General features: G+C 36.6%; 12 protein-coding genes and 2 pseudogenes across 26 annotated transcripts; 10 read left to right on the top strand and 4 right to left on the bottom strand.

Moving 5' to 3' along the window:
- Nucleotides 1-12,566: 12,566 nt before the first annotated feature.
- LOC121235083 (PGR5-like protein 1A, chloroplastic) lies at nt 12,567-16,292 on the top strand. 8 transcript variants are annotated; one of them, XM_041131311.1, is made up of 11 exons: nt 12,567-12,967; nt 13,082-13,197; nt 13,379-13,475; nt 13,592-13,692; nt 14,096-14,152; nt 14,566-14,642; nt 14,886-14,937; nt 15,387-15,497; nt 15,586-15,683; nt 15,840-15,941; nt 16,040-16,292. In XM_041131311.1, exons 1-10 carry the CDS (start codon nt 12,766-12,768, stop codon nt 15,907-15,909), a joined length of 981 nt encoding a protein of 326 aa, XP_040987245.1. In that variant the 5' UTR covers nt 12,567-12,765; the 3' UTR covers nt 15,910-15,941; nt 16,040-16,292. The 8 variants fall into 8 exon arrangements, 4 of the variants coding, with proteins under 4 accessions (XP_040987245.1, XP_040987246.1, XP_040987244.1 ...); XR_005934506.1 differs by having other exon boundaries at nt 12,575-12,967; nt 15,840-15,962; XR_005934507.1 differs by having other exon boundaries at nt 12,575-12,967; nt 15,817-15,941.
- Nucleotides 16,293-16,309: 17 nt separating this feature from the next.
- Nucleotides 16,310-19,593, bottom strand: LOC121235544 (annotated as a pseudogene).
- Nucleotides 19,594-20,712: 1,119 nt separating this feature from the next.
- On the top strand, nt 20,713-22,387 carry LOC121235085 (expansin-A7-like). The gene is made up of 3 exons (XM_041131314.1): nt 20,713-20,983; nt 21,217-21,532; nt 22,075-22,387. The coding sequence occupies exons 1-3, from the start codon at nt 20,806-20,808 to the stop codon at nt 22,385-22,387; spliced, it is 807 nt and encodes a 268-aa protein (XP_040987248.1). The 5' UTR covers nt 20,713-20,805.
- Nucleotides 22,388-27,929: 5,542 nt separating this feature from the next.
- On the top strand, nt 27,930-29,206 carry LOC121233950 (annotated as a pseudogene).
- A 596-nt stretch (nt 29,207-29,802) lies between these two features.
- On the top strand, nt 29,803-31,459 carry LOC121233949. The gene has a single exon (XM_041129727.1). It carries the CDS (start codon nt 30,241-30,243, stop codon nt 31,282-31,284), a length of 1,044 nt encoding a protein of 347 aa, XP_040985661.1. The 5' UTR covers nt 29,803-30,240; the 3' UTR covers nt 31,285-31,459.
- A 2,801-nt stretch (nt 31,460-34,260) lies between these two features.
- On the top strand, nt 34,261-39,402 carry LOC121235089 (protein FIZZY-RELATED 2-like). Its single transcript, XM_041131321.1, has 10 exons — nt 34,261-35,096; nt 35,195-35,317; nt 35,429-35,533; nt 36,126-36,305; nt 36,569-36,631; nt 36,731-36,925; nt 37,938-38,039; nt 38,139-38,201; nt 38,410-38,478; nt 38,863-39,402. Exons 1-10 carry the CDS (start codon nt 34,401-34,403, stop codon nt 38,914-38,916), a joined length of 1,650 nt encoding a protein of 549 aa, XP_040987255.1. The 5' UTR covers nt 34,261-34,400; the 3' UTR covers nt 38,917-39,402.
- Nucleotides 39,403-39,498: 96 nt separating this feature from the next.
- On the bottom strand, nt 39,499-41,513 carry LOC121235090 (protein STAY-GREEN, chloroplastic-like). Its single transcript, XM_041131322.1, has 4 exons — nt 41,096-41,513; nt 40,817-40,990; nt 40,204-40,371; nt 39,499-40,114 (listed from the first exon to the last, which is right to left on the bottom strand). Exons 1-4 carry the CDS (start codon nt 41,219-41,221, stop codon nt 39,791-39,793), a joined length of 792 nt encoding a protein of 263 aa, XP_040987256.1. The 5' UTR covers nt 41,222-41,513; the 3' UTR covers nt 39,499-39,790.
- Nucleotides 41,514-47,995: 6,482 nt separating this feature from the next.
- LOC121236003 (agamous-like MADS-box protein AGL19) lies at nt 47,996-54,279 on the bottom strand. Of its 2 annotated transcripts, none has more exons than XM_041132484.1 (7): nt 53,493-54,236; nt 49,434-49,512; nt 49,123-49,184; nt 48,913-49,012; nt 48,637-48,678; nt 48,495-48,536; nt 47,996-48,304 (listed from the first exon to the last, which is right to left on the bottom strand). In XM_041132484.1, the coding sequence occupies exons 1-7, from the start codon at nt 53,672-53,674 to the stop codon at nt 48,200-48,202; spliced, it is 612 nt and encodes a 203-aa protein (XP_040988418.1). In that variant the 5' UTR covers nt 53,675-54,236; the 3' UTR covers nt 47,996-48,199. The 2 variants fall into 2 exon arrangements, with proteins under 2 accessions (XP_040988418.1, XP_040988417.1); XM_041132483.1 differs by having other exon boundaries at nt 48,002-48,304; nt 49,434-49,521; nt 53,493-54,279.
- Nucleotides 54,280-80,315: 26,036 nt separating this feature from the next.
- Nucleotides 80,316-84,305, top strand: LOC121234338 (ubiquitin carboxyl-terminal hydrolase MINDY-1-like). 3 transcript variants are annotated; one of them, XM_041130247.1, is made up of 11 exons: nt 80,317-80,610; nt 80,695-80,801; nt 80,886-80,973; nt 81,714-81,816; nt 81,943-81,997; nt 82,110-82,191; nt 82,377-82,457; nt 83,067-83,149; nt 83,556-83,559; nt 83,782-83,983; nt 84,126-84,305. In XM_041130247.1, the coding sequence occupies exons 1-10, from the start codon at nt 80,428-80,430 to the stop codon at nt 83,965-83,967; spliced, it is 972 nt and encodes a 323-aa protein (XP_040986181.1). In that variant the 5' UTR covers nt 80,317-80,427; the 3' UTR covers nt 83,968-83,983; nt 84,126-84,305. The 3 variants fall into 3 exon arrangements, with proteins under 3 accessions (XP_040986179.1, XP_040986181.1, XP_040986180.1); XM_041130246.1 differs by having other exon boundaries at nt 80,318-80,610; nt 83,698-83,983; XM_041130245.1 differs by lacking the exon at nt 83,556-83,559 and having other exon boundaries at nt 80,316-80,610; nt 83,067-83,152; nt 83,616-83,983.
- A 3,222-nt stretch (nt 84,306-87,527) lies between these two features.
- Nucleotides 87,528-100,365, top strand: LOC121234336 (ubiquitin carboxyl-terminal hydrolase MINDY-2-like). 3 transcript variants are annotated; one of them, XM_041130242.1, is made up of 12 exons: nt 87,528-87,797; nt 91,709-91,827; nt 91,912-92,018; nt 92,103-92,190; nt 92,926-94,006; nt 94,133-94,187; nt 94,300-94,381; nt 95,024-95,104; nt 95,716-95,820; nt 95,900-95,949; nt 96,367-96,484; nt 100,092-100,365. In XM_041130242.1, the coding sequence occupies exons 1-12, from the start codon at nt 87,644-87,646 to the stop codon at nt 100,176-100,178; spliced, it is 2,127 nt and encodes a 708-aa protein (XP_040986176.1). In that variant the 5' UTR covers nt 87,528-87,643; the 3' UTR covers nt 100,179-100,365. The 3 variants fall into 3 exon arrangements, with proteins under 3 accessions (XP_040986176.1, XP_040986177.1, XP_040986178.1); XM_041130243.1 differs by lacking the exon at nt 100,092-100,365 and having other exon boundaries at nt 87,549-87,797; nt 95,900-95,973; nt 96,367-96,397; XM_041130244.1 differs by lacking the exons at nt 95,716-95,820; nt 95,900-95,949; nt 96,367-96,484; nt 100,092-100,365 and having other exon boundaries at nt 87,549-87,797; nt 94,300-94,395; nt 95,024-95,090.
- Nucleotides 100,366-105,986: 5,621 nt separating this feature from the next.
- LOC121234689 (homeobox protein HD1-like) lies at nt 105,987-111,203 on the top strand. 2 transcript variants are annotated; one of them, XR_005934438.1, is made up of 6 exons: nt 105,987-106,833; nt 106,964-107,084; nt 109,216-109,406; nt 109,596-109,727; nt 110,701-111,098; nt 111,171-111,203. XR_005934438.1 is itself a non-coding variant. In XM_041130741.1 (5 exons), the coding sequence occupies exons 1-5, from the start codon at nt 106,516-106,518 to the stop codon at nt 110,839-110,841; spliced, it is 903 nt and encodes a 300-aa protein (XP_040986675.1). In that variant the 5' UTR covers nt 105,987-106,515; the 3' UTR covers nt 110,842-111,193. The 2 variants fall into 2 exon arrangements, 1 of the variants encoding a protein (XP_040986675.1); XM_041130741.1 differs by having other exon boundaries at nt 110,701-111,193.
- Nucleotides 111,204-120,764: 9,561 nt separating this feature from the next.
- Nucleotides 120,765-122,771, bottom strand: LOC121235543 (probable L-type lectin-domain containing receptor kinase S.7). Its single transcript, XM_041131888.1, has one exon. It carries the CDS (start codon nt 122,769-122,771, stop codon nt 120,765-120,767), a length of 2,007 nt encoding a protein of 668 aa, XP_040987822.1.
- Nucleotides 122,772-126,586: 3,815 nt separating this feature from the next.
- On the top strand, nt 126,587-133,830 carry LOC121235288 (phospholipase D beta 1-like). Of its 2 annotated transcripts, XM_041131618.1 has the most exons (11): nt 126,587-127,191; nt 127,278-128,298; nt 128,762-128,878; nt 129,381-129,575; nt 130,409-130,657; nt 130,764-130,832; nt 130,931-131,078; nt 131,863-132,011; nt 132,116-132,292; nt 132,423-132,620; nt 133,274-133,830. In XM_041131618.1, exons 2-11 carry the CDS (start codon nt 127,336-127,338, stop codon nt 133,565-133,567), a joined length of 2,559 nt encoding a protein of 852 aa, XP_040987552.1. In that variant the 5' UTR covers nt 126,587-127,191; nt 127,278-127,335; the 3' UTR covers nt 133,568-133,830. The 2 variants fall into 2 exon arrangements, with proteins under 2 accessions (XP_040987552.1, XP_040987551.1); XM_041131617.1 differs by having other exon boundaries at nt 126,587-128,298.
- Nucleotides 133,831-135,955: 2,125 nt separating this feature from the next.
- On the top strand, nt 135,956-137,886 carry LOC121235792 (bifunctional dTDP-4-dehydrorhamnose 3,5-epimerase/dTDP-4-dehydrorhamnose reductase-like). The gene is given in 3 exon segments (XM_041132210.1): nt 135,956-136,623; nt 137,200-137,356; nt 137,359-137,886. Coding segments are annotated over 3 exon segments (906 nt in total). The 5' UTR covers nt 135,956-136,167; the 3' UTR covers nt 137,652-137,886.
- Nucleotides 137,887-142,806: the final 4,920 nt, after the last annotated feature.

Genomic DNA, 142,806 nt, shown 5'->3' with positions numbered 1-142,806 from the left:
AAAAAAAAAACAGTGGCATGACTATTTGGTATCCCTTATCTTGAAGTTCAGATTTTACTTTTGATGAGGGCCACTATAGGCTTACATAGATATGTATTAGGATTAAATATACATTTTCTAATAATCTACGCATTAGATAAAATTATAGTGGCAACTGAGGGACTGCTCAAATAAAAATTCTTATTTACATTACAAAAGTGCTAGAAATAATTAAGAAAAAAGGCAATAAATCAAAAGTTCAAATCCATGTTCTTTGGCAAATTAGGTAAGATTGAAGATGAGATGAGTATTTTCTGTTTTATTTTAGAGTTTAAAATATTATGTTTTAATATTATTATTGTTTTAAAATTTAAAAAAATTAAATTGAGATAGTTAAATTATTTATTATATTTTATATAAAAATTTAAAAAAATATATAATAATAAAATAAGAATTTTATATTCTATTCTGTGCCCAAACCATCCTAAACAAGCCCGATCGATCCAAATTGGGCAAAAGCGGTCTATCCATTATGTACTTTCTCGTATGTGCTTTACACAATTAATCAAAAGTCACGTCCATTCCAATTTCCAACAAGTCTCACGCATCATCACTTTGCCGTCTTTGGAAAGGGAAAAAATAATGATAATAACGGTAGTGCAAATTTTAAATCAAAAATTTTATGCAGTTATTTTTATATATTTTATTTTTATATATTTTATTAATGTAATTAATTGTATCACTTTTTTAATATAAAATAATTATTTTGATAAATCAAAATAATTATTTTAATAAATCATATTAGTAGAATATGCAATAAGTAATAAAAGTGACTATATGTAGTATAATTCATTTTAAATATACAAATTTCGTGCAAGATTTTAAAAAAAAATAGATTTTATAAAGATAAAATTAGTTTTTACATTTTTTTAGGGTGAAGTCTATTTTTTATATATATAAAAAGTCTGTAAGAGACTTATGTATTTAAGATTTTTATATATAAGGAAAAAAAAAAGGCTCGCTTTGATAAGAAAGAAAATCAACTGCATTTATAAAAGCAATTAAACAGGATAGAAACGGGCTCCGTTGTAGTCCAGGGACGGTGGGAGAGAAGGGTGCTCTTTATTGCCACACATGATGATCAGTGAAGTAATAGGATGTGGGTATCTTTTTTGCTCGTATTAGAAGCCTTTTAGAGTGCTTAGACATGTCACGTCTTCTTTGGATTCAGGAAGTCTCTCGTATCATTTTATCTATTTATTATAATTTTTTAAATTTTTATATAAAATATAATAAATAATTCAATTTTTTTAAATCACAATTCAATATTTTCAAATTACAAATAATAATAATATTCAAAAATAATATTTTAACAATATTTTTTTTTAACTTTAATCTTTTATCTAAAACTATCTCATCTCATCTCTAAATCTAAACCAACCCTAAATGAGAACCGATCATTAAAAAGAAATAGAGTTGTTCGATTGAGAAGTACCACAGATATAAAGAGGTTAGATAAAAATAAATGATAAATTTACGTGATTTCATGTAATTCGTAAGATTTATTTTACAATAAAAATAATTTTATAATTTGACATACTGCATACAATCACATCAATTTATAAGTTTATTTTTATATAATTCTGTAATGACTAAAATATTTATCTATTCCATTTAAAAGTTAGTCATGAAACTAAATCAAATTTAAAAATAATCAGAATACCAGATTTTTTGATAGTTTTTGTGCTAACAGATGTAAAGTTTGTATATTAATGATGTAAGGATTGTCGATAACTGACTTGTAAAAGATTTTGTTTTCTTACTTTGATGTCTCTCTCTCTCTCTGTTTTTTTTTTTTTTTTTTTTTTAAATAAACTTCATTGTATTCATTATGTATCAGAGTCAGTATACAATTTATCTATAAGTAACTGATTTGTAATCATCTCAGGCCCTTCTTCTAACCAATACTTCTTACAACCCCCATGTAAAGCCAGTTTTGCCAATTGGTGAGTAGTCTCATTGTCCTCTTGATGTATAAAACCTATCTCTCATCTGGCAAAGAGTCCCAGTTTCTGCTGCAAACCTTCCACCAGATGACCATAGCCGGAATCATCCCTATCCTCTTTGCTCACAGCCTCAATTACACCATTTGCATCCCCTTCAAAGATAACAGCTCCTAGCCCCAGCTCTTCACAGAGGACCATTGCTTCCCATAGTGCAGAATACTCTGCAACAAAAACATCATTACTAAATACTCTTGTAGCAGATAAAGCAGCATAAAGCTCTCCCTTTTCATCTTTGATGATGACCCCAATTCCTAACTTCTTAGAAGATACATTTATCGCAGCATCAAAATTGGCTTTTAATTTAGAGCTTACTAGCTTCTTCCACCCTTTGCCTCCCGCTTGCCCCACCTTAGCAATATGGTTTGGCACACCCCCCCTTCCCTTCCTTGAGCTAGTTTGAATTCCTCAAACACTGTCAATGAAACCTGTAAAACACTAGCCGGGTCCAAGAAATTTTTGTCAAAAACAACCTTATTTCTTCTATACCAAATATTTCTCATAACCATGGCCATTAATTCCAAGTTTTTAGTTGAGAGCATGTTGTACTGTGACATACCAGTTTTGATTTTAGGGTATATAAGTAATTTTTTTTCCTAGTAAACTTTTATTTTTAGAATTTATATTTTTATGATTATAGTTTTATCAGAATTTATATGTACTTTATCTTTATATTTTCTATTATAGTTGCGATTTATGATTTGTTAGAGTTTTGTTTTAATAAGGATTTCTAAAGTGTATCAGATTATGTTTACTACGGTTTTGTTTTGAAATTTAAAGTTTAAAATTTTTCTTCTAGTCACCGAACCTCATCACTTTGTTAGCCTCTGTTGAGAACTTCAAACCACCCAACCCGTATGTTTCTCTCGGTGATTTTGTTTGTTTTGCTAACGTCCTAGTGGAACACCAACTCTGTTGCCTAGTATCTTCTTTACATGCACGTCTCCACTCTCTTGCACGTGCACGTCTATGCTCTTCTAGGGTTTCTCTAATTCTCTATCACCTACCATTATAAAACGTGCTTACCTGTACATGAGAAGACAAACTTGTGAGTTGCGAAAAACCCCTGTTGCAGAACCAGTGCTGTCGCCCCTTCTCCTCGGTGGCCACCTCAAGAGGCGCCGAACCTCTCCTCGACGACACAGAAGCCGCTGACCCACAACCCCCGTCGAGCCACTCATTTCTCCGGTAAGGCCTCGGCCGCCACAGCTCTCTCTCTCTCTTGGTTTCGGTTTAGTAGTTCCTCTCTCTAAACTCTCTCTCTCTTTCTCTCACTTGGTGCCGCACCACCATAGGAACCCCCAGTCGCGCCGCCGGCCACTCCCAGCCACCCAGGGCCGTCGCCGAGTCAGCCCCTCCCTCTTGGTGAGTTTCAGACCATCGCAGACCCTTTCTCTCTACTCTTTGTGTTATTTGGTTGCCGTGTACTCGGGTTCTTGAAGAACCCGTGGGTTTCTTTTTGATGGGCCTTGGGCCTGAGGCCCGTATGAGGTTGGGATGGGCTTATTTCCTGTTTGGGCTCATGTAGTACAGTATTATATTTATGGGCCAGAGTTTTGATTTTTTTTGCAGATTATAATAATGTTTGATTGAACTTATATTTTAAGTTAGACTTGATCTTATTTTATTTCATTAATTATTTTAGTGATTTTATTGAGTTTAATATTACTAGTTGAGTTTAGTTTTGTTAAATAAATATAGTTAGTTAAAGCTTCATTTTAATAAAAATGTTTAAAGAATTGGAAATATGTTTTAAAGTATAAATTTTAAGTCTAATATTTGAGTTAATATTTCCTTTGTCAATTTAGTAATATTTTAATAAAATTTCTATGTTAAGAATTTAATGGAATTTATTAAGTTTCTTATAAGATTTAATAATTATGTTGAGAAATGAAACTTAGTTTAAAAATTTAAGTTTTTTTTGTGAATTATTTTAAAATAGCTCGAGTATTTCTACTAAATTATAAATTAGTATTTTAAGTAATTTAAATACTATGAATTATTGATTTTAGTGTTAAACAAATATTGGTTTGACTATATTTTAGAATTTCGAAATTAGTTAAGTAAGATATTAGCATTTATTTATTTTCCAAACAATTTAGTGATAGTTATTTATTGAATATAGGTCTCAAGTTACGAAGTATTATTCAAGAAGACACGCAGCGAGGTAAGTAAATTTGATCATAGATCATCACAGTTAGCTTATATGTATGTATTATCCAAGCCAGTCCATTGACAGCCACTATTTATGAACCGCTCATGTCATATGCAAGCATGTCATCTAGCATAGCATACAACCATGTCATTCCGCATCATGTTTTAATTTAGAATTTATGATTATGTATGTAGTATGTCATGCATCTCATGTGAATAAGACACGTAAGCCACCTTAAATTCAAGTGTAAGATAATATCAGATCAGTTAATAAGATGGCCATTCAGATGCATGGTACCAATGCAGTTCAGTTCAGTTCAGGGTGGTGTGCAAGCCATGAACTCAGTCGTAGTCCACCATAGTATGCTAGAATACTATCAGCAGTTCCCCTTGCTGCAGCGGGATGTGAGGCTGGTGCACAACCTTGTACACAGGGTTAAGTGTGTTGGCCAGTCAGATAAATCAGTTAAATCAGTCAGATCAGTCAGTTAATTCAGTTAAAACAGTCATACATAGCATAAGCATCAGCATGAACAGTCATGAATTTTTAAGCTCAGCATGAAAGTTGTTATGAAAATCTTATGTTTATTACGTTTACGTTGTGATAGATTTCTTACTGAGTCATCGACTCATTTTAGTTTGTTTTCATATTTTTTTTAACCACCCAGGTGAAGATGATGATTACGAGCAGGTAGGCCAGGAGTAGAAGGAGCATTTATTTTTTTTTAGTTCAGACTTTCTAAAATAAACATGTTTTTATAACATGAATTTATTTCAGTTTATTTCATTTAATGTTTTGGAAGACAATTTTATTAGACATTTTTTCGCATAATAAAAGTTCAGTTTTTTTTAAATTATGAAATTATGGGATCTATTACCGGATTATTTTTATGGAAAATACGTGGCACTCCTAGCCTACGGGAAGGGGTGTTACATGTACATTTCCTCCCAAAGCTGAAAAAAATTTTGTACCCCCACCCTCCATTTCTGAATAGGACTTCCCCTCTCAGCCCCAACTTCAGTAACAGCTGAAAAACACCAGATAACATGCATTAGAGTTTCTTTTTCATTCAAACAAAAGGGACACTTTACATCCTTAACTACCCTCCTCTGACATAGATTCAATTTAGTTGGCAGAATGTTGTTGGCAAGTTTCTGAGGAAGTGTTTCATTGTCACTGGAACCCCAAGCTTCCAAATCTGTTTCCACATGAGTACCTCCATGTCAGCTTCTGAGGTTTCCCCCTTCTCTTGCCTCCTAACGTGCTGTTGCATATGATAAGCACTCATAACTGAGTACTTTCCATTTTTTGTGAGATCCCAAATTAGTACATCTAGCTCCCATAAGACTGATAGGCATAGATAGTATCCACTCAGCTTCCTCCTCATAAAAAACCTGCCTCACCAGGTCCACCTTCCAACCTTTAACATTTGCATCAATTAATTCACACACACTTAGGCATCAACTTGTAAGGTATTCACTTGGGTTTGCACACAGATAGTCACACGTTTTGGAAGCCATTTTTTACCCTAAATTCTAATAGATTCTCCATTTCCAACCCTCCACTTCATGCCTCTCCTAATAACCCCAAGGCAAACCAGACACTTCTCCAAATAAAGGATAAGAATTTTCCTAATAGGGCTTCAAGTAAAGAAGAATTACTGAAAATTTTTCTTTGAAAATTCTACCTACCAAGGAAGTAGGGTCTTTCAACATTCTCTACCATTGCTTGGCTAACATAGCCAAATTAAAGTCCTCGAGCTGCCTACAACCCAGACCACCATTAGATTTTCCCAGTCCCGACCTCTTCCATCGCTACCAATGGATCCCAACTTCCTTTTTATGCTGAGACCACCATAACTTAGCAAAAAACTATTCTATTTCAATGCATAATCTTTGGGATAACTTAAATACACTCATAGTGTATGTAGGAATGACTTGCAAGACAATCTTGATTAAAACTTCCTTACCAGCTTTTGAGAGGAACCCATTTTTCCAATTTTAAATCCTACTCCATACCCTCTCCTTCAAATCTCGCAAGGCATTATATTTGAATCTACCTACAATGATAGGTAGTCCAAGATACTTCTCATAGCTATCACAAATAAAAGACCCAGCCTCACTGAAAATTTCACCCCTCACCCTTTCTTTTGTGTTTTTACTAAAGAAAATGGAGGTTTTTTGCTTATTTAACTTCTGTCCTGAAGCCCTTTCATAGCACTCAAGCACAACATACATACTCCACTCCTTAATTGTTTCCCTTCCAAAGATCACACAATCATAGTAGATGATTGACCCTTAAACCACCTCTGACAACAACAACACCTTTTATAACAGCTTCCCTACCAGTTCTCATAAACATTTAATTTAAACCTTCTGCACAAATCAGAAACGAGTAAGAGCATTGGCAATGGCCAAATCTAAAATTTGACTAGAATCTTAACTTTTAGCTATAGTATTAACTTTTAACTAGTTGAGTCCACATTGGACTAGCTATCTTAAAGTGAAAATAATAATATAATATTATATATTTTAATATTATTTTACAATTTTTTTTATATTTTATAAATACACTTCATATATTAATTAATAATTTATATTTTACTTAAAATTAGTGTTTCCTCAACCTATTTCTAGTGCAATGTGCCTAAAATTGCAAGTGTAATCAGTAGCAAACTAGTTTTGCACCATGTTGCATAGCATTGGATATCATCTCTACATCATAGCCTTGTAGTTTTGCATAATTTGCAGAAGCTGCAAATTAGAAACAACCAAAATATCCCAACTACACGATTATCCAAACTGGGAATGTTCTCTACAATAAAAAGACAAGTCAAGCAACTACATGCAGTAGCCATCACTTTCATCAGCATCCTAAAAGTAATATATGAGTTCCAAACAGTCACCAAGGTGCCCAAACAATAACTAAAGCTGTAATAACATAAGAAATGCCCCTGAAAATCTTTCCATAGTCCCCATTACATCAGCATCCAATTAAACTTATAGTTCAATAAACCAAGTGAAGAATCACTACCATTACAGAGTATGTAGGGAAGGTGTCTTCCTAAGCTCACGAGGGCAATTAAAATTAATATAGATACAGGCAAAAGCATTAGCAAATGAGTGAAGCACAATTTTCTAACAGAAAAAAAAAACATACTCATATGCTGCCTTTGTTTTCAATGATTACTTCTTTCATCAACCATCTAATTGCACACTTGACATAGTCCCATTCAAGTCCAACAACACAGTCACATTCAAGTCTAACAACTGAAGAAAAATCAGCAACACAAACTTCAGAAAAATCAACAACACCAACTATAGAAAAATCAGCAACGATAATAACCAGCTTACCCAAATAAATTCATACCCATTTCAGAAATTCACAAATTCATACTCAAAATACTCAATACAAAGCTTACCCAAATAAAGTTTCGGTAGTTTTACTAACCTAAACCGAGAGAGAGTGCTGCGTTGTTGAGCCAAGCAGATAGAGAGAGAGGAAATTGCACAACTATGGAAAATCGACCCAGGAACGAAGATAAAATCGATTGAGAAAGAGAGAAGAGGGAGAGACGAGCGAGGGAGAGAAGTGGGAGAAGAGTTTCAGAAAAGAAAAATGGTGGACGGAGAGAAGAGGGAGAGATGAGCGACGAAGTGAGGGAGAGAATAGGGAGAAGGGTTTCAGAAAAGAAAAATGGTGGACGGAGAGAAGAGGGAGAGACGAGCGACGAAGCGAGGGAAAGAAGAGGGAGAAGGGTTTCAGAAAAAAAAAATGGCAAGAGAAAGAGGGAAAGATGAGAGATGAGAGACGAGGGAAACACGAGGGAAAAAGAAAGGGGCAGTTGGACGGATAGTCATAAAATATTTATTTGATCCTTCTGCAGGAACTCGCCAACAATAACGACAGAAGGAGATTTACTATAGCATAAATTAGAAAAATATAGCTTTGCCTATTCCAATGCAGGGATTTTATCTCAATAAAGATTAAAATTTAGACTTGGACTTGGCAATGGCTAGTCCATTACCAGTGCTCTAAGGGAATAGGGGGTCCCCCTGCCTTAACCCTCTCAAAGGAATAATTCTATTCCCAGTCTTGCCATCGATCACCACTAAATAACTAACTAATTGGACACATCTCATAAGCAAGCCAGTGAGTTTCTCACCAAACCCCAATTGTAGATTTCAAAAAGGGCCACTCAATTCTATCGTATGCTTTTGACATGTCAATTTCAACAGCCATAATACTTTGTTTTTCCCTTTTGCTTAGACTACATTGAGTGGAGCAACTCAAAAGCAACCATAATGTTGTCAGTGATGAGCCTATATGAAATAAAAGCACTCTGATTTTGAGAGATGGCCACATGTAATACCTTCTTGACTCGGTTGGCTAGGACTTTGGAAATCAACTTATACAAAACATTACATAAGCTGATTGGTCTGAACTCCATCACTGACTTAGGCTCCTTAACCTTAGGTACCAATGTTATGTGGGTGTGATTTAAGTCCGCCACCATGTCTCCCCCATTAAGAAATTCCAGGACAACATCACCTATCTCATTGCCAAGGACATCTCAATGCTTTTGATAAAAGCCAATCCCAAAGCCATTAGGCTCAAGGGATTTCCATGGTGACATTTGCTTTAGAGCCCACTCCACCTTATCCCTTCTAAATATCCCTTCCAACCCTTTCCTCATTTCACTAGAAACCTTAGGTTCAATATCAGCAATGCACCTCTCAATGTCGGTTTTTGAAGGGTTACTGGAAGTATAGACTTCAGTGAAGTACCCTTCAAAAGCCCCCTCAATTTCTGCCTGCTCCCTCATATTACACCCTTGTGCATTAGTAATTTCAGAAATAACTTCTTCTCATTTGATTTGTACAAGTATGGAAAAATTTTGTATTACGATCCCAATGCCGCAGCCAATGAGCCCTAGCTCTTTGCTTCCACCAAATATTCTCCTATTCTAGCAATTCCTCCAACTCTCTACTTTTCTTCCTTATTTCTTCAATATGACTAGGCCCCTCCACATCTTTTAGTTCTTTGAGTTTACTAGAGAGAGACTTAATCACAGCCCCTCTACTCGAAACCCTCCCTAAGGACCACTGTCTAAGTGCCTTTTTACATAAGTTGAGATTTTCATGGACACTAGATAGACTGCCTTTTGCCCCATTATTCCTCTTCCACACCCCCTTAACTATTTCTCCACACTCCCCATGTTTATCCCAACTCATTTCATAACGAAATAACCTGTTCTTTCTCTCATTTTTAAAGCAGTCTGTTGAACATCTAAGAAGGATATGAAGGTGGTTAGAACACCAAGCTACCAAGGTCTCCACTTCAACATTATTAAAGGTCCTTCTCCATGCCTAATTTGCAGTAGCTTGATCTAGCCTTTCTTTCACAAAGGAACCATCACCATGGTCATTACTCCATGTATATTTGATCCCCCTCCATCCAAGATCACTCAAACCCCAGCAACAAAGGCATTTCAAAAATCCTTCATTTGGCTCTCCCTTCTCTCATTACCCCCCCTTTCTCCCATTGAGACACAATCTTATTAAAATCTCCTAGCACACACCACCCCACCTCGGATGAGGGTTTTAAAATTTGCCAAAGATTCCAGGAAATCTTCCCCTTACCAAACTCAGGATGCCCATAGAATTCAGTCAACAACCACTTTGGACTCTCCCTTCTGTCCTTCACCCAAAGACTGATATGCCACTGAGAATAGTTCCATAATTCAACCCCCTCTACATTCTTCCACAACATTACCAAACATCCACTCCTCCCCTAGGTTCCACTACCATGCAACCCTAAAAACTCAGCTTTTTCTGCACCATTTCAACTTTCTTTGATCATAATTTTGTTTCTATGATGAAAACAAAATCTGACAACTTTTCCTTTGCAAGCTTACAAAGGACTTGAACTGTCCGAAGGTTGCCAAACCCTCGACAATTCCAACTTAAGGCCCTTATTGGTCCTGGTAGGCTTGCCCAGCAACACCTGCCAATAACAAAGAACTTTCAATATTTTTTATCTCCTGTCTCATCCTCTCAATACAATCACCCTCTCTTCCCTCCTGACCTTCCTCTTTTCCCATTACTCTTTTTTTCCCAACTATGCTCTCACTTTGACCTTCATCTTTTCCACCTACCTTTGCTCTCCTTTTCCAAGTTTTATTGAGATTTCCCATTTTATGATCCTCCTTCCCCTCCCTCCCTCTATCTACTGACCCTATAGTCTCACCAAACAACCTTTCCCCTTTACAAAATGAGGACTCCCCCTCCACCACCTCCCTCCCTTTCTTTGCTAGCCCCATATTCTAACCACCCCTTCCATTTTACAGAACAAAGATTCCCCCTCCACCACCTCTCTCTCCTTCTCTACATTGCCTTCACTCCCATCATTTACAATCAGCACATTGGCCAACATATGAACCCTTTCACTATCTCTCTCAACCATAATCCCATCAACCTCCCTTTCCCTCTCCCCATTTGACTTTGTCACCTCCATATCAGACCCTTTAGGTACCTTTCCACCCTCATCAACAACATGAGTTGTACTCTCCTCTCCCCTACTATTCTTTTCAAATTTGGTTTTACTCCACCCAACCTTCTCATCTCCTCCACCCTTATAGACCCTTCTTCTTGGCCCCCACTCAGCTCTAAGCCATAAGCCAAACTGCTCATGAGCATCCAATCCTCTACCAAGCCCCTCCTCGCCTTCCATACATCCCTTCTCCCCATGTATCAACCATCCACACTGAAAACACAACTTAGACAATTTCTCATATTTGAGATTGACCCATACCTCCTGGCCATTCACCTTAATCCACCTGCCTCTAACAATAGCCCTTCTCAAAGGTATTTCCACCCTAACTCTCAAGAACTCTCCCCAACCTATACCATCCACAGGAACATAAACTTCAATCAGATTCCCTAAGGATTCCTCAATCAGACGACCTTTATCCTTAGTCATACAAATCATAGGCAGATTGTGGATCTAAATCCGAAACAATTCACTGTCAAAACTCCACACATTTGGCTGAGTAAATGCCTCGAATGCCTTAAGAGCAAATAAGTGGTTATCAAACAACCATGGTCTACCATCCAGCACGCATAACTTATCAGCCAAAGAATAAAAAGTGATAACAAACTTATTATCACCTAGCTCTCAGTTGGCTTCTTGATTCTCCAAATCTTTCCCATCGTAGTTGATAAGATTTCCTTGCCAATTGCTCTCTCCATGCAGATATTCCCAACCACACTACGTTTGCCATACTCCCATACTTCCCCCTAGTCTCCTCTCCAACATCCACAACTAATCTTTCCTCCTCCGATAATCGCAGCTTCTCCCATTGATCCTCCAAACTCCTCATCCCACCATCGGAAGATTCTTCCATGGCTACCACTCTCACACACAATCGTAGTTAGTTGTAATTGCTTTCACCACCTCTATTTTCTAGAGAGAAAAAGAGAGGAGACTGAGCATGTTGTCTCTTTAATGTCTCTTAACTCTACATGTAATATTTGTTCATCCCCTAATAATTTATTTCATGATAAATCATTGTATGAAAACAAGTGATGGTACACCATTGATTTCAATCTCTACCACACAAAACACGTACTAATCTTGTCGATGCTCATTATAATATAATTTATACATCTAACGGTCGAAAATAGTTTTAGATAAAGTTGTGCGTGTGATGTTTGTCCAATAGTCATATTAATGTTCTAACTTCAAACATAAAAACTAACATATTTACAATTTTTGAATTATTTCATCAGATTCAATATCCTGAGACCTTGAACATTAATAATATTTATATGATGAATCAGTTTGATCAAACAAAAATATTTAACAAGGAAACTCTATAACCCTGGCAAATCCGATTCTGGAACAGGAATTTCTAGCCACACTTTAAAAAAAAAAAAAAATTGTACATAATAAAGTGGGTAAGATCCGAATAAATTATCTGAATAGTAAAAGAGTAATGATAGATATAATTTTAGAATTTATAAATTTCACATATTTTATTTGAAAAAAAAGTAAGATTCACTATTAAAAAATATTATTATTTTTAAATGATAACCATATTTATTATTATTTTTAAATGAATACGCTTAAATTGTAAATATCATTAGGTAGAATAAGCTCTTTGGACAGTGCGATAGACTAGGTGGATCGTGGACCCAATAAGAAACTGATGCGTGGGCTTTCCAGCACATTCGAAAAACAAGCGCCCACGTGTAACATCCTAGAAGTACTGAAGTAGATTATCCACCAATGAAGGACCCACCAAACAATGACGTGGCAGATATTGTCCGACCAAAACAGTGAACAGTTCAGAAACCGAGTGACGAAGGAGCAACTCCATTTCCCTTCCACACATTCCTATGTTGCCTTATCTCTGAGCTGTCCTGTCTTTGTTTCCCTCCGAACACAAACTATCCCAATGCAATATCAAACTTCTTCCCTCCCACCTGATCATACGTCGTCCTTGTCCATACCCACCATCCTCGTTGCAGCTGATCTTCAGTCCCATCCTTCGACGCTCGACCTCCAATGGCTAACAAGTTAGCCATTACTGTAACATCCCCTCGTTTTCACACGGCCACATTTAAAAGGCCCTTGATTCCTGTTTCTTCATCGTTGTTTTCGTTATCTTCTTCTACAAGGGTTCGGTCGGTTCACTTCAATGGAAGGCACGCATGTTTTCGGCGCCGGGTTTTGGTGCTTAACACCAAGGCCACTGCCGACAAACAAGGTATTGTTTCATCAATTACAAGTAGCCATAGGATTAGTGAGTGAAAAATCGATGGCATTCGATACGTATTAGATTAGTAAGCACACGGATTTTCTTCGTCTTTTAATTTTCCAGACCAGTTTGAAGACAGCGAGGTTGTCGACGGTAAAATCCTGCCATATTGTAGCATAGACAAAAAAGAGAAAAAGTCACTTGGCGAACTTGAACAAGAGTTTCTTCAAGCTCTGCAAGTATGCGTACAGAATCTACTCATTTTTTTTTTCTCTAGTATTTTGCTACTTCATACGTAACATAATACTTACGATTAGACCACCAGTATGCCTCTACATAAACAAGAAATCGCCCAGGTTTCACTTCTGTTTTTGTAATTCCTGAAGCATGCACGCTTGTTTCTGTTTTCTTGATCTCCAGGCATTCTATTATGAGGGAAAAGCTATTATGTCAAATGAGGAATTTGATAATCTCAAGGAAGAGTTAATGTGGGAAGGAAGCAGCGTTGTTATGCTTAGTACGCATTGAGCTTTATAAATGGAGCCTCAACATATATGTGTTTTTCAACTAATCAATAACTTAATTTATGATGTTTAACCTTTGATTACTTACTTGGTTTATTTTATCATCCAGGTTCGGATGAACAGAAATTTCTTGAAGCTTCAATGGCTTATGTTGCTGGGAAACCAATTCTGACCGATGAAGAGTATGATCAATTAAAGTTGCGGCTAAAGGTTTGTGCTTGTTTATTCCATTGTCAAATATGTGCATTTCAATGAGTAATGCAGATACAAATTACGTAAAATGATCTTTGCAACTAAAATTCTGAGGAAGGGATCAATGTTCTTGATTAGTGCGTCTTTAGGAGTTGGATATGCAAGTAGCTAACTGACCGTCAGTTAATCTTCCAAGCTATAATTGGGATTATGCTGTATGAGTAATCTAATTTTTACAGGTCACAGCATGAGAAAGTATGTTAATAAACGGACATAGAGAAACTGATCATAATGTCATATATATTGTTGTGTTGGTAATAAGATTCTTGACTTACTCTCTACATTTCTTAGTTTAAATTTTTGAAAAATCCTGATTTGGTAGTGTGAATGATATTTAACCACAACCATAATTGTTTTTCAGATTCAAGGGAGTGATATTGTTGTCGAGGGTCCACGATGCAGTCTCCGAAGTAGAAAGGTGCATGCTGCTCTAAATGTTTCTGAATGAGCTCTTGTCTTACTAGGTCCCCAGCTCTGCCATTTTTGTTTTGCACTTGTGCATACGTGCGTTGACTGTCAAGAAGGTTGGGATTTGCATTTTTAGGTTCTCCTAGAATCTTGATCACTGCAGTATTTTTCCCTGTACTAGCATCACAGGATCAAATACCATCCACTCAGATGCAGTGATGTACTTATTGTCACGCCTGAATTAGTGTGACAGTTTCCAGCCTTCTCTGCAAAAATGATTTACCCTGCCATGAGTGGTTAAAGGTTATCCACAAATGGATGGTATAGCCATTAGATACTTCAATTTGCTTTGGTTGTTTTGTGTTGCAAAATACGCACAGCAGATCTTGGCTTAATTTGTACTGACTGAGTTTCTTCCCATAGGTTTACAGTGACCTGTCCGTTGACTATTTGAAGATGCTTCTGTTAAACGTTCCGGCAACCGTTGTTGCATTAGGATTGTAAGTAGCATGTTTTTCTTCTAATAATTTAGGTTTTAAAATCTCTGTGATGATAACCATCTTGTGCTCTATTACATGCACTTGGACCACCTTTGGGAAAAAGATAGCATGGACCAAAAGAAAAAAGAACAAGAACATAAAGTGATCACGTAACTTAGATCAGATGCATAAACGTTCTACTTATGGCAAACTTGTCTTATACATGTATAATGATTATTATATTTGTACTGTGTGTCCTGACAGGTTTTTCTTCCTGGACGACCTTACTGGGTTTGAGATTACATATCTATTGGAGGTAGGTAGTTGAGGTTGTCTTCTTCTTGTTTGTTTTGATGAATCTTTAAGGTCAATGGACATGATCTGTTCTAGTACTAAATAGAAAAAGAAGGGGAAAAAGAAGTCACTCACACCTTCTCATAGTTCTTTAGCCATTCCTCAGCGACCATGATTTGATAAATTTTTGCACCTGTGTCCCAAATGCAGCTAGGCCAATCAGCCAAAATTAAGTTGCAGAATAACAACACTACCACGCCAAACTGGCTCGATTTATCATCCTATTGATTAGTGAACCAGAGACTGTAAATATCAGAAATTTGAAAGAGAAAAAGAGTGATCAGAACTTCTAGTGAACTTTGAAAAGTTATATACCTTCTCCAGTAAAAATATGTAGAACTAATCAGCAACTTAAAATTCTTGGGTAAACCCATTTTTAACATATGCGCTTTTGTGAATGTTGAATCTCAGCTCCCCGAGCCATTCAGTTTCATATTCACGTGGTTTGCTGCTGTGCCCCTCTTAGTTTGGCTTGCTCTCTCACTCACAAATGTGATTGTGAAAGATTTCTTGATCTTAAAGGTAGAATATTCGTTGAAATCTCTTCCCAAGTTTGAAAAACCACATGGTGTTGGGTATACATTGCAACTGATGCAGTACTCTGCTATAGGGTCCATGTCCAAATTGTGGTACTGAGAATGGCTCCTTCTTTGGCACCATACTATCAATTTCCAGTGGCGGTACTACCAACACTCTCAAATGTTCAAAGTAAGTACATACATCTTTATTGACTCGTGACCTAACCGATATAATGCATGTCTGTATATGTGTATGTACACATTGCTCCAGTTTTTTAGATACATTTATTGTAGGCAGGTTTATATCCCATGTTTTTTGACTGTTACAACTTCAATTTTGCCTCAGTTGTGAAACTGCGTTGGTATATGACTCAAAGACACGCTTGATTACGTTGCCAGAAGGAAGTAATGCTTGATTGGAGGCACGCACGCACGCACCCTGTCAAAGGTGTTACGCATGTATTATAGAGTAGATTCTTCTTCCCTTTTTATTTATTTTCTTCATTGTGCATGCAATTATGACATGTCGAAAGCCACTCCCTGCAGGATCAATCCAGTTTATGAAATCCGATAGTTACTGACCTATGAAGTTTGGAGATGAAGGGTTTCACGTTATGTATATACCCATGGTCATCTGTGTAGAGCAAAAAAAAAAAAAACAAAAAAAGAGCTGTTAAATGGGTGCTTATAAATGCATTTGTAGAGCATACATGCTTGTGATGTAGTCCTTATAAATCAGTGGAAGAGGATTTGCGTAATTTTAAAGGAACATCCTCTATAATAATAATAATAATAATAAACATGGGTGCAAACGTTTTATAACAGTTTCTCCTGCTTTGTATAATTGAAGTCAGGTTTTCACTGGTATTTCTGAAGTTCTGCGTATTGGACTAATGTGTCGATCACAGAATATCATGATTCAGACACTTCTAAGTTTTAAAATGTCAATTGCTATGGGGTAATCCATTAGTTAGGAAAGCTACTTGCCTCTGTTTGCATCGTTCCTTTTTTCTTCTCTCTTTTGCCAAGCAAAAAACTGTTCTTCACAAATATGTTAAGGAAGCTGTAAACCCCATAGTCACTTTCTCTACAAGATTGCTACATCCAAGTAATCTCCAATCTATAAATTCAAAAACAAAACAAGTCAACTCAACCATATTGAACGTAATATCTATGGCTATGGCTATGGCTATGGCGGCTATTACCTGGAAGCTAAGTTCACCCAATTACTTGCTGTCCTCCACTCGTCTACTGTTTCCATAAGAAAGTGTCATCCCCACCTATTAATCAACAAAAAAGAAAAATGTGTCATCCCCACTTTAGAGAGCAAGATATGTGAGGGTTTAAAGAATAAATTGCAGTAACATTTTTTCTATGCCGATGTATTAATTGCCACTAATGGCTCAATTACACCTCATTTTATCTAATATCCCGCTCATCACAGAAGGGTGTTATGTATGCCCAAAGGCGTAGTCCATTTATGTCATGGGATACTCAATATCTCGCAAATATAAAGGTGCTTACAAAATTATTTCAGGTAGCTTACTAGAAAAGTGTCCCAAGGTCATACTTGAGTCCTAACACCTTCAAAGGGTCAATAATGGAAAAATGTCAGTATCTAAGAACCAAGGAGCAAATATTAGTGATCAACTTGACATGAATCTCGAATGAATCTGTGAAGGTAGGTAGACCCTGGGCACAAGCATGAAAATAAATGAGCATATGACGCAGAAATCTGTAGTAGTTCTACAACATAATTTTTTTTTATAAGTGAAAAAAAAATTGTTCTACGACATAACAAATTATGTATGACCAGGTAAATGAAATTAGTGTGTACTGTTCTCAACACAAAATGACCACCTTGACCAGGATATATACGAAAGCAAAAGACAGTTTAGTGTTTCTTCTCCTGGCCTCCGGAGCAACCTCTTTAACCTGACAAACTAAAATCATCTACAGGACAAATAAAACATCTAATTCAATGAAACATTTAAGGATCGGATGGAGCGTACAACATACAAGATCATTTATTTCACAGTGTTGCATCCTTCCATGTATAAATTTGAACCTCATCTTTGGGTTCCTTGCCTCTCACTGCAAAATCTTCCTCATTATGATGACTTCCAATCTGCATAAATTCAAAACCAAAATAATAACCAAATGTCCTAAAAACAGAAAATATGGAGAACTAGTAAAATTAGCCAACAAGATAAAAAGAAACATACATCCATCTAGGCCTGTGCACATGGGCCGACGAACCGATTGATCCGATTTATTCAATCCGATCCGTCCGACAAATTGACGGGTCATTACAAATCGGTTCTCAACCCGCTTAATGTCAGATTTGTTCTTCGGGTGTTAATTCCACCAACTCTATAAATTTAAAACTTGCCACCGAAGTTAATGCGTACGAGTACGACTCTCGCAACTTTTTTCTATTGGCTCTGACACCATCTTGCATTGTCTTTCATATATTACATCTCCTGTAAAGCTTCAACATTTATGGCCGTTGATATGCCTCAAGAAGCACAAGTTCTGAATGTTTTCATCCTTTTGCTTTTACTCTCTCTCTCTCCTCCATTGCCTTTGCAGCCTTTTAACTCATCTCTTCCAATTTCTTCTTTTTTGCATTAAAAGCCTTTTCTCTCATGGCGAAGACTCCATTAAAACGCCATAGAGAAGAAACCCTTTAGAATCTGTCCCGTCTCTATTTTTCTAGCACTGTTTCTCCTTTCAGGCTTGAGCAAATATCATTATTTGACCTTTGATTCCTCAAACCCAAACCACGAGCTGCCCAAACAGCCCACATGCAGGCTCACCATATAGAAAATTTGCGAGATGAAAACCAGAGATGAATTAGGAGAAAGAAAAGAAATTAATTAGAGATACGAAGAAAAATTCGCCATGAAAGCAACTCATCATCCTTTGAGCTTCTTTCTTATTCTTCTATCTTTCGATCCCCCACCAGAGTCTAATCCGCCTCCTCCACTACCACCACCACTATTGAACCCAAGCTTCGAGTACCTTTTCTTCCACGAAGGCGGGTCTCCCCAGATCAGATTCAGCATGCCGTTTACAGATCTGGTTCTCTACCGTCAGTGTAACTTTGCTTGAGCTAGACGCCGCCGTTTGTAGATTTGTTGCCGCTACTGGTGCTGGGCAGGTCGAGGCTTGGGGATGCCTCACCTCAGCTCGAGATCTTCTCCTTCGATCCCAAGACCCCTTCTCTCTCTTCCTCTCCCGTGGTTTGTAAACCATTGAATTGGCTTTCTTTTCTTTCTGTTTTTCCCTAAGCGAATTGGTTTTCGTTTTTGGAAGCATGAAAATGACCTTGTTTTTAAAGGTCGGGGTCATACGGGTTCGACCCAGTTTGATTTTGTTTGGGTCGAGTCGGTTCGAGTTGGCTCCTTATATGAAGGTTCTCGGGTCGGGTCGGGTCGGGTGCAAACCCGGCTTTACCAGGTCGGGTTGCAGCCCTACATCCATCTACACACCCAACAATAAAATTAGAGACTTTCAAGTGAAAGGGGCATAGCTGTAGTTATGTGTAGGGACAACGCAAACAACAGCAAGTCGGTGCACAATGGCATGGGAAGATACTTAAGTGGCTACTGGTTTAATACATGGAGTGAAGGTTTTGATTTCATCAAAAACCACTTCATTAGGGTAGACGGCGCGTAATTTGTTAAGGCTTTTAGTAGTCCTACACATCGCCTGCTGTTTGTAACTAGCAATAAATGACTCTTTGACAGCCGAGGATGTCCACATTAACATTCTGAATCCTATTTATCGGAAAATTTTTGCACAGTCGATTAGCATTCTCGCCAACTGACGTCAAATGCAAACCAGAAAGTTCTAACATACTGTTAGTCAGCAAGCAACCAGAAAATTTTGTGAGTAAGCATGTTGGAAGCTTTTCGGGAGCAATCGCCCGTTTCCTATAACCAAAGCTCTAATCGTTCTCTCGCCTTACTCAAGCATTCTAATAAGCAAATATAAAAGCTTTCTGCAACACCACCAAAAGTGAATGTTTTGATAAAGTTCGTGCATACCTTGGTGAAAACTCGGAGCAACAGAGGGCAAGACTGCAATTGTGTCATGCCACAAAAAAAAAAAAAAAAAAAAAATCAATACAAAATTATACAATTCAAGAGTTTCAGAATGTCACAGTGAATACCACATTGTTATTCTATGTAGTAAACAAAAACGAGAGGAAGTTCACAGAGAACGAGAGTGAGAGAGGACTGAGGAGGGGGACCTTATTGGCTTTTCACGATCAACGCATTCAAAGCGAGGGCGAGCTAGGAGTGGCGACTGTGGTGGAGCACGGGCTGAAGAGGAGGAGGAGGCGGGAGGGGTCTGTTCGAAGAAGAGGGGTCTGGTCTGGGTGGAGCCCTCTGCTTCTCTTGTCCATGACCATCTCATTGGGTTCGGGTCGACTGCAGATCATCTTATTTCTCGTATTCACGCAAGTACGACACACTTTTTGGGCCAAATGGGCGTATCAACGGGCCGAAGGGGCTTCAATGAAACCATTCAGATTACAGTTTTTTTTTTTTTTTTTTTTTTTCTCAAAAAAATAGGTTACATAGTTACGTTTTTGCAAGACGTTGGTTTTGGAATTTTTGTAACTGCCATATATAGTCTTCTAAGTTCTAAATTGTACATAGTATTTCTCCAAAAAAATTAGAGATATCAATAAAATTAGAGATACAATCACTCTTCTTTTTAAAAAAAAAAAAAAAATAATTTATGTCTTTAATCATTAAAACTTAAACTGGACAAACGAAATGGCATTGTCCTTAAACCAAGTTTCGTTATTCACTGGTTGTAATAGAAATGGTGGCATTGGAAGTTCAACTTAACCAAATGAAAAATATTTTTTGAACACGCAGATGATGATGATGGTTACCTAGTTTAATGGAAAAAAGTACATGAGTTTAGTTCATGCTTGCACGTCCCCAAGTATTAAAAAACATGTAGCCAGCCATCACAAACCGACATTAGCGGGCATGTAATTAGTTTCCCTTGGCCACTTTATATTGCGGTACCAGGGAATATTAAACAAAAAAAAAAAAACACATACATATATCACGTCCAATCATTTTCAAACAAAAAATTAGTGAAACATTCCTTTATTATTATTATTATTATATATATATTTTTTTAAATCTTCGTGAGGGCCACGAAGTCAATCTGTTGATGTCCAATAATGCCTGTGGTTGGGCGTTATATATAAGTGAGCAGATGCATGTAGCAGTAGACAACATTATACGCATATATTGTAGTAATTATAATATAGAGATCAAGAGATGGAGGCATGCATGGCTGCGACTTCCCTTGGATCGGGGATGATGATGTTTAGGTTGGTGTTGTTGGCATTTATTCTAACAATCAGCATTAAGGCGACGGACGCTGTCTTCCGACCAAGCCCATGGCACCTCGCCCATGCCACCTTTTACGGTGACGAGACTGCCTCCGAGACCATGGGTACGTATAAGTTCTTCGATCCCCTGTCATCGTGTGTGTGTGTATATATATATGTGTGTGTGTGTGTGTGTGTGTTGTAATTAGTAGCCTTTTATTTTTATAATTTTTGTTTTGTTTTTTTTTTCCCATTTTGTTAGGACTTATTACTCTTGATTTTGTCAATTATTATTAATGTGCAAAGTTGCAAACTACATGGAGCATTAATATTTAATATTCAATTTATGGTTAAATAGGGGGAGCTTGTGGGTACGGAAACTTGTTTACCAACGGCTACGGAACAGACACAGCAGCCTTAAGCTCAACCCTGTTCAACAATGGATATGCTTGTGGTAGCTGTTATCAGATAAAGTGCTATCAATCCAAATGGTGCTTTGATTGGGTACCATTCACCACAGTCACAGCTACAAACCTCTGCCCACCAAACTGGTCTCAGGACTCCAACAATGGTGGGTGGTGCAACCCACCTCGAGTCCACTTCGACATGTCCAAGCCTGCTTTCATGAAGATTGCTCAGTGGAAGGCCGGCATTGTCCCGGTCATGTACCGCAGGTACTTTTAAGTCTTGTTAAAACATTACTTTTAAGTTAACGTGAAAAAATAGATTACTCAGTGAGTAATTTTTAATTGTGAAATTAATATTTATTTAAACGAGTTAAAGTTTAGAATTAAGATTCAACTTCAAGAATTTTACTCGTATCATATTAAATTATTATTTGTTTCAAAAGTTTAAGTCCATAAATAATGAAAAACTTAATAATTTATATTATATCTTAACGAGGCTTATTACAAGTCAAATATATAATATTGATGTTATGTATCACTTATAAAACTCATGTTATATTGATATGTAGAATTAGGACTGGTTACATAAAACCATCTCGTCTCATCTCATCATTACAATTTTTTTAAATTCTTATATAAAATATAATAAATAATTTAACTTTTTCAAATTATATTAAAAAATTATATTATAATAATATTTTATTCAACTTCCAACAAAATATCTCATATCATTTCATCTTAATTGCGTAACCAAACGAGTTTATGGAAAATACTCGTAATTTAATTGATCTTGCATATGATTCTTGTAGGGTACCATGCCAAAGGAGAGATGGGCTTCGATTCTCTTTTCAAGGAAATGGGTATTGGCTGTTGGTGTATGTGATGAACGTTGGAGGTGGGGGAGACATTTCACAGATGTGGGTGAAAGGAAGCAGAACAGGGTGGATAAAAATGAGCCATAACTGGGGAGCTTCGTACCAAGCATTTGCTACTCTGGGAGGCCAATCTCTTTCTTTCAGGATTACTTCTTACACAACAAAGGAGACCCTATTTGCATGGAACGTTGCTCCCAGTAACTGGAATGTAGGATTGACTTATAAGGCCAATGTCAACTTTCGTTGATGTAGAAACTAAACATGCTTGCCATCGTCGATGAAACTACTACGTTTTGAATATACAAGCCTATATATATGTACCATCTTTAGTTTCTTTTTCTTTTTTTTTTTAATTTTTTTTTTCTCTCCCTGAGATCGAACATGTTTTGCCTTTCCTGTTTTCCAAGGAAAAAAAAAGGTAAATTTCGTGATAACCAGGGAAATATGTATTAGGTTGGTGATGGATGATCATTTGGTCTAAACCATCGAAGAATATAATGAGAGACGTCTTTAATTATCTCCAAAATTCCAAATCATGGTGTGTGTTAAATTCATTGTCTCGATCGAAGCTCATTTTTCTAGATTTCGACGGTCTTTTCATTAATTTGATGACGAACCAAGACCTATTACTCTTGCATTCGTAATCACTATAAAAAGGAAATAAATTATAAAAGTATCATCATTTTGTAAAAATATTTTCATTTTAATATATAGTTGGGTAAAAATCTGTGAAAAAATTGTGTATCTATCACCATTTTTATTTCAATATTACGAATAATCCCATTGTAGAAACACAAATTAAACAAAAATGAAAAATGAAGGCAAGCAAGCAATCCGTCCCTGATATCAACCAAACTGAGTCGTTGTCATTCAATTATATATGAAAGGAAAATGATTTATATATGTGCATGAGTCATGCGTGGTATTCCATTTGGAAAAGAATAAATAATATAGGGCTCATATAAAAAAAAATTATTTTCTTAATGGTGTGCCTCATTCTTTTTTCCTTAAAGAATAAGTGAGACTTACTCACCATAAAACTATATCTATTGTTACTCTATATGAAATATCAACTATTGACTTTTTTTATGAGAAATAGACTACATTCATTTATGAAAGTGAAGTTACAGCTATAACTGATACATACAGGATGGAAAAATACAAATTACAAGTCAACTACTCACAGTTGAGACTCCACCAGTACATAAATTCATTTGTGACTGATATGGTTTTAACTTCTAGAACTTTCTACAGACAAACCGTCTGAGAGACCACACTCTACCTAAAACAGAGATTTCAAATCCCACCTCTAGAGGAGGAGAGGACTTTCACTTTATGGACAAAAAGTCCAAGAGACTATTTCTTTTTTATTATTAACATAAAACAAAGGAAATAATATAAAACGTAAATAATACATGGGAAAGTAGCGAAATATAGTTTGAAAATATGTAGATCCGCATTTTCAACCTTGGATGAAAACAAAAAAGCAAACACAGGGATTATGGGACACACGTCACCCTGGAAGTACAACGTACAATCGAGTCTGAAGAAATCGATGGTCCTAGTCCCAGAAATGCCTCACATGGCGGCGGTAGAGTTTCCCTTATGGTGATGTCACGCTCACACTTTGGACCGCGCGTATGGCTCATGCGCCGCTCCGTTTGACGAGATTCTTCGCCCATTTGAAGGATCGGCGTCTGAGAATCTTGCGGTGTGGCACGTGGTGGTCGCCGAGCTCCGGAGTACAACAGAACGGCATTTTGTCTTATTTCGAAAGAAAAACACACAAAACTAGAAAAAAAGCTAGAAAAATGAGGGAGGAGGGAGAGAACAGCCGAATCTCCAACCCTAGTCTGAATAGCTATTGGCTTAATATGAACTGTAAGTGTCATTAATTAGAACGGTACAACTGGTTCGAAGGCTTTATCATTAATTTCAAATGTTATGAGCAATACGCGACTGTAAAATGGCAATAATTGATAATAAGACTTGATCTCGGTACTTCATTCTCAGTCGAAGGAATACTAGGGGGCCGTTTTAGAGGAGCTTCAACCTTTAGACGTTTGATCTAAATATTATATTGCTATTTCATTTATCTTGCTATAGATTTGTTACCTTTGGTTTTCAGAATTTCGAATTGGACATCTGCCTGGTTCCCTTGTCACTACTCAAATCTGCCGTCCGTTTTGATTTTATAGAATCCAAATAGTGTGCATTCGCCGTCCGTATCCCGTATCCCATTTTGTCGGTGCACACTCTTATATATAATTTGATTTGAAAACATTGCACATTTTTAGAACGAAATCAAATCGTATGAACATTTTTATTGTGGATCGAAAATTATTTGATATAGAGTTAAGGACGACAAAAACAAAATTATGACAACAAAACTTTATTAATTTCTTAAATAAATACAAAAACAATAAACTTCTTCCCAACTTCACAGTTTACGGAACAATTATCCCCTTATACTTAAAAGTTGCTATAAACGTGAATAGTAATGAACAGTGACATAAACAATAATGAACAGTGATACGTGATATGTGTTTTACGCTTTTCTTCTTACACCTTACGTCTTGCATCCGCATCCCTCCTTACAGCAAAACCAAAGCAAAATCACAGTAAAATCACCACAAAAATGCCACAAAATCAAAAAATCACCACACAAATCACCAAATCAACACGCAGGTTTTCACACAAATCACAAATCAAGGTCTTCGGCTGGAGCATGGGAAGGAGGGAGAGTTCGTGAGAGAGTGGGCGTGTATGAGGGATAGATCGGGGCCATGGGTAGTTGGGGTAGATCGATGGTGGCCAGAGGAGGCTCATGACGGTGGCTGGACACTGTGGGTGGCGGCGCACTGCAGTGGAAGTGGGAGAACTCGTGCGTGAGGGAGGTGGACTTTGTGGGGACAAACGGCAGGGAGATGGAGGCCGAGCTCGCTGAAGGGGATGGGCGGTGGGAGGGGAGGCTACTGCGGAGGTGGTGGCGCCGGAGGATGGCTCACGGCGACGCAGCAACATCAAGTCCATTCGGGTTGTGCACAGTTGAGAGAGAGGAAGAGAGAGCGTGAGAGAGGGAGACCGGTGTGGGGGGACTCGCCGGAGTGAGGTGGTGCCGGTGGAAGGGGCGGTGAGGCTCACCAGCGCACGGCGACGCCAAGCTGGTCAGAAGAAGAATCAGCTTGGAGAGGGGCAGCATACCGCGTATGCATGAGTTGAGGGAGGAGAGAGAGAGGGGAGGGAAAAGTGAGGGAGAAGGAAGAGGGGTCTTACCCAAACCATTGTCTTGGAGTTTTCAAAACGATCTAACGGTAAAAGATTAAAATACTGATTTGAAAATGCATAAACATTAACTTAATTAAAAATACTGAGAAAAATTAAGGTAGAATATTATTTAAACTAATAATAAAGTCAACATCAATCTTATTATTAAAACACAGGAAGATTTGGGTTTGGTAAAGTGCGAGAAAATGTTGTGAAAGAAACCGGAAAGCAGAACAACAATCATAATTATAGCAAGTCACACAGGGGCATAAGAGGCTCAGAAAGTGTCAAACAAAAATAAAATCATATAAATAATTATAATTTTTAATATAATTTAAATCTCATAATATTCTTAATTAATTAAAATCATTTAAATAAAATGATTTTCTATCATTATAATATTTTTGGAGTTTTCAAAATAGAAGAGACTTACTTTAATGATGAAAAAATGTGAGAACAATACAAAAATAAAAGACAGTATTTTTTTAATGCTCCCTGGGTCATTGAGTAGTATGGTTGAATTCTCCAATTCCTATATTTTGCTAAGAAAACTATTACTAAAATATCTAAAATCTTTTAATTTTCATATTACTCATATTACTGTAACATTTTGTTATCATTATGATGCTTGTTAAAATTTATTTTTCTGCTCCTGTGCATTAAATTATTAACTAATTAATTTTATTTTTAAAAAATATTATTTTAACATTTTGTGGATATTAGTCACTAAGAAAACGTGCATTGCACGTCATTCCACAGCTATCCCCCTTATACTTAAAAGTGCTTATAAACGTGAACATTAATAAACAGTGTACGTGAACAGTAATAAACAGTAATCACAAAATCACCAAAATCACAACAAATTACACAACGCCGAACTCACCGAAATTATCTCAAAATCATAGTAGGATGATCACAAACTTACTGTAAATCATCCTAATTCTACAAAATCACAAAATGTACAAAACTACATGGTACGATGGCGTGGGCTTGGCTAACGGCGGTGCTACGGGGAGAAACCCGTACGTCTAAAGGGGTTTCGTGGTGGGGCGAAGGAGGAGCTACGGGTGGTGAGTTCCATGGAAATGGTCCACAGCGTCAAGGGAACTCGATGGTGGTGCTTGGTGGAGCAGAGACTGAGCCACGGTAGCGCAAGGGTGGAGAACCCGTGCGTTAAGACCCATTTCGGGTTGCTTGCGTGCGGCTAAGGGACGAGCTGCCAAGGGATTTCGACGTTGGGGTTTGGTCGCCGGCGTGAGGGGAAGCCGGTGACGTGGTCGGTGACACCGCACAGTGGCGCACGACTGCTTGAGGGAGGAGATCGCGTGAGAGAGAGGGAAGACGTGGTTAAGCGGAAGGAGAGAGAGAGAGGGAGAAATAGAAAGTGAGGGGAAAATGAAAGTTTTTAGAATTTAAATCTAACCCTTCATTATAAGTCTCTAAATTTGATCCAATGGTGAAAATTTAAATACTGATTTAAATTAATTTAAAATAGATAATTAACATATAAATATCATATCATAAATAAATTATCAAAATTAATTTATAAAATATTAAAATTTTTTAGATTTAAATCAAACCCTTCATCATAAGTCTCCAAATTTGATCCAATGGCAAAATTTTAAATACTGATTTAAATTAATTTAAATTAGATAATTAACATATAAATATCATATCATAAATAAATTATCAAATTTAATTTATAAAATATTAAAGTTTTTTAAATTTAAATCCAACCCTTCATCATAAGTCTCCAAATTTGATCCAATGGTAAAAATTTAAATACTGATTTAAATTAATTTAAATTAGATAATTAACATATAAATATCATATTATAAATAAATTATGAAATTTAATTTATAAAATATTAAAGTTTTTGGGATTTAAATCAACCCTTCATCATAAGTCTCCAAATTTGATCTAATGATGAAAATTTAAATATTGATTTAAACTAATTTAAAATATATAATTAACATATAAATATCGTATCATAAATAAATTATCAATTTTAATTTATAAAATATTAAAGTTTTGGGATTTAAATCTAACATTTCATCATAAATCTCCAAATTTGATCCAATAGTGAAAATTTAAATACTGATTTAAATTAATTTAAAATAGATAATTAACATTGGAAAACAAAAAAAGTATTTGAGAGGTAATATTGGAAAACAATTAATTCACTTTGTGTCTCCAATCCTTAAATAGTAATACAATTTTTTATAAAATGATAATTTAAATTTAGAGTATTTCTATAAAATATTATTATTATTATTATAAGTTATTTTTAAAAATATTGCTCATTTAAAACATGATTGTGAAATTTTTCATCGTTAAATTTGGACAAAATCAAATAGAAGAATCATTATTACTCAAAATTTTGGTGAAATTCTTCAATTTCACAATCATTGAAAATTAGATTGATTAATAAAAATAAAGAAAATATTATAAAAGAAAACACGTACGTACAAAAGCTCTACGTACCAAATTAATTGGGGTAACTGATCAACGTAATATATAATATGGGTTATTGGCTTCATTCATGGAGGTTTGGTTTCTTCTTGATGGCATCCATATTGGCAATAATCAGCAAACCAACACTTGCGGTAACCTTCCAACCAAGCCCTTGGCAGCTAAAAAGAAAAAAAGAAAAAGGAATGCGGAAAACTAATTGGTTGCCGTTACTTGAATTGGGTTTACAGGGGGAGCTTGTGGGTATGGAAATTTGTTTGTAAATGGATATGGAACAGATACAGTAGCCTTGAGCTCAACTCTGTTCAACAATGGGTACGCTTGTGGGAGCTGTTACCAGATAAAGTGCTATCAATCCAAGTTGTGCTTTAGTGGGGTCCCCATTCACCACAGTCACAGCTACAAACCTCTGCCCTCTAAACTGGTCTCAGGACTCTAACAATGGTGGGTGGTGCAACCCACCCCTAGTCCACTTCGACGTGTCCAAGCCTGCTTTCATGAAGATTGCTCAGTGGAAGGCCGGCATTGTCCCTGTTATGTACCGCAGGTAGTTAAATAAATTTCCCACCAAAATAATGGATTTCACTTCTGTTTTTTTTATGCGTCCTTGTGATTTAGTTAGCAAAAAGAATGTGGGTTAGATCTGAAAATACATTTTGAATTCAAATCTTTCCCGTTAAAAAGAATATTACTTTTATGGTATATGATTCTGAATAATAGCTAAAGAATCCCAGCTGATTGGGCAATGGCTTTACATGACAGGGTACCGTGCATAAGAAGTGGAGGGCTTCGATTTTCTTTCCAAGGAAACGCGTATTGGTTGCTGGTGTATGTAATGAACGTGGGAGGTGGAGGAGATATAACTCAGATGTGGGTGAAAGGAAGCAAAACCGGGTGGATAAGCATGAGCCATAACTGGGGAGCTTCGTACCAAGCTTTTGCAACTCTGGGAAGCCAATCTCTTTCTTTCAAGATCATCTCCTACACAACAAAGGAGACTATAATTGCCTGGAATGTTGCTCCTGCAAACTGGGCTGTGGGATTGACTTACAAAACCAATGTGAACTTCCATTGATGTAAATTCTTTCACAAATGGCTCCTCTTCTTCTTGTTTTCAATACACTACTACAGTATTTTGTTAGTCACTTCGTTTATGGAGAATCTCACTGTCTCCTTATGTGACTGCTCCTTTGTGTTTACCAGAGGTGAATTTTCACCTCCTGCCATCAGATCAGATGCTCATGAGACATGCCAATTGCCAAGACTATTATTATGGCTTTCTTGTCAAGTTTATCAATATTACTCGAAATGCCAACTAATGTGGTTTGGTTGGTAATTTCTTTGAGGTTGTATGAAGTTAAACTATCTTGTAATTAAATCATTGATAGAACTGAATGATTTAAGAAGTGACAAGAGTCCGATTTCCACCTAACTTAAAGTTAACTCAAGAGGTTGGAGGAGATGTTCTAATGCATACATAATATTTTTTTGCTATTTATGTATTAAAAAAAAACACGAACAATAACAGTATCACATATGCCCAATTAGATGACATATATGTCTTCAGCAATATTGATCTTGTGAAGTAAGAGTCAGAGGATGTAATCAATGCAATGAAGGATTGATTGGCATTAAAATTCCAGACATTTTTTTAGTACTCTTGGTTGACCCCCCATGTGAATATTTCATGTTAGGGGCGCATTAAAGGGAAAACAGATGGAATGCCATGGTGGCTAACATGATACCCACAAAGTTGTTCCAAGTGGCAGACATGTTACCAAACACAATTAGGAGCACTGGAGCCCCTATGCTAGGTGAAGAATGCCCTCAATTTCTTTCTCTAAGCACGCCAAGCCTCCTTTTTCATTCCCTTTTGCCATGAAGTATCATCATCATCATCAGCCCACGCTCCAAAATCATATCTCCCATCCTTTGTCATATGACCTTAGCCCTTCTGCCACCTAAAAACTCTCATTCAAAGACAGATCAACAGAAGTTATGCTGCATTCCCACAATACAAGATCCATTTGCTAGTTCTTCCTAACCCCACCTCTTCTAAAACAACAGGCAGTCTATTTCTTATCGATTACTTCACAGCCACCTAACGTATATTGTCTCCTGCTCTTGACATGATATAGACACAAAACAAGAAAGTTTTTCTCTTACTTTTCCCTGCTCTTTTATCCATCAAAGCTTTTCTGCCATGTAAATTACCGGAAACAGTCCAAACTGTCCTCTTTGCGACCTCACCCCTGTTACATCTGCAAGAAAAGAAGCTAATCAAGATTTTGTTATTACACATTTCAAGCTCTTCTTTCAATCTGCCAGCTTCAGAAAATCAGGAAAAAAAAATCAGGAAAAATGGCACTGCTATGCACATCGAAGCCCGAGAGTATCAGGAACAACCGTACAGGTATTACATTTTTACATCCAACGTCTTGTAAAACAAGTTCAGATTATCATATGGGCTCCCTCTTCTCTCTCACGTTCATAGTTCTTTCGTGGGCATCATCTGCATCAATAAAATCTGAAGCTCAAGAGATCAAATCAGCTCATCTTCTCGATCTTTACATTAGAGATTACACGTTCAAGGCCTACGACCAACACTTCGGGACTGGAATATTGCACACTTTACATTTACCGTCAAACCTCTCCGGCATCAGGGTCGACATGGTGAGATTCAGATGTGGTAGTCTCCGAAGATACGGTGCACAGGTTAAGGAATTTCATCTGGATATTGGAGTGACTGTGCATCCATGCGTGGAGAGAGTCATGATAGTTAGACAAAACTTGGGGTATAACTGGTCTTCCACATTCTATGCTAAGTATGATATCTCTGGGTACCAACTTGTTTCCCCTGTTCTAGGTCTTCTAGCTTATAATGCTGGGTCCAACATGAACTTTAGCAACCCTTTTGAGCTTGGAATTCTTGCAGGAGAAAAGCCCATCACAGTAGATTTCAGCAACACCACAAAGTTAGCCAAGATTCAGGGAAACAGCCCATATTGTGCTAGTTTTGAGAGTGACGGAAAAGTCACACTAGCAAATCAGGTATCACCATATGTGTGTGTTGCAAAGAGACATGGCCATTTTGGATTGGTCATTGAGACGCCACCAGAGCAATTAAGAACAAAGATTAGCCGGTGGAAAGTGGTGGTTGGAAGTTCAGTAGGAGCTGCATTGGGTGCTTTTCTTTTGGGTTTGCTTCTGTTGGCATTGTTTGTTAAGGTAAAGAAGAAATCAAGAATGGAAGAGATGGAGAGAAGGGCCTATGAAGAAGAAGCTTTACAAGTTTCTATGGTTGGACATGTGAGAGCTCCTACAGCAGCTGTCACTCGAACATTGCCTACAATTGAGCATGAGTATGTACATCCTAACCAAGGATTTGTTCATTTGCGTTTGTGATTATTCTTTTTGTAACATTAGATGAACAAAAATTATTTTTTCATTGGATAAGAAAGAAATTCAAAATGCTTTTGTAGGAAAGAGGGAAAAATCTGTTTCTCATCCCTGCCCATTGATTATTCTTTTTTCTTCAACTTTCAAAATCAATACTTTGTCAAATGAATTCTGCTACATATAATCACTTTTATATACTCTTTACGTACTTTACTGATGTGATGTGATTGGCTAAATCAGTTATTTTATATTAAAAAAATGGCACAACCAATCACATTAATGGAATGCACAAAAAATATATAAAAGTGACCCGCACTTAGAATTTTTGTTGTTGAATTCATTAATTATCAGAAGCTAAATGTCCCAAATCGAAGGGAGAAATTGGTGCAAGGTTAGAATTTCTGACCATACTGGTAAGTAAACAGGATTGCAGGTAAACTTGGAAAGACACAATTCAGTAAACTAGTAAAAACCTTTTCCCTGTATTAAAAATCAACAGTTTTTCCAATTTGTCTTGATTCAATCATTTCCAGTTCTGGGTCAAGAGTTTTGCTAATGTTCTGCCATATTCAAGTGAAAAGGTCTTTTTATTCAATGTTTTGCTAATAATTGCAGAACATTGAATAAAAAGACTTGCTTCTTCTATATTGTTACTTTCTACACAAAAGCAAAGTCACATCTCATGTTTGAACACAAACTTTCGCTTTTCCTTTCTGTAGAGACGAATGCTTGAAGATGCAGATAGGCAAATATGCTATTAGCCATCATTGAGGTTGGAAGTCAAGGGAACTAATCCTTATAACATCCCATGGTATAGAAATCTTATAAACTCCCATAGCTTCAGATCATCTGCTGGGTCATGAACAGATCAAGAGCGTCCCTTCAACGTTTTTCTACCCTCCAATTCATACGCTTCTTATATTATAACCTAAACTAATAAAATGATACATTGCACACTTGAATTACTAAAGACGCGTCCTATTTTTGTAACAAACAAAGCCAAAAACGCTTTTAATGAAAATATATCTTTTGTTTAAAAATAAAAAAAAAATTTGGTATCCGAAGCTTGATTGTTGATAAGGATCTTGTTTTCCCAATTTTCCATGATAAGCTCAATAGGGAATCGAAACTGGATGGTAGTTTTAACTTGGATAAAGATTTCAGAAGCATTAACTTGTATGTGAGTAATTTTTCATAGATATCATGTGATTTTTGGATTCAAATTGGAAAAATATCCATTCGAGTTTTTACCCGAATTTGAGGATCTCAAATGGGCTGTCTAATATTTATTGTTATCCGTATAAATATTTTGAATAGTAGTAAATGAATACTAAGATGTGATTTGGATTCGGAGATGAATTGAAATGAGTTATGAATAGTAATGAGATGGGTTGTGAATAGTAATAAGATTTGTGAGTTAAAATTTATCAATAATAATAAATAGTAGTGAGATGAGTTGAGATAAATTGAGATGAGTTGAGATAGATTGCGAATACAAACCGAGCGTAAATATTGTAGAACTCGTTTAATGTATTTGTCTCTCTTTCATTCATGACTCTCAAATTCAAACAATAATTTACAAAAATCTTAATCGAACAAATTAGGCCAACCCCTTTTTGTATTTCATTAAATCGGAGCCAACCCAAACCAAATTGCATCGCCTGACCATGTAATATCACACAAACAAACAAGTTTTCTATCTTTGATCTAATTGAATATTAAATATAAAGTGTTGCTAGGGTGCGGCCCAACAGTGATAGCCGGGCATGCCTCTTAAGCAAAATTCACTTTTTTAATTTTTTATTTATATTTTTTTAACAATTTTAAAAAAATATAAAAAAAAATACCAATACACTAATAATCACTTCCTTTATCAATAAGTAAAAGAAAAAAAGTAAAAAAAATTAAATACATGAGCTGTCAAAATGAAGAGACAAAATAAAAGAACATAATAGCATTATTCTTAAATATATAGGTGAAAAACTTGACAAATCCAACAAACCAAATAACTCTCATTTTCCCTTTCCCAAATTTTTCTCCCGATTATTTGCATGCTTTCTGACCATATTAATTGATTATAATATACACAAATCTACTTGATCACATTAACTTGCAATTATATTTGGACTGAAATTATCTATATCAATAGCCTTAAAAGGGATTTTTTTTCCCTATGGGTTTGGGTAAGTTTACCATCTCTCTTTTTTTTTTTTTTTTTTTTTTCTCTATCTCTCTTTCTTTTGGATAAATGTAGTAACTTTTCTATATCTCAAATGTAAAGATTTTTTTGAGATAGACATGCCGAATTTAATGCAGAGGATGCATCAATATATTCAAACGCGTGAAAAGTAAACTACTTAATGAATTAATTATAAATAAAAAGTTTGAATTTAATTATACTAAACGAAGCCAATGCCCGCCTCTCATTTGAAAATCATTTTTTATAAAGTAAATATTTTAACTATAAAAAGATTATATAAAAGTAAATTCATATGACTTGTAGTCTTAATGTAATACGTTATAATCATAAACAAAACTATTTTTTTTTTCAAATTTTTGCATTTTCTTTAATTGAAATAACATTTTATTGATGTTTGTCAAATATAATTGGAACAAAAAAAGAAAAAGATATTAAGTTTTATTAGGACAATGCTAGGGTGGACATTGGTGCTCTTATATTGTACCGATAAGTGTAAATATATTTTTTTATTTTTCTTTTTATCATTTTTTTTAAATATTTTTAAATATTTTAAAAAAATCAATTTATTAATAGTCATTTTTTTTAACCATTAAATAAAAAAATAAAAATTACAATCAGTCCATTTTATCAATTATTTTTATCTATCTAATTAGCATTTTCCTTTTTTTTAATGGTTGTGAAAAATAATTGTAAAATGATATGCTAAAGCCGCTTGATCTTGTTTTCCCGCCAAAAGAATATTGTTCAGAAACATAATACTTGTTACAATAACATTAAATTATCCCTAATTTCCCATTCGCAGTGACAGCATCACAGGACGCTCTCCCAAGATTTGCCGGGAAAGTGAACCGCAACCTGTGGGGAAGGAAAACCAGATTGTTGCTCTGACTGTCTTGTCCAGCTTCAAATCTCATTCTCTCTCATGCACCCGACGTTCTTGAATAATAAAACATTGTTCTCTCAAAAGAAAACTCTCAAATCTCAGGTGACTGTCTTCACGCTTCACCGTCGCAAGTTTTCCTCGTCGAAACGCGCAAAATCTCCCAACGGGTCCTCTCTCTCTCTCTCTGGGGAAAAGGATATCTGTATGGAAGATCCCACGGTTCAAAGATTTCCCGCTCAATCAGCTCTCGGAACCCCAATCTCATCTTCTTTGTTTTCGGGCCTGAATCTCACCCCCACTATGTCCGACGAGGACTCGGTCCGTTCGCGCTACATCGAACGCCTAATCAACGCCAACTACCACCCATCGCCGTCGAGGACGATCTACTCGGATAGGTTCATCCCCACCCGAACGGGCTCCAATTTTGGGCTCTTCCACCTCCCAGCCCCGCGGCAGCCCAGCTCTTCCGAGGGCCGAAAGGACAGCTCCACCAGCGTCTATTCCACGCTCCTACGCACGGTACTCTTCGGTCCCGAATCTGGCGTGGTCTCGCCGGTTACACCCGAGAAGAGGAGCGACTGGACGAACTCGCCCAGCCGTAATATCTTCCGGTATAAGACGGATACCAGCCAGCCTTTGCAATCACTTTTTCCATTTGGGTCTGACGATGCAATGCCTGGGGTTAATCATAGCCCGGTAAAGACTCCCCGGAAGATCCCACAGTCCCCTTATAAGGTAAGTTCCCGGGTTTATGCGTTTGGGTTGAACTGTATTTGGATTTTTCGAATTGAGTTTGCGGTGTTTTAACTTTTTTAACATGACGGTATTTGTAGGTTTTGGATGCGCCAGCTTTGCAAGATGACTTTTATCTGAATCTGGTGGATTGGTCCGCGCATAATGTGTTAGCAGTGGGGTTGGGAAACTGTGTTTACTTGTGGAATGCTTGTAGTAGCAAGGTGCATGCCATTTTTTGCGTTGTTCTAAGCAATAAATTGTACTGAAACGTCACAAGTTTGAGAATTTATATGGCTTTATTTGATACTACTCGGCATGCTACCCGCCCGCAGGTAACCAAATTATGTGACTTGGGCATTGACGAAAGTGTCTGTTCGGTCGGATGGGCTCAGAGCGGTACACATCTTGCTGTTGGAACTAGACATGGAAAAGTCCAGGTCAGAGGCATGTATTTTTTTTTTTTTTTGGCACCGGATATCCGATAAGAGACTAGTCCCGGGGTGCACGTGCCCGAATTGTCCGTAAGTACGAATAATTCAAGAGAAAAACTGCAGTCCGACGACCCTTAGGAATAAAATTCTTTTTTTTTTAACTGATCATACCCACAAAATTATGAATTTATTGTTTTCGATCTCAATCGGGAAGACAGCCTAAAGGAGGGTTTGAATATGGAACCATGGTGAAGAATATCTTGATCATCAATTCTTAGGATTAGAAGCATTTTAGCGAACCTGAAAACCGCAAACAATTGTTGATGCAGTTGTTGATTATTTAGGATTCACTTGGGTCATCAATAAAAATCTTGCGATCTCCTTTAAATTGACTCACTGGTAATGGTGGCCATTCTCAACAATGATCTCCTCACAGGGCTTCCTAGGTCAGCTGTTCTGTGAGGACGGTTTCATAAAGTGCACTTTGTTCATACCACTGCTGGTCAATTTAAACTCTTCGTACTTATGTTATGCTTTTTTTTTGTGTCATAATATTTGTTACATATTTAGCTTATGTGTTCGACAACCTTCAATGTAGATTTGGGATGCATCTCGCTTGAAGAGGGTAAGAGCAATGGGGGGTCATCGATTACGTGTTGGGGCCTTAGCCTGGAGTTCATCTTTTTTGTCTTCTGGTGGCCGGGACAAGACTATTTTTCAACGAGATATACGCACCCAGGAAGATTTTGTCAGTAAACTCTCTGGACACAAGTCAGAGGTCAGATTCTTAAACACCTTGTTCAGGTTAATGTAATTTCCTGGTGAATCACTTACTCCCCTCCCTGGTGGGGCAGGACTTCTCTCAGAGTCTTCATAAGTCCATCCTGCTTTCAGACACATATTCTTTAGTTCTGTGAATGCTAAATTGCTAAATGTATATGCTGCTGTTTCTCCATTTTGTTTATTGTCTTTGGTTCATTGATTTTTCTATTATACTCGGTATCTTTTTCCCAGCCTGAATGTAGATATTTCATGCTTTAGGTTTGTGGACTAAAGTGGTCGTATGATGATCGTGAATTAGCATCTGGTGGCAATGATAACGGAGTATGTAATTTTTTCTTAATGTCTGATTAATTGCATTCACAGTTATTTGGTCATTCTTCTTTGAATTCTCGACTGATAGTTTATCTCACATATGTGTAGCTTTTTGTTTGGAATCAAAACTCAACTCAACCTATACTGAAATACCGTGAGCATACAGCAGCTGTTAAAGCTATTGCATGGTCTCCCCATGTTCATGGACTTCTTGCATCAGGCGGTGGAACTGCAGACCGATGTATTCGTTTCTGGAATACTACCACAAACTCACACTTGAGCTGCTTGGACACTGGAAGCCAGGTAATCTGCTTGTCATTTTTTTGTTTTTACCATAATTTGTGTTTTTTAATGGTTCTGGTATACTCATGAAAGAGGTTAAACTTAATTCTATTACTTATCTTCTTATCTTTTCACTTTATTGTCTCAAGGATAAAGTATTAGTAAGATGAGATTTCTTTTTCTCTTTCCTCCTCTCTTTTGTGTTTTCTTTTTTTTTTTTTTTGGGGGGGGCAGGGGTTGTAATTTTCCTCATTCTTAAGCTGTTTGTGAAGTCAAAAGATATAGAAATATCAATTCTTTTAAAGAACGCTTAAATTAAGTGGTACCATTAAACCATTCTAGTACTTTCATGGATGCATTAACATGATATTGACAGATAATTTCAGAAAGCTGCCTTGCAAGCTAATATGCCTGAAGAGGGTACCTCATTAGCTACCTCCTCTCTCGGCATTTGCCTGTATGTAATGTATGTATACGTTTCTGTTAGTAGGTGATAAGCACGGCAGTTTGTGCATCGTAATTTCATCCATTAGAACCAGTTTCTGCTTGATAATTGCTACATATTGAAAACTTCCTTTGCTGCTTTGGTAGTTAATTTATGCATGGGAACCACTATTATGAGGAGAGCATCTCTGGTAGTGTATCGTTCTACAATTGGACTAGTCATCCAATATGAGTTCTTGAACTAAGTGTGTGCTAAAAAAACTACTAGCTTAGTACTAGATCCTTAATAGACGATCCACTGATTTTATCTTTTTACTGTAGTTGATGTTGCTTTCACTCATAATTCCTTGTCAAGTGATGAGACCCAAAAAAAGCAGGGTCGTGTGATTACATGCATTAATGATGCATCTATGCTAGTCAAATATTTCACTCTTGTCGGTCCTAAATAGTTCTTGGACTTGTTGGCAGGGCACTATCAATTATTAAATATGATAATCATTTAGGTTTATTAGGGAATTTAGTAGATCCCCTCTCCTCCCCTCTCTCTGTCAATACTGAGATGTACTGATCTCTATTGTACATATGGCAGGTGTGCAATCTTGTGTGGTCCAAGAATGTCAATGAACTTGTCAGCACCCATGGATACTCCCAAAATCAGATAATAGTTTGGAGATATCCTGCCATGTCAAAGGTACAAAGTTTATCTGCTGTGATGCAAGTATATCTTATGAATTAGTTTTTCTTTTTTTTCCTTTCTTTTTTTGGTTTACATTTTTTTCTCCTAATGCAGTTGGCAACTCTTACGGGCCATACATATCGAGTTCTCTATCTTGCCATCTCGCCTGACGGACAGGTAGTTTGTCCTTTATTCTTTTTAATAATTATTGGGATTTTCTGTTGATATTTTATAATGGTAATTTTCTAATAATATTTTATTCAACTTTCAATTTTCATCTTAACTAATCTCATTTCAACCCACTATCCAAATGGGACCTAAAAGTTATTTACCATTTGTTTATGCCTGTCATTTTTATAAATTACGATAACGTTTGTTGTTTCAGACCGTTGTCACTGGAGCTGGAGATGAAACACTCAGGTTCTGGAATGTGTTCCCTTCTGCTAAATCACAGGTAAATGATTCATAATATGAATCCAAAATTTGGTAGTTTTGATTCTGTCATTTAGGTCCGAAGTTCTCTCTTCCTCCACATGATTCAACTGCAGTTGATATGCATATTAGTCACCTTAAGAACTAATTCTCAACTCCAGTTAGATATCCCCTCCCTGTACAGTTTTTCTATGGATTTAGTTCATACTCTTTGGAGTGACTCGCCAGTTATTTTGTTTAGATAAAAGCATGGGCGAGTATGTTGGTTTAGATGTTTTGCTTTTCCAGTGGAAAATAGCTGGTGCACCTTCATGTGGTTCCAATGTGAGCTAACCAAATACATGCACAGGAGGATAAACGAAGATATAAGCATAAGCAACTCATATAAATGTAACTGTTAATGCAGAACACAGACAGCGAGATTGGAGCATCATTTCTTGGAAGAACAACAATTCGGTGATGATCGTAGGCCTTCGGCTTAATGACATCTTGGTCATGGGAAATAGTATACATATGATAGCTTATACCACGGGTTAAAAATTTATCATTCTAGGAGTGACTCAAAATTGGTCTGCTTGACCCTGCTCAATGTTTCAAGAGATAGTCATCACTCAAGTTGATCTGACCCCCAACACACATTGGGCAGAGAATTTGCGGGGACCTGACAATTGCTAAGATGCAAGGGGTAGTGGTGGAACAGCCCTGGTTTCTTGCAAGCTGATGATTTTGGACTTCTTATTCCCACTTCAGCAGGTTTTTGTCTGTAGAGGAGGAGGTGTTAACCAATTATTTTAACAGCTCCCTTGTATATTTGAGAAGGAAGAATACCAGCATGCTTTGACCATATTGGTGTGGCGTATATATACACCGAATCTCAAACATAACATTTTGTACAGAATCATAGAAAGGTAAAAATGGTTTCTACATTGTACTTTTGATTTCAGCAGTCCATTTTTCTTTGAATTTGTAATTGGGACATCATCCAACCCTCTGTACTATTTTATTTATTTTGATATAATCCGAGCATTTGCAAGAGGGGGAAAAAACAAAAACATAAGAGAGATCTTACTTGAAAATGGGGTACCATTACAATTACATGCAGATTTTGCACATACAGACATACTGATATATACAAGAACTGGGTAATCTAGATGACGACGAAATGCGCCAGAGTCACATCCCCAGAAAAAGGTAAACCCACACAGCAAGAAATACCAATCTTCCACGGAATTTTAAAGGAGAAGGCGTGTACTTACATTGGAGCACATATTTTCTATAAAATAAATCGAATGAAAATAGAAGTAAAGGAATGACAAAGGGACGTCGTATCGTATTCAGCTCTGTTGGGTCCCAAAACTATTTTCACTTTCACAGGGAATTGCTTCTGACCACGCGATCAAGCTCATTGGTGGAAAGCAACACTCGCAATTTTCTTGGCATGGCTCGGGTATTTTCCTGATAAGCTCTGGATTTGCCTCCATCATTTCGTCATTGTGCACGCCACTGGTGGGCGCTGCGGCCTCCCTGATGGGGCCCCAGCATTCCACTTTGTTGAATTCTGGAATGTTTGAGTGAAAGTAAACCCAAACCAAAGCCTCCTGCAATTCCGGATAGTTGTTGAACAAACTCCCATCTCCATGGAAAAAGGCCTTCAAAACCTGTTCATACAAATCTTGCTTTCATAAGAGACTGATTCAAACAAAAATTGGAAATAAAAATTAGAGGGAATTAATAAGAGACTTTTTACCACTGGTAGTTCTTTGCAGAAGATGAAGTATCTGAACCTAGCAAACAAATCCAAGAGAAAATGGCCTCCGCTTATATGACAGTGAACATGAAGAGACATCTTTCCCTTCACTTTCTTCCACTCTGCAACTACTTCATCTCTTTGTAATCTGCTGTACCACCCTTGAAACTGCAATTTTAAATCCCAATTTCCCATATTTTAGATTCTGAAATATCCAAATAAAGGGTTCAAATTACTATTTCTTTAATAACTATTCATTTTGGAATCATTTCCATATTAATACTAAAATATAAACCTAGTAGTACAAAGAACACAATATACAATAACAGATTAAAAACTACTCTCTAATCCTCTGCTTTCCTCTGTTTTTTTACCCTTTTAAAATATGTAATTCCCTTTTTTCAAACTTCAATTTATTTAGCAACAGATACACATCAAGCCCCTCTTATCCTTGCTAAATGAGTGATTAAATGTGTAATTCAAACCATAAAAGATCCCTTGCTTTCACTGTTTCCCTTTCCAATTTGGAGTATTATGCAATTAGCCAAAGGATGACAAGATATATTACATTTTTAGCATATGGGGGGTGTCAGAGATCAGAGTTCAGGATTACTTGAGAGTTGTTTATTGTCTGTGAGATGGCCAAAGTGAGCTTCGAAGTTATATCACTATGCGTAAGCGTGTAGGTCCTTGGAAGTTTCCCCGGGTGCTTCTTTTCATCCACTCCCAAAAACAGTACCTTCAGCTTCGAAGCTTCAAATATTGCCGGCCCAAACAATCTTGCTACCTGAGCCAATCAAACCCAAATCTTCAGAAAATAACAATAAAAATACTAAATTGCCCAAAATAGTATAATTAAATTTACTTAAAAAAAGCACGAAAGGATAGTTACAGGAACGATAGCAAAGTTCTTCTTCTTGGCTCTTTTTCCACAAGGAAATAGGGAGCTTTGTTGCTCTAAGAGTGAAGAGTGTTTGAGCCTTGATGGGAGCACAGGAGCTGCAGTCAAAGTTCCCATCTTTCTTTCTCTATTGAGCTGCAGTCAAAGCTTAGACCTCCTCCCTGAAGCTCCAACCTTCTCGGGCACCCAAATATTGAAACTTTCGTGCAATATCGTTTTACAAACACGATTCTTTTAGAAGGTAGGAACTCCCAAATCCCAGGAGCTCAAAACGTTTTTATTTCGCTTTTGCTTTTGCTTTTGCTTTTACTTTGGGATTCTTTAGCTTGGAGTTTTTGCTTTGCTTGTTAGCTCAGCATCTTTGAACATTGGGGAAGATTTTGTGGGGATTATAGGAGAAGGGAGAAGACGTGTCAGGCGTGTCAGTTTGTTTTTGGAGCTTGGTTGTCACCTTCGCCTTCAGTTGAGGTTGGATCTGAAAAAACGTACATCACGTGATAACCGCAGATGTCCCGGTTAGACTCTAGCTCACTCCAACATTTGACATGTTTCCAATATTCTTAAATGAATTGTCGTGTAATTAAATAAGGAATAATTTATCTCCATTATTTTTTAGACCTTCTGGCTTCTACGGAAACGCCAGATACTTGCATGTTTGGACATAGTTTTTATCATTTTTAAAATTATAGAAGAAATTATAATTTTATTAACAAACGTTATTTAAATATAAAATATTTTTTAATTTTTAATTTTTAATTTTTTTATCAAATCATTACCTAATCATTATTCAAACAAAAAAATCAATACAACTTTTACCAACTTTAAAATAAAAATTATATTCAAATAATTTTTAATTTTATAATATTTTTATTCAAATTTTTCTCTCAATTTTTTTAAAACTCAACAAAATACTGTCATTCAAATTATTTAACAACTATGCATTAATCTTAGAGCTTTGCTACTCATCAATTCTACACATTACACTTATTTTTATTTATTTTTATATTTTTAGTTTTATTCCTTTTAAATTAATTAAATTCTTCTACTTATTATCTATAGATTATATATTTGATAAAATAAAATAAAAAATTATCTGATGTGTTGTGTAAAGATAAGTACTAGAATTTTTCTTAATCTCAAGGTGTAGCCAGTTACTTGGCAGAAATAAACTAAATAAATCAATAAAATAAAAATGAATCAGTCGAGGTTAAAAAAAGTAGGTTAAATTGCATTTTCCTTTATTGAAAATTGTCCTAAAGTTGTTTCCACTCCACTGTCTTTTCCCATAGTTGGAACTTGTGCCACGTCAAGTGCGCCATGGGGCTAATTAGAGAAAAGCTTGTATGCCTCCTATAGTTGACCGTTAACAGTGTACCACTCTGATTTTAATTTTTTTTACTTAACAATTAAGGAAATAATTTTAAGTATATTGATGTATTTTTTTTATTTTTTAAAAATATTTAAATATATTAAAAAAATGTTAAAAAAAAAATTAAAAAAAAAACACAAAAAGTGACTAGGGATATAAACAAGCAGTGCTACTCAGGTAGTAGAGTAGCACCATTCCAGCATTTGAAAAGATTAGGATAGCAAAGTCCTCCTAACTCATCTTATTTCATCTTATACGATTTTATTTTATTTTAATATTTAAACATCACAAATATAAATGCTTTTTAATTTCAATTTTTCAATTTTTTTATCTAATCATTACCTAATTATTACAAAATTTTCAAACTTCCAAACAAAATAAAAAAAAAATCATTTTTTTCAAATTTTAAAACAAAATTAATATTTTAATGATATTTTAATTTTATAATATTTTTATTCAGCTCTTTTCCTCTCATTTTGTAAAACCCCACAAAACATATTAATTCAAACCAATTCACTATTATTCACAGATTATCTCATCATCTCACTATCCAAATGTAGGGATAAAAAATGACAGATGCAGTGAAACTGAACCGCCTACTTTTATTCATGTTTAAAATCGGCCGGTTAAGGGAGAGAAAACCGGTAACGTCAATTTTGACGTGATTTCGATCAGTCGTCAGTGTCCCGTCGACATCGCGATGAGAGAGAGATTTGTGGCAATGTGTGAGAGAGAAGAGAGAGATGCGTGGCAAACGGTAGAGCGTTATGCTGATGCATGAGAGAGAGAGAGAGAGAGAGAGAGAGAGAAGAAGAAGAGAGAGAAAGAGTTTTAAGATATGAGAATCGGGAGGAGAAGAAGAATAATAATAAGGGATATGACTAATAGCCCTAAATCCAAATGACGCTATTTGATGCTTTAAACCAAATGGCATCGTTTCATTCTAATTTTTTTTTCCAAATGGTATGTGTAAAACGATATCTAAGATATATATATATATGTGTGTGTGTGTGTGTGTGTGTGTGTGTGTATATTTTATCGACCGATTCGGCCATTTGAACCTAATTCAAACTGGGATCGAATTGGCCGACGTCAGTTTCATCAATTTCCTACTGTTGGCTAACAGGTTCTCTGTCAGTTTTGACTGGTTCCAAACTTCGACAGCCGGCTCATGTCGGCGACAACCGATTCCATTAGTTTCTGTACAGCCCTATCCAAATGAGATCTTAGGCCTGGTTTGGATATAGAGATGCTTCCATCTCATCCCATCTCATCTTAATATCCAAATACCACAAATACAAACATCTTTCAATTTTAAATTTTTAACTTTTTTATCTAATCATTACCTAATTATTACAAATTTTCTAATTTTCCAAACAAAATATAAAAAACAATTCAGGTTTTTTAAATCATAAAACAAAAATTATATTCAAAAAATATTTTAACTTTATAATATTTTTATTCAATTTTTTCTTTCTCATTTGCTAAAATCCCTTAAAACATTTTAATTCAAGAGTCCTACTAGCATTCTGCCCAACTTTGACCGCTGGGTATGCTCGCTAGCACAAAATCATTTTTTTATTTTTATCTTCTTTTCTTTTTTATATTTTTTAATATATTTAAATATTTTTTTAAAAAAAATATATCAATACACTAAAAATCACTTTCTTAATCATTAAACAAAAAAATTCAAGACCCATCATTTTAAGTCAAAAGTGATTTGACTTAAAGCTACCAATAACTTCTCTATTTTGTCTCCTTCTTCTCTTTCTCTTTGAAATTCATTGACCCATTGTTTTCACTGGACGGAAGGGGTTCGGAGATTAGGCTTCAACCACCTCCTCCCATAGCTAGCCCTAGAGGCTTTTTAATTTTTATGCTTTCATGTTTGTCCTTTTTGCCTAGTTTTTTCCTTAGTTTTCTCTCCGTAGCGCCGATCCTTGCCGATCTACTACTTTCCGGCAACCTTCGACCAACACGCAACATTGGTTTAGCCTCTTTGGTCGTCAATCTTCATGTTCGCGGAAGAAAAAATGCGTTTCTACTCAAAGCGTTCGTCGCAAGCGCGGCCCCAGCCGTGTGGGTTTTCCAGTCGCAGTTGCGTCCCAGAGCGACATTGGCAGCCACGCGCAACCCCATCGGCTTCAGAGGCCTCAGGTCCTTCGAATCTGCTCATCTGTCCACCTCCTCAGGTGGCGCATGTAGGACACCCGCCGCCACCGCCTATGTTGGTCCGTCGCCGCCGACTCGGTTTAGATTTCGGTTGCTTCCCTATGTTATCACTTTCCCTAACCAGTGATCTTGTAAGAGGGATCGTGGACCTCTCCAAAAATCAACTCTAGACAATATGTGACAATGCACCCACCACCTTCACCGCTTCCAGTGAAGGTTCTACCATCACAAGCAGTGGTTCCATTGTTCGCATTTTTACAAACACATTTCCATCTTTCTATAAGACGTCATCTTATTGTAAGACAGGGGTAGAGACCAAGAAATTAGTCCCAAATAAGCTCATTCACCACTTTGCACTGTTTTCTATTACTTTAGGGCGATTGTTCGGGAACCCTACCTCCTTCTCATGTATTACTTTTCCTGTTTAATGAAATTAACTTGCTTAAAAAAAGTAAAAAAAAAAATTAAATACATGAGCAGTCAAAATGATGGAGGAAACTCATGCAGCATACTAGCATTTTCCTTAATTCAATCCATTTTACTACTATTCACAAAACTCTAACTACTATTCATAAACCATTTCATCTCATCTCATTTCAACTCACTATCCAAACTAGCCCTGAATTCGTTTTATTTATAAGTTAGCGTGTAAAATATATGAGTTTTTATATTTGTAAGTCGATGGGTAAATCATACATTTTATACTATTGACATGGCAAGACTTGATTTATAAGAGATTTAAATTTTTTTTTCTCTTGTAAATCAAATCTTGTCATGTCAATAATATGAAGAATGTGCTTTATGCACCCGCTTGGCGCTTACAAATAAAAGTTTTCAAAATATATTATTTATATTGTGTATGAGGTAAATTTATAAAAATTCAAAATTTTAATTGTTTTCTCACAATCAAATTATTAATTGGTTACTATCATTTTTTCATCATTTCATGATATAGTATTAAATAATGAGAATTCCTTAGGGCTGGTCGGGCTGATTTTAGTCAAATTACAGACTCTCAATCACATAGCAACACCTAAGACTTCCACCACACTTATCCTAAACTAGCACTACATCAGAATTTCTTTTTCTCTCTCTACGCGATTTCCCTCTCTCCCTCACGAACTCAGACGATTTGGCTTCCATTCTCTCCCACAAAATCCTCTCCGCCACGACGACTACCCTCACCACCACCACGATGGCCCCTCTCTCCGTCGTCGCACGAGGAACTCGAGCCCCCCTCTTCGCCACAATCCCCTCCCTCTTAACTGATTTTCGCACTAAAGCCACCCTTTCTGCCACTCTCCTCACTACCCGCCCCTAATCTTGACCCTCCTAGTGTCGCTGACGAGATTCTCTACCCAGTGCCGCCATCAACGTCTTTTTGACATCAACCAAGTGCCATTGAGATTGCGGGTTTGCGATGGGTTTCACTGTAATTTTGAGCTTATTCTCTATACTTGATGATCTGAGATTGCAGGTTTGAGATGAGTTTCACTGTGATTTTGAATGAATTATGGTTTGATTGTGAGTTGATTTTGGTTTGATTGTGGGTTGATTTTGGTTTGATTGGGTTTTGATGGAGAGGAGACGGAGATGATCGACAGAGATGGGGGAGGTCGGCGATAGAGATAGGCGACGGTGGAGATGACGGGCGATGCTGCAATGGAGATGCTTGGCGACGGCAGCAGGAAAAGATGAAAGCAACGACGAAGAAACGGCATATGACGGTGCAAATGAAAAACATGAGCACATAAGAATTGATTCTATGTGGTGGAGTGTATTTCGCTTATAGTATTTTTTCCTACGTGGCTTGAAATGAATGGATGGCTGTTTTTGTGGGATTTGCAGCCCGACCATTGTGAAGCGTTTCTCTTAAATAATTAGAGACTATTTATTATGTTTTACTTGTATGCCTATTATTTAATGTCCCATCAAGAAATGTTGAGAGGATGATGATAAATAAATCTTTCGTTTTATTAATATCATAATTAGAGTCAGTTTTCCCTTTCTTTGAAGGTCATGTTTGGATAGCACCTTTTTTGTAATAAATAAATAAATCAGCATCAAACCAAATTTTTTAACTGTTGTAAAATTGATATATGAATTTTAAAAAATTCACAATTAATAATTTTGTTAATCTTCGATTAGAAAATTAACTTCTTGTTTAAAATTTAGTAAAAAAAAAATTATGAGATATAATTCAAATAAAGAAGTTAGATAAAGGGATGCTTGGACACATGGATCGTGAGATATGAAATTCTCAAGATTTTCTAAATTTCTCATAATTTCATTTCAAAATTATTGTAATTAGTTTCATTGTCAAACATGAAATTTAGATGATCCACTCATATCCAATCGCAAATAAATTAGTAATCGTACCAATTCACCTTGTATCGTCTTACGTATAAGGGTTTCTTTTGACAACAAAACAAGCTTTCCTAGCTGCATACAAATCTCTCCGCATCTTTAGGGCTGGTCGATGCAAAAGATCTCAAGATGTCACTTTTAAGAGAGTTTGGTGAAAATATATGACCTCAAACCGGAGTTAGGCGCGCACTTTGGAAGACTAATTTTTTTCCGCAAGACGCTATTTTAGAAAAAAGAAAACTCCAAAATCGTCTTTATGGTAACAGATCAGCATGAGTTAGATGCGAGAACAAGAATCTTTGCCTCCTACCATAACAAAAACATGACTTATACGCTTTGAAATGTTGAATTATTCAATGATGCAAAACGTCAAGATTGTCAATTCTTTGATATATAAATTAATTATTAATCATCTAATTACCATTTTGACAAGAAAAATTATATTCTCAAATCGGTGAATAGAACACACTAAATAAAATGCTTACATGGCATGATTTGATTTGAAAGATAATTTTAAAATTCAAATATTATCATTTAAGTAATTACAAATTATGTGCTCTATAAACCGGCTTGAGAATAAAATTGACAGGAGATGCATGCTCTTTTCAAACTAATAATATACGCCTAGAAACTTATATATATATATATATGCTGTTTATATGCTGTTAAAGTCATAGATATCATGAACAAATGGTTGGCTTGTTGTGGAGACTGAAAGAGATCATGTAATGTTCCACAAGTAGGTAGCACGATCATCAAAGCCTTATCAATTGGTGCAAACAGCCATGTTTCATGTTTGTAACCAATCCAATATATGTAAGAATTTATATATCTCCATTGCACTGGAAAGGAAGAAATACATCAACTTAGCGCAAACTATAGAGTATTTAGGTCATTACACTTGTGAGAAGAATAATTACACTTGTGAGACGAACGAATTAACTCGACAAGTAAAATGAACAACTGCACTTAATGTTTTGCACCATGTGGATACTGTCCATTCAAGCAGCAAAATGGATGAGGTACTTGCCGAAAACAGACATATTGTACTCTCATCTCATCATACGATCGATGCCATGCTAATTAAAATTGGTCCTTAGTAATTTTAATTAAATGATGCCATGATCCGTATTTCAGGAGTACCTAATAATTTTCCAACGATCTATACATGACTACAACATGATCGATCATTTAGGTGGTCCTATGAACAATTCTGTTTCCACATCCACATGACTTCTTCCGTGGAGAACTTCCGGCTGTTTGCTTGACAGGTTAAGGGGTGGCATGCCATACTGCACAAATCAAGTGGGTCGGATACACACAAATTAAGTTTAACCGGTCTTAGTTATTGGAGATAACCAAATCCTTTGTACAGCTTCTCAGAATATTAATTGGAGCAAGAACTGCTAAAGATGCCCATAAAAAGTGAAGTTCTAGCAAGGGGAAATGGGAGGAAACTAATCAAGGATCAATTAATATTACCTTCTCACGTAACTTTGCATTCTCTTGCAGTTGGCATCTCTCCTGAATATATAAAGCCAAAACAAGAAACGTGTCAAACATGACAATCAGCAATTCATGGAGATCCAAACACACATGAGATATATATAGTAGTTTTCTTTACCTCTTCCCTTAGCTTCTCAATCTGCTCCCTAAATAATTGATTCTGAGAATATTGGCAGTATTGCTTTATGGTGTTAGTAACGTACTCAGCTAGATGTAACAAAGCAAGTTTCAATGATATTACGTAAGCTAAAAGACTGATCCGGACTTGAGCGAGGATGATGTTAGATAATTTAACTTAAAATGATAAATTTACCCTTTCTTTCAAGTTTGACCTTTTGGGACAAATGAGGATTCGACGGTTATTAGTTAATGCTATTCTTAGAATTAGATTTACCTTCCTTGCCCTAACTTTACTAAGGCTTCGCTCCAGCTGGTTTTCGACTTGCTGTAGTTCATCAATTGAACATAATTCCAAGCTATCTCCCAGAAGTCTTCTGCAGTATTCAAATTTCAAAAGTATATATAAACATGAGATGAACGGAACTGTGAACGAAAGAAACTAAAAAACGATCTTTAATGCTGATTATCAAATTAGGCCTCAAACCGCTTAGATGTTTCAAGAAGCTCAATTTTCTTTGTCAGGCTAGAACTGTCTTCCTTCAAATGCTGCATGCAAAACCAAACGCTAAAACTTCGTTACTGTGTGTGTGTGTGCGCGCATCAAAGATGAATTGGTAAGATAGAAAAAGGCAAAAGCTCAAACAATTTAAAGGAGAGAGTAATATATATATGGACCTTTCTCAAAAATTGGAAACAAGATTGTTTTTCATGATTATGAACAAGTAAAAGGATTTATATATTGGGTCGGAAGTATGCACAATGCAGTCATTTCCTGTAATTATCAAATGCACAAACCTGCAAATTTTCTTGAGCTTTGCTGCTAATTCCTTGGTCCTTGGTTCTCTTCTGATACCGCTCTATTGTCTTGCTTATGCTGAAGCATCTCCAGTTCAGAAGAAGATGAGAATTCATGTAAAGCATGCATTTGAACAAGTTTCATCAATAGATGACAATATGCCATATTCTAACTTTCAATTATATATGCGCACAGCTCTAATATCTTTCCGCCCAGTAACACATGATGTCAGAAACACAAATAGACAAGTTTATAATCTTCCTCATGTCAATCTCAACGTTTTGCATATGCTAGTTGAGAGGCATGCTTTCTTTTAGCCAAACTAATTCTTTTTTTAGTTAGTCAACACCATGTACAACTGCACAATTACTTATTCTCACCCAGCTGTCTTTAGCCTCTATGATGGCAAAGACAATGACCTTGATCTTGACAATAGATAAACTTAAGCTGGTTTAATTTAGCCTTGATGATATATAAAATGAATCACATGCCGTGGCTAGCTACAATGTTGCTTAAAAGTACTGAAAGAGCACTAATACAAGAATCACACTAAAACTAACAAATAATATCAGGCACTAAAATCAAATGTCCTTGAAATATAAACTTATTCCAAAGTTTTGAGGTGAATAAATCCTAGTTTACTATTTCTATTATCATTATAAACATACCGCCAAATTGGGAGAAAGAATGGAAGGAATTGCACATAAGAGTAGAAATTAACATTGATGAATACAGGGAAAACAAGCATGAAACATCATTTATATATTCATTCTAGAAAGTGCAGCATTACTTTTTATGTTAATATCGAAATCAAGCCAATAATCAGTAAAAACAATAAATTTACTTTCACAGTGATCTCACATGACCATTTCTTGAATTATTACCACGTGTGAACATTACAATGACATGTCAAACACAATGCTGGCTATTCCTTCTAATTAAATATCATCAAAACGCTCCTTTCTAATTAATGCTCTAGGACTAAATATCCATCTTGAAAATCTCCAAAGTTAGTCTTTTAATGCTTGACATGATGCTATCAATTTGCTTCTACAAGAACATGACCAACATGATGATGACAAATATCACCCCGCTGTTGGATGCAATTAGAACAAGGCCTAGTGGCGGTTTTAAAGTGCTAGCTATATGACATGACCCAGTGGATTCAACATTGGTAGAATTACTGTGAATCAATGCAATGTCATGATATTAAAGGTGTAATTTACCGAACCCTTAGGAGTTGACTCGAGTGGTAAAGGTCTTGGTGCATGGTATGTTCTCTCCGGCTCTAAGGTTCGAATCCATTTGGGTGCAAACAATTCCATGGAGTCATCGAACTGGGAGATTTTTACCTTAAATTATCCGAGGTGTACTTGCAGGAAACTCCTTGTCAAAAGCTTGTGCATACCTGGGATTAGTCGGGACACGGTTCTCGGACACCCAATATCAATAAAAAAAACTAACCGACTGACCGATTACAGGTATGGCCATAATGAAATTCGTGGTGTTCCATGATAAGAAAACTAAAAATAAAACTAATTAAAGGAACTGATGCAACCAGCTGGTCACTTTGATCAAGGATTGCACAATTTAAACTTAAACAGTCAATCTAGTTTCATGAACTGAAAGGAAATTTAACCATGAACATTACCTAATTCCCACATTAATGGTCAAGATTAAGTATTTTTTAATTAGGTAAATAAAACCTACATGCATGGTAATTAGTCTAGAAGGCTAAATTATGCAGAGAGGATCAATATGATAGCAAATATGAAATAAAGCAATGCTTAATGTTGAAATGAGATTATCTGTCATTGTTGCTTATATATTAATACGATTCCCCTTTCCCACCATATTTGCAATATTGCTTGATTAGTTATAATGAAAGTTAATTCGAAAAAAAAGATAGGTAACACAAAAGATTATGATGATGGACAAGTTGAAAACCCCGTGAACAAGCTTGTTCAAACTCATGTCACGACCATCATTTGATTTTTTTTTTTAATCATTGCGAAGGAATTAGGCATTCTTCCAATTAACTTCTAGTTGTATCCATGTGAAATTTTGTATAGCAGATCGAAATTGTATGTTATAAATTAGTGTTTTCTTGTAAAGGGGGTGGTTTATGTTGCTCAAAATGCATTTTGACAACACTGTAAATGTAATTTGATGTAGATTAGGAAAGCTCAACGTTTCATGTAATATTGACACTATCATAAAGATTTTTTTTAAGGTTCTCAACTTTTGAAATCCAGCTTTCCAAAAACTAGGATGCATTCATGTGTTACATCCTAAAACTCCAGCCAATTTTCCTCCTTTCAAAACGAGATTCCAACAATAAAAGCTTTGCAACCATACACCTCATAACAGAAGAAAAGAGAATGAGGAAATAATAAATCAGCACCTGATCATGGGTATGAAGCAAGAAGCTAATGACATATATTTTACGAACAGCACTCTAGTCTCATGAGTCTCGACCTAGAATATTGGAAGTGTCTAACCACAAAGAAAAACCAAACCAATCCTCGGGAAGTACTACTGAAAGGGCATTGAATTGAAGTGGAAGTGAGGTGTGTGAGTTGCTTGCTCGTTTGCTAGTAGGGATTCCTCATAAAGGTGGATTATCATCTAGTTCCCATTAAATCCCAACCTAAATCTTCTCTTTTATAATCAAGCATGCAATTTCATGAAAAAACAAGCATAAAGTTAATTAGAAGTACAAAAGGCTTGAAATAAGGAGAGAGATTCTTATAATTAAGGCTTGAAATGAAGAAACCCACCAATTAAGTTCTTTTTTTTTTTTTTTTTTTATGTCTAAATGTAATTACGCAACATAAAAATTGATGATCACCCTTATGCCCACTTGTACCGAACAAAAATAAGACCCCTTTTATTATAAATAGGATTTAACTCGTCTGATATTTATTTAATCACTAATCTTAACTAAAATATTTGGACAATAATCAAACAAGTACATTGAACACCGGCCAGCATAAAATTTACTTAAACGTAAAGGTATATTGTCATTTGTCGGAGAAAGCGGTCCAATACTTTTCAGAGATGATTTGATTTACATGAATAGAAGGGATCATGAAAATTACAAATAATAAAAGATAATACTAGTGTAAGAACATGAAGTAGTAGATCGAATATCTTTTTCAGAAGTCAGAAGACCGGCCCTCTCAAAAAATCAACAAGATTCCATGTTTATTGTCGATCATATAGTACCCATTTTCATGATTTATATAAACAAATTTATCAGATTAGCCACATAATTGGCAGGCAGGACCCATGCCATTTTCATGATTTATATAAAATATATAATGAAAATAAAATGTCCTTACTAAGTACTGTTCCATAATACTGTCACTCATGACTTCATAACGATTTGGTACTGATAGCTAGATCATGATAAATTCAAGGGATCTCATGTATCTTATGAAAATAAACCGAGGCTTGAAAAAAAAAAAAAGGGATCCGAATTTCTTGCCCACTTTAATTACATTTAATTAAGCCTTAATTACGTCTCTAAAACAGAACTTCAGAGATGAAAGACTCTCGGGACATGGAATATTAGAGGATGCATGAGATCAAAAGTTAGAGTACTACTACGTAATTTGGAAGATCGAGACAATGAACAAAACAGTAGGCAGTGGTACTCTCCGACTGATCCGGGAAAAGAAAAACGAAAATTAGTACTAGGAGATTAGATATTTTAAAGTATAGAGCATGTGTTCATACAGTACTTAACCTCATGGTATAAATAGACGTATATGTGGGTACGTACAAACAGGTATTTATTTGTATTATTGCTGCCATAATTGTACCTTTATCGATCTAATCTATTTATTACTAAAATTGAACATAAAAACAGAAGACTTTTCAAAGAGCCTTGTTATTTGACACAAATAATGTAAGTTTTGAAGAACGGTTTGAGAGGATTCAATCGCTCGGGGATGAAACATCCAGATCCATGGATTTATAATCTGCTTAATGTTGAAGATGAACAGAAATAAGCTATGGTTTTTCTTGCAAGGAACAATCAAAATTAAACATACCTAGCGCTCGAAAATTCATAGAGCTTTCCTCGAGGAGAGAAAACGATCAGTGCAACTTCAGCATCACATAAAACTGATAGCTCAAAGGCCTTCTTAAGCAGCCCATTTCTTCGCTTTGAGAAGGTTACTTGCCTGCTTGCTGCATTTTCTATGCGCTTCATCTGGGTTTTCCCCCTCACCATTTCCTCCACCCCCAGACAGAAAGGCCAATTCCCAGGAGAAAAACCAGAAAACAAAAACAAAAACCCAGAAATTATATGGTAGGATGTTATGGAAATCTGAACTGGGAATGAATCGACAGAGGATCTAAAATCAAAGATTACAAGCTGCTATGCCAAAACCGGATACGTTTCCAAAAATAGAAAGAGGTTGAGGAAATCTAGGCAAAAAAGGAACAAAAAAGACTATAAATCAGTGGAAGATCTCAAGGAGCCAAGAAAGAGCGAGAAAATCTCAGAAACCCTAGGAAATTTTTCAGAGTGCAAGAAACCATGAGACTGATTGATTGATTTGATCACCATGTCCATACTTATCTTTTATTCTGAACTACAAGGACCTGCTACAACCCTAGAATATATAAATAGATGATATAGAAAGACTCGTAAGTCAAGAACCCGACCTCTTTCTTTTTTGGGTAAAGCCAAGGAAAGAAAATATAGATACCACCCAAAAAAAGGAAACAGGAACATATGTGAAAACATGTGAACCCCTCCTCATCCAAAGAAGGAACTTCTTTTGGAGGCATGGAAATCTTGGTGCTATCCCATGCCTGGACGAAACGTGGACAGACTTGAACGACGACTTCTCGTTCCGGTGACAGATCCAGAGGCAGAGAGTTATGGAAAGGGAAGGACAGCGAACATTCCTGTCGGTTGCCAGTTAAAACCGGACAGGTTGGAACCAAAAGTTGCAGGTAAATTTGGAGCACTTTGGCCTTTGGGGTGGGGGTGGTTCTCATGTTGTAGTAAAGAAATGGTAAGTGGTTTGTCCGTACGAAGTGTGGGGAAATTTTCCGTACAATGGGACAGGAACTGAACCAATACTGAGCTGCCAACTCATCGGGGTGGGTAAATAGCGTGATGCTATTAAACTTTGTCACGTGGCTAACTCCTGCAATACTGGTCGAGCCGTCGAGGACATTTTTTAGTGATATTCGTGGCAGTACAGGTTTGATTCATGCTCTTGTCGCGCTGTATTTTAATTTTTTTAAATGATTCAAAAAGTTATTATTAATATATTTATATATATATATTTTAAAATGTATGAAAGATAAAGAAAAAAAATGCAAATATATTATAGATACGGCCAGCAGCTGCAACCGAGTAGCATGATCCTTATTTTTTTCAAAAATTCTACTTACAACTTAATTGGAAACTTCGGCGTCACCGTATCTTATGTGGCATATTTCAAAAACAGTGTCATTTTAATTTAATTAAAAAATAGTTGAATCCCCTCCATCATCCCCCTTCATTTCCTAAATTTGAATCCCCCTCCATCTCAGTCAAAGCCCTCATCCCCTTCTATCTCACTTGAAACTCTCATCCCCCTCCATCTTAGTCGAAACCTTCATCCTCATTCTCATTATCTTCAATTCTCTTCGTCTTCTCTATTTCAAAGAGTCTCTTCATCTTCGATTTCGCTCTCAAGAGCTACGAACCCAGCAACCCACGAACCCACCCACCAGCTTCGTCTTTGTGTGTCTTCGTCTTCTCCATGAAGTGGATCTTCATCTTCGATTTCGCTCCCAAGAGCCACGAACCCAACAACCCATGAACCCACCCATCGGCTTCGTCTTCGTGTGTCTTCATCTTCTCCATGAAGTGGGTCTCCGTCTTCCCTCTTCTTTGCCAAATTCATTGTTGGATTAGATAGACACTTCTTTGCATGCAGTCTACACTCTATATACTAAATTGAGGTCACGGCTATGATATTTTTTCCTAAAATAATGTGTGAATACATATATATGTATAACATGAGATTATGCATATGCTTGTCTTAGAGAGTTGGATGTGCTAAAAAATTCATGCCAACGGTTGAGTATGGTGTAATTCTTAAGCAGTGTCTAGTTTGAATTTACAGTCTTCCTGATTTTTCCTTTAGTAACTCATGATCCATATCGCATAATTTGCCTTTGGGTGTGGCTCAACCTGAAGGAGAATTTCTTTACTGCTTTTCCTGATATAGCACTAATAGAACACTGAGTGTTTGTCGCCTACTAAAATAATTGTCGTTCCTGCAGAAGTAAGTATTTTTTTTCAAAGGAAATGGGCATTGAGAATTTTCTTGGTAATGCCAAATTATCTCTCCTCTTGCATTGAAAAACTTTGCTTTTATTATGGTTGGACTAGCTTGTGCTTGTGGTAAAGGTTAAGACCAAGATTCCTGCTTAAGACAGTATCTTGATGCATTGAACCACTATTAGTATAGATGGTAAACAGCTATTATCGATTCCATTTTCTGTGAAAATTAAATAGACATCGCAGTGTTGTGAAAATTGAATAATCTTGATGTGATTTGAGATGGTTATCTGTTTTTTCTTTTGACATTGAGAGTTGGCACATTTAATTTTTTCCGTATATTAACTGACATTTATAAGTTTAATATCACTTACATTTATAGAAGTGTTTCAACAAAAGACATTGAACGTTTTTGTCATTAGTACTAGTTCCCCTTTTTCAGTATATTTACTTTCTTAAATTTGACTAATGCTCTTAGCATTTTTTCTATAGTTGATCCAAATTGCATAATTTGCCATTAGGTGTGGCTCAACCTTGAAGGATAATTTCTTCACTGCTTCTCCTGATACGGCAATAATAGAACACTCAGTGTCTGTCGACTATTAGGTGTCTAGTAGTCTACTACTTGTCATTTTAGGCTTCGTCTTACCTTTTATTTTTCTAACAAATTAACATTAATTGACATTAATTTCTAATTTACTTTATTAACTTACCTCAATGTCTAATTTGCTTTATTATGCCTACAGACAAACACCATGCGACATATAAGATGCTGGCCAACTCCTTCTACTCCCGACCAATCAGTGTTCCATAATGCTCGGGCTCAACAACTATACACTGAAAATTTTTTCAAGCGCACTCCCATTGTTGAGCGTGAGGTCAATCTAGGTGAGCTTAAAGAGACTATACTATCACATATCTTTCGGTCTCGCCAGTGGGTGTCATTAACCACTGGTCCCCCCTCCATCTGTGGAGTTGGTCAGAGAGATTTACTCCAACATTCATGCCATGTCACCTGATGGTTCCTTTGACGTCACTCTCCGGAATATCCAAATCGGAGTCAGTCCCGGCATGTTAGTTGATTTGCTTAATACTCCTCGTGTTATTGAGGCCCCATATCCGTATGCCAGCACCTCTGGTCCTAGCAACCCTGCTATTTATGCCCGCTTGTATGGATATGAGAATGCTTGGGATGGTCGGACACCCATTCCTACCAATAAGTTCTCCACTGACTATCTCCTTCTTAGTAGGGTCGTCCTTATTAACCTTTACCCAACCAACTATCATAGTAATGTCGGCCTTGACAGAGCCATCCTGCTTTATGTACTGATCGATGACGTTCCCATTGATCTGGGAAGTCATCTTTACAAGGTCATTTTAGAGGCTCATCAGTCTAATAAAATTTAGACGGGATTGCCTTTTGTGAGTCTTGTCACTTGCACTGCTTTGTTTCACTCTGTTCCTATTCCAAAGATAAAGCCTAGAATCCCTCTGAAGACTCCAATTGGTCGTTAGATCATTCAGCTCAGTCGTGCACACATTCGTCGATTCCCTTTTGATGATGAGGATCATGCACCCAGTTCACAGCCTTCCGGTGCAACGCCATCAGGTTCTCAGCCATCTAGCTCAAGACCATCCACCCTTGCACCAGATCCGAATCAGCCGGGAATACAAATGGTGCTTGATTGTTTCTTGACCACATCGATAGTCATCTTAATCACATCATTGTTGGTCTTGAGCACATCGATAGTCGGCTCGATAATTTGGAAGGCGATCTACATCGCATTGAGGATCATCTAGATACTCGCATTGATAGTGTGGATGCTCGTGTAGATGGCTTACATACTCATCTTGAGCGCATGGATACTCGATGTGAGAGTTTGGTATATCGTTTCGATATCATGGATGTTCGATTTGATATGTTCCAAAACACGGTCCGACGACGCTTGAACGAAATGGAGGAAGTTTTACTAATAGACTATTATGAGGATGATGATGGGAATGCGAGTACCGTTGGGCACGCTGCGTAGCCTCCTCCAGATGCTGGTCATTGATGTTTTTATTTATTTATCTATCATAGGATACAGGTGGGTGGGATATGTTGTATAGGTCATGAAAATTGTATTTTTCTTTTTACTATCTTTTATGTAAGTACCCCTTGAAGAATTTCAAGTTATTCAGATCTGCAAAATCATTATCACTGTTGATGGTTATATCTCATGTCTATTTTGCAACAGCTTTTTTATCATGTGAGAGTGAGCTCCTTTTGCTTCAAATTATTGTATTTCTTTAATTAGCCTCCACAAGCCCTTGCCCCTTCTGAAAAATCTAATAATAATTATAATTGTAAAGTTAACTATGATAGTATCAAGAAAAAACACATAATATAAATGAAAAGAAATAACACATGGAGGGGAGGGAGATAGTTATCTTATCCATTAAAAAGACATTTTTCTTACTAGGATAATTATGCACATAAACATGGAGAACACAAAATTAGAGAGCTTCGAGTGAACCTGGATATAACCAAGTCAGAGAGTCACGCTCGATCTTCGCTTGATCGTCGCTCGAGCTTGAACAATTTCAACCTCGAGCGAAGCTTGATCCTCGCTCGAGTTTGAAAAATTTCAAGCTCAAGCAAAGATCAAGCGAAACTCAAGCATGCGTGGTCTGGGACTTTTCAAGTCGAGTTGAACCTGGATAAAATCAAGTCAGAGAGCTTCACTCAATCTTTGCTCGAGCTTGAAAAATTTCAAGCTTGAGCGAAGATCAAACGAATATCAAGCGTGCGTGGTCTAGGACTTTTCAAGTTGAGTTGAACCTGGATAAAATCAAGTCAGAGAGCTTTGCTCGATCCTCGCTCGATCTTGAAAAATTTCAAGCTCGAGCGAAGATCAAATGAAGCTCGAGCGTGCGTGGTCTAGGACTTTTCAAGTCGAGTTGAACCTGGATAAAACCAAGTCAGAGAGCTTCGCTCGATCCTCACTCGATCTTCGCTCGAGCTTGAAAAAATTAGCTCGAGCGTGCGTGTTTTGGGACTTTTCAAGTCGAGTTGAACCTGGATAAAACCAAGTCAAAGAGCTTCGCTCGATCCTCGCTCGATCTTCGCTCGATCCTCGCTCGATCTTCGCTCGAGCTTGAAAAATTTCAAACTCGAGCGAAGATCAAGCGAATCTCAAGTGTGCGTGGTCTAGGACTTTTCAAGTTGAGTTGAACCTGGATAAAACCAAGTCAGAGAGCTTCGCTCGATCCTCGTTCAATCTTGAAAAATTTCAAGCTTGAGCGAAAATCAAATGAAGCTCGAGCGTGCGTGGTCTGGGACTTTTCAAGTCAAGTTGAACCTAGATAAAACCAAGTAAGAGAGCTTCGCTCGAGCTTGAAAAAATTAGCTCTAGCGTAGATCAAGCGAAGCTCAAGCATGCATGTTCTGGGACTTTTCAAGTCGAGTTGAACCTGGATAAAACCAAGTCAGAGAGCTTCGCTCGATTTTCGCTCGAGCTTGAAAAAGTTAGCTCGAGCGAAGATCAAGCGAAGCTCGAGCGTGTGTGTTTTGGGACTTTTCAAGTCGAGTTGAACCTGAATAAAACCAAATCAGAGAGCTTCGCTCGAGCTTGAAAAAATTAGCTCGAGCGAAGATCAAGTGAAGCTCGAGCGTGCGTGTTCTGGGACTTTTCAAGTCAAGTTGAACTTGGATAAAACCAAGTTAGAGAGCTTCGCTCGATCCTCGCTCGATCTTCACTCGAGCTTGAAAAATCTCAAGCTCGAGCAAAGATCAAGCGAAACTCAAGCGAGCTCGAGCGAAGTTCAAGCTTGCGTGGTCTAGGACTTTTCAAGTCGAGTTGAACCTGGATAAAACCAAGTCAGAGAGCTGAACTTGCTAAAAAGTCTCATTTGCTTAAAAAAGAAAACTCGTTCAATTACACAAAACTCCAACCTGCTATATATATATGGCCATTCAACATAAACATTTCCATATCTAACAGTCTCATTTGCTAAAAAAAAAGTCTCATTCAATTACACAAAACTCCAACCTGTTATATTTGGCCACTCAAAGACTACCATGATTCTATATACATCAGAATAAAGGTCATATACATAGACATAATTCTTGAAAGTTTTGATACATATTGGATCCTTGAAACTGCTTTTAACTCCCAGCTATATGAGACTTCGAAAATACAGTCAAAACTCAAATATGCTTGTACCTCCCATAATCATATCATTGCCCTGGTTGTGAGCCATCAAACTCAACGTGTTACAGTTGTGATCCATCCAACCGAAATTGCATCTATAAAAAATATTATCTCATATATTAATGTCATGTCGACTAATGTCATTAAAATACCGATAAAGTTTGGATCCACTTACACTTTCTTGACTTTGAATTACTATTTCTTGGGGCTGGGTTTCACTAATGTCAGCAGCTGGTATGTTTTCTGGAATAGCTTGATGATAAATACTCGTAAAAAACACTGCAATAAATCATAACTCAAATATAAATTAAAGATATACTTATTATATTACCTGGACGTGTCCAACATTGGAGATGTCCAAATTAGAAAGGCCAAATAGCCTCCTGCAAGTGTCCACAACTGGTGTATCTTTCCCATCTCGCTAATAAAATAGTAACCAATTTGTCAGATAGCATTTATATGAAAATTTAAATAAACAAGGTAATATTACAAAGTTGCACCTGTTTGCGTTTTCCCTTTCCATGCGCTTTCTTCGTCTTCTCCTTAACTTTCCGCAGGTCTCTCTCCATCCTAGATTCTCTCCTCAAAGATGGGAGTCTGCCTTTTCCTCGCACAACACATGGACTGAGTACTTTTGTTGAACTACCAATTGTAGTTGTGTCATTTTTCATGCCAGCAACATTTAGACACTTTTTAGTCATCGATTGAGGTTTTTGATTCGCTTCATACAGGTCAATCATTGCATTTAACTTAGTCGTTGCATCCTCAGTATGCTTTTTCGAACTCGCCACACAAGTAATTATCTTATAACAGATATTTAACGGACTTGAATATCTATTAGCATCTTCCCGTTGATCCGCTGCGTCATAGCTACTGTGGATTAACGTGTATCTTATTTTGATGTCCTTTCTCCATCGATCCAGAATGTACCTATCTGGTATTGTCTTAATCTCGTTACATTTGAAGACGGGGAAGATGTGTAGGCACATTATCCCCTCATTTCAAATAAACCACAAGAACACTTGGCGACTGCATCGTTCTCACTAAAATCTACTGAATGTGTAACCAGCTTAGTGAAATCTTCGACACGAACTTCATCCTCTACCAGATAGGTCTTGACTGTAGCATCCGTACCAAGTAAAACTGGGTCCAAGTCGATAATGCCGGTAAGTTGGTGTTGAACTTCCTTGAATTTAGCATTTGTGTACAAATCTTGATATCTCTTTTCAATTGGAGATCTAGAGATGCAGGGAATTGTAACATTAAATGACTGGAAGTCCGCGCAATTTTCGTTCTTAATCTTCTTTTTCAAAGTATTATCATACTGATCGACAAACTCTTTCAAGTTTGTCTTAGCATGAACATAACCATCAAAAAAGGTATTCATGTTTTTGCTCCGCTGCGTTATACTCATTCTAGCCCAAAAAACATTCTTGAAGAATGCCGGTACCCAATGTTCACGCTCAGTGAATAAACTTTGCAACCAGACATTCCCATGCAAGTTGTACGTGCTAATCAACTGATCCTAACATTTTTCAAACTCTTCCAGCGTTTGGGTGTCATACACACATTTCATCAATGCAGTTTTCATTCCAGTTTTGTAAGAACCATAACAACCAAGTTTTTCAGGAACTTTCCTCAGGATATGCCACAGGCAAAATCTATGTCGACTTTCTGGGAAAACAATTGCAATTACATTTTTCATGGCTCTGTCTTGGTCAGTGATAATAGCCTTCGGCGCTATACCATCCATACACTACAACCATGTTTTGAATAACCACACGAAGGTCTCAGTATCTTCAGAGGAAATCAAACCAGCTCCCAACAAAATTAACTGCCCATAGTGGTTTATACCAACAAACGGCGCAAAGGGCAGCCCATATCGGTTCGTCAAGTATGTGGTGTCGAAGGTTACAACATCCCCGAAATATTAGTAGGCTGCTCTACTATGGGGGTCTGCCCGGAATCAATTTTTTAACCTCCCGTCATCATCCAAGTCCATTAGTGCAAAAAACTCCAGATTTTTGTACTGCATTCGTAAAAAGTAGTCTTGAAGCACTCCAGCACCACCTGCGCCCAATCGTAGATTTCGTGTCTTGTCGATGTAGTTACGGCAATCATTTTTCAAAAATTGGAGGTTTTTAAAACCATCCGCGCCAACAACAAGAGACTCCAAACTCTTATTCATTCGGATGCCGGCCAAATCATTCGTATCTAGGACTCTTTTAACAGATTCACTCACTTCTCTATTACATCGAAAGAAGCGAGATTTCTTTGTACTGAGGTCGTTGTTGTAGATATTGTGAACTTTAGTCACATCATCAACTTTTAAGGCATTAATTTTTGCCTTACATTCCGTATTTTCTGTCCAACGTGGGTTTGCGACATTCAAAATCCTATTCCGGGCCTTCCCTCCATGAGTACAGGCAAGGGTGACATATCTAACAATCTCATCCTCTCCCCTCTCACTCTTTTTTGTCATCACCCCAAATCCGCATTTCTTACCATATTATTTGTAATAACTTATTAAATCTTCTAAGAAATTAAACTACATCCCAAAACTGGCTCATCATCACCATCCATTTGCACTTTCTCAGATGTTCCGGCACTGTCATACTCAGTTTCTTCTGCATCTAGTCTATCAGGATGAATTTCTTCAACTCTAGAAGATGTAGCTAGCGATTCAGTTTCTCTAACATCATCTCTATTATCCTCTGTACCAAGAAATATGCTTGTAACAGAAGTATTGCTGAGAGACAACTGGCATTCCATGCTATGTTGAAATGTGTAACTAGCATTATGGAAAAAAGGAAAAAAAAATGCAATTAAACTCTTCAAAAAAACCAACTTATTAAAATTAAACAGAAGACATGACATCACCACCTGTAGGTTGCTTGGACATTGGTTGACAGTGGGAAATGGGAGAAAACCTGGTGACTACGCAGGCACTGGTCCATAGTAACCGTACATTGGGATGTTTGGAGAAGTTGATGGTATTTCCTGAAATGTTATTAGTACAATTATTGATGTGTTGAGAAAATAAATATCAACTAATCTCGAATCTAATGTTATTGATATATTAAATAAAATAACATACCGCGGATGGGGGTCTATAATAACCGTCCATTGGGATGTTTGGAGAAGTTGATGGTATGTCCTGAAATGTGTTTGGATAAATTATTGATGTGTTGAGAAAATAAATATCAACTAATCTCAAATCTAATATTATTCATATTTTGCAAATAATATAACATACCGTAAATAGAGGATTTGAGCTAGATGGTCTTAAGGTAGATAGATGTTCTTTTCCTTTTTCCATGCTGAGAGGTAGACAAATGCATCTTGTCAATAGCAATATTGTATAACTCTAACCATATTAAAATCTATGAACTGGTACAATGGATCTCATTTCATATAAAATGTTTAATATTTATTTCATTCATGACCATGTGGCGATGCAAAGTTTAATATCTATATACTTTATTTGAAATAAGATCATTATTTGAAATGAGATCATCATTCATGAGCATGTGGCAATGTAAAGTTATATCTGTATACTTTATTTAATATCTATATAAATTGGTACAATTTATTTGATCATGCATGCATCAGCCATACCAAGTTGGATTGAAACTCGCGGGTCAAGCAAAGATCATTATCTATATACTTTGCTCGGAGACTGATTAATGATATCATTAAGGAAAACACAACAAAAGGAGAGTATCAAATATAAACTACATGTGAGTCCATTTTCTATATACTTTGCTCCAAAACAGAATATTAGTTAATTACTTGTTACATTAAATATGAAATCTGTGCAGTGATTTCACCCCCACCTTCTGTAAAACAATTTGGCTATTCATTTCAAACTCGTTTGCCTAACAATTTCTCTCTCTTACAAAAATATTTCTCAATGATTCGGGTCATTGTTCAACTAACTTCATTGTTCGTTAGCATTACTATTACAATTCTTCTATATACATCTGCAACCATCATATAGAAGAATTGTAATAGAATTTAGCTTTGTTTATCATTTATTTTCAATAGCATCGAAATTTATTTTCAATACTATCACGCATTAGAATTTAACATTCAATGTCTTATAGCTTCACCTTTGAAAATAAATTTCTTATTCCGTATGAATGAAATCACTGCAAGTGTTAGAATTCCACTGACTAATATTGCAGCTCCGGTTATGATTCCTTCTCTTTTTATCTTGTTGGATTTTCCATGTTTCTCAGTATTTTTTGAAAAATCCTCTATTTACAAATAAAGACCAAAAACTCAGATAAAATAAAAGAAGTGACAAACTACCTAGTTTTGAACTCGCCTCAATTCTTCTATATATTTCATTGAACAAATAGCAATGCTTATTAGTAGATATTAACGTTAGCTTTGTAAGATGGAATCCATAAAACCAAACGTTGTTGATCTGTTGTAATAACAAGTCTTCTATATATTTCGTTGAGAATGTGGTAAATGAACAACAGAAAATCAAATCTAAAACAAGAGAAATAAATACTCTGGCGTTATGCAGTGGAAGAAGCAGACGGCGAAATTAAGAACAGACCCATGTCGATGCCGGCTTAGGTCCGGAATATGTGACGAATGGCAACTGCAACAACCGGTTCTTCAGTCCACGGCGATGATGACAACAAACAGAATCCTTCCAAGGATGGGTCTTTGGGGGTTCAGCTCAAGGTAGATGGCTTCGACTTCTTTTGTTCTGTTTCCCTCCTTTCTGCCATTTCATTCATTTTCACCCTTTTTTTTAAATAAAATATCAGCACGTCAGCCAGTTCCGCGCCGGTTTTGCACTGGAGGTTGCATATAGAAGAATTGTATTTTTTTATGGTTTCCATATTTTAATTTCATCTTTTCCAAGAATTTAAATATAATGAAAATTTTCAGTTATCAAATACTAATAAATAATCATTTAATTACCTTAACCATTAAGATAGTAAAAATAGATGACAAAATTTAATCCTAAATAATATAGTTTTTTTTAAGAAAAATTGTCATCATTCATTCATCAGAAAAATTTACATCTATGACCGGATATATTCTAGAATGTCCTCATAGTAAACATGATATTATAAATCAAAATTATGCATTTAGAATTCCACTAGTACACGATTTTCTTTTGTGATTGGTCTGATCTTCACTATTGCTGATATTTTCTACAAACAAACGTCTAAGAGACAACACTCTCTACCTAAATAGAGACTCAACATTACTCCTCATAGAAAGAGAGAACTCAATCTCTATAGAAAAACGCTTGAGAGATGAACTTTTTTTCTTTTAATTAACGATAAGGAAATAAAAAATGAAAACAGTGAAATAAATATGAAAAATGACGGATTACAGTTTGGACCAACTCCGGTAGACTTCAAATCTGTGATGGCCCATGAAGGCAACACACTTGTCTCTTTTTAGCCACAAATGTTAAATTTGAAAGGTTTGGTGGTGGTGAGTTCGATGATCTGGAGCGTGTGTCAATAAGTGATGCCGGAAAGGGTGGCAACGCATGAGAACAACGCGCTGTGATTTTTACAAAACCACCACTTTCCTCCCAACGATTTAAGACCTATGAATTTGCTTGTGTTGCGCATGTCTCTCAGGAATTGCCAGAAAGCTGTAGATTTATTTTTTTTCCCCGTGAAGAAAGCAAAATAAAACTAAGTAAAAGAAACCTTGATAAATAATATCAGTGAATGGAAGAAGGAGATGGAGGAGGAAGAGGAAGCCGGAGCCTCCTCTCTCCCTGACGAAAATCAGATCTCTAAAGCTCTTGATTTTTTACGAGAGAGATGAGGAATGAGTCACTAGGGTTTTTCAACACAATCCTAAAGAATAATTAGATCTTAATAGCCGGTGCTGGATTAGTAATTTTTTTTTTTTTCTGAATTGTGTGCACTAGTAATCAAGAAAAAGAAACTATTGCTTTTACAATTTTTAGTTGAAAATAAAAATAATCTATCTATATTTCCTTTCCAATATAAGGCTTTTTTTTTTAAACAATGATATCTACATCTTATGAAATTTTTAATATAAAAATAATACATTAAGGTTGTGTTTGGATATTGAACTGAATTGAGTTGAGATGGTAAAATATTGTCAGAATATTATTTTTTAATATTATTATTATTTTAAGATTTGAAAAAGTTAAATTGTTTATTATATTTTGTATTGAAATTTGAAAAAATTGTAACGATGAGTTGAGATGAATTTTATAACCAAACAAAGCGTAAATACAAAAAGAAACAATTTAGTCGCAAATAGGGGTGTAATCTATCCAGTTTTTCGGTAATTCTATATACAGTATATATAATATGTTATATATATTATAGTATTTAATAATATAGTGATAATATATTATAATTGTATTATAGACTACAATTATATATTATAATATATAATATAGTGATATTATAGTATATTATAATATATAGAAATATTGTATTAGTATAACTACTAATACTATAGACTATAGTAATAATATATAGTTATTTATATGGGATTTTAAAATTTAATGTTATATTAATTAGTAATTTAGCATATAATGCAAAATTATTTTATATTATATATCAAAATCATATAAAAATATTTTATATAATATAAAAAATTAAAATATATATATGAGCCAGTCTGATCTGGTGTTAGAAACAAGAAAACCAGAACCAGACCGATTTCAACTCGTTTTGAAAAAAAATGGAACTAGTACTGGAAGTCTGGACCGAACCAATTTAGAACGAGACACCGGTTCATCGATTTTTTTTCACCTCCAATCGAGTCGCAAAGAGATCTCACAAAAATAAATATACAAACTAACGTGGCTTAATGTGGTACATTAGATTGTAAAGTTATTTTTATTACAAAGTAGATCTAACATATCATATGAAATTATGTCAGTTTATAGGTTTACTTTTATAGAATCTCTTTGTTGGGTTGCATGTGTAGTCTAGTTTGTGAGCAGAAAAGGCACAAATAGAGAGTTCGCTCTACCTTGGCTTGAGCGAAGCTTAACTCGTAAGTTCGCTCGAGGTTTGCTCGACAGTGAGGTCTAGTGAAGGTCAAACAGATTGTTCACTCAAGATTCATGCGACAGTGGGCTCGAGCGAAGCACTAACCCTAATGTTCGCTCGAGCCAATGTTCTATTGGTTGTTTACTCGAGGCTAGCTCGAGCAAAAAACCTAGTTCGCAGATCACTTGCTAGAGTTGTGGCATGCCGGGCCACATCATGAGAGACTGTCGAAATCAGGAAAGTACTGATGATGAGCCGGTGGCTAAAGAAATACAGGACACTCTAATTCTTGCAGTGCAAAATCCGATTGACGATTGGTTGTTGGATTCAGGGGTTTCATTCCATAGCACCTCACATCGAGAGATCATGTAGAACTATGTTGCTGGTGATTTTGGAAAGACGTACACGGGTGATGGAGATGCACTGGATGTAGTGGGAGTGAGCGATGTGCTTATCACACTTTCGAACAAGAGCGTGTGGATTTTGCAGCAAGTCAAACACGTTCTATATCTAAAGAAAAGCCTGATTTCTATGGGACAACTCGATGACAACGATCATGCAGTAACATTTTCTAGAGGAACATGGAAGATCACTTAGGGTGCGTTGGTCTTGGCGCGTTGTAAGAGATCTAATACTTTGTATTTGACATTAGGGTCTAGTGACGTGTACAAAAATACGAAAGTGCAAAATAGTAGAGGATTGGTCGCGTGAATAAGATGGGGGAGCAAAATGGAGTCAATTTTGATATTCCTCGTGTAAGCTTGGAGAAGTTGGCTAAGGTTGCCAAGGTCGATTCGAGATCGGATACTCCCAATGCAGTGAGACTTGTAAATTGTCCAATGGATGTGCTGACTGAGGGCAATGCACGTGAGAGACAGAAATCTGGCTTGACTTCAGTGCATCTTCTAGCTTGAAGAAGAGAGTTGTGAGCTACAGAGGTGATAGGGTTTGTGATGGAAACAGTGACTAACATATGAAGAACCAATCTCCAAGTAGGAGATTATTGGGTTGCATATGGAGCCTGATTTGAGAGTTCACTTGACTGTCATTCGATTTTGAGTTGAATGAAACTCAACCTGTGAGTTCGCTCGAAGTGCATTCGACAGTGGACTCAAGCGAAGGTCAGGCATATTGTTCACACAAGGTTCTAGGGACAGTGGGCTCAAGAAAGCACTAACCCTAGTGTTTACTTGAGTAATGCTTGACAGACCGCTTGAGCAGCACTCGATAGACCATTCGAGCCAATATTCTATTAGCTGTTCACTTGAGCTGTGCTCGACACCCGCTCAAGTGAAGATCCCAAATTTTTCCATTAAGGGTTTTCAGCACCGTTTTTGCTATATATCTGTAATGTTTGTTCTTTTGTGAGTATGTTAAGCAAATCAGAGTGAAAAAAAGAAGAAGCAAATTGTGAGAGCATATTTAAAGAGTTAAAAAGTCATAGAAAGTGAGAGTTGAGATTGTGTGAGTAGAGTCATATTCTTGTAACTCACGATGTGTGATTGGAATCTCTTTTGGAATAAAAATCTTGTAACTCTGTGAATATAAGCACGTTGTCGAACTATATTAATTTTGTATCGTAAAATTATTTGCTTTTAATTTCTTTATCTTCGTGATCCACAACACTCTTTATAGTTATAATATTTCTCAAATATAATTTTTTAATATAATTTTTATTTTGATATTTTAAAAAATTGAATTATTTATTATATTTTATGTAGAAGATTGATAAAATTGTAATAATTATATGAGATGAAACAAAATAGTTTAGTTTTATATAATCAAACCAACCCTAAGGGACTCCTAAAGCAATGCAAAATTATTAGCAGCCTTAAATGCAGTGAAAAAAAATACAAAATCACGAGAAATTATACTTAAAAGGAAAAAAATAATTATTTACTGTTATAAAACACGTAAATGTTGCATTTTTTTTTTAAAAAAATAATAAATATAAAATTTATAAAAAAAATTTAATCAACACTTACATAACCGGAACTGTATTTAACATTAATAATAATAAAAAAAAACCATTAGTGGTGCTTGCATCATGTGTATTTGGTTAGCGTGCAGTACCGATCGATTGGTTCGAGGTATTTTTTCGACGATCAACACTCGTCAATTCAAAACCAAAGAGGTTAATGTTGAGCTTGTACAGAGATGAGTGCAGTAAAAAGGACTATATAAATTGACACGATTGCTTGCTTTGGGTAAAGTTTGTGTACAAAAGCTTTGTGCTCATCTTTTCTTTTGAGTTTGAATGTAAATAAGTTTCTAGATTTCCTTTCTTTCTTCTTCTTTTTTTTTTTATTATTTTTTTTATCTCCTTTCTGTTTTTTTTCTTTTAAGACAAAAAAAGAATTTGCTTTCCAATTCCATATTATTTCCCGATTCTTCTGAATTTGTTCCCTTCTTCAACGATACGACATTTACCCATTGAGCTAAATGCAAGTGTCAATTATCTAGAGACATGAAGGTCTGGTTCTAGTCTTCTTGAAACCAACGATGGCTGCCCTGCTCTTGAAACCATTGACCACTTTGGATTATTGAACATCATTTGAGAACACCCAAATTGCCCAATGTGGAAGATCAGGAGGATATTGTTTGGATAAACACGACGTTTTATCCTTTCAAAGACCCTTTATTGGGAAATTAAAGATCTTATGAAGATTTTGCTCTCGTTTGATGGAGAAGGACCACTAGCAAGTAATATGGCCAACACTTTCAGCATTGACTGTCAGTCCTTAACCAAATTTCAGTCACCCAAAATAGTGGTCCCTCATTTCCTTTTCTTGCATAGATCTAACCCAAAATGCTATACCTTTCTCTCCTTCCTCATCTGTACTTTGGACTCGTCAAACCAAAAAGGCAAAAAGTATATAAAAGTAACACTCGAGATGAGTTAGCTAAGCAAATGATAGGTGACCAAGTATTGGGAAAGTTGGGGCTTGATTAAAAGGCCTTTTAAGCTTTAAATGAATTGAACGCCTACTTTCTAGTTTCTACCCTAAGCACAGCCCCATGGAACAAAGTGTCGCATTCAACATAGATGGTGTTGTGTCATCTAAGGAAAAAATATATATTAGCATGCTTCTTTCATGAGTCTGAATTAGTTTGGATTTTCCTGCAGATTTTATGTTTGAAGTACTTGCATATTAGTGGTGGGATGGCAGTAAACATCTACAGTTTTCAAATGAAGGGGATATTTGGATCCCCTAGCTGGCCAAACCCACGACTAAGAAGCAGGCCCAAAATTTTAGCCTAAGGTTAAGATGATCACATTTGAAGAGCCTGTAACTATAGCCATGTGGCAGATAACTCACAAAGAATTGGAGATCTAATCCACAGTAGTATGTAATTATTTTAGGGAAGATAATTCCTACAAGATAAGAGATAAGCTCCATAATTTGTATAATAATTTAGAAAAGTGGAACCTACAAAAGGCCACTTCCTATGATTTTATGTGATAATCTAAAAAGCTTGAAGATTCATTCAACCCTTTGAGCTCTTTTTGGAGCCCACTTGGTATTATATAAACGACAGAAAGATAAAAAGGATAAGATTTTGATGAAATAAATAAACCCAAAAAAATTTAGTTGGAGTTATCGGTGGGTTTGGTGTTGACTATATTATGTAACGCTATGGATACTGATGGAGATGTGCCATTAAAGTTCTTAATTCTAGGGTTTTCTTTTCTTTTCTTTTTTATTTATTTTTGGATGAACATGCAGTCATTGGAAATATATCCATTGTTTGTTTTAAATTATTCTTTATTTACTCATTAAAAAAAATATTCTTTATTTTATCATTGAGTTATACATAAGAAATACTTGATCTATACATAAATTTCATATAAAATTATTTACAAATTGACATAATTTAATATGATTTATCAGATTATAAAACTATTTTTTTATTACAAAATAAATTTAACATATTACATTAAATTATATCAGAGTGTAAACTTTTTGTGTAAAATTTATGTATAGACTTAACAGTTATTGTACTATATTTGATTGCATAAGCATAAAAGAACCATCTTACAGACGTTACATTATTATAAATATTTTATACTATATTTGACATTGCTATATGCATATTCGATAACTCATAGTTATATATTTATACTCTAATCCCTTATTAATATATATATATATATATATATTCATATATTCTGAGAAAAAAAAAGAAATTAAAAAACGCTTGGGGCGTCACACAAATTCATTCTTCTTTTACAGAGCAGAAAGTGAAACCGAGAGCGTGAACTGACGTTCTTGAACGACTCCGTAGCTAAAAAAACACTCGCGGAAATGGCGTCGGCTTCTCCATCATCCGAAGAACAGCAGCGGCGGGAACAGCAAGTGAAGGACTGCGTTCACAGGACCAAGCTCATTCAATTCTTGGGACGCACCACCCTTATCGTTCTTCAAAACGACAATGGCCCCTGCCCTCTTCTTGGCATCTGTAATTCATCCATCTCTCTCTCTCTCTCTCTCTCTCTCTCTCTCTCTAGACATATACATGTATAATATGTATTCTTTTCTTTTCTTTCTTGACTTCTCTAGGGTTCTTTTTCTTTTCGTCTTTCTGATTAAAGATTGGGGTTGGGCAATTGGGTTTGCTTTTACTTTTAGGGGTTTTATTTCGAGTTCTATTAGATGTTCCTTTGCTTTCCGGGAAAGTGAGATGTTGGCCAAATAGTTGTACTAGGAATTGTTGGACGTGAAGTTTTTGCACTGGGAATAGTATAGTTTGGTGTTTGTACTTATTTTTTCCCCCACTTAACTGTATCGAGTTACCTTATGGAGGGCCACTGTTTAGGGGTGCTACCCGCAACCCCCGTCCGGGGGGTGCCCCTGTCCCGCCTCCCAGCCCCGCATGGACGGGGGGTGCCCCCGTCTGGATGCCAGGGGGCGGATTGGCCCCTTACAAATACAAATCAGAAATTCCAAAATCCAAACATACTTACAAATCCTTACCGATCTTACAAAAATTCCAATAAAATCGCACAAAACAATGAAAACATTATAGATCTTACAAATCCAAACAAAAACCAAAAACTAAACTTACAACCAAACAAAATTAGTCTTACAGATCAGAAATAATCAACAAATCGAACAAAAAAACTAATCGATCAAATCAAACAACAGACCCATGGGCCATGACCGTAGTCATGGGTCATACAAATCTATGCACAGATCTTTAGAGATTGAGCGGTGCTACTCTGCCGCCTGAGTAGCACCGCTCGTTTATACCTGAGTAGCACCGCTCGTTTATACCGCTTCTTGCTTTTTAGTTTTTTTTTTTTTTTTTTTTTTTTTTTTTCCATTTTTCCTTTCACATTTTTTTAATATATTTAAATATTTTTAAAAAATAAGAAAAATACATCAATACACTTAAAATCACTTCCTTAATCACTAAGTAAAAAGAAATATAAAAAAAAAAAAATTCTGCAGCGGTACACCAGAGCGGTACATTTTGGGCAGCGTACAAGCTTTTCTCTTAGAGATTTGTGGGCAGATCTATATGGCCCATGGTCGTGACTCTGGTCATCAAACTTGAAGACCGGCCACGGCGTCACGGACTCTTGTGTAACACAGTCGCAGCCGCCCACCGTTACCCATGACAACGAAGTTATGATTCATGAAGGGAAGTTCTCTAAGTCTCTCATCTCTGCAGGCTTAGAGGAGGAGAAGAAAAGGAGAAGAGGGAGAAGAAGAGAAATGAGAGAGAAGTCGAGGTCGAGTATGGTGGCTGTGGGCTCTAGCCAGTGGCACTGCCAGGAGAGGAGCAAAGAAGCGGAGGGCCTGAGTGAGAGGAGGGGGGCTGATAGTTTCTCTCTCCAAAGTTTTTTTCTCTCCGTACACTTGAGAAAAAAATGTTTTTTTTTTCTTTTTGCCATTGGTAATTTTCTGCGTATGGTGGAAATATTCTGTGGTGTTTAGTTCTTTTTCTGCTGCGTTTTATGCATAGTCGTGTCGAGATGGGTTTGAATAGGAATGTTATCATTGATCAAAAGTGTTTTGAGTTCAAAAAGCTTAATGAATGGAAAATCACGGAGAGTAGTTGTCGCATTGTGAAATACATCATCATTGATCAAGAAGCTTTGGGTTGGTTGGTTGTCATGGTGAAGGAAGGTATAGCCTGTGGGGATTCCTCTGTGTTCCTTAGAAAGAGAAGAGTTGGGGATCAGGTCTTGGTGATGCAGAGACTACGTAACGCTTTTGGGAATTTTTTTTCATTATCGGAGTTTAGTAAAGAGAAGAGGCGTGGTTTAGTAGTGATTTTGGAAAGGAGAATGGGGGTAGGTTGGAGAAATTTTGGGGATATGTTGAAAGAACTTGCTGATACATCCTCTGTTTTGGGGGGGGGGAATAACAGAGGAAGTTGTCCATGGCTGTTTTCTTCTTCGTCGCAGGAATAGGGGCACCTTGGTTTCTCTTCGTATATGGAGGCCTTGTCACGAGAGCCAAAATTTGCAGAAAGGACAATAGTGGTGAAGGCGCAGCACGGCAATGGGAATGGTACTGGCAGGTGCATGTCGAGGCTGGATATGGAAAATCTGTTGCACACAGTGGTTGATATGGAAAAACAAGTGGATATTTTGCACATTAACTTGGCTCATGTGAAACGGTGCGTGGAGGAGGGGTTAAAGTGGGGTATGGAGTTGGGTCAGGAAATAGGCCCACGTAGTGAGCTGTGTAATGTGGGTTTAAGGGGAAGGGATCGGTTTCATACGGGAGTCAGCAAGGGGCCTCTCAAGTGGCTTAGGCCCAGCCACTGGCCCATTTGGGGCAACAGGATCTCCCGATCCCTCTGGCCCAGGTTCAGCCTCTGGCCCAGGCCTAGTCCCTGGCTCAAACTCAGCCTCGAGCCTAGATGGTAAATCCCGTATGGAGATGCAGAGACTCGGGCGAGGTCCCTTCGTCGTCGAAGCCTAGTTTTCCACCGCCGGTGGTGGCCCAAAGATCGACGCCGGTGTGCGAGGAGGGGTTGTCGTCATTGGGGATAGGTTCATCGGCGAGGTCTGGGGGCTTGGAGGGTGAGCCGGTAGTTGTCAGAGGCAAATTTTCATGCCGACAATCTTTTGAGGTTAGTTTGTGTAGCGTCGAGAAGGACATTTTGCCCTCGGAATTGGCACAAAAGCAGTCGAGTGTGGTGGTCGGAGGTCCCACTGACTTTCTTGTGCCGTTTGTCATGCTGGAGTATGGGTGTTCGATTCCAATGAAGGATTTGGGCTCTCCGAGAAGTTTTTTCCGCGGGAGATGGGTTTTTTTTTTATGGAAAAAAGTTGGGGGATTATGTGGGAGGTGATTTTGAAGTTGGGATGGGACTTTCTGAAACTCTTGTGGTACCTAGTGAATCTGTTGTAACTAGTGCTTCAGGTTTAGACTTAAACATGCAATTGGCTCTGTCTGACAATAATAGTGTTGGTGGGGAGGGGGCTGTTTTAACCCCTTTGTGTACTCTTCCTCCCAGTTCTAAATACGGGAGTAGTCCGTCAAGCTGGGTGTTTAAGAAGGTAGAGGAATTACAAGCTGTTATTGGGTCTCTTTTGGAGGTTATGAAGAACAATTCAAGGCCCTTCTTGTGGCACTTGAAGATAGCCATTCTAAGTCAGCCACAAAGCGGGATAGGGAACTTAAAAGGTTAACTTGTTCCATCAATTACGATGTAAAGGAAGGGAGTGGTGGAAGGGAGAGAGATCTGAGCTGATTCGAGATAACCGTTTTTTACTGACTTTCGGATAGTGGGCTTCCCACGAAGGAGAGACGAGGAATCTGTCCAATTTTGACCACACTCGACCATTTGACCAAGTGTACTCCCCTAGTATAGGGGAGATCCATGAGATCTAGATAAAAAATGAACTCAGAGAACTCCTCCATAGCCACAGTGTTCCGATAATGCCTTGATCGCTCGCTTGGAAAGCGAGTAATGTTAAAATCACCCTCCATGCACCACGGCACATCCCATAGTGAGTATATGCCCGACAACTCCTCCCACAACCTTCTCCTCTCCCTATCCACATTAGGACCATAGGAGCCTACAAATGCCCATTCCCATTCCCATCCGTCATCTACATTTTTAAATAAAGTCGCCATCGAGAAATCTCCAATACACTCCTCAATTACCTCAATCACTCTTTTATCCCATATTAATAATACACTACCTGAGGCTCCCCAAAAGGCTAAATAAGACCAACCCACATACGAGCACCCCCATAAACTCCGCACAATTCTTCTATCAATAAAACGTAGCTTTGTTTCTTGGAAACACACCACATCACCCTTCCACATTCGCAATAAAGATTTGATACGAAGGCGTTTATTGCGATCATTAAGCCCTCGTACATTCTAAGATAAAATGTTAGGCTTCATTAAGCCAACAGGGGTCGCCGGTTTTTCAAGTTCGAAAACATGTGGCTAACATCAGATGGATTCGTAGAGATGGTGCGTACTTGGTGGTCATCGTATCATTTTATTGATACTTCAAGTTTTATTCTTGCAGGCAAGCTGAAGGCATTGAAACAAGATTTGAAGAAGTGGAACTTGGAAGTTTTTGGCCATATCGATGATCAGAAGTCAACACTTTTGGAGGAATGGCATGAGCTAGAGGGCAAAGAAATATTGTAAGATAATTCGGAGGTGTTATTGAGGAAGGGTACGGTTATGGCAAATGTGGAAAGGGTTTTGTTGTCAGAAAAGATTTCATGGCGCCAAAAATCTAGGGCCCTTTGGTTGAAAGAAGGTGATAAGTGCACGAAGTTCTTTCATAAAGTGGCCAATTTACATCGGCGCAACAACGTTATTGAGTCTCTACATTCAGGTTTTCAGGTGCTATCTTCTCCCCCTGAGCTAGAAAACCATATTGTGCACTATTATGAGACCCTTCTCTCAGAAACGGTTTCTTGGAGGCCGAAGCTCAATGCTTTGCCTTTTGAAGCTATTGACTCTCAGAGTGTGAGTGTATTGGAGGGACCTTTTGATGAAGAAGAGATCTACAAGGTTATCTCTGGGATGGCCAAGGATAAAGCACCAGGCCCGGATGGGTTTTCTATGGGTTTCTTTCAAACTTGTTGGGACATAGTGAAAGTTGATGTTTTGCAGGTCTTTAGTGAATTTCACTCTTTTCAAAAGTTTGAAAAATCCCTTAATGCAACATTCATTGCGCTCATTCCTAAGAAACATGGGGCTTTGAATATTGAGAATTTCCGTCCTATAAGCCTGGTTAGTGGTGTTTATCAGATTATTTCGAAGGTTCTAGCCAACAGGTTAAGCCCTGTGCTGGAACATATTATCCTTGAAAAGGCATTTATCTCCAAGCCTCAGAACGCATTTATCCGTGGGAGACAAATCCTTGATTCGTTGCTTATCGCAAATGAATGCTTGGATCATAGACTGCGGGAGGGAGGTTCAGGGATTCTTTGCAAGCTTGACATGGAAAAGGCATATGATCATGTCAACTGGGAATTCCTCTTATACCTGCTTGAGAGGTGTGGTTTTGGGAATAGGTGGATTTCCTAGATGCGTCATTGTATTTTAACCGCCCGGTTTTCAGTTCTAGTTAATGGTACACCGGCTGGTTTCTTTGATAGTTCCTGGGGATTACGACAGGGAGATCCTCTTTCTCCTCTTTTGTTTGTTATAGTTATGGAGGCTTTAAGTCGGATGGAGCAGGCCGCTGTTGGTGGAGGTTTCTTATCTGGTTTTCAGGTGGGTAGTGGGTCTGATGGCCCTATTACCATTTCACACCTTCTTTTTGCAGATGACACCTTAATCTTTTGTGAAGCGGATAATAGCCAGATCCAAACCTTACGAGCATTGCTACTTTGCTTTGAAGCAGTGTCAGGGCTTAAAGTGAATCTTGGTAAGTCCGAGATGGTTCCGGTGGGTGAGGTCTCAAATATCCTTAGTTTAGCAAGTTTTTTGGATTGTAAGGTGTCTTCTTTACCAATGAAATATTTGGGTCTTCCGTTGGGAGCAACTTTCAAGGTTAGAGCTATATGGGATGGAGTGGTGGAAAAGATAGAGAAAAAGTTGGCTGGTTGGAAACGAGTGTATTTATCGAAAGGGTGTCGTCTCACTCTTATCAAGAGCACCCTTACTAATCTCCCCACATATTTCTTATATGTGTTTCCTATGCCTACAGGGGTGGTAAATAGGATCGAGAAACTCTTTAGGACATTCTTATGGGGGGGTTTGGGGAAGGAGAAGAAGTTCCATCTGGTTAGTTGGAAGACAGTATGTGCCCCAGTTGTTTATGGGGGTTGGGAGTGTGTAATTTGAAAACTTTTAATAAAGCTCTATTGGGGAAATGGCTATGGAGATATCACTCGGAGAAAGGATCATTGTGGAAGGAGATTATAGACGCTAGATATGGTGTTACTTGGGGTGGTTGGTGTTCCAATGAAATGAGAGGGGGATATGGAGTGGGTTTATGGAAGTTTATAAGGAAGGGCTGGCCTTGTTTCGAAAAACATATTCGTTTTGTAGCCGGTGAGGGTAGTCGTATCAGTTTCTGGCGGGACGTGTGGTGTGGTGATCATGCATTGGAAATGGTTTTTCCGGCTCTCCATCGTATTGCAGCTAATAGGGAGGCCTTAGTGGCGGATATGCGGCCATTTGTTCATGGTTCTCATCAGTGGAATATTCTTTTTAATAGGGATTTTCATGATTGGAATTATCTATTGTCTCAGATTTTTTCAGTCTATTATATTCCATGGGGACTCCTCTGGCACAATGTGACAATTTGAAGTGGAGGTCTAGTAAGCACAAAAAATGTATTGTTAAGGCGTATTATAACATTTTGGTTACACAGGAACATAATCCATTTCCCTAGAAGAATATTTGGAGGTCTCGTGTGCCTTCTAAAGTAGTCTTTTTTGTATGGAATGCCGCTCTTGGGAAGATCTTGACTACGGACAATCTGCGGAGGAGAGGATGTGTAGTGATTGATTAGTGTTGCATGTGTAAGAAGAATGGAGAATCTGTGGACCATCTCTTACTACATTGTGAAGCAACAAGGGTGTTGTGGGATGAGATCTTTCAAAGGATTGATGTTGCTTGGGTTATGCCTTTGAGGGTGGTGGATTTGTTAGGTTGTTGGAGGAAGATGAAAGGCTGTCAGCAAGTGGCAGTAGTGTGGAAGATGATCCCGTTGTGCATCATGTGGTGTATTTGGTTGGAAAGGAATGCACGCTGCTTTGAAGATAAGGAACGCTCATTAATTGAGCTGAAGAAGTTCTTTCTCGACACCTTACTGCTTTGGTTTTCCGTTATTGTATTAAACGAGGACAATGTCCATGATTTCTTGTCTTTAATTTCTCATACTTAGAATGTATTTAGGTGTTCTTTTGTATACTTCCTGTGTACATGGCCTATGCCTATTTCATTCATATCAATAATATTATTTCTTACTTATCAAAAAAAGAGAGGTGGAAATTTCCATAACACACAAAATCAGAAAGAAATTTTAGAATTGGGCCCAGCCCGGGTGCCGCCCCCACATGGTTTTACCATGCAGGTGGATGCCACGCATATGGAAATGACATTTATATTTTTGCTTCTCTCTACGTTTCATCTATAGTCTTTCTTTTTTCTATAATCTGAATGTTGGATGGGAAACATGGAAAATAAAGGAAAATGAGTCTTCAATGATAGTTTATTGTTATTTTGGTTTCAAAGTGAAAAATAGCTGCATATTGTTTGGGGGCTTCTTGTTAGTGTAATATTAAGTAGAAAAAAGTAACTACTTATTACAATTTTTTTTGGCAACCAAATGATGGAATTATCATAATAAATAGTTTCATTTTAGGATTTTTTTGGGAATGTAATGCCCCATGTTATAGTTAAGCTGCATCTTGGGCGGGACACTTATATTGTCAAGTCCCAAATTAGTAGAACTAGGCCTAATGATGATTCTAAGGAGTTTCAATTGTAAACTTAATTGGTTCTTTTGGAGTATGAGTGCATATGCGACTTATGTTTTCCTTGAGTTGTTATGAACGGTATCTGAGTTGACGTAGTAACACAATGAGGTGCTGGGGCACTGCATTGTGACTTTAGCATCTTTGCTTCTTTCATCACCTGTCTAGCTCACTTCTCTTTTCCCAAAGAGAAAGCTTTAGTCACAAGAGATTCTACAAAAGTAAATCCACAAATTGAAGTGACTTGATATTGTATGTCAGATTGTAAAACTACTATGCATAACTCATTAAACTTGTATTTCCCTTAACCTCTGTGCGTAGGGTTGTGCACCGGTTCCAGTGCCTGTGGCCATAGGGAAACTGCTTAAGTTATCATAAAATACTATGGTGGACCATGTTTAGGTCCGTGGCTTGCATTGGTTTCATCATCTCTTATGGCCATTCTTAAAGGTTCTTTCATAACTTGTCTTTTATCTTTCTTACCATGATGCATGTAAAACACATAATAACATGACATTGAAACTCAATTTCATCATACATTGGTACATAAAAAGGGGCTTTCACTAAAGGGCCATGCATTCATAATACTTTAAAAACATCATTTACCATATATGTGAGAGTATGATCATTCTACTTACCCTTTTGCTTCTATCGATAACAAACGCATCAATAATCACCTTCTTGAAGTTGCTGAAAAAGGGTTGGACTTGATAAGGTGAGGCTCGTTTTTAAATCTCCTGGAATTGCAGCAACTTTCCTAGGGTGTCTTTGCAGCAGTTATAAAAAAAACAAGGATGGACCTCAAGAAAACAAGGCTGATTGGTATTTCCAGCTTGTACTTCTAGCAGGGCTGTAACTGACTCCTACTGGTGCAAGAATTCTTCTAAAACAACCTAAGTGGAGATAGCCTTCATCTAGAGGGTTTCTTGGCACCTAATGCAGTTCTAACTTCTCCAAAAAGGGCTGGTTTCCAATTATCACGAATTTAACAGCAAAAAATCAAATGGGCTTTGGCTAGAAAATACTTGGTCTTATCCATCCATGTATGGAACTAATGGGCCGAATCCATTTTGAATCTAGGTCCATAAATTCATATCCAATCATACTTCTCGATACTAGATCCTCATATATACGAGTTAATGGGCCCAATAAAATAATCTTCCTTCTAGCCTTAATAAAATTGGGCCTGTGGCCCAAACTTATAAAATCTTTACCCAAACCTTATTCTGGTTGGCTTCTGTTATTGTCCTCAACAGGGCTACTTTTCATGATTTTCTTGTATTCATACCTAGCTCATAACTTGTTACTAGGGGTGTTCTCTTTGTATCTTCCTGTGTACTTGGGCTTCACCTATTTACTTTTTTTTCTTTTTACAAGAAAGATTTTATTAATATGAAAATGGGCATAGCCCAAGTACACAAGTAGTATAGCTCAATGGGCTTTGCCTATTTACTTGATTTAATAAAATTTTATTGTCTATAAAAAACTACCATTTTTTTCTCTTTAACTTGGGGTTAGGGGTTGGGTTGCCGTAGCTTTTATGTCAATAAAGGTTCAATGGTTCGTGGGTCTTGTCAGTATGTACTGGGAAATGGATGGTTTACCCTTTGGGTTGCTGCAGGTAATGTTCTTCTGCTTAGGAATAACTTGAATTTGAGTCCGGAAACAGTCGAAGTCTCACAGGAGAAATTGCTTGCACTGGTTGCTGAAAGACTAATTGATTCCAACAGTAATCTCAATGTAAGTTCTTTATTTGTTTGTCACTTATGAGCCTGCTATTTGCTGGGTAAATTCAATTAACTGTTTTTTCTTATTGTGTTGCAGAATAAGGATGCAGGCTATGTTGAAAATCAACAACAGAACATTTCTGATGCAATCGATCTGCTTCCTCGACTTGCAACTGGCATTGATGTAAATATAAAATTCAGGAGGTTCGAAATTTTTTATTCTTCTAGGGATCATTTATTGGTGTTTTCTTTACATTGTTCTGATAAAAAGTTTCGTGATACCTGCAGGATGGATGATTTTGAGTTTACTCCAGAGTGTGCCATTTTTGATCTACTGGACATTCCATTGTATCATGGTTGGATAGTTGATCCACAGGTTTGCACTTCTCTGGCATCAGACATGCTATTTAGTATAATTTACTTGGAGACATTTCAAGTTTTTTCTTTAAATGGAATAATATTGTCGGTTTCTTGTGTTCAATGAGATATGATCTGGGATTTCTACAATTTTGTTCATGCCATACATTTGCAGTTTGTCCTTATCCAGTATATTCAACTTTAAGCCTCTCATGGGTTGTTTTTTAACTTCCATGTTGCCAATGACTTGTCCATAGCATATTTCCTTCGGTAGATTCTCTCTCTCGCTCCTAAAATTTAGCTAGGAATTTACATATATATATATATATATAAATTAGCCAGGAATTCTTGGGGGTTAAATAGGTATTTTCTCGTGCTTCCCACTTTTCTGTTTTATTGTGTTTGTTCTCTGGCTGTCATAAAAACTACAGTTTTGGGCCAATGGTCGTTGGGCTAAATGGCATCCCCACCCATGTAAACAAAGAGTGGAGGATATATAGGGTTGCTGGATGTCTTAATTTGAATTTAATTATTAAAAAAGTTATTACTGCTGTTGGGCACCTTGCAATTGGTAGACTTGGTATAATAATTTATTGCTTTTGGAAGTTGGAATATGTAGTTATTTAAAGGCTACATATTTGATGGTCGAAATTTGCTATCAGTTGGCTACAATAAGCAACTAATCTGCCCAGGTGTTGAATGGTCTGATAGCGTTGGTTCAAGCCTTTTGGTTTGATATAGAACTTCTGTGTTTTCCAGGACACTGGTACTGCTACTGCCATTGGGTCAAAGTCATACAATGCTTTAACGGGAGAGCTTGTGGCCCTTGAAACACAAAATATGGAGGGGCTATCACAAAAAGGTTAGTTGTGTATTGAAGAAGTTGATATGTGCTGTGTGTGACATGTTTGTTTCTATTAATTAACCAATTAATATGAGCTCAAATTTATATCAAAGAACGTCTTCTTTGCTTTCGGATTGGCTATAGGTGAGCTTATCCGGAATTTTTTGAAAAACAATGCTAGCCAGTTGACCATTAAGGGGTATGTTATTTATTGTTCATCTCATAGCTCCTAATTCCTATTTTAATCCACATGTTTTGCCATGTTGGATGCTATGAAGTTCACAATGTGATTGCTTTCAATACTTTTGCAGCCTTTTCTGCTTACGAGATGGTCTTAAAGAGCGTGAACTTTGTGTATTTTTTCGTAATAATCACTTCAGCACCATGTTTAAGGTCAGTAAGAGCTGGTATGTTCTTTTATAAGGGTTAATTACTGATTTTTCTGCATATTAACTTCTGACTGCTTTTTTTAATGGTGAACATTTGAGGAAAACATATACAATTTTGTAAGCTTCAAGTTCCACTGTCCCTGAAAACATCAATTCTCTGATAATACCCAAATCCTCTTATCATTGCAGTTTGATGGTGAACTTTATCTTCTAGCTACAGACCAAGGTTACATAAATCAGCCTGATTTGGTGTGGGAAAAATTAAATGAGGTAAACTGCTTACTCTGTGATCTTGTTTACCGGGTCACATTATCAATTATTATCAATTTTTCAACGTTTAGTTGCTGCTTTAATCCTAGCAGTAATCTGATTGAAGTGTTGATTCTTGACACTTACTTTCTTTGTGAAGTCAAAGGTGTTAAATTCTTTAGAGAAAATGCCAAAACTAAGTTAGTTTGTCTGTTTTGTTTTCTACTTCCATTTATATTCTTTGAAATGGTTTTAATGCATAGGCTATGGTTCTTTGTAGGGTTGAAAAAGTATTGGACATATGTATGCTTGTATGCAAATCTTTTTATGCATAAATGCATGACAATGGCTACCATTATCATGGATATTGCACCTGTATTGGTAGAAATAGAAGCAATCAATGTAATATTTTTCATAGTGGTATCCTAGAATGAGCTTTAAATCCAAATGTGGGTTTGTTTTTCCTTTTTCCAATTTCTTCTTTGTTTTTAAATGTGATGTTTCCAACTGATAATCAACTGGTGTCTTTTAAGCCTGAAAAGTCTAATCATTCTAATATTAATATCTAGTTAGATGTTACATTGAAGTTTGGTATCCTAATTATAATTACTCCCATGCTTTTCATTTCAGGTCAATGGGGATACTCTGTTCATGACGGGTAACTTTAAGGAGTTCGGAGCAGAAAGTCGTGCAAATGACACATTGGATGGAAAGTAATTATCTCAACTTTGTTACTGGTGCATACTTGATTTCTTAATTTCTTGTTTGAGAATAGATACCATGCATGATCTCTAGATCCAGTCAATTCTGAATCGCAATCTGCTTCTATCTGTTTTGTGCAACAAGTGTCCTCCGGTTTTATTATTGCAGAATGGGATATTTAATTGTTGTGGTTAAATTACTTTTCGGAAAAAATGCCGATGCTAAAGTCAATATAATCAGAAAAGTGTGAACTTTGAAGGCCAACGTTTAAAAATCAGCCTTGTTTTCCTTTTTATGCATTCGAATGATTGTTTTTAAGAATTTGTCCAAGTCTTTTTCATTCTTCCTTTTCCTAATTCTTGAGTATGCTTGTGGGTTTCCAATTTGTAATAAAATGTTTGTAATTTGTTGTGGCAGTTCTGATCCACAATTGGCAACTGCTCTGCAACAACAGGAGTTTGAACAACAGCCTCAGCGTCCTAATTATGAGCAGTCTGGCAGTTCTGATCTACAATTGGCAACTGCTCTGCAAGAACAGGAGTTTGAAGAACAGCCTCAGCGTCCCAATTCACAGCAGTCTGGCAGTTCTGATCTACAATTGGCAACTGCTCTGCAAGAACAGGAGTTTGAAGAACAGCCTCAGCGTCCCAATTCACAGCAGTCTGGCAGTTCTGATCTACAATTGGCAACTGCTCTGCAACAACAGGAGTTTGAAGAACAGCCTCAGCGTCCCAATTCACAGCAGTCTGGCAGTTCTGATCTACAATTGGCAACTGCTCTGCAACAACTGGAGTTTGAACAACAGCCTCAGCGTCCTAATTCACAGTAGTCATCCATCAGTGGAAGTTCGTGGCCGATCATTGGTCCTTAGGTAGAATTTCTTGTTTCATTGTGTAAACAACACCTGGATTTATTTAAATTAGTTTTTGTTAACAGTTAATAAGAATTTTACTAAAATAGACATATACAAGAACAACACCTATGCAAACTCTCAACACACACTTCAATACTTGTAAACTCTGCAAGGAGCCTACTGGAAATATACTTGTAAACTCTGAGTAGAGTGATACTTTGTAACTCACAATGTGTGATTGTAACCTCTTCTGGAATAAAAATCTTGTAGTTCTGTGAACGTAACTACGTTATCAAAATACATTAATTTTGTATGGTGTGATTATTTGCTTTTAATTTATTTGTCATCCTGTTCCACAACACTCTTTATAGTTATAGCAATTCTCAAATATAAAAACAAGAGAAACCTCATATTAAAAAATAAAAAAATAAACTAGCTAAAGAGTAAAGAACTACGATTTCAAGCACAGTATCCTGCCCGAGAAAAGGAAAAAAGCTACGATAAAAAGCAACTCTGATATTATTTGTGTAAGAGCTCTAAAAATCCATGCGATGATAAGTAGTAGCCTGGTGTACGTATCTCTTTTCGTACGGCTTTCACATGCTTACATTGAGATCACATATATCCTAAATCATTAAAATATAAATTCAAGATGTCCTATGAAAAACAGTAAAGGAGTGCCCGAAGCAAGGCAAAATTATAAGCAGCCGGTCCGTTTGGTTACGTGTTTGAAATATTTTATTAAAAATTAATAAAATATTATTATAATACTTTTTAATATTATTTTTATTTTAAAATTTTAAAAAATTAAATTATTTATTATATTTTATATGTAAGTTTGAAAATTTTTTAATGATTATATGAGAAGAGATGATTTAATTTTGTATAACCAAACTATCTCAAATGCAGTGAAAAAAAAATATACAAAGTCACGATAAATTAAGTCCACAAAGAAAAAAAAAATTATTTCCTGTCACAAAGCACACAAATTTTTAAAAAATATGAATAAATATATAATTTTATTCTTTTAATAATATATTACATTTTTTTTAAAAGAAAATTACAAAATGCTTACATAACCCGGACTGTATCTAACATTAATAATAATAATAAAAAGCTACAAAGATACCATTATTGGTGCTTGCATCATGCGTATTTGGTTAGCGTGCAGTACCGATCGATTGGTTCGAGGTCTTTTTTCGACGATCAACACTCATCAATTCAAACCCAAAGGGGTTAATGTTGAGCTTGTGCAGAGACAGGTCCATATATAGAGATGAGTACAGTAAAAAGAACTATATAAATTGACGCGATTGCTTGCTGTGTAAAGTTTGTGTATGAATGTAAATCAGTTTCTAGATTTCCTTTATTTTTTTGTATCTCCTTTCTGTTTTTTTCTTTAAAAAAAAAAAAGAAATTGCTTTCCAATTCCATATTATTTCCCGATTCTTCTGAATTTGTTCCCTTTCTTCAACGATTCGACATTTACCCATTGAGCTAATTGCAAGTGTCAATTATCGAGAGACACGAAGGTCTGGTTCTAGTCTTCTTGAAACCAATGATGGCTGCCCTGCTCTTGAAACCATTGACCACTTTGGATTATCGAACATCATTTGACAACACCCAAATTGCCCAATGTGGAAGATCAGGAGCATACTTGTTTGGATAAACACTACGTTTTATCCTTTCAAAGACCCTTTATCGAAAAATTGAAGATCTTATGAAGATTTTGCTCTCGTTTGATGGAGAAGGACCACCAGCAAGCAACATGGCCAACAGTTTCAGCACTGACGGTCAATCCTTAACCAAATTTCAGTCACCCAAAATAGTGGTCTCTCATTCCTTTTCCTCGCATAGATCTAACCCAAAATACTCATACCTTTCCCTCCTTCCTCACCTGTGCTCTGGCTCGCCAAACCAAAAAGGCGAAAAGTATATGAAAGTAACACTCGAGATGGGTTACCTGAGCAAAGGATAGGTGACCAGATATTGTGAAAGTGGGGGCTTAATTAAAAGGCCTTTTAAGCTTTAAATGAATTGAACGCCTACTTTCTAGTTTCTACCCTAAGCACAGCCCCATGGAACAAAGTGCCACATTCAACTTCGATGGTACTGTGTCATATAATGAAAAAATATATATATTAGCATGCTTCTTTCATGGCCTGAATTAATTTGGATTTTCCTTCAGATTTTATGTTTGAAGTTTGAAATACTTGCATATCAATGGTGGGATGGCAGTAAACATCTGCAGTTTCCAAATGGAGGGGATATTTGGATCCCCCTAGCTGGCCAGACCCACGACTAAGAAGCAAGCCCAAAACTTTAGCCTAAGGTTAAGATGACCATGTATGAATAGCTCGTAACTATAGCCACGTGGCAGATAACTCACAAAGAGTTGGAGGTCTAACCTACAGTTGTATATAATCATTTTAGGAAAGATAATTCCTACAAGGCAGGAGATATCCTCCCCAGTTCACAAGGGATCATGAAGGATACGCCAAGTCCATGTCCGTCTATAAATAACCCATGAGAGATAACAAACATTTCACTTCATCTTTACATGTACTTATTTTCATATTGTGCTACTGACTTAAACATCGGAGTCTTCCTAGAGCAACTAGTGCCACCTCTGTATTGTTGCAAATCTAATGGTGGGATCCTTACGGGAAAGATGCTAATTATTAATAAAACATTGAGTTCCATAGACTTAGAGCAAGCTCCATAGTTTGTATAATAATTTATAAAAGTGGAACCTTCCAAAACGTACAGCCAATGGGATAATGCTCCCAAATCAAACACGAGATAGGTACAAAAGGCCACTTCTTATGATTTTACTAAATACTAAAAAGTTAGAACGAGAATATTACCAAATTGATCTTATGGGATAATCCAGAAAGCTTGAAGATTCATTCAACCCTTTGAGCTCTTTTTGGAGCCCACTTGGCATTATATAAACGACAGAAAGATAAAAAGGATAAGATTTTGATGAAATAAATAAAACCAATGAAATTTAGTTGGAGTTATCGGTGGGTTTGGTAATGACTATAATATGTAACGCTATGGATACTCATGGAGATGTGCCATTAAAGTTCTTAATTATAATTTTTTTTTTTAATGAACATGCAGTCATTGGAAATATCTATCCATTATTTGTTTTAAATTATTCTTTATTTTATCATTGAGTTATACATGAGAAATACTTGATCTATACATAAATTTTAATGTGATTTATCAAATTATAAATTTTTTTTTTTATCATAAAATAGATTTAACGTATTACATTAAGTTACATCAGAGTGTAAACTTTTTGTGTAAAATTTATGTATAGACTTAACAGTTATTGTACTATATTTGATTGCATAAGCATAAAAGAACCATCTTACAGACGTTACATTATTATAAATATTTTATACTATATTTGACATTGCTATATGCATATGTGATAACTCATAGTTATATATTTATTCTCTAATCCCTTATTAATTAATATATATATATATATATATATATATATTCTGAGAAACAAAAAAGAAATTAAAAAACGCTTCGGGCGTCACACAAACTCATTCTTCTTTTACAGAGCAGAAAGTGAAACCGAGAGCGTGAACTGACGTTCTTGAACGACTCCGTAGCAAAAAAAACACTCGCGGAAATGGCGTCGGCTTCTCCATCATCCGAAGAACAGCAGCGGCAGGAACAGCAAGTGAAGGACTGCGTTCACAGGACCAAGCTCATTCAATTCTTGGGACGCACCACCCCTATCGTTCTTCAAAACGACAATGGCCCCTGCCCTCTTCTTGCCATCTGTAATTCATCCACTCTCTCTCTCTCTCTCTCTCTAGACATATACATGTATAATAAGTATTCTTTTCTTTTCTTTCTTGACTGCTCTAGGGTTCTTTTTTTTTTCGTCTTTTCTCGTTTTATTTCTTCTGTTGGTTTGGTTCCCGTGAAACGGGAGGAGGAGTTTCAGATTTGATTTTTGTTTCGGTTTCGAGTAAGCGAGAATTTCGTGACAATCAATGGGAAATGACCTTGCTCCCGGTAGTTAGGCGGTTTCCGAAATGGAAGTTTTGGATTTAGATTTTCCTTCTGTTTTCCCACGATTTCAGAGCGATCAAACGTGAAAGGCAATGATTAATTGGATATTCAAATGCAATTACTTTATGATACTTTGTGGTTTCTTGTGGAATATTCTGTATTGAGAAACAAGATTTGATCAATTTAATTATCACACCTTGATTTACTTTCTGATTAAAAATTGGGGTTGGGCAAATGGGTTTGCTTTTACTTTTAGGGGTTTTATTTCGAGTTCTATTAGATGTTCCTTTGCTTTCCGGGAAAGTGAGATGTTGGCCAAATAGTTGTACTAGGAATTGTTGGACGTGAAGTTTTTGCACTGGGAATAGTATAGTTTGGTGTTTGTACTTCTTTTTTCCCCCACTTAACTCTATCGAGTTACCTTATGGAGGGCCAGTAGGGGTGCTACCCGCACCTCCCGTCCGGGGGGTGCCCCTGTCCCGCCTCCCAGCCCCGCATGGAGGGGGGGTGCCCCCCTGTCTGGATGCCAGGGGGCGGATTGGCCCCTTACAAATACAAATCAGGAATTCCAAAATTCAAACAAACTTAAAAATCCTTACCGATCTTACAAAAATTCCAATAAAATCGCACAAAACAATGAAAACATTATAGATCTTACAAATCCAAACAAAAACCAAAAACTAAACTTACAACCAAACAAAATTAGTCTTACAGATCAGAAATAATCAACAAATTGAACAAAAAAACTAATCGATCAAATTAAACAACAGACCCACGGGCCATGACCGTAGTCATGGGTCATACAGATCTATGCACAGATCTTTAGAGATTTGTGGGCAGATCTATATGGCCCATGGTCGTGACTCCGGTCATCAAACTTGAAGACCTGCCACGACGTCACAGACTCTTGTGTAACACACGGTCGCAGCCGCCCACCGTTACCCATGACAACGAAGTTATGATTCACGAAGGGAAGTTCTCTAAGTCTCTCATCTTTGCAGGCTTAGAGGAGGAGAAGAAAAGGGGAAGAGGGAGAAGAAGAGAAATGAGAGAGAAGTCGAGGTCGAGTATGTTGGCCGTGGGCTGTGGCCAATGGCACTGCCAGGAGAGGAGAAGAGAAGAGGAGGGCTTGGGGTGGGGGGAAGGGAGGTGGCTGGGACTGGGAGTCGAGAGAGGGAAATGAGGCGAGAGAGAAAATATCATATTTATACATGTAGAGGTAGGGTTTTGTAACCCTGAAATGAAACAACGCCATTTTGGGGATACCCAAAACGACGTCGCTTTATTATAAACATTTTTTTAATATATATATGTACTTATAAAATATATATATATATATATATATATGTATGTGCAGGTGGGATGGGATAAACCCCGGGCTGGCTTGGGCCCAGCCCGGGTGCTGCCCCCACACAGTTTCACCATGCAGGCGGATGCCCCGCAGCCTGCATGGGACAGGCAGGGGCCCCAATTCTAAAATTTCTTTCTGATTTTGTGTTATGGAAATTTGGGAGTTATTAATTCAAAAATCTTCCATCATTTTTTTTGGTTTGGTTAGAATTGGAAATGACATTTATATTTTTGCTTTTCTCTCTACGTTTCATCTACAGTCTTTCTTTTTTCTATAATCTGAATGTTGGATGAGAAACATGGAAAAATAAAGGAAAATGAGTCTTCCAATGATAGTTTATTGTTATTTTGGTTTCAAAGTGGAAAATAGCTGCATATTGTTTGGGGGCTTCTTGTTAGTGTAATATTAAGTAGAAAAAAGTAACTACTTATTACAATTTTTTTTGGCAACCAAATGATGGAATTATCATAATAAATAGTTTCATTTTAGGATTTTTTTGGGAATGTAATGCTCCATATTATAGTTAAGCTGCATCTTTGGGTGGGATACTTATATTGTCAAGTCCCAAATTAGTAGAACTAGGCCTTATGATGATTCTAAGGAGTTTCAATTGTAAACTTAATTGGTTCTTTTGGAGTATGAGTGCATATGCGACTTATGTTTTCCTTGAGTTGTTAAGAACAATATTAGAGTTGACGTAGTAACACAATGTGGTGCTGGGGCATTGCATTGTGACTTTAGCATCTTTGCTTCTTTCCCAAAGAGAAAATGTTTTAGTCACAAAAGATTCCACAAAAACAAACCCACAAATTGAAGTGACTTGATGTGGTATGTCAGATTGTAAAACTACTATGCATAACTCATTAAACTTCTATTTCCCTTTCTTTAATGGCCATCATCTCTTAACGTCTGTGCACAGGGTTGTGCACGGGTTCCAGCGCCTGTGGCCATAGGGAAACCGCTTAACTTATCATAAAATACTATGGTGGACCATGCTTAGGACCGTGGTTTGCACATCCACCTATAATTGCATTGGTTTCATGCATCTCTTATCGCCATTCTTAAAGCTTCTTTCATAACTTGTCTTTTATATTTCTTACCATGATGCATGTAAAACACATAATAACATGACATTGAAACTCAATTTCATCGTAGATTGGTACATAAAAAGGGGCTTTCACTAAAGGGCCATACATTCATAATACTTTAAAAACATCATTTACCATACATGTGAGAGTATGATCATGCTACTTACCCCTTTGCTTCTATCGATAACAAACGCATCAATAATCACCTTCTTGAAGTTGCTGAAAAAGGGTTGGACTTGATAAGGTGAGGCTAGTTTTTAAATCTCCTGGAATTGCAGCAACTTTCCTAGGGTGTCTTTGCAGCAGTTATGAAAAAAACGAGGATGATCCTCAAGAAAACAAGGCTGATTGGTATTTGCAGCTTGTACTTCTAGCAGGCTGTAACTGACTCCTATTGGTGCAAGAATTCTTCTAAAACAACCTAAGTGGAGATAGCCTTCATCTAGAGGGTTTCTTGGCACCTAATGCAGTTCTAACTTCTCCAAAAAGGGCTGGTTTCCAATTATCACGAATTTAACAGCAAAAAATCAAATGGGCTTTGGCTAGAAAATACTTGGTCTTATCCATCAATATATGGACCTAATGGGCTGAATCCATTTTGAATCTAGGTCCATAAATTCATATCCAATCATATCTCCTCGATACTAGATCCTCATATATACGAGCTAATGGGCCCAATAAAATAATCTTCCTTTTAGCCTTAATAAAATTGGGCCTGTGGCCCAAACTTATAAAATCTTTACCCAAACCTATAAAATTTGGGTCTGGGTAGTAGCATGTTCAGAGCTTTAAAGATTGGGAATGCTCTATGGATGATTTTAGATGTTTCTTCTTCCACACCTTATTCTGGTGGGCTTCTGTTATTGTCCTCAACAGGGCTCATTTTCATGATTTTCTTGTATTCATACCTGGCTCATAACTTGTTACTAGGGGTGTTCTCTTTGTATCTTCCTGTGTACTTGGGCTTCGCCTATTTACTTTTTTTTTTACAAGAAAGATTTTATTAATATGAAAATGGGCATAGCCCAAGTACGCAAGTAGTATAACTCAATGGGCTTTGCCTATTTACTTGATTTAATAAAATTTTATTGTCTATTAAAAAACTACCATTTTTTTCTCTTTAACTTGGCGGTAGGGGTTGGTTGCCCTAGCTTTTATGTCAGTAAAAGTTCAATGGTTCGTGGGTCTTGTCAGTATGTACTGGGAAATGGATGGTTTACCCTTGGGGTTGCTGCAGGTAATGTTCTTCTGCTTAGGAATAACTTGAATTTGAGTCCGGATACAGTCGAAGTCTCACAGGAGAAATTGCTTGCACTGGTTGCTGAAAGACTAATTGATTCCAACAGTAATCTCAATGTAAGTTCTTTATTTGTTTGTCACTTATGAGCCTGCTATTTGCTGGGTAAATTCAATTAACTGTTTTTTCTTATTGTGTTGCAGAATAAGGATGCAGGCTATGTTGAAAATCAACAACAGAACATTTCTGATGCAATCGATCTGCTTCCTCGACTTGCAACTGGCATTGATGTAAATATAAAATTCAGGAGGTTCGAAATTTTTTATTCTTCTAGGGATCATTTATTGGTGTTTTCTTTACATTGTTCTGATAAAAAGTTTCGTGATACCTGCAGGATGGATGATTTTGAGTTTACTCCAGAGTGTGCCATTTTTGATCTACTGGACATTCCATTGTATCATGGTTGGATAGTTGATCCACAGGTTTGCACTTCTCTGGCATCAGACATGCTATTTAGTATAATTTACTTGGAGACATTTCAAGTTTTTTCTTTAAATGGAATAATATTGTCGGTTTCTTGTGTTCAATGAGATATGATCTGGGATTTCTACAATTTTGTTCATGCCATACATTTGCAGTTTGTCCTTATCCAGTATATTCAACTTTAAGCCTCTCATGGGTTGTTTTTTAACTTCCATGTTGCCATTGACTTGTCCATAGCATATTTCCTTCGGTAGATTCTCTCTCGAGCTCTTAAAATTTGGCAAGGAATTTACATATATATATATATGTAAATTAGCCAGGAATTCTTGGGGGTTAAATAGGTATTTTCTTGTGCTTCCCTCTTTTGTTTTATTGTTTTTGTTCTCTGGCTGTCATAAAAACTACAGTTTTTGGCCAATGGTCTTTGGGCTAAATGGCATCCCCACCCATGTAACCAAAGAGTGGAGGATATAGGGTTGCTGGATGTCTTAATTTGAATTTAACTATTAAAAAAGTTATTACTGCTGTTGGGCACCTTGCAATTGGTAGACTTGGTATAATAATTTATTGCTTTTGGAAGTTGGAATATGTAGTTATTTAAAGGCTACATATTTGATGGTCGAAATTTGCTATCAGTTGGCTACAATAAGCAACTAATCTGCCCAGGTGTTGAATGGTCTGATAGTGTTGGTTCAAGCCTTTTGGTTTGATAATAGAACTTCTGTGTTTTCCAGGACACTGGTACTGCTAATGCCATTGGGTCAAAGTCATACAATGCTTTAACGGGAGAGCTTGTGGCCCTTGAAACACAAAATATGGAGGGGCTATCAGAAAGCAATCCTGAAGAAGATTGTGTTGATTTTGTTGCTGCAACGACTGCAACCCTAGGTATTCCTTCTCCATGCCTTTCGAAAACTACGTCATTTGATGATTCTCCACACTCACTCCCTGATCACCAGAAAGCAAGAAAAGGTGACCTTGAAGAAGAAGCAGAGCTTTTGAGAGCCCTGGAGCTGTCTCAGGCTGCAAAGCCAACTTCAGTGGGTGATAGTCTTCTAGACAATATTAATGGGGTGACTCACTCTGTTAGTTCATATGGAAGTGTGGACGTTATGCCTGTAGATTCTGTAGATAGATTAGAGAGGCACATTGGTGTTGAAGACAACAATTTGCCTAAACTGGAACCATATATTTTGGATGATTGCAATGCAAAAAGCAATGGCAGTGATCTTATATCTGCAAAAAATAATACAGGGAAAGAAGCAGCTACTTCTTTCTTGAAGACTGATGTGGGTAATTACCTTGATCAGTCAACTTATGTGGAGTCTGAAGAACGTAGCCTTCACGTTGATGTGGCTGAGATTAGTGGTGTTGACACGTTACTCCAGAGTGGAAGTGCCCCTTCCCCTTCTCCTGGAAGAGAAACTGCATCTTTGGAAAAGAGCGATATTGGTATTTCTAGAGGGGGCGAAGAAGTTAAGCAATCCACTTTCACAACCCATGTTCTTGAACCTGCAGATAAGCTAGGTGATTGTAGCACAAAAGAATTATCATACTTATCTTCACCAAATGCCAATTCAGATTTATCTAGTGGCAGGATTCAGCACATAGATGCTGCCCAACCTTTGACTTCCAGTGTTGATGGCAGTGAGCCCATATATGAAGGAGAGGAATGTATATTGGATTCAAGAAACACAGTTCTTGAGGAACGGGAGCCTGTGTATGAGGGTGAGGTGGTTCTTTCGAAACAAGCTGACAAAAGCACTGTAGATGCCCATAGTGCAAGGTCTAAAGATGAAATCACTCCACAAGAAGGTTAGTGGTGTATCAAAGAAGTTGATATGTGCTGTGTGTGACATGTTTGTTTCTATTAGTTAACCAATTAATATGAGCTCAAATTTATATAAAAGAACGTCTTCTTTGCTTTCTGATTGGCTATAGGTGAGCTTATCCGGAATTTTTTGAAAAACAATGCTAGCCAGTTGACCATTAATGGGTATGTTATTTATTGTTCATCTCATAGCTCCTAATTCCTATTTTAATCCACATGTTTTGCCATGGTGGATGTTGTTAAGTTCACAATATGTTTGCTTTCAATACTTTTGCAGCCTTTTCTGCTTACGAGATGGTCTTAAAGAACGTGAACTTTGTGTATTTTTCCGTAATAATCACTTCAGCACCATGTTTAAGGTCAGTAAGAGCTGGTATGTTCTTTTACAAGGGTTAATTACTGATTTTTCTGCTTATGAACTTCTGACTGCATTTTTTAATGGTGAACATTTGAGGAAAACTGTGATACCCCATATGATATGGATAAGGGTAGGTAGTGTATGGGATCCCACATTGCTTGGGAAGGAGAAGTTCTTGCTCTTTATAAGGTTCTAGTGGAGCTCCAATTGTATCATTGACTAGTCCTTTTGGAGTATAGGCCATGTGGTTTGGGCCTTCCATTGGGGCGTTACAAATGGTATCAGAGCCTATCCCAACCAGAAATGTGAGACTTGAGCCGTGCCATCTACAATGGACAGGCCCGACGAGGACGTCGGGAATTTAAGGGGGGTAGATTGTGATACCCCATATGATATGGATAAGGGTAGGTGGTGTATGGGATCCCACATTGCTTGGGAAGGAGAAGTTCTTGCTCTTTATAAGGTTCTAGTGGAGCTCCAATTGTATCATTGACTAGTCCTTTTGGAGTATAGGCCATGTGGTTTAGGCCTTCCATTGGGGCGTTACAAAAACATATACAATTTTGCAAGCTTCAAGTTCCACTGTCCCTGAAGGCTGAAAACATCAATTCTCAGATAATACCCAAATCTTCTATCATTGCAGTTTGATGGTGAACTTTATCTTCTAGCTACAGACCAAGGTTACATAAATCAGCCTGATTTGGTGTGGGAAAAATTAAATGAGGTAAACTGCTTACTTTGTGATCTTGTTTACCGGGTCACATTATCAATTATTATCAATTTTTCAATGTTTAGTTGCTGCTTTAATCCTAGTAGAAATCTGATTGAAGTGTTGGTTCTTGACGCTTACTTTCTTTGTGAAGTCAAAGGTGTTAAGTTCTTTAGCGAAAATGCCAAAACTAAGTTTGTTTGTCTGTTTTGTTTTCTTCCGCTAATTTTCTCCGAAATGGTTTTAATGCATAGGCTATGGTTCTTTGTAGGATTGAAAAAGTATTGGACATATGTATGTTTGTATGCAAATCCTTTTAGTTTTTTTGTATAAATGCATGACAATGGCTACCATTATCATGGATATTGCGCCTGTATTGGTAGAAATAGAAGCAATCAATGTGATATTTTTCATAGTGGTAGCTTAGAATGAGCTTTAAATCCAAATGTGGGTTTGTTTTTCCTTTTTCTAATTTCTTCTTTGTTTGTAAATGTGATGTTTCCAACTCATAATCAACTGGTGTCTTTAAGTCTTTGAGTCTAATCATTCTAATATTAGTATCTAGTTAGGTGTTACATTGAAGTTTGGTATCCTAATTATAATTACTCCCATGCTTTTCATTTCAGGTCAATGGGGATACTCTGTTCATGACGGGTAACTTTAAGGAATTCAGGGCAGAAAGTCGTGCAAATGACACATGGGATGAACATAATGCTATGGCCAGCACTGCTGTGTGTATTTTTGTGTTGTTTAGACCTAAGCTCATCAGCAGTTGCTTCCATGATACTAATTTGAATTTATGTACCTTAGGACTATCTTGCCACCATCAATAGCTCAGCACAAGTGGGTTTGGATGGAAAGTAATTATCTCAACTTTGTTGCTGGTGCATACTTGATTTCTTAATTTCTTGTTTGAGAACAGATACCATGCATGTCTCCACTCTCCAGATCCAGTCAATTCTGTATCACAATCTGCTTCTATCTGTTTTGTGCAATAAATGTCCTCCGTTTTTATTATTTCAGAATGGGATATTTAATTGTTGTTGTTAAATTACTTTATGGAAAAAATGCCAATGCTAAAGTCAATATAATCAGGAAAGTGTGAACTTTGAAGGCCAATGTTTAAAAATCAGCCTTGTTTTCCTTTTTATGCATTCGAATGATTGTTTTTAAGAATTTGTCCAAGTCTTTTTCATTCTTCCTTTTCCTAATTCTTGAGTATAGCATGCTTGTGGGCTTCCAATTTGTAATAAAATGTTTGTAATTTGTTGTGGCAGTTCTGATCTACAATTGGCAATTGCTCTGCAACAACAGGAGTTTGAACAACAGCCACAGCGTCCTAATTCACAGCAGTCATCCATCAGTGGAAGTTCGAGGCTGATCATTGGTCCCCAGGTAGAATTTCTTGTTTCATTGTGTAAATTACACCTGGATTTATTTAAATTAGTTTTTTTTATCAGTAAATAAGAATTTTATTAAAATAAGCGAAGCCAAGTACATGGGACATATACAAGAACAACACCTATGCATGGCTTAAACTAGTTTTTTTTTTTTTGCAGGTAAAAATTTATTAATACCAATAGGCATAGCCAAGTACACTGGATGTATACAAAAGAAACATTCTTAATTTGGTATATTCTTATGTATACCTCCGGTGTACTTGGACTATGCCTATCTTTATCAATACAACTACTTATTACTTATAAAAAAAAAAATGTATACAAGAGAAACACCTAGTTGGGGTGCAGAAAAAGATACGAGGAAAAAATGAACATAAAGCCCATCTAGAAAAAGATCCTAACAAAGCCCAAACCCAAGCCCAAAGATGCGCCTATCCCAAGCTCTCACCAAACCACCACCAATGCACCAATGCCTATCCCACCAAACCAGGTTTTGCCCTTACACCAAGTGGCTGTAAATTCCCCAACACACTCCTCAATACTTGTAAACTCCGAAGGAGCCTACTAGAAATATACAATTGGTTCTATCTTCCCTTTGATCCTCCCTCGACTTGGACTACCTCCCTTAGCGTCATAGTTGATTGCCCAAGTAAGACTCTTTAACTCTCTGCTCTTCTTAGATCTTGATTTTGTTTCAAGAATGTGATCCGCTTCTATTGCAATGAGTAGTGCTGTGAATTGATCTTCAAATCCTCCGTGTGTAATCTCCACACATTGTTGTATCTCATTGACCTTTTTCAAAACCCAATCCAATGATTAGTCGGGTATACTGTTAATTGGTGGAAGAGAGACCAGGGGGACAACATCTTCCACAGACTCAGCTCCCAATTGTAGGTCAGGCCCTAAATATTCCTCCTCGCAAGGCACCAATGACAGCCCCATCCTTTCCTCCGCACCAGTTCCTAAATCTTGACCCTTCTCCTCCACAACGCCATTGATGTTGTCACCTCCTTGGCTAGAGCTATGTGTCGATCCACAAGGTGCCTGAAGAGGTAACAAGGAACGGGTTCCCTCTGTCATGGGTGGTGGAGCCATGGGCGCCTCTACCCCAAGACTCGGCAATACCTCAGGTTCCATCGTGGGTGCCGTCGTTTTGACGAAGAGAACTTTGAGAGGGGGTGCTCCACTCGTTAGCGAACTCACCCTTGGTGGGGGCAGCCCGTTTTGGCCGTCTCGACGCCAATACCCGGCGTAGAACCCACTTTGAATATTGATGACCCGCTTCTCCTTTTGACCCGCCACACTCCTGGTTCTGGATATGAAATTGGGCCAAACCCAACTTTCTTTTTTCCTTTATGTAATTTTATAGGATTTGGCCCATCTCTTAACACGTCAAGCCCGCTCTTTTGTGTAAATGAATTGTGATTCAACTCCCCTGATTGGACCTTACTGCCCCCTTACCACCTCTTAACACGCCTAACCCATCCTGTTTTGTTGATAACATAGCAATCACTACCTTCAACTCGGCAAGCTGGTTTTGCATCTCTTTCATGTACAGTGCATGCCCTTAGGAAGACCATAACCATCCCTTGTTTCGTAAGAAACGGTTCTTAAGCTTTTAAATTAGTTTTTAATCTGGGGAAACTTGATAACTATCTATCATCAGCTCTTTGCTAGTGGTCTGGGTTGTATCAGTTTGTCAGGCCTTAACAAGTGTAGTAATAGGCTAGTTCAAGTTGTTTTAAAGTTGAATTAGGGTTTTGAGTCAAAAAGATAAGAAGAAGAAGAGTACTGCATCTGCTAGAGAGTAAGCTTTGATGACCCTGACTTATCAAAAAAAGTAAGCTTTGATGACCCAATTATGATGCCCATAATTTTTTTTGTAGGATGGAAAAGTAAATTTTTAGTGGAAAGTTGCAATCCTTGAGTTTGATATGGGTTTCTTCTTAAATATGATTTCCAATTGATTTTTTCATGTGTCTGATGCCATTGGAGATGTAGGGCTGTTTCTCCTCATTTTATGCTAATCCTGGTTTGATAGAAAATCATGATATTCTTTCTATATGAATTGACTTCTTGTGATTTAGGGTTTTAGTGGTCAGAGTGTTCTGTTAAGATCAAATACTAGAGCAAGGTATAGTTGCAAGTGTTGGACTATGTCAGAACATGTATGTTTGTGCTCGTTGACTCATTTTGCATCTTCCTTCTCATACACGATTTTATTGGTTAGAAGTTATGGCTGCATATTGTACTGGAGCAGTTTAGAAGGACTGGTATTATTTGACTTGTCCAGTTGAATGGTTTTGTGAGCATGAAGGGTTAAACTGAGTTTGGACTTTGTTTCAATTATTGTGAGCGCAAATGGAAGGAATTCTATTGTTTTTGGCCAAGATGTATTTTTTTAAAATTTCTTTATATATTTTGTAGTATTTGTGGACAATGGCATGAGTGTCGTGTGTCATGGATATGGGGTGTTAGACAAGGCTCCCCCAAAATCTAAACATTGGTTATCAACTTATCACTTTGTTTTGGGGGGGTATGTAGCACACCCTAAGAGTAATTACATGTGAACTATGTATAGTTTCCTGACAAGATATCCAAAGTATCCTTCGTTTTATGCACAGTTAAAGGGAATGGAGGTGAATCCTTCTTTAAATTTTCAGACGAGCATCATATCCTGGTGGACATGTTGTGTCATTTCTTATGCATTTGTCATGCAAATCTTTCATCAGGATAAATAAATCATAGGCTATATGAGATAGAGCAATCTAACAAACCGTCTTTAAATATGAGAGATTGAGATCCATTGCTATATATATTTTCCTCTCTTTTACTTTTTGGGAGGGTGGGGTAAGGGGGAATATAGTTTCTACACTTTGACTAGTAACATTTTATACTTAGCACCCCAAACTACCAAGCTAACACATTGCACTCTCAAAATCAGATAAGATCCAACTGAATCATGCCATGTCACCCTTTTTCATCTATCTTAACCGTCGGAATTGGATAAGGGTGTTATTTTTGGTTTTGGGTAATTGGAAAAAGTAATGTTGCAAAACGCCTATTGTTGGAGGGTGGAAAGTGTATTTATTCTTTCCCTTTTCCCCTTTGTGGTGGAGAGGGAAGGGGAAGCACCCGCTTGGGCAGGTGGTATTTCCTTGTGGATAAGTAGGAGCACCCAACACGACAGTAAAACTGCAATGGGAATTCCTGGGCTTTGTTTTTGGATATTCTATTGAAAATTGAGTTTTTAGACCGGAAATCCCAGTGGGAGGAGTGATTAATGGAAATGATTTGCGTATTATGTGCTCTCAACTATCGTTTACAAGATTCTTGTTGGCCAAAATTTCCAGATTGTGGGAAGTTCATGCACTCATTATTTTGTGGCACAAATATGTGATAGAACACTAATCCTGAGATGTGAAGAAGAAACGAAACATTTGAAATTTAGAGAAGTTTTTTTGCCATCACGTATTTGCATCTTGTTTCATGGATATCATTCACTGCAATCAACCAGAGCATGATTGCTATGCTCTACGTAGATTTACCCTCATGACTGCAAGCTACATAGATGGATTGCCTTGACTAATGGCTTTTGGCAGGTGCCAAGAACGACTGGCAGGGACTCGTCCTCGTCCTCGTCCTCCAGACCTGAAGCAAAGTCAAAAGAGAAGTGTACTGTGATGTGATGTGAAATTTGAATGCAGGCAGTTTGGAAGTTTCTTGTAAATGGTGGGTGGGGTGTGTGTGTTGGCCCCTTTGTATTCCATGGTATTACTCAACTGTATTCATCCTACACGTGAATTGAGATAAAGTTTTGTACTGTAAATAATGCAAGCATATAGTAGCACATGGCTAGGCCCTCCAATCTTAAAACCTTTTGCCCTTTTCTTTTTGTGCCTGCTCAAGCATTTTCATTATTCTTTTCGAAATAATAAGCAGAGATTAAGACAGCTCTCCCCTCGACTAACTCGAAAAGATTCAAGATAATGCTATGTCCTTTGATAACTCTGGCTTGTTCGAGATTTGTGTTGGGTAGGATATGTGGAGGACCACTTAGGCCACATGTCCCACCCCAAAAAGCTTGTATATGTGCAAAACTCTGTATACTGTCATGTCATATTTGTATCAGTAATCCTAATAATGATCATAGGAAACATCTATGTGATGCCCACGTGTGAAAGGTTACCATACTGTGTATCATCAAATTAGATAGATGTTTACGTGGCATGATGTATAGACAAAAGCAGTTGGGCTTTTTTGTTATATAATCTTGACAGGCTATTAGCCGTTTGATTTATCGGCCTTTCCGTCAATCCTTTCGAAAGTTCTGTATCAATCTTGTCTTGCAATCTTCATGTCAACGAGGACGGGCTAGGCCCGACCTTAAACTACTTTTGTGTGTGGGTGTGTTAAATCGAGAAAATCTGATTGGGTGGTTCACTTTAAAGTATGCAAGATCACGCATCCACGACCTTTCATAGCTTGGGGCGTCCCTCTCGGATTGAACCTCGTGAGGAACAGTCGTTTTACCTCGTGAGGAACACTTGATTTTTGAATAAGCCGAATCACTGCGATGAAATAAGGCCACCTTATTCCTTTTTACTTGTGATGAAACGTCGCAGTTGGGTAAAGTCAGCCGGCTCTTACGTGTCAGAATCTGGTTTGTCCATGGGGACAACAGTCCCCGCCACGACAATTGTCCTTCATGTTGTGTCGAAATTCTATGTTGGTATGTTGTGTTGTGTTATGTTGTGGCCGCCCTCCTAATAAAGTATTTGCACGCCCTGATTACTGAAATACCAAATCAACCTAACGTTTGTTTCTTGTAGGACCTACAACCAAGAAAACCACCCCCCCCAAAGAATGGTACAGATCCCTCACACGTCACATCGTACTCACCACCGACAACCATCCCACCATTATTGTTCCATTCTTATATATATCAGCATTATTATCCATCACAAATATTATAATAAAATTAGACAATTGGGGTTCTAAATATTCATTTTCTATATTTAATGATGATTAGTAGATTGATATGGTACGTTAGATTGTAAAATTATTTTTATCGTAAAGTATATGTAATAGATCATATAAAATCATTTCAATTTGTAAATTTATTTTTATATAATCCTTTTATGTTTGTATTCAAATTGCCAAATGTGTATGTTTGCATGTCAAACTATTAGAGAGCACGCATTTAAAGGATTTATTGTATTGTAAGAATGATGACAAAATAGTAAAAGAAAACAAGAACAATTAATCACACGATATAAAAATTAAGTTTGACAACGTGCCAATATTCATAGATGCAGAGAATTTTATTATACCGATGAATGAAAAAATATATTTTGAGGTAAAATTTCACTATTCAGAATGGTTATACTTTTCATTAAGTACACATGTATAGTATCTATCACATGAAGAAACTCTAATTTCAAAATTTTTGAGTTATTGATTTGAGTAGAATGTCAAGCATGCCTCGAGCGAATTCTCTATTCGAAATTCGCTTGAGTAACCTGTCGTGCGAACTCTCTTCCTATAGGCTTAAGCCAATGCTCCATGACCTAAGTCTTATTGAAATTTCACCAAAAAAATCGTGACAAAATCTTGACAAGTCGAGTCATCAAATCGAGTAGCGACAACAACAATTTATACTCTACAAAACCAACGTATAGGAATTTTTTTTTTTTTTTTTAAAAAGAAAAAACATAATCCATTTCACAAAAAAGAAAAGAAAAAAAAAAGGAAAAGATAAAAACATAATCATCAAAGAAGAGAAGAAAAAGGAAAACGAAAGGTCAGGATTGTGGGCCTCATGAGAGGGACAAGGCGGGGATGATCTCTAAGTTTCTCGTAGTGGGGAGTGTGGGACCACTACTGCTATCTTGTTTTTATTTATATTTTATTGATATTTGTGTTTTGTTTTAGTTTAATCTGCGGGGACCATCCTACAATACGAAGGTCGTAATCAGAGGGCCGAGAATATGACAAGGCTACAGCTGTGACGGTGACCCCACTGCGACTTCCCCGCCATCAACGACGTTGGAATGTCACTTTTCTCTGCAGATTCACGCCGTTGGCTTTTTCAGCACGCCATCTTCCCGCTCGCCTCCCCCCACACTAAATTCACGACCTAATAAAACAGTACTAATTACATTCTTGGGAACTACTACACTTGTTTTTCTTTTCTTGATAACTAGCCAGGGACCAAGCTATCAACAACCAAAAAAATACATCAATGTTAATGTTAATATATCTTGGAATCTTAAAATTTTTATATTAGCTTCAACTTTTTAGCAAAATTCTACAATCAAAATACTTATTCTATGTATCTAATATCGTCTCATCTGTGAAAATAAATAAAATCTAAATCGTTCGTACTCAAATCTATCTTCAAAGATGGACAGTATGTCTTTTAAGATGTTAATCCTTTCGATTATGGGTATGATGATCTACGTACGTACACATCTAAGAAATTGAAAAATTGCTCGTCCCAATACCCAAGCTATCTATATATGAAAACAGATTAATGAAAATAATATAACGTGCATGCCTGGTTTCTAATAATTCAAAGAAAACCCAATCTTAAATATGTATATTATAGTACCGATCCCTGTAAAGTTTTGTCAATTCCATCGCGCGGGGCTCTACGTGAAACTTGCCTCCTCGAGGCTTTTTTTTTTTTTATTTTTTATTTTTTATAATTTATAAACGTCGACGGTTTTTCAATTTTTAATGACATATAATAGGGTGTGCAATACCGATCGCTCAAAATGTGGATGCATGCACTACATGTTGAGCTCTGTTTAGCTGAGACAAAACGACCTCACATGCACTAAGAGGAGTAAAAAAAAAGCTTTGACATTACTACTAATACCGGCCGGGTATGGATCTTGTCCCTCTCCTTTGGCTTTTCTTAAAAGATCATGTCGTTTTATAACTTTATAAAGAGATGTCGATCCAAGAATGTTTTCTTTTTTACTTTACAAAACAGAAGACAAAGGAGCTCAGAAGTACTGTAGTACTATATGGAATTCATGTACTATATATGAAACCTAGCAGATGAATGCATATGATTACTCATGGGAAAAGCTCAAACTTGAGAATGAATTGGTCTGATTCATTGTCCATGATCATGTAGGGAATCATAAAAAGAAAAGCGGTCCCTAATTACTTTGTGACTTCTATTTCCTTTTACTTTAGATCATGTCGTTCTCTGGCCATCATATACCCATTTTCAGTCCTTATTGTGAGTGATCAACACTAGTTTTCTCAGGAAGAATATATATATAATGATATCATAATTTTCACTACTAGCTAGTAGTACTAGCTAGGCAGTTAAGCACGAGTTCATATAATTACGACCTAATGGCATATTTATTAATAATTACTGCATGTTAGCCTATTAATGATCGAAGAAAGAAAAAGGAAATTAGAGAGAAGAGATTGAAGCTGATATATATATATATATATATATATATATATATATATGTATGTATATAACTAATGGCCTACGTACTCAAATTTCTTTATGAATCAATATTCATGAACGATATAAATATAATTACCAAAAATTTACCAGAAACAGGACATTGCTTCGATGCTTGTCCAAGGACGTACATTAAACTATATAATGTTTCCTTGCTCCCAACGCAACAATTAATCCACGTACGTACTTGACTCTAAAAACAAATAACAAAAAAAAAAAAAAAAAAAAAAAAAAAAAAAAAAAAAAAAAAAAAATTAAAGGTAAGACTAGCGCCTTAATTATGTACATATATATATATATATATATATATATATATATAAATAATTTCCAATATTTCATGTTTTTGCTCAGCTGCTTCGAGTATTATTAGGGCATGCAAGCCCATGCAAAAATCCTCCCCTTCGATCTGTAGTACTACTTTCCTATAAACGTACGTATGATGTTCCATAATTAGTGCTTAATCAACTATTTCTTTGTAAATTTGAATACTAAAAAAACAAATGATATTGGATGAGCATGATGACATTAATAATAAACAATATGAAGGATAAGGTCGATCGAGACTATATATCTAAATTCTAATGGAATTGATCGGATTAATTATTTATACATACATATACATACATACAGACGTACATGTACATGATGATCAGTACATGCATGTATGTAATCTTAAGAAACATAGTAGAACAATTCCTGATCCGACGGCTAGGGGTATCCCCAGCTCAGAAGGGAATGGTTCATGAATATGATCTTCCTGGTAGTTGGCTAGCTAGAGATGAGCCCACAAGCGATGCCTGCATACCACGTAATTAAACTCATCTCTATGATAGTTGTTGGGTTGTCATTTGTATTTTAACGAACTACTGCATGCGTAATATACACACAAATATTTTTATATATATATTTATATTTATTTATATATTTCTTTGTTTTCACTAAAACCCAAGTGATCAGCATGAATAATGAAAGGCATAATACACCAGTCGAGGAGGTTGAACAGTGACACCTCAACTTCAGCCGACTTTCTTTATCTATTATTATTATTATTATTATTATTATTATTATTATTGTTTTAAATTTAGGGTTTGCTCATTTTCTTTGATTAGTGGAGCAGCCCATTTGGTTGGAAATATAAACTAAACCCTTTATCTTGACTAAGTTGAATATTTCTTGGTGCCAAGTTGATTTTTTGTTTGAAATTCTTATGTTCTGCCAGTACTCTTGCAAAGAAAGATGATCTCTGGGGAAGAAAAAAGAGTCACATGCCTTATCTTCAGTCATTCTTTTATGAGTACTTAGAGTGATTATTTGGTTCCCTTTTAACCTAAAACAAAACTTGGGCTTGTCTGATCTGCCATATGGAGAATGAACGTCTTTTTACTCAATAAGTTGTATATATAGGTCCACTCATAAAAACAATAATAATAGGCATATGGCCTCGAGCCTTTAAAATGGAGGTCTTGAATCCGACCCCCTCTCCAATGAATTAAAAAAAAAAGAGAGTAAAAACATCTATAAAACTATGTTATTTTGTATTGGAATGAAAAGGAGAGTGGCTCAATCTTTGTAGATATGTAATTATAATCTTAAATATGGTTATTAATTGGTGTATATAGCAATTTAATAGCCAATGGCCGGTTTGCTAAAAAAGCTGTCAGCAAACTTCAAACAAGTGAAGGCTATCTATGTCTTTAGGCTATAGATAAGCTCTAATCATTGAAAGAGGTGCTCCAGTACATATGATACCGTGGAGTGCCCACATCAAATCCTTAGAACTTATTTATTTATTTATTATGATGGAGGAGAAAAAAAGAACATATTATTAATTCTGATATTTGGTTTCTTTCTGATCTACCCAATCCAGTTGTTTGCTTGTAATACAAACCTAACAACCACTTGCCCAAGCTTATGTTAAATTAAAGCCAAAGAAAAATCCGACAAATTCAGAGGAGAAATAAAAAAAAAAAAAAGAAAAAAAAAAAAAGACAAAAAAGCAATGAAATTGTCAGACCACAGGAGCAGCTTTATCTTGTTTATTTTTCTGACCTCGCTTCCAACCCGGCCTTCCATAGTAATGATTCTGTAGGCATCACCTCCTCTTTCTCTCCCTTTCAAAACCCTTTTCTCAAGGTCTTTAAAACGAAAACCCTCCCTCTCTCTCTCTTTCCCTGCGTATGTAAAATTTTGTTTCTCTCAGACGCGGTGCAGAAAGTTTTGTGGTCTCGGATCCCGATATACGGCTTCTCTCTCGATCTCTCTTACACCATTAACGATAAAACTGTCTGCTTCTTGTTCTCTCTCCGAAACACAAACAATTACTAACACCGCAGAGTATCTTTCAAACACAAGGGCCTCTATTGTGGTCCTCGACCCTCGAACACGTACCCCCACCTTTCCTCTATATAACCCTCTTCTCTCCCCTTTAATTGTTTCTATCAAACATTTCAAACTTCTTTTGCTCCATATTCATCCATTATTAACCCTCCCTTAGTACCTTCGACTATCATACACGCACCTCGTTTAGTCTTATGGATATAGACCTCCAAGAAACGAGCCTGGGAATGATAGGTGGCGGCGGTGCCGGTGGTAGTAGCGGTGGTTTAAATGGTGAAGTTGGGGTTTCCGGCGAGCACCAACGCCAACTTAAGGAGGAGATAGCCACTCACCCACTTTACGAGCAGCTTCTGGCGGCCCATGTGTCGTGCCTTCGGGTTGCCACGCCAATTGATCAGTTGCCGTTGATCGACGCGCAGCTAGCGCAGTCTCACCATCTTTTGCGGTCTTATGCCTCGCAACGAAGCCATTCCCTCTCTCCCCATGAGCGTCAAGAGCTCGACAACTTCTTGGTAATATATATGATTTCTCACTTATCCGTTTCTTTCTATTCTCCCTTCTTTTTTTTCTTGAATATCTGTATTATTTTGTTGATTCTCTTGAGGTTGAAGTCGAGGTTTTTTCTCCTGGGTTTTGTTACAGGCACAATATTTGCTAGTTTTGTGCAGCTTCAAAGAACAACTTCAACAACATGTCCGAGTCCACGCCGTTGAGGCTGTCGTGGCCTGCCGGGAAATCGAAAATACCTTACAGGCGCTCACCGGTATGCCTTCCTCCTATATATATCTATACCAGCACAATAATTTCTTATTTCTATTATTAATTATTTTCTCAGATTTTGTATCCTACTTAAAAAAATTTCATGAGTTTTAGTGGACACAATCATCTATCAAAGAAAATCACTTCTATTAATTTGTCTAGCTTTGGGTAAAGATGACATCTTTGCTTAGAAAAATAGGAGACGGTATTTGGGGTTCTTGAAAATTTGGATGTCCGAGCAGGAGGTGGTGGGTGCTGTAGGACCTACCAAGAAAATATCTATGAACATACAGTTGGAAAAGGGTCAGTTAGTTCGGTGAGGGAAGGTACTACTTCCAGTCCCACCACCACCAACCAATAAGATTCATCATTAGATAATATTTTGGGTTTCTAGAAACATTAATCCGTTAAGCTTTCTAAAGATGATGCACGAGTTTTGATTCAGGAGTTTTACTTCGACGAGAGTGTTCATGGATAGTATGTAATCCATGAGTTAAAAGTACAATATTCGAGAGGATATTAGTTTTACCTTACCGTGACTGCATAAGACCTATTGACCTAAGATTTCGAGCATCATTCGTATGGTTTCAGAGGTCGGACAGGCATAGGGACGCGCAAAACTTAATATTGCCTTGAAATATGGGCTACGGAAAGAGATCAGTTAATTTTATCGTATAAATTTTTATGACTATCAATGCACATATATACGCATAAATTCGGTTTAGATCATATATATATATATATATATATATATATATATCCAGCTTGATGATATCATGAAATTTAATATACAAAAAAAGTTAGAAAGTTATATGCATTTATAAGTTAAATATTATCATTATTTTTCACATGACCTACAGCTTATAAATATAATTTTCTATTAAACTCTTGACACATTGATTTTATTCACAACTAGTCCTGATCTGGAGTGTATATCATTAACAAAGTCAACATTTCAAAATTTTGTTTGCTTTAGCCAAGTTGTGGTATATATGCTGTTTTGTTGACGACGTTGCATGCATCTAGAATGGTGACTGCCAGCAAAAGTCTAGATCTTGATCTTGGGACGACTGTTGCTTGCTCTGCTTCCATATGTTAATGCACCTCAAGTACTTAAAATCACATTATAATTAATTGGTCTTGGGTCACAATTCAAATTGGCTCATGTGGCAAATAAGCAAGCTAGCCTGTTAATCAACCTTTTAAATTGATGAAAAAAATGTTACCTGCTCTCAGAACTGCAAGCTGCATATTGTTCGCAGTGACTAAACTGGTTAAGAAAACTCTTATAAAGGCCACCAAATAAAACTTGGTGTTTGGTGATCCAAGAAAATTTCCCATCTATCGTGATTCGGGTGATCTATTATTATTTTTTTTTTATTTTGTTTATTTTGTTTTTTTTATTATTTAGGTCTATTATTGTGTGGTTATATTATGCAAATTGAAAATGTCTTCCCTTGTAGACATCAATCATTAAATCAGAAAGGAGCCCAATAAACAAGTTTTACATGTATTTTAGGAGGCCACAAATTAGAAAAATTAAGTTCATTAATTACTATTGGTAAAAGAAACTGCTGTGCTTTAATTAAGACCATCAAAAGTAGGTGATCATCTCAATAAGTACTTGATTAATACTACTATCTTCTGTAATGTAATGACCAAAAAAAATTTAGAACTTTTTTGATGTGAGAGATCATGGTTGTCTAGTCCCCTATAAACATGTTATGTACAGCTGCAAGGGAACTTTAAAAAAAAAAAAAAAAAAGTTTTGATGATATAGGTATAGGAGTTTCATATATAATAAGAGAAGTTTATTGATGGTGTCAAACATAGATGAAAACGGAAATCATGCATATCTCTCATAAATTTTAACAGGTAAAGTCTAGGTTCTCTTTCTTGTTTAGTTTCTTTCAAAATTTAGCATGCACTTGAGCTGCTTGGAAAACTTATTAAAGATGATCAATATTCTCGAGGGAAACATATAGAACCAGTTCTTCTAGTTGTTAACATAGCATGTATTGAAACTTTTTGTGTATATCAACCAAATAAAACTTGGGATAAAAAAAGATATTAATTGCATGATTCCAGTTTATCACATTGACCGCTTAATTAGCGGTGTGTAACATAATTCCCAGGAATGAACCTGGGTGAAGGTACGGGTGCAACAATGTCAGATGATGAGGATGATCTGCAGATGGATTTTTCTTTAGATCATTCTGGTGGTGATGGGCATGACATGATGGGATTTGGTCCACTGCTTCCAACAGAATCTGAAAGGTCACTGATGGAGAGAGTTCGGCAGGAATTGAAGGTTGAACTGAAGCAGGTGATATATATTCGATCTTGCAACTTTGCTGGAAATTAAGGTCTTTTAAGTGATATTATTTTTTCGTTTAAAGATACAACATGACAAAGATATATAACCACTTAATTTGATCGCCTCTGGTAGTCTTAATTCCCACGCGAATGTACTAAATATTTAACACCTGTATTATATGTTACTGTTGTCTTGCAGGGTTTTAAGTCAAGAATTGAAGATGTAAGAGAGGAGATATTAAGAAAAAGAAGGGCTGGGAAATTACCAGGTGACACAACTAGTGTGTTGAAAAACTGGTGGCAGCAACACTCAAAATGGCCTTACCCAACTGTAAGCAACCAATTATCTCAATATCATTCCTTAATGATTTCTCACATTGATCTTAATGCTCATATTCTTTCTGTTTGGTTTCTAGTGATCAAGCGTTTCATTATGTTTGTTAAATGCTAATGTCTCGGATTTGTTCAATAACTAGGCGAAAATATTTGAGAATGGGCAAGATCGATCATAGATATCTGGTGATCAATTAAGTGCGAAGTGTAGAGGACCTAAATCATGTTAATGTTCCCTCATACATTTTTTACTACTTCTCATAAGAGTGCTATTTCATGCATGATAGACGAATAGAAAATGTTATTACCATCAGCCGCCTTTACTGTATCAGATACGAGATAATCAAATAGTACCGTCTCTGCCATGCACCATGATTCCTTAACTCTCTCTCTCTCTCTCTCTCTCAAAATCTTGCAACTTCCAAAACGAACAGGTCTAGAAAAACTGAAGATGTCCAGCTTCTGGGCAGTTACTATAATCTCTCATCACCATGGAAGTTCAGGACTGAAACTGCATGGCAGAAATTAGGCTTATAATATAATTAATTTAAATTTGGCCATTGTGGGACTGCAGTTTCAGAATCACTTTCAGTTCTAGCTAGGATCGATCCTCAAAACTCAACACCATCCGGCCTGGGGCTGGAACTGGGAAATTCCACCGAGATTCTATTGCATTCAGTTACATATTAGCTCTAGAATTCTATGAAACTACTACAAAAGAATTGAACTCGGATAGGAGTTTAACACAGATCGACCTTTTTCCAAGTTCATCTGCTTTCGAACAGTTCTTCATAATATTTTCTATTACCGTAAGGACTTTGTCGTTGATGAATGCCATATATTATATATGCTACCAAATGGCGACCTCTGAATCTTAGAGAATCATACAAAATAGATATATATCGACATTTTAACTTGATTTCTATCATGACCAATAACCTGCATGTTGCTATCTAATATATATCTTTCAGGAAGATGACAAGGCCAAACTTGTAGAGGAGACAGGCTTGCAGCTGAAGCAAATCAACAACTGGTTCATCAACCAAAGAAAGCGAAACTGGCACAGCAACTCTCAGTCGGTGACTTCTTTGAAGTCCAAGCGCAAAAGGTAGAGAAATATCATGATCATCAATCTGACGCACTGATCCAAATCAGCAATCAATCAATCAAGAAGGACCACCGACCGACCAACTTACTTTATGTCAATACATAGCTGTTTCTTGACTAGGCCTTGGTAAATAGTCAAGCTGACTGATGATCTATCTGTACGTACGTGGAATTAATGGATGAAGCTGGAAACTTGGGAAGTTAGTTTAAGTACTACTTCAAAACCAGGCACATGAGAGAAATGAATACAATACAATAGATGGTACTCATGTTTAAATAGCTTGCTAGCTAATATATCATGATCAGGTTGTAACTAATTCATGGGTTTTGACAGGGTAAAGATCCCTTTTGCTTGTATCTTCCACAAGTGTGCGTGCTGCTTCTTTTTCCCTACACGTACTAGATCAAGTGCGTCATGTGGGTAAAGATCATACTACTAATTAAATGGCAATTTTATTTCTTGGGAGTTTTTGGATTAACCTTTTTTCTATTTCTTTTGGTCGATTAGCAAGTGAATATATATAGTACTAGTACTGCTACGTGAGTCCCATCCACGACGTACATTATACCCCAATTCTCATGATATTAATGGTAGTACGACTGGTACTGCATGCATGCAGCTATATATATATATTCCTCAAAGTCAATTTCACTTGCGAATTAGCAATAGCAACTCATGGCCGGCCTCGCTCGCTTCGCTTCAATAAGAGACTGATCAGAAATTGCATTAAGGCTTTGGTTTGTTACTTCAACTCATCTCAACTCATTATTATAATTTTTTTAAAATTTTAATACAAAATATAATAAACAATTCAATTTTTTTAAATTTTAAAATAATAATAATAATAATAATAAATAATATTTTAACAATATTTTATTATCTCAACTCAACTTAATTCAATATCTAAATGCAGCCTAAGATCAAGGAAATAGAATTGTAATTTTTCATTGTAGATTAATTTGTCATCATATATATTCTGTTACATTCGTTGATGTGGAGCTAGCCATTCTAAATGATCCGTTGAAGTTGTTAAGATATGAAATTATTTAAAAGTGCATTACATGATCAATAAAAATGATTGAGAATATTAAAATTTAAGATATATAAAAGTACTTAAAATTGCTAATGACAAGATTTCCATGAGTTTTGGTTAATTTGTGACGTTAGAGGCCCAAATCTAAGTTTACAATGCAAGCCTAAGTGAGAGATTGCTAATGGTACTTCATCCAGATTTCGTATTTATTTATTTATTTTTTTAAATTGCACAACGATTACTCATTTCATGACTATATCTAATATTACTCGTGATTATGAAACCCTCCCTTTGAAGGTCGTACTTGGAAAGAGGCCAAAACTAATTAGATCCTCAATTATCAACATTAAAAAATCAAGTCCTACTTTTGCAAACAGTAAAAAAAATAGGGGGGTTTTTGGACAATTTCTGTACTAGAATTTCATAAATTAGATTAATCATGCGGATTGTTCGTAACATGAATTAATTTAGAAATATGATCAGATACATATTGGTCATGATGTATTTTAAAATTTCGGGATTTACTTTATAAAAATCAAAGTTAAACTCTTGTTTAATTAATACGTACGTAGTGGTCCAAACTTCCCAACCATTTATCTCATTAATTTGTGGAAGAACAGGTTGTACGTTTTGGGTTGCCCACTAATGGGTGGTGATCCACTACACCCAAGGAGTAGTACTACTGAACTGATCCTAAAAATAATCCCTTCTTGCATTGGGCTCGGAATTAGGGGGAAAAATAAAACCAAGACAAACATAAAAAATAATAATAATAATAATAATAATTGGTAAAATAACGTAAATATTTAAAAAATAATGTGGTAATTATAATAAAGCTAGGAAGTTTTGGTTGCTGCTTAAAATATTGTTTCAATGATCCGTTCTTCTGAATCTAATCAAGGGCTGATTTGCATTTAGAGATGAGAATAGATGATTTTAGATAAAAGATGAAAGTTGAAAAAAATATTGTTAAAATATTATTTTTTAATATTATTATTATTTTGAGATTTGAAAAAGTTTGAATTGAGATTTGAAAAAATTGAATTGTTTATTATATTTAAAAAAAATTATAATGATGAGATGTGATGAGATGAGATGAAATAAAATACTTTCCTAATCCAAACGTTGCCTAAGTAGGAATAATATTCCAATATCTTAATATTATGGATCATATGAACGGCTGGCCTGTTTCCTTAATTGTATACAAAATTAAAAATGCATGGAATTAATTAATTAGCTGCTGTTAATTGTGTGTTATAAATTCTCTAATTGATCCCTTGATCGATCTCTTGATCGCTACCTAAAGGCAAATAATTATTAATCCATAAAGTGAGAATTAATGATCAATTAATTATATTAACTTTAGTACGGCCTTTTTTAAAATTATATATTATCTTATCATGATCATAGATTACAGATCATCCTGCAAAATATATATATAGTTGCTAAATAATGCTAGCTCCACCCGCTGTCCCGGTACGTACGTACAACGTGTGATGTGCATTTGGTTGCGTTAGGCTGCTCGCTTATGAGAAACCCACAAAGTGGAACCCAAAATAAATATATTCGGCAGCCAGGGATCGAGGTGGAAGCTGGGTATACATTACTAGAAGGCAATGGATTAATGGACCGTTCAAGAGATAGTGGGATCAGAAAAAAGATATATATCAGGAGAAAACCTTACCACCGGTCCAACTATTAATACTCAAATAACAAGCCTCCAATAACCAGCTCATCCATCTTAAAACTTATGCGCCTGACTATAGTGGAAATTTTTTTTGTTATGTATTCGTTGGCATCCCCTTGCCCTCTCCTTCCACCAAAGCTCCCATCCCAACCCAAACCAGTGACCTTACGGTGCAAAGGAGCTCGACCCCGAGCCACGACGGAGCTCGACCCAGTCCACCTCGCAAAACACTGACTCAGACTACACTTCAACACACTAAAACATCTAACTCGACACCCACGTGCACTGGGGTTTCTTCTTGTCATCGGTTCCTTCACAAGCCTTCTCTCCCATGCCATTTCTTCCACTTGTTCTTCGGGCTTCCAATGGCTGTGTAACATTTTATTACATGTACGGTCTCTGAGTAGTATTTCTCTCTACCTGGGTTTCTTTACAACGTTTGTCATTTATCTGTTGTTTGATCTCTCTGTGGGTTTCCTTTCAAAAAGATTTAGTGAAAACGTGTTTATTCATATTTTTACTCAATTTTCGATTATTACTGTTAACGTCGTGTTTCGCACACCTTTGGACCAAACTCCAATAACTCAGGTTTTCGAAAATGGGTCCTGCACAACGTAAAAAATACTGCGGCTTTGAGAGAGCGGCCTTGGGGCTGGGAACCTTTGATGCCAAAGTTAGTAAATAAGTAAAAGAGTTTAGGGATTAGAGAGAGTATTCTAATACTTGAGATCTGCTATTTATACTACCAGTATGAGGGGCAGATCGTGCCTGCTTTCTTGAAATCTGTGTTCTCCATTACTATTTTTTTTGTCAGAATCTTTAAATGCAGCGTGATTCTGCGACAACATCATTAATGTGGCATGTTGTCCGGGTGGTAGAGCCATTAATGTGGCATGGTTCTCCAAACTTCTCCTCCAGTCTGTCTTCCCTCTAGTTCGTTCATGCCTTCTCTGTCAGTATATCAATGGTTCTCCATATATTATGCCTGTTATATGGGCGGGCACTCGAGGACTGGGCACTCCCCGAGGGGTCCTCAGATCGACAAGTCTCATCCTCTGCAACACCACCCCTCCTACAGGTCATGTACATATGAGCCTCCTGGTGGGTCAGGTTAATGGTTTTCTGCTCCGAACCAGGCTTAATTGGCCTCTTGGGCCTTGAGGGGAAAATCCTCTTATAATTACTATGGTATTTTTTGGGCGCCAAATGTTGCTAGCAGGGTAATCTCTGCGCGCCAAATGTCTTTTGATCTCAACGAAAAAAAAAATATCAATTTTTTGGTTTTGTTTCAAGAAATCAGAGAGGGTATTGGGTTCGGAAGATCTTTTTTTGCGATGAGGTTCGGAAAATATTGACATGGGATTATAAATGATAATTTTTAGTTTTCTTTTTATGGATAGCTCCATTCTCATTGCATTCTAAAAAAGTTAAAAAAATTATTTCAGTGTAATGAGTCTATTATAATTTCTGTGAAACTACTGATGTGACAGAATGTTATTAGAGGGCTATTAATACCTTAACATCAGATGGACCGCTGTTTTCATATAACAACTTAAAAAACTAAAACACAATACTATCTTATGGCTTATTAACTACATCAAAATGACATATGACATAGAATTTAGTCAGTTACTTTTGTGAATTCACAAATTGACTTAGTTTGATTTGGTAGGTTAGATTGTAAAATTACTTTTATTATAAGATAAATCTAATGTATCATGTGAAATCATGTTAGTTTGTATAAAATTTTACTGTTATATATAAGATTTCTTTGTCACCGTATCACTCTCTTATTTATAAGATTGGGGCTTGCCCACCATTTCTTTCAACCCCCACAGGAGCACCATTGATCATGACCTTCAAACTTCGACACGTTTCAGACGTCAATTTTTATTTATTAATTTTTATAATTATTTAAATAACTCCGATTTATTATTAAGAAACAAGTGATATTTTGGACTGCCTTGTTAATGGGTGGTCCATTACAAAAATTGAGGGCAGGATACGTACGAATAATATTACTCTTATATAAAGGTAATTAATCTGCTTATGAACACTTTTGGATGCATAATTTGTAATGTGATGGATTATTATAAGTTCATATATATATATATATATATAGTTATTTAATTTGCTAATATATCCCACTTTGGTTTTAATTAATTGGTAGGCAGCCAAATTATATTCGAGCCTCCCTTCCCACTGATCCTCTCTATATCTCCCTCGAACCCTTCTCCTCATGACCAACAACTTGTACGTACACATCTTTTTATTTTTCTTTTGTTTTACGTTGTTACGTACAACTTCTTTCGTTTTCCTAAGAAAAAAGACAACCAATTGTAGTCAATTGACATGGTGTGCTTGCACACTAATTAAGCACATGTTCATATTTTATTTTAGTTTGAGCTAAGATCAGTAGTACCCGAAGATAATTTTGTGTAGGAAACTCTTTCTAAAACAATCTATAAACTCAGATCTTTTCTAAGCGCCCACTCCCCCTCCCTCCATGATCTCTTTCCCTCCACCCCTCCATTATATATGTTTGCATCTCTTTATTTTTTACTTTTATATTTTAGTGGATTTCTTGCCTCAAATTGATCCGATATTGATGCAGGAGGATTCGAGTAAGATGATATTGAGTTGTCAGACTGAACGTTGACTATGCTGAAATATCTTGAGGTGGCAGATTAGCGCAAAGATGACAGGAAATCGTGATCTTTCCTTGATTGGGGCAGTTTTGAGCACGTTTCGGTATTTTGGCCATAACTTTGGCTACAGGTATCAGAATCGCGCATATGATCCCAATTCGAAAAGTTCTTTTTGACGCGCATGTTGTGAGCACCGAGCTATGCTCGGCGTGCATCATTTTTTAGGCCAAATTTCACTGTTTTTCCCTTTGATTTCTTATTTTTAGTTATTTTTTACCTTTTATGGTAATATTTCATTTACTGTTTTGGAAGTGATTTTGAACTCAATTTGGGCCAGATTTTTGACAGATTACTTCTTTTATTACGTATTTAATTTTGGCATGATTATTGAAATTTTACTATTTTTGTTGAAATTCTGATACAGTCGATTTTTAGCTATTACAACCCGGCTTGTGGGTTGATTTCATCATTCTTGGATATTGATAATTTTGATTGAATATCAGAGGTCTCTGTATTTTTGGGTGATTCTCTTGTCTTATTTCCTGTGAATTATCTAATGAAATTAGCCGTCAGAATAATTGTTATTCTATCTGGCGTCAGATATTATGGCCGGATCCCTTGACTTCTTATTAGGGGTGGCAATTCGTCTTTGCTAGTCATGTTTGTGACATGTTAAGTCGTGAGATCATACCTTAAAATCCAATCTTGACCTATTCAATTAATAGGTGACACAATATGATCTGCTTAGCTCGTTTATTAATTCACTTTTATTGAATTAACCTGGAGTACACGACCCATTTATATATAACCCGTCTCATTGAGCTGACCCGTATTTTTATTTTGTAAACTGAATAATGATTTCATATACAATATAAGGATAACTATATAAATAAATCACTACTATAACTTGATTCATGACAAAATATTTTATTATCAATATTCAAACCAATAATGTATAAGATCAAAACTAATATCTTCATAAAATAAAATTACATCTTACCAAAAAAAGTTTAATAGTTTAAGATATAACGTAATCAAATACTATTATTAATATCATATATTATCAACACCAAAAAAAGGCATATAAAACTAAACATTTATAAAATTTAAAAATAGAATTTATTCATGTTATATGGGTTGATTGTGGGTTGACTCGTTAATAATTCATGTCTTATCAGATCAACATGTTTTGACGTAAATCCATCTGTATCAAACTCATGTTCGCTTATTTCTTATCCTCGTGCTTGTGTTGTACATATTCATGGATCGTGTCATATATTACCACGCATACCCCACCTACCCCATGCTTGAGATCTATATATTGTTGTGAGTTCTGCTAGGGAGCAGCCAATATTTTAATACACTGGCCACACCGGCCAGAGTGTATGGTGATGTGGTTTTAAACAAATAAAACTGTTTTTTTTTTTAAATATCTTCTTTTAGAACTCAACAACATAAACAAATTTTTTTTGTTCTTGATTCAAGACCGAGCAAAAACAGAGCAAATTCCCACTCCCTGGGATTCAAACAACATAAACAAGTTTCTACGTTGCTTATGTCGTGCATCTCTAGAAAGAACGAAAGCCATCAACAAATGAAGGACAAAAATCTTGGAATCAAATGAAGCTAAAAATTCGAGTGCATTTGTTGGGCTCAAAGGAAAATAACATGTATGTATGCCAAAGAAGAGATTGAAAATGAGAGAGAGCATGCGAAGTGTGAGCTTTGTTTGAAGGAAGTTTTTTGGGAAGTTTTGGACTTTATGTGCAGGTGTGACTGTTGATTCCAGACCAAGAGAATATGGATGGCAAAGGAAGAAGAAGCAGTAGATCTAGAATATAGATACAAATGTTCAAAGCTTTGGAAAAAGTTTTCTTTGCTATTCTTGTCTCATAGAGAATTACAAAAGCGAATGGGAAAATAACTTGCTAGAATTGGAAAATAAACCTTACAAATGTTCGAATCGGAAGACCAAATGTTGAGGAGAACTTGGGTTGAAGAAGGCTAGCTAGATCACGGGAAGCTAGCTCGAGGAGAACTGGATTTGAGGAACGCTAGGTCACGGACTTACGGCGACAGGAACAAAAAGGCAAGATGTTGGGTTTGGTCATTTTGGTCTTTTCCTCTCCTGCCAGCACAAAGGTGTGGCCAGTGTGTTAAAAAAATAGACTTAAGAAAATAATTTCTTTATCAAAATTGCTACGTAAAAACGGCACGAGCAGACGGGATGTAAGCGGCTATACGTGGCAAAGTTTATGTAGAAGTAAAAAAAAAATAAAAAGAAAAAAGAAAAAGTAAAGAAAAGGTCAATGTAAAGAAAAATGCAAGATTTTTCTTCTTCTTCCGTAAGAGTTGCAACCCTGTATGCGGCTTAGCTCCATAATGCTAAGCTCCAACTATGGAGATCTTGTCTGAAAAGTAGATCCCTTTCTTGATAAGAATATGTGGCACAACTTCAACTTTGTTGCAAGAAACAGAAATCTAAGGGATGCGTGTAAGGAAAAAAGATGATGTTGCAGTACTACTCTGTCGAGATCAAAGAATTTGGGAAAAATGGAACACATTTAATATGGCACATCAAAGAAATAAAACACCTCATATTTTGCCCTTGGTCTTCTTCAATCGGCTCCCAATTGCCCATTTCTCCAAACAATTCTTGGCAAAAAAAAAACTCTTACATAATCATCGACCTCGAACCCACATGACAACCCCAAGACGGCAAGAGTTCTATGGAGAGGTAAGGCTTATGACTCTTTTTGTGCTTTGATGCGATCTTTCTTGGAAAATGGCAACAAATATGATCTGGGTTGTTCTTATTCCTCATCGAGGCCTTATATTTGGTAGTTGTTTCATTTTTGCATCTTATCTTTGTGGAGGGAACCGGATCTTACAAGGAGGAAACACAAAAGCAAGAAATAGATTTTGCGAGGAAGAAGGGTGAGAAGGAGAAGGAAGATCAGAGGAGGAAGGGGAACGACAAAGTGGAAGGGAGAAGGAGAAACAAACTGTTTGGGCAGCTTGTCTTCATGGAATCCAAAAACATATGAAACAGACCGTTTCATTAACTACGTAGGACACGGTTGCGGGGTGCTTCCTCCAGCCGACTGCAAGTAGAATTTTTCTTTCTTTTTTGCCGCACTTCTTCCTTCAACATGCGCAACATCATGAGGAGGTTCAACAACCCTAGATCATCACTACTCATATCCGATCCACTCCATCCCTCTCACTTTGGTGCGTGGATTAATCCAGCAAGGCTGCAAATAGGCATTATAATTAGCCACTGGCAACTTTAACCATCTGTTTCAATGTCAATATATGATACCCTATATGATAAGGATAAGGGTATATAGTATATAAGATCCCATATTGCTTGGGAAGAAAAAGTTATTGCTCTTTATAATGTTTGAATGATGGCTCCAATTGTATCATTGACTAGTTCTTTTAGAATATAAATCATGTGATTTGAGTCTTTCATTTAGATGTTACATAATACTTCCTTTAAGTAGGAGTCAGGAGAATGATCTAGGAAGTAGATCTCTCTTTCAAATATTAGTTCATAACAATAATGTGCAGTACAGCTAATTTAATCTAATTAAATCGTCAAAGTTCTTTGTCGTACTGGCCTTACAATCTGCAAGCCGGACTACATCAAAACCACCAAAGCCACGCCAGCAGCTTCCCCTTTGATTAATCCAAGAATAGTAGATCAAAAGGATTAAGTTTTTTAATTCATTTTATTTGTATTGTACCAATTGAAATAAGATGTCTATAATTATAAGAATCTTCGATTCTTTGACTCCGCGGTATCAATATAAACTATTTAGTACTTTACAATTTAACACGTAAGATATCAAATCGTTTTTATAAATTTATTTTGATGTAGTTTTTTCACTAAAGTATTTGTGATCTTTATCCATTGATGATACTATATATATGCTTGCTGGGAAAAAATGGTTTGCGAGAAAGATCTCACTCGATCGGTCGAAGGATACACCTCCCAATTAATGTTGAAGAGTCAACCATGCGCGCATGCATGCATTCTAATTTCTGTTGGTTTTGTTCTTTTGAAGTCCCACACCGGTGGGTAAAAAGTAAAGAACAGACCTCAAGACTTATAAATAGAGTGTTTAACCTCTTAGTTAATTACACCAAATCATAAGTTTAATTAGTAACTTGTGACTTTAAGAAAAATTCTCTATTAGCCTTTTCTTGTAAAAAGAAAAGAGGTGAGAGTTAAATTTTTACTAGTGGAAAAGTTTTGTGAGTGTCATTTAGGGTGAGGAGAAAAATTGTGTGATTGTAATAATTTTTCACATAGTATATTTTCTTCTTTGGATCTGATGGTTTTTCTCCTATTTTTAAGAGTTTCCACATAAATTTTTGTATTGTTATCATTTATCTGGTTTTCTTTATATTTCACCAAAAAATAGATCCTGGAGGTAAATTTGATAGGTCTAAATTCCTAACAATTTCTAAGTACTTCACCTTTTATTATACGTTTTGAGGTTAAAATTAAGTACACCTTTTTCTTATGCTAGTAATTTGCTAATGCTGGGAGATCAAACTAGCCCAGCCAGGCGCTCAGAACTACTTCGCTTCGGAAACAGCTCGGCGGGTCGACCAGGTGGCAGCTGAGGGACCGGTTTCTGTGTATTCAACAACTGCACCACCTCTTCCATACACGGCCTCCCGTCGTTCTTGCTCAAGGTACAACTCAGACCGATTTCCAGAACGCGAACCGCCTGTTCTGAGTTAGCACAATGTCCCAGTACCCTCTCGTCCACCACCTTTGCCTTCTCTCCGCTCTCATGCATGCTCCATGCAAATCCTAAAATACTCTTCTCTCCTACGCCTTCGCCCACCGTCTTTTTTCCTGCTATGGTTTCCAACACAAGCATCCCGAACCGGAATACGTCCTCGTTCATGCTAGCCACCGATTCAGCTGGCCCAGCCTTCTCTCCCGGACAGAAGATGAAATCATAATCACCCAATACAGCTTGATAATTAAGGTCGAGAAAGACACTGCTGGTCTTGAAGTTTCCATGAGCCAGTCCTTTAGAGTGGAGGAAACACAATGCCTCTGCAATCTCTTTGATGAGTTTGAATCGCAGACTCCATGGGAGAACACCCAGTCCATACAACCAACGATCTAGGCTTCCATTTGGAAAGTAGTTAAACACAATGATCGTCTCGTATTTCTCGCAACACCATCCACGAATAGGAGTCAAACCCGGATGATTAATCTGGGAGAATTCATCAATTCTCTGTAAAACTCGCCTCGTAGCCAAGCGCGATGATTTCAGGTACCGTTTCATCGCCACATGACGCCCATTAGGGAGTGTTCCTCTGTACAGAACACCTCTAAAATCACTTCCCAAGACTTCTGATTTGCCGAAACCCCGCGTGGCTTTGAAAACTTCAACAACCGTGTACCGGCGAGCCTTTTTCGGTGACGTGGGCTTCTGCTTCTTGTCAACCAGAAGAATCAATGAATCGGTGCGCTCCCTGCGCATACTGTTGCAATAGAAAGAGATCAAAGCCAAAGTACAAAGTCCAAGAACAGCAACAAAGATCATGAAGCTGCTCGGCGGGGCTCTGTAACCACTATCAGTATATTTGGAGACTTGGCGAGCCACATTTCTATGGCAAATTCTTGCGGAAGGCTTCCGCAGCAAAGCTTGAGTCGTAGATGAGAAGTTCCAAGACAAAACGCTATGAATTTTTGTTGACTTTCCTGCGGAGGCCGAGAACCCGACGAACATGTATTCTTGAAGAAAAGGTGAGAGATCTAGCGAAAAAGATAAAATTGGTTCCGATGGCTTAGAGTGTCCATCCGATCCGAGATGGACGTCGATCCTTCTACGCTGACCGTTGTAGGTTATCCAAGCTCGATGAACTACGTTACTGTGTAAAGAAACGTTGGCTTTTGATGGAATATTTGCGATCTTGAAAGAAACGACGCTGCCGAGATTGACACCTACGTGGTCATCATTGGGATCCCCAAATTCTGGGTCGAGACTCGCATCGAACTCTACGTAGAAGACTTTGTAGTGGTTGCATACATCGTTAAGGATACCGAGCCAGGGGCCCGGTCTTCCGACAGTAAACTCGTCTGGTACGATAATAAAAGCAAGGCCTCCTTCGCCACCATGACCCTCGCCGGAAACTGACCCGTCATTGGTGGCGGCTGTCAATTTGAAAGAGAAGGTAGTTTGGAAGGAACCTGGGGTACGGGTTAATGGGTTAAAAAGGCGGACAGGGGAGGCATAGATGGCTCGGCCTGCCCGGTACGCGGTAGGATGATCAACTGTAAATGCTGATGCATCAGGGATTTGAATGAAACCTTGTGAAATTTTGGAGCTTCCTAAAAGCGTAATCATGTCTTGAATCTTGTAAGGATTTAGGTTTGGGTTAAAGTTTGGGAAGTAAAAGTTCTTGGATACGTTTATTAGAGTAGTTCCTGCAGGGCGGTGCACTGCTATGGCAAACTGCTGGTTTTGCATCAGAGAAAGTAAGAATGTGGCCGAAAAGGGCAGCAGCCACCACAAAGATGGACGAGAATCCATAAACTCTATATGTGAGTAGGGAATTATGTGATATTCCCACTAATTTATAGTGGGATGCAGGTTAGTGGTAGTTGTACAGTAAAATGAGAACACATGATTTTAGTTGTAAATTAAAAGTTTTATAAAATATTATTAGAATATTATTTTTATTTTTATATTTAAAAAAATTAAATTATTTATTATATTTTATACAAAAATTTAAAAATTTTATAGTATTTTTTAAATATAAACTGAGTTGAGTTGAGATGATAAAATATTGTTAGAATATTATTTTTTAATATTATTATTATTTTGAGATTTAAAAAAGTTGAATTATTTATTATATTTTATATTAAAATTTAAAAAAATTAAAATGATGAATTGAAATGAGTATAGAAACCAAACAAACCTTTAGACCACAAAAACGTCGGACGTAACTCTATGACGTTTACTAATATTTTTATAAATTTTTTAAATAACATTAATAAATACTTAATAAATAGAACCTAAATGAAGAGTCCGAAATTGCCAAGTCAAGAATCCACTGTCAAGCTATTCAAAGGGTACTACGTAGTAACGTAGGTGATCAATTAACACATTAATAAAAATAAAAAAATATTAATATTAACAACATTTAATTTAAAAACAAAATAAATTAGATGTATCTCTTCATTTGAGAATAGAGGGAATTGTAATATTAATAGAGAATTCCTAGGTCCGTCTAAGGATCCTCATATAACAGCCAGTTAATAGTAGAGGGACACCTAGACATTCCACCATAATTATTGTAAACCAGCACTATATGAAATACTCGGTTGCGGCAAAAGAGACAGCCCATACGCAGGCCCTCCCCTTTCGCAAGAGACAGCCCCCTTGCCTTCTCGCCCACCTTGGAATCGACACCAACCCCTTCGCAGCCCTTTCAAATCGCGATGGAACCCCTTCGAAGACCCACCCCTTCACAGCTCGCAGCCCCTTCTCCCTCCCCTTCGCCGTATGGATTTTTGATGATCTAGATGTACTTAATAATATTCATTTCGGCTATTTATTTTAGGACATACAAATTTCTTGTTATATTCTTAGATTTGGATTGGGGTTGTTAATGTAATTTGGAGGCCGATGATTTTGGGATGGGAATCTTTGAGGGGAGGTTGGGTGGGTTCTGGAAATGGTGGTGGGTTCAAAATTGCAGAGAGTGAAGAGGAGGAAGGTGATGAAGATGAACAAGCGCAGATGGAAATGGTATGTTGGGCTTTAGAGAGGATAAAGTTAGAGCTGCTGCTTCTAATTCCAGATTTCGACAAAGAAGAAGATGAAAAAGTTGGAGATGGAGAGAAGAAAAGCTTGTTTTTGCCATTAATGGAATGGTTATCCTTGGGGAAGAAGACTAGAAAAAGACCATACTTATTTTGTCAACAACTTTAGGCAATTTCTAAAATTAATGTTTTCCTTGGAGATGTTGTTTGTACATTCCAGATATGGACTTGTGGTGGTGGACTGTTGGCGGTGGATGCTGGCAGTGGAGGTATGCTCAGCTTTAGTTCTGGACACAGGTTCGGGGTCGAGGTCGGGCTAAGCTGGAGTCGAGTGAAGTTCTCTCAGTTGAAGTGAGGATCAATTTATATCCCATGTGCACAAATCTAGCGTGATTATAGCGTGGTTTTTGAGATGACAACTTCTAAGTGGAGGGTTGTTATTCTTTCAAAATCAGACCGACCGCTTAGAAGCGGCTCTGATATTAATAAGTGCATTCTGCAGCGCTAGTGCCAAATTAAGCACTAATATTAAAGGTTAAAAGAGAGAGTACCAGAAAAGACGAATATATATCATGCCAAACGCCTGTGATCTCTTCATTTGAGATCATAATTCATGTATTAAAGAGAGCTTTAAAAGTCTTAATTAAACAGTACTGCTTGAACAAAACCTATTAATAAAATAGAGAACTGAACATTCAAAGATTTTAATATAATTTAAAAAAATGATGTTCAAAACAAGATAATACCGATTTTTAGAAATTTAGAAACATGAAATGATATTAGAAGTTTTTTTTTAATAAAATGATATGTAAAACTAGAAAGTTCCAATTTAATTAAAAACTACATTAAAAATTTAGAATAATCAATATAACTTCCATGCTGTACGGACGTACTTATAATTAAAAGAAATAATAGTTGCAATTATGAGTATATGAGTATCGCGTAATCACTTTGAAAAAAGTGAATAAATATATAATCTATATAAAAAAATTAATTTTTTAATTATAAATTTAACTTTTTTAAAAATAACTATACAATATTTATACATTTCATAATTGTATGTAATATTATTTTATAATTAATTAAACTCCGTGGTGTGAGTCCAAAACATGACCATGAAAGCTAGCTAGGCCCATATAGCTACTAGCTACTTCAGTCACTCTCCTGCAGATCATAACAACCCGACACACTTTTACTCGGGCCTATAACCCAAGCCCAAGGTATGAATGAGCGGCCTTCTCTTGAGCCTAAATTAAAGAGAAATTGTAATGCTGTGTACATGCGGCAAATAAAATCTCAAAAAAATAAAGAAAATGAAAATCTTAAAAAAAATATTAAAAAAGATAACAACAAATTAAAAAAAATTAAAGCAAAATTATTACCGAAAAACCCATTGACAATATTTGCGTTTGTCTGATCTGTGACGGTCTAACCCGGGCCAAAATTCAAATTGAAACCGGTTTTTAAAATTTCGAAACCCAGGTTTTGGGTTGCACTATTTTTTTTTTTTTAAATCAAAACTTACATATTAATAATGTTAATACAATATTTAAAATTTATTTATTTAATTTTTTAAATCAAAACTTACATGTTTTTTAACTATCAATAAATGGCTATGTAGAGAAGAGAGTAAAAAAAAATAAAATGAATAATTTATTAGACATAATATATATTTTCCTTTTAAATTTCTATCTATTTAGTTGCTAGAAAGGAAAACAAAAATCAAAACATTTAAATAATAATTAAAAAAACCAAACAGATACCGGATAGTAAACTCGATACCCATAAACCGTAACCAGAACCCAATTATTTAAGTTCTGGACCAGATGAATAAGCCTAGATATCATCAATAAGTGAGATCAGTCATCAACTTGTCATTGCAAAATTACACCATGAGTATTATTCTTATCAAAAATTATAAATATATGTCATTTTTCATAACACTCTACATAATTATATTTTTAAATGAAAGATAATTTTGTACATTACCTTATAAAAGTAACAACATTTATAAGAATACTCTCATTTTAATACAAAATATATTCTGAAATGTATTATATATATATGGGTCCAGTTAAATTATAATTTTCGTTACCACTTAAAAAATATAATAATTAATGCAAGTTGCGAAAGAAAACATTTGTTAATATTATTGTCAAGAAGCTTCCCTGAAAAATAAAAAATAAATAAAAAATACTTATTTTAGCTAAATTATCGGGCGGCTGGGCTGAGGTCGATAAATGTCGAAGGATATGATTTTCCGTTGACTGAGAATGCGAGGGAAAACGTGAGAAAATAATATATAAGCCGGCAGAATTCATGGACCCGTCGTACTTTCCAATTCTAGATTTCCTATTTTGTCCATTGTTTCAACTTTCTTCTCGACGGCTATGTTTGAATATTGCGAATATCTCAATTATTCTTATTATTATTTTTTATTTTATTATTATTTTTTATTTATTTTTTTATTATTCATTATTTTTTCCTTATTATTTATTATTTTATTATTATTTTTTTATTACTATTCATACACCTTCTCAACAGATATTCTCACCACCCAAACGCGGCCTACGAGTCCGTCTCGAACGCCTTCGATTCAATCTATTATCAAAGACTTTCAACAGTCTTTCTCTCTGAATCTCTTTCTCTCTACTCTTTTCCATTTCATAATTCGGCTTTGAATACCGATTCAGAGTTACTAGTTCCCACTTGTCAATATTATATTATATAATCAATAATGGATGAAGTTGATTATTGTTATTGTTCTTACTTTTCTTTGTACTTTCTGACAATCCGTTTCATTAATCCGTTTATTTTTCCACAACATTGTTCACATCGTGATCCATTGTCATATATTTTCAAGCCTTCCGATCCACTTATTTGCCTTTCACTTTCGTTTACCGATTCAAACTTTGCCATTATCATACAAACCTCCAAACCACATAATCATATCTGTGTCTTATCCTTCTGTTACCTACAATCTATACATTTTTTTGCATTACCATTATCAATTCTCCAGTTAATTATCCCCTTCCCAAAAGCTATCCCAGATTCCTCTTTAGTACCGGTTCTTTCTTTGGAGTTGACCAACACATTCTTTCTTTTGTGTGGAACAAACAAGAAAATTCAGTACTGCCTATTGGATTGGGTGTTTTCGAAATTGTGATCCTGAATTCTGATTTCAGGTTTAGACTACTTTCCAGCCGGGCTACTCATATTTTTATCTCTATTCAATAGTCCCAATTTGAAGTTTTTGATTGCGTATTTTCAGATACAAGAGCGTTACATACAGTTCAAGCTTGTCAACTGGTGAGGGGTTTGGATTTTACATGGCTCATCCTGCTTATGCCGAAACATTTTCATTTGGAGGCTCAAACCATGCTCAGGGACAACAAGCCGTGCCATTTCAGACCAACAAGGCTTCCCTTAAGGTTTTGCTTTTACATGGGAACTTAGATATTTGGGTCAGGGAGGCCAAAAACCTTCCTAATATGGATATGTTTCATACCAAATTAGGGGGCATGTTTTCAAAACTTACTGGGAAGGTTAGCAACAAAATCGAGGGGCAAATGTCTACTGCAATAACCAGTGATCCATATGTCACAGTATCTGTATCAGATGCTGTAATTGGGAGAACTTATGTGATTAGTAACACTGAGAACCCTATTTGGATGCAGCATTTTAATGTTCCTGTTGCACATTATGCCGCGGAAGTGCATTTTGTTGTCAAAGATAGTGATGTTGTTGGCTCGCAGATTATGGGTGCTGTGGGGATTCCAGTGGAGCAATTATGCTCTGGCATGAAAATTGAGGGAACCTTCCCCATCCTTAATGCCAGTGGGAAACCTTGTAAGGCTGGAGCTGTATTGAGTTTATCAATTCAATACACCGCAGTGGGAAAAGTGAGCCTATATCATGGAGTAGGTTCAGGTTCTGATTACCAAGGAGTCCCTGGGACGTACTTTCCACTTAGGAGAGGTGGGAAAGTCATACTATATCAAGATGCTCATGTTAATGATGGTTGTCTTCCAAAGTTGAAGCTTGAAGGTGATGTTCAGTATGTGCACGGGAATTGTTGGCGCGACATCTTTGAAGCTATAAGTCAGGCCCGCCGTTTGATATACATTGTAGGGTGGTCTGTGTACCACAAGGTTAGACTAATTCGAGATGGTACTAATGAAACGGATTGCATGTTAGGCGATCTTCTCAAAATGAAGTCACAGGAAGGTGTAAGGGTGCTGCTCCTTGTATGGGACGATCCTACTTCTAGGAGCATTTTCGGATATAAAACGGTAAGGAACTAAATAATTTGTAATACTGTGTCACCACTATTCCATATAATAGCATGATTTGGGATCACATAGCATTCTAATAACTTTCTTCTTTTAATTTTTCTATAAACTACTACAATGGTTGGAGAATTCCCTTATCATCCTAGTTTTTTTCAGTTCATGGATCTACAGCCCTTATAATTTTGTTTTATTTCTCAAAATAACCTTTCTGAGTTTTGTGTCAATTTCAAGTATCATGTTAAGTATAAATTAGTTAATATTTGTTGGCAGGAAGGTGAAATGATTCAACTAACTAACCCCAAGAAGCTTATTATTGTTTAATTTTCTGTAATCTCTGATTTAGATGTGAGGAGACTATTGTATTATTCTTATCTTTCTTATTCATCATTGCCTTTCTTTCATCAAGTACTAATTTGCGTATCCTTTAGCACCGTGTGTATTCATTGATTTCTATGTTTTGCAGGATGGGATCATGGGCACCAGTGATGAGGAAACTCGTCATTTTTTCAAGCATTCGTCAGTTAAAGTGCTACTCTGCCCTCGATCTGCTGGAAAAGGTCATAGCTGGGTCAAGAAGCAGGTTGGATATTAATGCGTCACCAGATATTTGTCCAGTGTCTTGGTACATGCTATTTGTTTGACAGCAGAGGCTATAGATTTGTATCTCAAATTTTACTTGATGCTTTTTTGTTGGTTAAGCTATCAAGTTCCTTGAAATGATTCTATTTATTGGTCCTATGCACCTTTTTGTCTGGTTGACTTGCTAATATCTTCTGGCATGTTCTTTTTATAAGACTTAGAACAATCTCATTAGTCCTGCAGAAAGTTGAATGAGTTATAGATGTAGTCAACCCATATCTGCATAATTTATCTGATTATGGGAAGTTCAAGTATTCACTCCCGCTAACATGCTGAAGATGACTTTTAAAACCTTCTATATATGTATGTAGGTGCATACAAACCTACACACATATATCTGTACGTGTTTGTATATATCTATGTACGTGGGTATGTATTAATAATGTGGTTTTCTATTTTAGTACTTGCTTTGAACCTCTTTTGTTTTCATCTTTGATTGTCAGGAAGTTGAAACAATCTATACCCATCATCAGAAAACAGTAATTGTAGATGCTGATGCAGGTCAGTATAAAAGAAAGATCATGGCATTTGTTGGAGGTCTTGATTTATGCATGGGCCGATATGATACTCCAATACATCCTCTTTTTAGTACTTTACAAACAGTGCACAAAGATGACTACCATAATCCTAACTTCACGGTAAATGATTCAACTAATTTTCTCAATTTTCATTAAGGTAGTTGATTCTGGTTTGGGAATTATTAATGTTCTCTTTTATCTATCCTATGAAATCTCTGGAAAATATCCTGAAAATATATTTGTAAACCTCAGGCATTCATATATGATTCTGATAGTGTAACTGGAATCAACAAAAACTTCTGGTGAAATTACACTTTTCACTGACAAACTACCACCGATTTCTCATTTTGCACCTTAAACAACACAAAGTTTCAATTTCCAACCTAACTGCATCCTCCATTCAAACATGACTGTTAAGATTGTGCTATGTGGCCAATTTTCTGTTCATTTTAACGGCCAGATTTTTACCAAGGGTGGAAGCTGAGAGATATAGGCATTTAAGATGCAAATTGAGAATTTTGCCAGTTTAGGGTACAAAGTTAAAAATAGGTGACAGTTTGTGGGTGGGAAATGTAATTATCCTGAAATTTTTTGTTGTTGCCCAAATGCGGATACCCCAGCAGTTGCTTCATGCACATGCAAATAATAGGGTGTCATACATGGGTAATCTATCACTCTGTCCACAATTATAACACACTCTGTTCATGGTTTATTAGCAATTGATTATATTCATGCGGTGGGGGATTTCTTGAAAACTAGGGGAGGGTGAGAGAGTCAGCAACCTTCATTATTAGGCTTGGTTCTAGCTCAATGCTACACCTTCTCCAATTTACCATGTCAAAGTTTTCCTCATTCTCCCATTTGACAGAGGATCAATTTTGGAATGTATGATGATTGCCACGTGGGATTTTACCCCCTCGCGTATAACCTATTTAATTTGTTAACTCAAACAGGAGTCTGCTGCTGGCTGTGCCAGAGAACCATGGCATGATTTGCATTGTCATATTGATGGACCAGCTGCATATGATATTCTCACCAACTTTGAGGAGCGCTGGTTAAAGGCATCAAAAGTCCACGGGATTCGAAAGCTAAAAGCCTCATATGATGATGCATTACTCAAGATTGAAAGAATTCCCGACATTGTTGGGATAGCAGATTTTCCTCACCAAAGTCAGAATGGTCCAGGGGATTGGCATGTACAGGTATATTAGAGGTCAATCATTTGATTGGATTTAGATTTTCCAATTCTTATTTTTTCTCAATATGGTTTATGTCTTATTTCCTTTTGGGAATTTGCCATAAGTGAAGGTTTTCCGTTCAATTGATTCCAATTCTGTGAAGGGATTTCCAGAGGACCCAAAAGATGCTACAAACAGGGTGAGGAAAACTTCTAGTTTTTTTGCTTGTTTGTGAAAAAAAGGCTTTTTTTTCACAATGAAGGTTAATGGACCAAAATGTTTTCATTGTTGTCGCAGAATCTTCTATGCGGGAAGAATGTACTAATAGACATGAGCATACATGTAGCATATGTGAAGGCGATCCGTACTGCCCAGAAATTCATTTATATTGAGAACCAGTACTTCCTTGGGTCGTCATACAACTGGGATTCTCACAAAGACTTAGGTGAGGAACTTTTAATATATGATATAAAGATTAAAGGAAGAATACATATATTTCTGTGTAATTTTTTGACAAGTACATATATCTGTAACATTTATGCATGTTACGACGAGAATCCTCTTTGCTATTTTTTCCTTTCTTTTTCTTTACAGTATGAAAATGGTTTTCAAAAGTGATTCCATTTCTGTGCTGAATGTTTCGCTCCTCATTTATCCATTACTTTTATGTAATGTTGGGCTCAATCAGTTATCAGAAAACCGAACAGAAAAATGTAATATTCAAGTTGCATTTTAGTGTAACTCTGGCAATTGATGCTCTTTACAATCTATTTTCTGCCTTGATATTGACTCTACTCACATAGCAAGGACACTGACAGGGATTTCATTGTTTCTAGGAATTATGTGATCCCCAACCTAGTGATCCATGAAGGGAAAATGTGACATTAGTGGGCATGGTCACACATTGCATAGATGGAAAGTTTGACTGCAAAGAGCTAAAAATAAGCATGTTGTGTTATGTAGTGTTGATCTAATCCATTCAATTCTTGTACATGGTCTCAAGAAAATTAGCCTTAGAAGACAGCAACCATGCATGTTTATTTAACAGTAATGATATACTATTTATGTTATTAAATGTCATACAAATATACAACAGGCTTACTCAAAATTCTATCTTATACTCCATTTCTGGGTAGCAGTTTTAAGTGTTGGTAATAAAGGTATCCACTTTTTTATTGTTGAGAGGATATTGGAAATTCATAGTCACATAAGCATACCCTTCTCTGCAGGTGCTAACAATTTAATACCGATGGAAATTGCCCTCAAAATTGCCAACAAAATAAAAGCAAACGAGAGGTTCTCTGCATATATTATCATCCCAATGTGGCCAGAAGGTGTTCCCACAAGCACTGCCGTTCAGCGGATTCTCTATTGGCAGGTACCTTGTGAGTTTGTTTTCTATTGTCATGTGTACCAATTGGAAGGATTGTTGGTGGTTTTTGTCACATCTTTTCCACCTGGTTTTGCTCCTGAATGTTGCAGCATAAAACGATGCAAATGATGTATGAAATGATTTACAAGGCTTTAAAGGAGGTTGGACTTGAGAACAAGTATGAGCCACAAGACTATCTGAATTTCTTTTGCCTTGGAAATCGTGAGGCAGCAAGCAGGGAAGACAGTCTAGACACAAGAAATTCTGCTGCAGAAAAGACTCCTCAAGTATTTCCCTTGTCTGCCTGAGTACAGTTTCAGATTTCTCTTTCCCAAACGTTATGTTTCCTTTGACAGTTGATCATTATTTCACACCTTTTTCTGTCTTGCTTAAATGTGCTGTATGTTGTTAACCTAGGCACTGACTCGGAAAAGTAGGCGTTTTATGATATATGTGCACTCAAAAGGAATGATAGTGGATGATGAGTATGTGATACTGGGGTCCGCAAATATCAATCAGCGGTCCATGGAAGGCACCAGAGACACTGAAATAGCAATGGGTGCATATCAGCCTCATCATACCTGGGCAAGCAAAGTTTCTGGTCCACGTGGACAGGTAAGCATAACAAAATAGAACTCTTTGCTTTTACCTTGCTGCTACACGTCTGTCCAGGTGAATATCATGTACAAGATGCTAGGTAAGCTCATATTTATATCATTATAGGTAAGAGGAATGTATCGACACTCATGAAAGCTAAAGAAGATCTAGTCAGTTTGATTGAGTAGTAATTTCATTGCAAGATTATTTTGCACAATTTATGATTTTCGGCATTATTGAGATTTCCCAAGCCTGTTAAGCAAATTACATGGGGAACGTTACTAGTCTCTGTTATCTGAATTGCTTTTCCTTGTCACAGTCTGTGGATATCAAAGCCACAAGTACTTAACTAAAAATCAGTGTCAGGGTATGGTTTGGCTGCAAGTTTGCTTTATCCATTTGAAATTCTTATATCTCTTAGGTTTATGCCTTTCAAATAACAACATTTTTGGGGCTTGGGAAAGACTTTTGCTCACCCAACTCCGTTTTAGGTTAATGTCTTAATGTCCATTTGTTCAGTTCATGCTTTTGAGACATAATGCATAATGCTCAGTTGGATATCATTGCTCAGATATCAACTTGTGATTGTAGATGATTAACACTGCTGGGCATTCTTGCTTCTACTATTGTTATCATAATGTGCAACTATCTCTACTTTTCTATGGGTGTAGATCTATGGATATAGAATGTCGTTATGGGCGGAGCATGTCGGGGCAATCGAAGAGTGTTTCAAGCAACCAGAGAGCCTTGAATGTGTGAGACAAGTACGGTCCATGAGCGAGCGCAACTGGAGACAATATGCAGCTGATGAGGTAACAGAAATGAAGGGCCACCTGTTAAAGTATCCACTTCAAGTTGATCGAACGGGCAAGGTGAAGCCTCTTCCTGGCTCTGAGACATTCCCCGACGTGGGCGGGACTATTACTGGGACATTTACAGCTATTCAAGAAAATCTGACCATCTGATCAACTTAATGATACTCATCATGCAAGATGGCTGACAATTTTCTCCAATTTAAGTCCTCCAGTGAAGAGTATGTTCGAGTCTTTGACATTAACTTGAATTCCATAGGCTATTTGCTTAATGTTTGGAAGGAAAAAAAGAAACGGGTTTTTTCTTTTTCTTAGAGCTTTAATAAAAATAACCAAGAAAACAAGAAAGAACAAAACTAGAGAGCCTTGTTTTTTTGTCGACTCTGAATATTTTACTGAAATGGTTATTGGACCTTTTTTTTATCTTTTTCTGAACATATTGCTCTGATAATTGAAGGAAAAATTCTATTTCATTCATATGGAAAATATGAATGAATGTATCTCTCTTCCAATTTGATCCCTTTATAAAGAGCTGACAATTCAAATAATATGATAAATTTGTTCGCTTAATTATTATTTTAACTATTTTCAATAAATAAAAACAACATCGTCATGAAGTAAACATATCCTCGGTCATTATGCAACAAATATAACTTTTACTTGATCCTCAAACTTTGTTTGAGCACCTTGTTTTTGTTATTGGCGGTTTGGATAGTACTGAGATGAGTTGAGATAATTTTAGATAAAAATTGAAAGTTGAATAAAATATTATTAGAATATTATTTTTTAATATTATTATTATTATTTTGAGATTTGAAAAAATTGAATTGTTCATTATATTTTATGTAGAAATTTAAAAAAATTATAATGATAAGATGAGATGAAATATTTTCACTATCTAAACAGCCTCCTTGCCCTTCTTATAAAAAAAATTGTTTGTACGTCAAATGTAAAGCCTCACAAATTTATACTTAATAATCATAACTTAATTATTACAAGCTCTAAAATATTCTCCAAAATGTAATTATAATTTTTATGAATTCATTAGTAATTAAACTGGAAAGGCGCGCATGTATGAGTTGAGAACTACGTATAATTGAAATGGAGAAAATTATTACGTGGAAGAACAGAAATTAATAAAGCTCTCTAAATGCTAATGCATGCTTTCGATTGAAGTATAGGAATTAGAGTTACAAGAACATTTGGCCATATTATGTTGGAAAGAACACATCCTAAACATTTATTGCTGTCTCATGTCTCTTTTGGATAGGGTTCCAGATTTCCTCACAATCGAAAGGGTATTTTCCGAAAAAGAAATAAGAACTGAATGACACTTTAATTAACTCAACCGCACCAACCCAATATATTGCAGAATTGCATCCAAATTAAGCACAATGATCGTTCGCACACCATAACAACTCACTTTTCATACAAAATATTATATAGACATCCCACCGACAGAATAAAATAAATTAACATATATATATATATATATATATATGTATATATAATCCATTTAATGTTTGTTGATCACGTGTTGATCAGTTTATTTTATGAATCTAATTCCGATCATGATGAATAATTAGGAACTTCCAAGTTCCACGACTTGATTTCTATTTTATATTATTTCCATACGGAATACAGGTGATAATATGCAATTAATAATGATTAAAAATCCAGTGGTCCAATATGAATGAGATCTCTCATTCCAGCTAAATGGTCCATGTATGTACTACTTAATTAAAAATGTTATTAATCTCCTTCTTTGCCTAAAAAATTCAATTTACCATATGACTATTAATCTTCCCTCTCCTTGTCGTCATTAGAATTGAGATACAAAGTAGCTCTCATAATTCGATTTAAGAATGGAGTTCACACCTTTAGATCATGTCAACTTTAGAGAGGGTCTTAGCCATAATATATTATTTTTTAAATGGTTATTTTCTTAAGATTAAATTAATTATGCATTCTCATATCTTATGTTGAGTTGAGTTGAGAAGTGATAGGTCTATGTTTAAATCTTACACAATACATTTTACGCATTTACATTATTTATTAATATTATACATTAGATCTACTTTATAATAAAAAGAATTTTATAATCTGATAGATCACATTAAACCACATCAACGTGTAAACTTTCTTATATAAGATTTATGTGAAAAACAAATATTTCTCCTTACAAAATGATTAGTTATGCAAAATGATTAGTTATAAATTATAAATTATAAATTATACAAAATGATTAGTTATATTACAAACTATAAAAGTTTATACTTTTTACACTATAAAAACTCAAAACTTAAATTGTATCATATCGCATATTCTTTTTATTCATCTTGCATTTGAACATGTATACGAATCTAGATACAAATGATGATCTCACCGTTCATATGAACAATAAAAATAATATTCAAGTTAGGGGTTCGTATCCATATAATTTTTGTTAACAAAGATGAAAAGAATGAGCTTTATTTATTTTTTATTTTGTTAAGAATGATAGGTATTACAGGGTTGCAGTCTTCTCGTATGGAACATGCGTGCCTTCTTCAATCTTCGTACTGTCCCCTCCACTGTCCAAACCAAAAGGGAGAGACTTTGGTACCTTCTTTGGACCGAATCAGCCATGTGCTCGCTTCCCTGCTATATATACTTTTTCACATCCCAACCCACCAAAGTATCGATCTTCACTATTTTATATACCACTTCTTCCAAAATCCAAATCCCCCTCCCTTTCTCTCTCCCTCTCTAAGATGGGTTTTCCAGCTAATGGAGCCTCGGTAACCGACAAGCCGTTCAAGTTCCTGATCTACGGCCGCACCGGTTGGATAGGAGGTTTACTGGGGAAGCTCTGCCAGGAGCAGGGTATCGACTTCGCCTACGGCTCAGGGCGCCTCGAGAACCGCTTGTCGCTCGAGGCGGACGTGGCGGCTGTCAATCCCAGCCATGTCTTCAACGCCGCTGGCGTCACGGGCCGCCCCAACGTCGACTGGTGCGAGTCCCACAAGGTCGAGACCATCAGGACCAACGTCGTTGGGACCCTCACTTTGGCTGACGTTTGCAGGGAGAAGGGCCTCGTCTTGATCAACTACGCCACCGGGTGTATTTTCGAGTACGATTCTGGTCACCCCATCGGCTCCGGCATCGGGTTCAAGGAGGAGGACGCCCCCAACTTCGTCGGATCTTTCTACTCCAAGACCAAGGCAATGGTGGGTTTTCCTTCTTTCTTTTCACCATTATATTTAATTTTCCTCAGTACGTAGCTCTACTGGTTGCTAAGGTATACGTATTGTGGATCCACTAGGGCCCTGTAATGTGTGAAGACTAGGATCTTGCTTTGTAGTAATGAGTCAGAGAGATTGTATGAAATATAAAGCTTTGCATGCTAGTACCTACTCGCATGTGATTGTGCATTTAAGCACTTCTAGATCTGATAGACTATGTAGTTAAATAAGCATGATCTTTGTGAACAGTGAATCTGTGTCTTTTACTTGCAAATTGAGCTGACTGTATGATTAATTATGGTGTGTTTATAAAAGCTTGCGTTCTACTTTTAATTGAAGTAAAGAAAAAATATGCGAGTCCTATAAAGTGTGAATCGTTATGCTTTGTAAACTAGGTGATTTATTTTTCGAAACTATCGTGCTGGGGACATCTTTCTCTCAGATATGCACACGATTTAATGATTTATTGCGTAGTAACAAAGAGCAAGAGGTATGGTAGATGGCTATGCTCATAGACGCATTGTTTGTTACTGATTGTGGCTCGAACTTGATGTTTTTAAGGTGGAAGAACTTCTCAAGAACTATGAGAATGTCTGCACCTTGCGTGTCAGAATGCCCATCTCGTCCGATTTATCCAACCCTCGTAACTTCATCACAAAAATCACTCGGTACGAGAAGGTAGTGAACATACCAAACTCGATGACGATCTTGGATGAACTACTCCGATCTCCATTGAGATGGCAAAGAGAAATCTCACTGGGATATGGAACTTCACAAACCCCGGCGTGGTCAGCCACAATGACATATTAGAGATGTATAGGGAATACATTAACCCCAACTTCACATGGAAGAACTTTACTCTTGAGGAGCAGGCAAAGGTAATCATTGCCCCAAGAAGCAACAATGAGCTTGAAGCCACGAAATTGAAGCAGGAATTTCCTGAACTCTTATCCATTAAGGAGTCGCTGATTAAGTATGTTTTCAAACCAAATCAGAAGACTGCTGGAGCATAAAAGTTTTAGGTTCAAGCTTATCAGTTTCCCTATTGCTATTTGTTCTGTTCTATTTACTTATATATTAAAAAAAAATGTTCTGTTCTGTTCTGTCCATGCGGGATGATGGGATGTATCCACCATATGGGTTCCTCTCTTCCCATTTTTCATGCATGCTTGATTTCCCTGTCAGTATTGAATTAATGTTGTATTTGTATTTCGATGACAAATAAATTAGTTGGAAGTGATTTTTTGTAAGTTCAGTTCTTTTTTACTTTTAAGATGGCAATAACTTGATATGGACAGTGGTGATTCACTTCCTGCAGAGAACACATACCAAGCATTTCTCTGGTTCATGCCTGCTTTTTTCCCGATTCTTTTTTCTGGAGAGGGAGAGAGAGAGGGAAGGGGGGGGGGGGGGGGGGGGGGGGGGGGGGGGGGGGGGGGGGATGGGGGAGGGAGGGAGGTTCATGATCATACGGAAGTAGTAGTTGAGTTTTATTTAATTGTTGAAAATGGCAGTAAAAAGCTGACCGATGATTTGAAATGCAAACGAGCCTGTTGAGTTTGGAGAACCAACTTTGGTGACTATTCTATTGAGCACACCTCGAATCTGCTGACCATGATCTTTCCCGGCCAGGGAGAATGAGCGATAGTTCAAATCCCAAGCTCTTTCGGGTGTTGTATTGCAAAAGCTGCTGTTGTGTCAGAACTCCTAAAAAAGTGACCCATGACCTAGCAGCCCATGTCTTTATTTCAGGGATATGCTTGGAGAGCCCCACAACTAGCCTACATGCGTGTTATGGCCCATGTCTTGACACGCATGAGGGTGCCTAGCGAGGCTATTGGCTTGCACTGTCCAACATGCGCATGCATAACGAGGTTAGTGTGTTAGGGACTCCAATCTTGTCTCTAACACTAAGGACCATGAGCTCGCTTTGGTGTGAATGATGACTGAGTGACCTTACCAACTTGCTTGTTCTTTGGACAATAATGGCACGTATGATGATGTGATGATGAGTTCCTAGGTTGATCTAAGAGATGAATGAGGGTGTTTGATGCAATGTGGAATAGCTTGAAGGTTACCCTTGATGTTAGGCCCTCTTGGATGATGATTAGGGTTTGTATGGTGAAGTGTAGTTAGAATTTTGTGTGGTGGCTAAGGGTTATTTCGAGATTGAGAAGAGATGAACTATGGTTGGAGTCTTGGATGAGATGCTAGAGTTTGGAAAGTGTTTGAATGAATCTAGGGTTGCTCCTTAACTTTAGGGATTAGGAGATGGAAGATAGGATTGGGATATTTGGTTGCCTTGAGTGATTGTAGGGAATGAGATATTTGAGAGATTGGATATGGTAGATGAGATGGAGTTTGAATGAGTCAAGGGTTACTCCTTGACTTTAGGGATTAGGAGATGGAAGATAGGATTTGAATATGACAAAATAGGATTGAGATCTTTGGTTGACTTGAGTGATTGTAGGGAATGAGAGATTTGAGGGATTGGATAAGTGATTGGAGTGAGTCAACTTTCCTTGAATTAAGGAAGTTGCCAAATGGGACTCTTGAGGGATGGTTAGGGTTTGTGGGAGTGGATGGAGGCAAGACTCCTAAAAGGAATAGATTACCTTATAGGGACTTGAGGTGGACGGCTAGGGTTTTATGGTTGGGAAGATTTACGGGCAAACCAAGTATAGTAAGTATGATTCATGGCTAGGGTTATATGTTTGAGGGATGAAGGGCAATTATGGGAAGTGAACTATTATGGAAAGTAGAGCAACACTAGGGTTGGTTGATTGATGTGCATGGGATAAGGTTGTGGTCGAGTATGGTAAGTGGGAAATATGGCTAGGGTTTTATGGAGGGAGCGGTTAGATAATTTATGGAAAGTGGATTAGAGCAAACACTATAGTGGGTGAGATTTAGTCTTTGAGTGGATCAAATGAGGCAATATGGATGAACACGTATGAACATTAAAAAACACAATGGTGAACAACTTTACCACCAAGTCAAGAATGCACAAAGATGAATGGACTCAACAAAGGAATAAAAATACTTTTTTTTTTTGTTTATATGGATATTTAGATATGCAAGAAAGTGTAGATGAACAAGATAAAAAATAAGAACAATAAAGATAATAGATGAACAATATAGCACTTCAACTATTGACTCACGAATTGCACAATAGTTGAAATAAATCTCATAGATTGATAAACTTGAAAATAACAAAAATAACACAACTTTGATTTACGAATTGCACAAAGTTGCAAAAACAAGATAAGTTGAATCTCACATATTCACGAATTCAAGGTGATGATTCTCTACTAGGAATTCACGAATTGCACCCAAGAAGCCCAAGTGCCTAGCACCGAAAGGGTGATCTCAAGAACAATAATCTACTCACTTAGGGAATTTGCCAAATGTTCAAAAGATGTAAACTAAATGTCTAAGGGTCCTATTTATAGAGCTTACAAAGTGAAAATCCTAATTGGTCCCTTGATAAATAAAATAAATAAATAAATAAATAAAAATAAGTGATAGTGGCGTAGGGCCCATGGGGGCCTACAGCATTGGCCCTTGGTGGCCTAAGCTGGCCCATGGCATTGGCCCTTAGTGGCCTAATCTTGGTTGTCCATGCATGCCTAGGACCATGTCCTAGGGCAGTTTTTGATTGGGTCTTAACATAGTGACTGTGCGCAGCCTAGGGCGTGATCCAGCATGCGCATGCCCATGCGCGCGCTCCTATGTTGCATGCCCATGCGCTCACCCCAGCACCATAGCCCAGCAAGGTTAGTGGCATGCCATCCAGCGCATAACACCAGCCCGTGTCTTGTAGGTGAGGCTAGTGGCGTGCCCACCAACAGGCCCACACATGGCACAATTCCATGCCCATCAGCAGGCCATGCACGGATACCATGCCATGCCCATCAGCAGACCATGCACGGCACGATGTCATGCCCCAACAACCATGAGCCAGACCAGCCCAGTCGTGGCAATGAACCACACTAGCCCAACCATGGGCCATTACATGCCACAGGCCACCATGGCCTTTGCAAGATTATTTTATTGTTTTCATTTATTTTTATTTAAGTATTTTCTAAGGGACTTTTTGGGAGTTTCCACTTTATAATCTCTATAAATAGGACTATTAGTCATTGAGTTTACAATTTTTGACAATTTTTCTAGAGGACGACTATATTGTTCATGAGATCATATTTTCAGTACTTATGCACTTGGGCTCTTTTGGGTGCAATTCGTGAATCTCTAAAGAGATGATCACACATTGCAATTCGTGAATAGATGTGATTCATTTTATATAATATATGAGGGTTTTTTTCAACTTTGTGTAATTCGTGAATCGAAGTTGATTTGTTTATCTTGGTGTTCATTCAAAATTCTTGAGTGTTCATATATTTTCCATTGTGTTCATACACTTTCTTGCATAATTCCCACTTTCCAAACACTTCCATATGCCTACTATATTGCCAACCCTACTTTCCATATTCGACTACATCCTTAATTGCTCTTCTTCCATCCTCCAATTACCCTAGCTGAAAACCCCACTTACCATATAAGGATTCCTAAACTTTAGGAATCCTAATTCTCTTCCATATCCGAATATTCTTATCCTTGGCCAATCGGTCATACTTACCATATTGAGATCCTTAATTCTAGGAACTCTCATATAATCTTTCATTCATCCAATCAATCAATTCCATCTTGCCATAGCTGAAATCCATCATCTCCAAAATTACCTCCAATAATTTAGGAACCATTCTTCTATCCAAACCCTAATCACACCCCGAGTGGCGCCAACTCCAAGAGCACTCTTCATAGCCGTGCCTCACTATCTCAAGTCTTTGAGATTATCACTTAGTCATCCTTTTCATCATCATCATACACCATGTCATCACTAAACACCAAATCTCCATTGACCTAAAGACTCATCATTGTCATTATTGATCAAAAACCAAGCAAGAGGGTTAAGACAATCAATCATTACAAGGAGAACCAAAACGATGACAATATAGCATTTAGGAACTAGGCCAAGGTCCCTAACATGTTGTCTCTGGTAACAAGTTGTTATGTAGCTATATCGTAACCTTACTTGCAGAGGAATTTATGTAGTCAGCTACAGATCTTTCACAAACAAGCCCAGGGTCTACAACTTTCAATGGGTTGATGTGACCGGATCTGTAAGCAAATTCAAGCTCTTCGTGCTTCTTTTGTTCCACAATGAAAGCTATCCTTATTAAGAATCGGTTAGTAAGAAATTAAATTTTGCATGATCTGATTAATTAGAATTTCAGCTTTGCTAATTTCTTTGGTTAGAGTCATATATAGAAAGGGACTAAGCATGGTTTGTTGAAATTGTCTCCTTTTTCCTCAGGTGTCCTCATATATTGTCCAATAACATAACAACTCCTACTGCCCATGTTTCTCATCTCCCTTGCTAAGCTCATAACAGAGTATTAACATTAGTTTCATCAAATTTATCTTTAAAATTTAATGAAAAATATATATTTTCTATAAATCTAAAACCTCTTTAACCATAACTCCTAATTGGATTAGTCAAAATAATAATATAATCTTATTTTTTTAATAATAATATTTTTAATTTATTTTTTTCATATTTTACAATTACACTAACTATATACTAATTAATAATTTAATTTGATACTTAAACTATTATTTTCCAACTTAAATATATTATAGCTCAAAATTAGAAAATAATAATTTAAGTAAATAAAATAATAATTATAGAGTGTAAACAATAAGATCTTTAAATATAGAGATGAACTTAAATATACTTAACTTAAAATTAGAGATATATGTATATACTGAATTTAATGCAGTGATTTGAAAGACAAACTTTTTAAATTTTGATGAAAGTAGTGCTCTAACACATGCTTTTTGGCTTGTGGCAGTATGCCAGTGCATTTGCCTTTCTTTTTAATATTTAAAAAAAAAAAAGGCAAATGCACTATCAGTCACGTGCTTCGGTCAAATGCTTCGGATATTGTAGCAGGGCTCTATATATATAAAAATTACCCATTCTGGCCTACCATTGGACGCCTAATAACTCTAGTAGCGTCCATATCAACATATAATATTCGTCGGGTCTTTCTATATATATCCTAATAGCAAGGTCATTGTCGCTTTCATTTGTCTTTGAATAAA

The sequence above is a fragment of the Juglans microcarpa x Juglans regia genome, chromosome 6D (assembly GCF_004785595.1).
Source record: "Juglans microcarpa x Juglans regia isolate MS1-56 chromosome 6D, Jm3101_v1.0, whole genome shotgun sequence".
Taxonomy (NCBI): Eukaryota; Viridiplantae; Streptophyta; class Magnoliopsida; order Fagales; family Juglandaceae; genus Juglans; species Juglans microcarpa x Juglans regia.
This window is presented reverse-complemented; position numbering and strand designations above follow the sequence as displayed.

Bases quoted from the DNA above. Each gene is read 5' to 3' on its own strand.
- LOC121235085 (XM_041131314.1), top strand. From the start codon at position 20,806: ATGGAGGCATGCATGGCTGCGACTTCCCTTGGATCGGGGATGATGATG. The intron at 20,984-21,216 runs GTACGTATAAGT...ATGGTTAAATAG, and splicing joins GACTGCCTCCGAGACCATGG to GGGGAGCTTGTGGGTACGGA. The intron at 21,533-22,074 runs GTACTTTTAAGT...TGATTCTTGTAG, and splicing joins GTCCCGGTCATGTACCGCAG to GGTACCATGCCAAAGGAGAG.
- LOC121234689 (XM_041130741.1), top strand. From the start codon at position 106,516: ATGGATATAGACCTCCAAGAAACGAGCCTGGGAATGATAGGTGGCGGC. The intron at 107,085-109,215 runs GTATGCCTTCCT...CATAATTCCCAG, and splicing joins TACCTTACAGGCGCTCACCG to GAATGAACCTGGGTGAAGGT. The intron at 109,407-109,595 runs GTGATATATATT...GTTGTCTTGCAG, and splicing joins TGAAGGTTGAACTGAAGCAG to GGTTTTAAGTCAAGAATTGA.
- LOC121235090 (XM_041131322.1), bottom strand. From the start codon at position 41,221: ATGGGAACTTTGACTGCAGCTCCTGTGCTCCCATCAAGGCTCAAACAC. The intron at 40,991-41,095 runs GTAACTATCCTT...TGATTGGCTCAG, and splicing joins AGAACTTTGCTATCGTTCCT to GTAGCAAGATTGTTTGGGCC. The intron at 40,372-40,816 runs GTAATCCTGAAC...TTAAAATTGCAG, and splicing joins AGACAATAAACAACTCTCAA to TTTCAAGGGTGGTACAGCAG.
- LOC121234338 (XM_041130245.1), top strand. From the start codon at position 80,428: ATGGTTCGTGGGTCTTGTCAGTATGTACTGGGAAATGGATGGTTTACC. The intron at 80,611-80,694 runs GTAAGTTCTTTA...ATTGTGTTGCAG, and splicing joins ATTCCAACAGTAATCTCAAT to AATAAGGATGCAGGCTATGT. The intron at 83,153-83,615 runs ATTATCTCAACT...ACAGCCTCAGCG, and splicing joins GACACATTGGATGGAAAGTA to TCCTAATTATGAGCAGTCTG.
- LOC121233949 (XM_041129727.1), top strand. From the start codon at position 30,241: ATGGCACTGCTATGCACATCGAAGCCCGAGAGTATCAGGAACAACCGT.
- LOC121235288 (XM_041131618.1), top strand. From the start codon at position 127,336: ATGGCTCATCCTGCTTATGCCGAAACATTTTCATTTGGAGGCTCAAAC. The intron at 131,079-131,862 runs GTGAGGAACTTT...CCTTCTCTGCAG, and splicing joins GGATTCTCACAAAGACTTAG to GTGCTAACAATTTAATACCG. The intron at 132,293-132,422 runs GTATTTCCCTTG...TTGTTAACCTAG, and splicing joins CTGCAGAAAAGACTCCTCAA to GCACTGACTCGGAAAAGTAG.
- LOC121236003 (XM_041132483.1), bottom strand. From the start codon at position 53,674: ATGGTGAGGGGGAAAACCCAGATGAAGCGCATAGAAAATGCAGCAAGC. The intron at 49,013-49,122 runs GTTTGAGGCCTA...TGAATACTGCAG, and splicing joins CTTCTTGAAACATCTAAGCG to AAGACTTCTGGGAGATAGCT. The intron at 48,537-48,636 runs GTAAAGAAAACT...TTATATATTCAG, and splicing joins TTGAGAAGCTAAGGGAAGAG to GAGAGATGCCAACTGCAAGA.
- LOC121235089 (XM_041131321.1), top strand. From the start codon at position 34,401: ATGCACCCGACGTTCTTGAATAATAAAACATTGTTCTCTCAAAAGAAA. The intron at 35,318-35,428 runs GTGCATGCCATT...ACCCGCCCGCAG, and splicing joins GGAATGCTTGTAGTAGCAAG to GTAACCAAATTATGTGACTT. The intron at 38,040-38,138 runs GTACAAAGTTTA...CTCCTAATGCAG, and splicing joins GATATCCTGCCATGTCAAAG to TTGGCAACTCTTACGGGCCA.
- LOC121234336 (XM_041130242.1), top strand. From the start codon at position 87,644: ATGGCGTCGGCTTCTCCATCATCCGAAGAACAGCAGCGGCAGGAACAG. The intron at 95,821-95,899 runs GTGTGTATTTTT...TATGTACCTTAG, and splicing joins ATGCTATGGCCAGCACTGCT to GACTATCTTGCCACCATCAA. The intron at 95,950-96,366 runs GTAATTATCTCA...TTGTTGTGGCAG, and splicing joins CAAGTGGGTTTGGATGGAAA to TTCTGATCTACAATTGGCAA.
- LOC121235543 (XM_041131888.1), bottom strand. From the start codon at position 122,771: ATGGATTCTCGTCCATCTTTGTGGTGGCTGCTGCCCTTTTCGGCCACA.
- LOC121235083 (XM_041131311.1), top strand. From the start codon at position 12,766: ATGGCTAACAAGTTAGCCATTACTGTAACATCCCCTCGTTTTCACACG. The intron at 12,968-13,081 runs GTATTGTTTCAT...TTAATTTTCCAG, and splicing joins GGCCACTGCCGACAAACAAG to ACCAGTTTGAAGACAGCGAG. The intron at 15,684-15,839 runs GTAAGTACATAC...ATTTTGCCTCAG, and splicing joins AACACTCTCAAATGTTCAAA to TTGTGAAACTGCGTTGGTAT.